The sequence below is a fragment of the Numenius arquata genome, chromosome W (assembly GCF_964106895.1).
Source record: "Numenius arquata chromosome W, bNumArq3.hap1.1, whole genome shotgun sequence".
Taxonomy (NCBI): Eukaryota; Metazoa; Chordata; class Aves; order Charadriiformes; family Scolopacidae; genus Numenius; species Numenius arquata.
Window position 1 is genome coordinate 27,455,384 of NC_133615.1, and position 144,179 is coordinate 27,599,562.

A 144,179-nucleotide genomic window follows, 5' to 3' on the forward strand; every position below is an offset into this window, starting at 1 on the left:
CAGGAAAAATTGGGGTATTAAATTCTGATTGATACTCCCATAACAGTCCATGCTTTAAAAAGGAGCTTATTATAGGTTCTAATCCTTTCCGGGCCTTTAACTTAATGGGATACTGTTTTTTTCTTACTGGTTGAACTCCTGCTTTCAGTTCAGTTTTTACTGGAGTCACATTCTTTGCTCGTCTGGGTATCTTCGATGCCCACACCAGAGGTACGACTGCATTCAATATTTCCTCTGGTATATCCATTTCTTCATTAGTATCCTTTTCAGTTAACAGACATACCTTGGCTTTCCAAGCAGCTTCTGGAGGAATATGTAACTGAACAGAGTCTTCAGAAAAGGTTAGTTATGCATTCAGTCTACAAAGTTAATCCCTTCCAAGCAAGGAGAGGGGGCATCCTGGCATACAGAGGAATTCATGAACTAATTTAGTATCTCCAGTTGAACATTCCATAAGCTGTAAAAACGGCCTTAAAGTCTTTTTCCCTGTTGCACCAATAATGCTTGTCTTAGTTTTACTCAAAGGTCCCTTACAGCTAGTTACAACAGAGTGTGTGGCTCCGCTATCAATTAAAAAATCTATTGTTTCATTCCCCAGCTTAACTAGAACCAGAGGATCGGCCGGGGAAACTTTAATAAATTCCTCTGGTCCCCTTCAGTCCAATCTAATCTCTGCCATTTCCCCCGTGACTTCTCCGATCTTTCTTTCCTGACTAGTCGAAAGGCGTGGACACTCTCTCTTCCAGCATCACTCTTGCCTACAATATGCACACTGATTCAGTCCCAGGGGAATGGCACAACGATTTCTGTTACCATTATCACAGCTCCTTCCTCAGCCCCAAGATCCACCCCACATATTTCCTCTACCTCTCCCTGCTTCTTGTCCTCCGGTCAAGACAGCCAGCTCACTTCCCCTTCTCTTCTACTTCCTCCCGATTATTATACACCTTATATGCAATTGACAAAAGCTGTGAGATTGTCATGCCAATGATTATCATAATAATAAAAAGTCCCAGTCCAATATAGAGCAATATGGGTGCAGGTCCTTTGTAGAATTCAGGTATTTCCTGTGTATTATTCATACACTCTTCTGTCTCACTCTCAGCTTTAACGGATCGCGTCCCTGGGAAACTATTTCCCAGTTATCAGGTGCCAAAACTTTCTTAACTCTGGTATAATGAATCCAAGGTTTCACTCCATCTAATTTCACAGCTGTATAAGTCATTAAAAGATCTTAAAATGGTCCTTTCCACTTTTCTTTCAAGGGTTCGTCACTCCAGTTTTTCAGATAAGCCCAATCTCCTGGCTGAAACAGGAACTGCTGTATCCAGCCTGACAGGTGTCCTCTGATGTAGATACCTATTAAGGGAAGAAAGAACTTTTCCCAGAGAAATTACATATTCCTTGGTATGCTGTTTTCCTAATATTATCTCCTTCCCTGGCTCATGAGACAAACTCTGGTAAGGTCACCCATAAAGTATATCAAATGGGCTTTCTCCTTTGACCTAGGAGTGATCCTGGCCCTTAACAAAGCTAAAGGGAGAGCATCCGGCCACTTCAATTGTGTTTCCTGACTAATCTTGCTCATCTCTCTTTAATGTTTGATTCATTCTCTCCGCCTGCCCACTTGACTGGGGTCTCCGAGGGGTATGCAAATCCCATTTTACCCCTAAAGCCCTTACAAAAGCCCAAACCGCTTCGGCCACAAAGTGATGATGACATTCTATCTGATGACATTCCAATCGGGATTCCAAACCTTGGAATAATCTCCTTCAGTAATACCTTCACTACCTCCCGTGCCTGATTGGTACGACAGGGAAAAGCCTCAGGCCATCCCGAAAAGGTATCCACTAGTACCAACAAATACCGGTACCTGAGTTGCCTGGGAAGCTCAGAAAAATCAATTTGCCAGTAATCCCCCGGTTTATTTCCTTTCTTTATTGTTCCTGGTGGGGGTCTTGGCTTACTTTGGGGGTTATTCTTCTGACATATCTCGCATTTGTTTACAACGCTTTTTGCAATACTGGTCATTCCCACTCCCAGAGCATAAGTCTTATGTTTTCTCTAAAAGTTCTCTCATAAGATGCTCAGGTAATATCACACGCTGATCTTTGGTCATCCACCATGCATTTTCATCCTTATCAGACATTAACAGCTTAGCTAATTGTTCATCCCTTTCTGTATACTTGGGAGGCCGACTTAAATGTTGGTATCTTTCAGGCCATGTCCCGAGGATTTTCTTTTCTGCAACTTGCCTGGCAGTCATATCCGCCTTTTGATTTCCTGCAGTGATGAAAGAGTTGCCGAATTGATGAGCCTTACAATGCATTACAGCAATTTGTTTAGGCAATTGCACCACTTCTAACAACTTCTTTATTAAATTTCCATATTTAACTGGTGTTCCTTGAGCGGATGGGAGACCCCTTTCCTTCCACAATGCCCCGTGGGCGTGTAGCACCCCGAAAGCATATTTTGAGTCAGTCCATATGTTAGCAATTTTCTAAAGCTCTGATTAGTGTGATTAATTCTGCTTTTTGTGCTGAAGTTCCTGAAGGGAGTGCTTCTGCCTCTATGACTTCTAGGATTACAGCATATTCTGCCCTTCCTAGTTCAGTTATCAACAAAACTACTTCCATCTACAAATAATTTCTGCTGAGTGTATAGGTTCATCCTTTAAATCTGCTCAACTAGAATAAACCTGTTCAATTGTTGCCAAACAATCATGTTCTAATTCTGTCTCGTCCAGTAAAGGTAACAAGGTTTCTGGGTTCAATACCGAGGTCACTTTTAATTCTACATCATCCTGTTCAATAAAACAGCTTGATATTTCATCATTCGGTGAGGGGATAACCAATGCCTCCCTTCTTGCTCTAAAACCGTAGTCACCGCATGTGGTACCTGAACAATCAGCTTTTGCCCCAGGGTTAACTTCCGCGCCTCTTGTGTGAGCATTATGGTAGCCGCCACCACTCACAAACACGAAGGCCAGCCTTTACTTGGTCCAGTTGCTTGGAAAAATATCCTACCAGTCTTTTCCAGGATCCATCCTTCTGAATCAGTAACAAACAACTCAAAAGGTTTTAATCCGAGAGCCGGGGCAGTACCGGTTCCGCTGCTTTAGATCGTCCTGGCATCCCCACTTCCCATACGAGAGGATTCACTGCATTCATCACTTCCTTGGGGACTGTAGATGTTTGCACATCTTTTGCTGGAATAAGAAAACTTGCGCCTCCAATGCTGCTTCTTCTGGTATTTGCACATGGATATGATTATCTTCAAATACAATTTGAGCATTAAGTTTACTTAATAAATCTCTTCCCAATAATGGCATAGGGCAATTGGGTACATACCGGAAATTATGCATAAAAACTCAGGATCCATATCCACATTTCATAGGTTGAAAGAAAAGCCTTATTTCTCTATTCCCTGTGGCACCAACAATAGACATATTTTCACTGCTTAATTTTCCTTCACAAGAATTCAAAACAGAGCACGCTACTCCTGTATCCACTAAAAATTCTACCTTTTCATTCCCCAGCTTCAGGGTAACCAGGGGTTCTGTTGGGGGCACTTCCGAGTTTTCACCCTGGTCCCCATCACTGAGAATCCTGGTCCAGAGTAAGTAACTCTGTTCCCCTGGGATTTTCCACGCTTTGGAGAAATCATTCCTGAAATCTATTCTGGGGACATTCTCTCTTCCAGTGTCCTTTTCGTCTACATGATGCACACTGATCCCTTTCCAGAGTGGGGCGAAGATTCCCATCTCTTTCCCCAATACTCCGATCCCTTCTATTCCCATTCCATTTCCTTCCTCTCTGATTCCCTTCTGCAATAGCTGCCGCTAGCAATCGTGCATTCCTCACTTGCTCCCTACCCCGTCTATGTTTCTCCTTTTCTTCCCTACTATTATACGCTTTCCAAGCAGTCTCTAACAATTTCTTTATTGCTTCCCCTTCTAATCTCTGTAACTTCTTTCTTATGTCTGGATTGGATAAGTTCCCGACATTTCCTTCCAAGCTTTTAAATCTGCTACAGAAAATGGTATTTTCACCCACACGGGTTCCCCTGTGGGTCCTGCTGCTTGTCTCAAAGGAGCCTGGAGCACCACTCCCCCCCCCTCGCCTAGTACAACCAGCCACAGGACTATAATGCTGCCTGTCCTCTGTCCCTTCCTCAACTTCTCTCCTTCTTTCCTCTCTCGGTGGTGCCACCAGCAAATGACTATCTTCCTCTTCTACTCCATCCTCCTCTTTATATTTATTACACCTTTTGACAATACTACAAACCGAACAACATCGCTTCAACGATCTTGATTTCCCATATTCCTGTTCTAACGCCAGCACATTACTATCTGTAACCATTAAACCACAATCTTTTCTGCTCTCATAGTCATTTCTCAAGGTGAAAAATAAATCAACATTGGGAACTTCATCCCATTTACTTTCCCTTCTACAAAACAACATTAATTGCAATATAGTATTATATTTTAATGTGCTATTCTTTGGCCATTTTTCCTGATCTTCCAACACATATACAGGCCACCATTGATTACAATATTTGACTAATTTCCTTCGTGCTGGGGGATCCCTCCCAAATTTTCCCCAATGTTTCAAAATACATCTTAAGGGAGAGGCCTTTGTAATACCCCCTTCCTGAGATGATGACACATTTCCCATTATTCCAACCCTTTTTCCTGCTCCGGTCGTCACCGTACAAGCGCAGGAAATAAACCAACCCAGCGGCTGCAAATACCAATTATACCCCACTGACACATACCCCTTCTGGTACGATTTATTTGGGGGAAGTTACCATTACCATACAATACATTACCATACAATATCTTACCATGCAATATCTCAACTTGTCGTTCAGCTGGTTACTCACCGTCCAACGGGGAATCACCAGGGAAGTCCCCAGAGAAGAGGTCTGGTGCGCACTGGAGCTCCACTTGTGATTTCCCCGCAGCAATGAGAAGCAGTCGAACTCCGAGCCTATATGCGATGTCCCATCTGGGTCACCAAAAACTGTTACCTGAAACAAAAGCTCTCGATAGCCGTGATTGACGGCTATCAACTCTTCAGAAAGGACAGGAAAGGAAAGAGAGGTGGTGGGGTGGCCCTTTATGTTAAGAGTAGTATTGTATGCCTAGAACTTGGCAATACACATGAAGACAGTGTTGAGTGCCTATGGATAAGAATCAAGGGGAAGACCAATAAGGCAGACATCGTGGTGGGAGTTTGTTATAGACCCCCAAACCAGGATATAAAGACTGATGAAATATTCTATAAGCAGCTGGCAGAGGCCTCACGATCACTCTCCCTTGTACTCATGGGGGACTTCAACTTCCCAGATATCTGCTGGAAATACAACACAGCAGAGAGGCAACAGTCCTGGAGATTCTTGGAGTGCATGGAAGACAACTTCCTAACACAGCTGGTGAGGGAACCGACTAGGGAAAGTGCCCTACTGGACCTGCTGATAGTTAATTCAGAAGGTCTTGTGGGGGATGTAAACGTTGGAGGTCGTCTTGGACAGAGTGATCATGAAATGATAAAATTTTCAATTCTTGCTGAAGCAAGGCGAGGGGCCAGCAAAACTGCCACCTTGGACTTCCGAAGGGCAGACTTTGGCCTCTTCAGGAGCATGGTTGAAAGTGTCCCTTGGGAGACAGTCCTGAAGGGCAAAGGTGCCCAGGAAGGCTGGTCGCACTTCAAGGAGGCACTCTTAAAAGCGCAGGAAAGAGCCATACCCAAGTCCCAAAAATCAAGCAGGAAGGGAAGAAGACCAGCCTGGCTAAATAGAGAGCTTTGGCTGGAGCTCAGGAACAAAAAGGTGGTTTATGATCTTTGGAAAAAGGGCCTGGTAGGCAAGGAGAAATACCAGGAAGCAGTGAAGATATGCAGGGGGAAAATTAGAAGGGCCAAGGCTCAAGCTGAACTCATCTTGGCCACTACAGTTAAGAACAACAAAAAGGGTTTTTTCCAGTATGTAAACAGAAAAAGGAAGATTAGGGATAATGTGGGCCCACTGAGGAATGAGATGGGCACCCTAGTGGTGGAAGACACGGAGAAGGCAGAGTTGCTGAATGCCTTCTTTTCTTCAGTCTTCACTGCTAAGGCTGCCCCTCGTGAACCTCTGGCCTTGGAGGCCAGGGGGAGGGTATGGAGAGAGGAAGTTTTTTCTTCAGTAGAAGAGGACCAGGTTCGGGACCACTTGGCCAAACTGGACATTCATAAGTCCATGGGCCCAGATGGGATACACCCGCGATTGCTGAGAGAGCTAGCAGAAGTTATCGCTGGGCCACTCTCTATCATATTTGAAAAGTCATGGAGAACAGGAGAGGTGCCAGAAGACTGGAGGAAGGCCAACATCACACCAGTCTTCAAAAAGGGCAAGAAGGAGGACCCTGGGAACTACAGACCAGTTAGTCTCACCTCCGTCCCTGGGAAGGTAATGGGGAGACTCATTCTAGACGTCATCTCCAAACAAGTTGAAGAGCAGGGGGTTATTGGAAGTGGGCAACATGGGTTTACCAAGGGTAAATCATGCTTGACCAATCTGATAGCTTTCTATGATGCCATAACTGGGTGGCTGGATGAGGGGAGGGCAGCAGATGTCATCTACCTTGACTTCAGCAAGGCTTTTGACACTGTCTCCCATAGCATCCTCATCGGGAAACTAAGGAAGTGTGGGCTGGATGAGGGGACAGTGAGGTGGATTGAGAACTGGCTATGTGACAGGACCCAAAGGGTAATGGTTAATGGAACAGGTTCAAGCTGGAGGCCTGTAACCAGTGGTGTCCCCCAGGGGTCAATACTTGGTCCAGTCCTGTTCAACATATTCATCAGTGACCTGGACGAGGGGACAGAGTGTATCCTCAGCAAGTTTGCTGATGATACCAAGTTGGGTGGGGTGGCTGACACCCCGGAGGGCCGTGCTGCCATCCAGCGAGACCTGGACAGGCTGGAGAGCTGGGCAAGGAAGAACCTCATGAGGTTCAACAGGGAAAAGTGTAAGGTGCTACACCTGGGCAAGAAGAATGTCAGGCACCGATACAGGTTAGGCGAGGACCTGCTGGAGCCAAGCTCCGAAGAGAAAGATCTGGGAGTCCTGGTAGACAGCAAAATGACAATGAGCAAGCAGTGTGCTCTTGTGGCCAGGAAGGCCAACGGAATCCTGGGCTGCATAGGGAAGAGTGTGGCTAGTAGGTCGAGGGAAGTCATTCTCCCCCTCTACTCTGCACTGGTGAGGCCACAACTGGAGTATTGCATCCAGTTCTGGGCTCCCCAATTCAAGAGGGATAGGGAACTACTGGAAAGAGTCCAGCGAAGGGCAACAAAGATGATTAAGGGATTGGAGCATCTCCCTTATGAGGAAAGGCTGAGAGAGCTGGGACTCTTTAGCCTGGAGAAGAGAAGGCTGAGGGGAGACCTTATTAACGCCTATAAGTATCTCAAGGGTGGGTTGAAGGAGGAGGGAGCCAGACTCTTTTCAGTGGATCCCAGTGACAGGACGAGGGGCAACGGGCACAAGTTGGAACATAGGAGGTTCCACTCGAATATGAGGAAGAATTTCTTCACGGTGAGGGTGACAGAGCCCTGGAACAGGCTGCCCAGGGAGGTTGTGGAGTCCCCTTCTTTGGAGATTTTCAAGACCCGCCTGGATGCAGTCCTGAGTAGCATTCTCTAAGCAATCCTGCTTCAGCAGGGGAGTTGGACTAGATGATCTATATGGTCCCTTCCAACTCTAAAAAAAAATTCAGTGAAAAATTCAGTGAAATTCAGTGAAACCAGAAGCAGTTTAGAGAGGAGATATTGCTTTATTTGACATCAGGTGCTAGGTGGAAATCCACACATCTAGCGCACCTTACCGGGGACATTCACCCATTATTTATACAGAAAAGATTCTCATTATTCCGCCTACCTAATACATAACTCCACCTAGGCTTACATATTCATTAGGATGACTGAATAGCCCTTTTGCACATGCGTATTAATTTTTGCAGTGTCTGCAAAACACTTCTGCGCAGGCGTGAGTGAGTTCCTCAGTGGTCGTTTGGGTAGGGATACCCTTCCTCACAGTATCCTTTTAAGGTATTGAGTCCTCTCAGGACAGTAAAAGTTTACTGTAAGTTTGCCAGCTTCTCGAGGAAGATAAGGATGTCCTTCGAAGTAGCCACAGCTCTGTCCTAATTGGTATAGGAGTACATAATTTGACATATGAGAGAACCTTAAAGTGATTAACTACTTGTTATCCCATCCTTATCACTATCAGCTCGGTGACCAACTATTTTCTCACAGAGTAAGAAGCTCGGTAATTAACTCATTTTAGTTAGCATATGGTTATAAACAAAGCAGAGGCCTGCCTTTGGTAACAAAGTCAGTAAAGGTTGGCCTGCTTGTTTAAGAGCAGTAGTGGCTACTGTAACTTTGATTGAAGAATCCCAGAAATTGACCTTAGGTCAACCAGTTACTGTGTTTGTGCCTCACGATGTTTCTTCTCTCCTTGAAAACAAAGAGCATCATCGGATCCCCCCAAGCATGTTAGCTAAATACCAGGCTGTGCTGTTGGAAAAAGATGATGTTACAATCTCAGTGACTTCTACTCTAAACCCTGCCACCCTGCTTCTGATTTCTGAATCTGATGAACTACATCATGATTGTCTAACTGCTATTGAACAAGTGTATTCTAGTACACTAGTTCTATTCTAGTACATTCTAGTACTTGATCTGCGAGATGAACCCTTGCCAGATGCAAAACTGGAGCTATTCACTGATGGGAGCAGCTTTATGTTGGAAGGATGACAAAAAGCCAGATATGCAGTGGTAACACCTACTCGGGCCTTAGAGGCTAAATCTTTGCCCAGCAATACATCTGCTCAGAAGGCAGAACTGATTGCACTAACACGAGCTTTAGAGCTCAGCCAAGGAAAAAGAGCTAACATTTACACAGATTCTAAATATGCATTTGAAGTAGTGTGTACCCATGGGGCAATTTGGAAAGAGAGAGGACTATTAAGCTCACAAGGGACTCTGATTAAATACGGAGCAGAAATAATGAAGCTCTTGCAAGCAGTCCTTCAACCAAAGGAGGTTGCAATAATGCATTGTAAAGCTCATCAGAAAGGGAACAGTGAAATCACAAAAGAAACCAAAAAGCAGACCAGTTAGCAAAAGAAGCAGCAATAAAGGAATCAAAATTTGAAGGAGCTCTAATTCCTGGACCTAATTTAGAATTATCACCCCCACAATACCCTGAGAAGGAAAGCCAATTGGCAGAACAATTAGATTGTTTCAAAAATGATCAGGGTTTGTGGGTAACCATTGAAACAACTATTAATCTCTGAAAAGATGATGGAGGTTCTACTCAAGAGACTGCACCAAGAAACACTTGCATTGTATTATGCCAATGCATTTGTGTTAACTGCCAAGAGATACGTCATTGGACCAAGAATGCAAAGCTTAGCAGATATAATAGTCAAAAAGTGCACTATTTGTTGTGCACATAACCCCAAAATTGCAAAGAAGATCATGGGAGGAGTCTTAAAACAAGGGGTAACTCCCAGGAAATACTGGCAAATAGATTTTTCAGAATTGCCAAGGTGTAACCTATATAAATATCTATTGGTAATGGTAGATACCTTTTCTGGTTGGCCAGAGGCTTTTCCCTGTCGTACCAACAAAGCAAGGGAAATAATTCAAATCTTACTGAAAGAAATAATCCCTAGGTTTGGTGTTCCTCTGACAATGGATCCCATTTTATTGCAGAAATAGTACAGGGAGTTTCCAGATTTCTAGACATTAAACGGGATTTACATATTCCTTGGAGGAACCAATTATTTATCTACAAAGGGAGATCAAATGCATATAAAGGGACAGGCTGTGATTAAAGAGTATTTGATTTCTCTCTCACAGAGTTTATCCTCCCTGCATAGGTACCTGAACCAGAAGACCCCGCTTGCCTTGGACACTCCAGTACACCCATTCCAACCAGGGGACACAGTCTACATACAAACCTAGAAAGATGAACCGCTGAAAGAAAGGTGGAAAGGACCTTACACTGTGCTGCTAAAGACCTACACTGCAGTAAAGGTAAATGGGATCAACTCTTGGATCCATTACACCAGAGTAAAGAAGGCATCGGAGCAAGATCAGGACAAATGGACCTCTGCACTGACAGGAGAGCTTAAACTCCGAATAACCAGAGACTCTCGATGAACTGTATCTGGGAGACAGGACTTGTCTAAGTGACAGCTTGGGAATACTTATTCTGTTACCTGTTGTATTGTTATCCTTACATTATTAGAAAGTGTTTAGTCTAACATTGTTAAAATGAAAGTTATATGTGTGACATTGATTGGTTTAGCATTTACTACTTGTGAAGGGAATCTAATTTTACAACTCATCCAGTCGTTTGGGAGAATCCACAACAGTAGCAGTATAATTGCTTGCCTTCCATTACCAAAATCTGCTGAGAACCTCCTAGATTGGGGAATCTTAACTTTGGATCTGAATCAAACTTTTGAGGCCATGGTAAGTAACGGAACCGGACTCCTAAGACTCAAATTGATAGACGAAGCAGTAGGATGGGTAATTGGATTAGAAAAATGGCATAAGAATTACAGGGAGAACATTTCCTGGGATGTAGGATGGGAATGCCCCCGTACATCAGCATCACTTAAAAATATGTGCTGGAATGTACAAACTGCATCCTCTGCACCTTGCCAACAATTTCCCTGGGGAATAGATTTACCACAAATTTGGCCTAAATTAGAAGGCAGCGAGTGGCATTATATGCAAAGTACCCCCCGGTGTATTGAATGGACTGGAGAGGAGGAATTTAAGGATGCGAATATCCAATCATTAAACATAAAGACAAGGAGCAGAAAATCCTAAAATGCTAAATGGAATTGTACACGAGTCTTTAATTGTTCTACAACTGATTATGGAATCCAGCGATTTGGTCTAGTGGCCAGAGCCTTACGATTAGGGTGTCTTTTTAGAAACTACGCCACTCGCATACATAATACTTGGACTGGCACCATGATACGAAAGGAGTCTATTAATTGCAATGAGAAAGAAATGCCTTCCGTGGGTCATACTGTCTGGGTTAGTAGTGATGGAACTTGGACTACTCAATTACCCTTAGAAGGAAAAGTGCGTCAACATACTTTAGGTATGTTAACCTTGTGTCCCTTATGGAGACAAAGACCCTTGGAAAACCTACTATGGGAGAAATTAAAATGAAATTAAATAGACCCCTGGTGACACCCATCCACTGCAATTAAGGTAGAATGGGCCTTAGAAGCTATCTTCAGCCCCAAAATTACTTCCTTTAAAAACTGAATGTGGTTAAATAATCTGACAGGCTAGGTGGAATTATTAGCAAATGCAACCAAAGTTGGATTACCAGATTTAAATACTCAATTACAAGCAACTTCAAAAATGGCTCTACAGAATAGGCTGGCTTTAGATTTGATACTATTACATGAACACGGAGTGTGTGGATACTTAAACCTAAAGAAGAAGGATTGTTGCATCCACATACTTAATGTGACTGAATCAGCAAATAGACAAAATACAGCAAGTGGCAGAACTCAGTAAAGACATTAAGGCCTCCATGGAAGGAGGATGGTTAAACAGGATGTTACAAGGTTTTGGATTCTCTCTTACTGGATGGTTAGCTAGTTTGCTTCAAAGTGAGGTTATAATTGTAATCGCTCCAATCATGATTTGCATTGCTTTTAGTTGTACTAAGAAACTGATTACACAAGCTACTGTTGGAAAATATGTAATGGTGATGAAAAGAAATAGTGAGACATATGAGAACTATAGAAAGAAGTCTCAAAGGGGGGAATGATGTACTTTAAAAAGTTAGAATGTACTTTTAAAAGGTAGAATGTACTTTAAAAAAGGTAGAATATTTTTCAGAAGGTAGAATCTCTCACTAAGTAAGAGCCAAGAGCTGTAAAAAGGTTACAAGGCCCTGTGAAACCAGACACTTGGTATAAACAATAAATGCCTTGCTAATGAATATACCCTTGAAGAAGAACAGAGGGCTGATAACAAGGTAACATCCCTCCACAGGAGGCACCGAAACCAGTTGAAAACCAGACAGCTGCTGGAGGAAGCATAAAGTCAACAAAGTTTTGCAGCAACTGGGGGAAAGGTAAAGGCGGCAGTGGCAGATCGTGACCCCCCCACGGTACTGGAGCATGTGCACATCAATTAAAGGACCTTGTAACTTTAAATGAAAGCGAGAGACTGTACTAACCAATAGAAATTGTTAAGATAAGGTACTAACCAATAATTATAATTAAGGGTGTGTATTTCTGTGTTTTGAACCATATAAATATTCTGAAGAGTTTGTAGGCTGGTGTGCTAGCTTTGTGGATTACCACCTAGCACCCATCTCCGCAGAAATTATTTAAATAAATACCTTTACTCTGTGTGTATATTGGCGTCTGCACACCGGGTAAATGACCCCACTTTGGGACAACACCCACACTGGCACAAGCCACTCCACCACCCATACCAACACAAGCCACTCCGTCTGTACCGGCATGGGCTACTCCAGCTTCAACAATGAACACCAACACTGCTGCAACTTTGACAACGACCACTGTCACTATTCCAGCCTCAACAATGAGCACCATCATTACTCCAGCTGCTCTGACAATGACCACTGCCACTACTCCACTCCTTGAAAGGGAGGCATAAGCCACTCCACTGCCTGCACCACCACAAGCCACTCCACCACCCGTACCAGCACAAGCCACTCCATTGCTTGTACTGGCACGAGCTATTCCAGCCTCAGCAATGAGCACCATCATTACTCCAGCTGCTTCAACAATGAGTACTGCTGCTACTCAAACTCCATCAGAATGGTTACAAGTTGCCCCGGTAACCAGGAAGCAGAAAAGGAGGTCAGCTCTTTCCCCTGCCTCTCACAGAGACCAGCTCGAGCCAGATAGCATGGGAGAGAATTCTTCTAATGAAGATCTAGGAACATGGCCTTCTAAAGCAGACAAAGGAAAGGGGCCTTCTAAAGCAGATCAGGGAGAGGGTCTTTCTCAGGCAGCGTCAATGCAGGCGGAGGAATCAGATGCACAGGTAATCATTAAATCCTTCTCTGTGAAGGACTTGCGAAATATGAGGAAGGACTTAAGTCGTCATTAAGGGGAGCCACTTCTCTCCTGGTTGCTCCGATGCTGGGATAATGGGGCCAATACCATAGGCTTAGAAGGTAGAGAAGCTAGGCAGCTAGGCCAGAGACAGAGGTATCTATAAAGCAATTGGGAGAAAGACAAACGCTCTCAGCCTCTGGAGGCAACTGCTATCAGCTGTAAAGGGCAGGTATCCCTTTAAGGATGATACTGAATGCCGTCCAAGCAAATGGACCAGCATGGAGAAAGGTATTAAGTACCTGAGGGAACCGGCTGTGCAAGAGGTGGTTTATGGTGACTGTCAAGTGACTATAGACCCTGATGAAATGCCATGCAAGTGACCTATCTTGAGGAAGTTTGTGCAGAGTGCACCACCAATGTATTCCCACACGCTGTCAACAATGGTCTGGGGAGGATCTGATGCTGATACACCAACTGTAAATGAAGTGGCTAACAAGGTACGACAGTATGAAGACAGTCTCTCTCATCCCCTCACTGTGGCAGCTGTTGGAAAAACTGACTGAGAAAACCGAGAAAATGACCAAGAAAATGACCAAGAAAATGTCCAAGAAAATGGTTGAGCAAAACGAGAAAATGGCTGAGAAAATGGCTAAGAAAAATGAGAAACTTCTAGATAAACTGTTTGATAAACTGTCCGGGATGGAGGAAAGATCCCACTCTTCCCCTGCATGGACCCACATCACAGACGTTAGGAGAAAACGCCCTACTATGAGACCGGCTCAAGAGAAAAAGAACACACTATGGGATATTCTGTGGTTTTGCCTCTGTGACTATGGAGAGGACATGAGGAAGTGGGATGGAGCACCTACCTCAGCCCTACAGGCACAGGTACATGAGTTGCAAGGTAAGACAGATAGAAGAAAGAATTCTTCCAGGAGGATGGCTGCTCCGGCCTACAGTGAGCGATCCTCCAGTCTGGGTAGGAACTCATCTGCTAATTGTAGATGTTGTTCTCAACATTAGAGGGTCCCTGCCTCCAGCCAGGAGGAGGAGGAGGAGAGGGACAACCAAGTTTATTGGACTGTGTGGATTTGATGGCCTGGCACATGTTAGAGCCACAAAAGTATAAAGCCCTGTTGGACAGCGGTGCGCAGTGTACCTTATTGCCATCAAATCATAAAGGGACAGAATCCATCACTACTGCTGGTGTGACAGGGGAGGTCTCAAGAACTGACTGTATTGGAGGCCAAAGTGAGCCTAACTGGGAATAAATAGTAAAAGCACCCCATTGTGACTGGCCCAGATGCTCCGTGCATCCTTGGCATAGACTACCTCAAGAGAGGGTATTTCAAAGACCCAAAACGGGTATCGATGGGCTTTTGGTATAGCAGCTGTGGAGACTGAGGATACTACACAGCTGTCTACCTTACCTGGTCTTTGAGATGATCCTTCTGTGGTGGGACTGCTGAGGGTTAATGTGGGAGAATGGCTAGCTGAGAAGGGTCACGTAGACATGATCCAGCTGGCCGAGCAAAAGCTTGAGAAACATCAGATTCAGCCCCCGTAACTACTGGGCTGGTAAGGACACCTCGTCCTTGACTATAATTGTTGTATGATAACAGAGAGGTTGCAGCTGCTCAGGCATGGGAAAAGAGGATGAAAGTAACTGTAAAGAAGGAACCAAGGGTGGAGTTGATCTTTCTAAGAACTAACCAATCATGAGCTTAACTTTTGTAATATGTATGAGCTAATTATGTTAGAACATAAAAGGCCACTGTGTGAATCAATAAACGAAGCTTGCTGATCACTCATATTGAGTGGCCCTGTCTTCCCTCCGTCGCGACAAATGGCGCCCGAACAGGGACCCTACAGAGGGCTGAACCTGCGAGCCACGGTCAACGGAGTCTCAGTGCTGGTCCTGTAAGCAGCGCAGGAGGCGAAAGGGATTAAAGGAAAAGGTCCCCGCGCCCTGGAGCACCTATAGAGAGTGTCCTGCCGGCTACGCGCCGCCGAAGTCTGGAAGGCTGCAACAGCGCGCTGACGAAGGTATGAATAGACAAGCGGCGTATGATTTGCTCAAATGCTTTTTAGAAAAGCGGAGCATTCAGGGTATAGATAACGAAGGTATGAATAGACAAGCGGCGTACGATTTGCTCAAATGCTTTTTAGAAAAGCGGAGCGTTCAGGGTATAGATTGTAAAAGGGAGTTGCCTGGGTTATCAGCGTATGGAGTAGCAAGAGGTTGCTTTGATAATCCAGATACGGTTTTTGAACACGAGGAATGGCGTAAATATGGGGATAAATTGTTTGACAAAGTTATATGCGATAATAAATCAGCCAAAAAGTTGATAAAGCCATGGCGGGCAGTCGCTAACGCCCCGTTGCAAACCAAGCTGAAAAAAAAAACCAAAAAAAACAAACCAAACGTTCACTCAAAAAAAAAAAAGCGAGAAAAAAAAAAGAAAAAAAAAAAAAAAGGAATCCCTTCATATATGGGTATTAAGCAAGGAAGAGAGGAACCATTTGGCCTATTTATAGATCGAGTAGCAGACGCCATACAGGCGGCCGGGGTGCCCGATCATCTCAGAGGCACTATACTAAAGCAGTGTGCTATACAAAATAGTAATCCGGCCACACGCAACATCTTGGCTACATTGCCAGGGACATGGACTATCGAGGAAGGACTAGAAAGGATGGCTCAGGTACCGGTAGGGCCACAGGCAATGTTAGTTGAGGCAGTAAAGGAACTAGGGAATAGTTTAAAGGAACACGCGCAGGCTACGCAGAGTCAAGTTCTTGCAGCCCTTGCTCCTTTGCAAGCCTCCGTTCAACGATTAAATGCTACTGGATCACCTCGCCCACGATGCTACCGTTGCGGCGCTGCTGGACACATCAGACGGAACTGCAACGCCGGCTCAGTATGGTGCAGAAACTGCCGGTCGGACAACCACAATGAGACTGCATGTCGCGCTTCTAAACCGGGAAACGGACGATTCAGCGGGAAAAGCCGCCCCGCGCCGACACAAAAAGCGGCTGCATATCCGGCAGCACTCAATCCCTTCAGCTCAGACCAGCCACAAGCGGAAGCCTCGGCTTGGACCTGGCAACAGCAGTAGATTGTACCCTGTTGGACTCAAAGCCTGTCAGCATTGCTACCGGCACACAGGGACCAATCTGTATCAATGGACAAGCTGTCGGAGCACTACTTATAGGCCGTTCATCAGCCACCATGCTGGGACTTAATGTGTTGGTGGGACTGATTGATAAGGATTACCACGGTGAGATCCAGATCATGGCCCACACGTTATTTCCAGCGCTCTTCATCGCTAAAGGCACCAAGGTGGCGCAATTAATTCCCCTACCACATCTTGTGGGAGCCCTTCCACCGCTGCAAGAGCAGCCACGAGGGCAAGGAGCCTTTGGATCTACAGGACAAATGGCCTTACTAACTGTCGGCTTGCGCCAAAGGCCACAACGCCCGGTTGCTGTGCAATACGCCAACCTAACTATATCACTTGTTGCTCTTCTAGACACTGGCGCTGACATTTCCATAATCAGCACGCATAAGTGGCCGGCTCAATGGCCGACCTACGCGAGCAGCGCCACGGTCGCGGGAGTAGGAGGATTGACCCTTGCTCGCAAATCACCCCTTCTACGATGGATCATAGGGGACAAGGTACCATCTGGGTTCCCAGCCGTTGGGTAAGGCCCGCCATCGACCACCCTGAAGTCGCCGCTGAAGGTGACCCGACTAATCACCGTAAACCAACGGACTGAGACCGCTGCGCCTGAGTGTGAACCACGAGGTCGCAAAGACAGAAATTAATTGTACAGTCTGTGGGGTCTATAACCCCTAGGTATTATGTGCATGCTATTTGCTTAGAAGTTGAAACAGAGAAAATGGTTAATTTAGGTATAGAAAGCTTTATAGTAGTTGCCTTAGTTGTAAGCATAAGAGCCATCCCATATAGCGAGATGTTTGACCCACGAGAAAATGTGTGGATAACTTTAGCTCGATCACTCAACACGACCAGCTTTTGTGCAAGCCTAGCAACACCCCGCTCCCCATTTACTACGTGCCTTATAGGGGTGCTCTTGGAGACTGGTTGGGTCTGTCCGGATGGCTGAGAAACCTTTTACAGACAGGATTGCTAGTCTTAATCATTGTACTAATAGCGTTGCTTTGTGTGAGTTGTATGTTGTCTTGTATGAAAACCCTTGTGTTACGGATGTTTAACCAAGCCTATGTCATTCAAAATAAAAACGGGGGAATTGTGGGAGAATGGCTAGCTGAGAAGGGTCACGTAGACATGATCCAGCTGGCCGAGCAAAAGCTTGAGAAACATCGGATTCAGCCCCCGTAACTACTGGGCTGGCAAGGACACCTTGTCCTTGACTATAATTGTTGTATGATAACAGAGAGGTTGCAGCTGCTCAGGCATGGGAAAAGAGGATGAAAGTAACTGTAAAGAAGGAACCAAGGGTGGAGTTGATCTTTCTAAGAACTAACCAATCATGAGCTTAACTTTTGTAATATGTATGAGCTAATTATGTTAGAACATAAAAGGCCACTGTGTGAATCAATAAACGAAGCTTGCTGATCACTCATATTGAGTGGCCCTGTCTTCCCTCCGTCGCGACAGGTTAAAAAACAGCAGGTGCCAATTGCTACTGCCACGGTGCATTGACGACAGTATCGCACTAACCAAGACTCCCTGGTTCCCATCCAGAACCTGATTCGTCAGCTGGAGACCCAAGGAGTGATCAGCAAGACTCGCTCACCCTTTAACAGCCCGATATGGCCAGTGCGAAAGTCTGATGGAGACTGGTGGCTAACAGTAGACTATGGTGGCCTGAATGAAGTCACACCACCGCTGAGTGCTGCTGTGCCAGACATGCTAGAATTCCAGTATGAACTGGAGTCAAAAGCAGCCAGTTTTCATGTTTTCAAGAACGGTAATAAAATAATCAAGATTCTTCTGAAAGCAGGTTTTGCTGTAAAAAGAGGTAAGGTCCAGGGACCTGCACAAGAGATCCAGTTCTTGGGAATTAAATGGCAAGATGGTCATCGCCAGATCCCAATGGACGTGATTAACAAAATAACAGCTATGTCCCCACCTACTAACAAAAAGGAAACACAAGCCTTTTTAGGTGCTGTGGGATTCTGGAGAATGCATATTCCAGGTTATAGTCAGATTGTGAAACCTCTCTGTGAAGTGACTTGAAAGAAAAATTAATTTACATGGGGTCCTGAGCAACGACAGGCCTTTGAGCAAATTAAACAAGAGATTGTGCGTGCAGTAGCCCTTGGACCAGTCTGAACAGGACGGGGCATTAAAAATGTGCTCTACACTGCAGCCAGGGACAATGGCCCTACCTGGAGCCTATGGCAAAAAGCAGCAGGGGAGACTCGAGGTCGACCCCTAGGATACTGCAGTTGAGGCTATAAAGGCTCTGAGGCCAACTATACCCCAACTGAAAAAGAAATCTTAGCAGCATATGAAGGAGTTTAGAGCTCCTTCAGAGGTAACTGGTACTGAAGCACAGCTCCACCTCCTGGTGCTCCAATTACCAGTATTGGGCTGGATGTTCAAAGGTAAAGTTCCTTCTACTCATCATGCCACCAATGCTACCTGGATTAAGTGGGTTGCCTTAATCACACAGTGAGCTCGAATAGGAAACCCAAATCGTCCAAGAATTGCAGAAGTGATCACAAACTGGCCTGAAGGCAAAGACTTTGGAATATTACCAGAGGAGGTGGTGACTCGTGCTGAGGAAGCCCCACCTTATAATGAACTCTCAGATAACGAGAAACAGTATGCTCTGTTCACTGATGAGTCTTGTCGCATTGTAGAGAAACATCGAAGGTGGAAAGCTGCTGTATGGAGTCCTACACGATGAGTCACAGAAGCAACAAGGTGAATGGAGTCAATTTGCAGAGGTAAAAGCTATCCAGCTGGCCTTAGACATTGCTGAACAAGAAAAGTGGCCAATACTCTACCTCTATACTGAGTCATGGATGGTGGAAAATGCTTTGTGGGGATGGTTAAAGCAGTGGAAGCAGAGCAACTGGCAGCGCAGAGGTAAACCCATCTGCGCTGCTGAATTGTGGCAAGATGTTGCTGACCAGCTAGGGAAACTAATCGTAAAGGTATGTCATGTAGATGCCCACGTACCCATGATTCGGGCCACTGAGGAACGTGAAAACAATCAGTAAGTGGACCAGGCTGCTAAGGTTTTCCAGGCAGATTTAGACTGGGAACATAAAGGTGAACTGTTTTTAGCTTGGTGGGCCCATGACACTTCAGGTCATCAAGGAAGGGATGCAACATACAAATGGGCTCGTGACCGAGGGGTGGATTTAACCATGGACGCTATTGCTCAGGTTATCCAGGATTGTGAAACATGCGCTGAAATCAAGCAAGGTAAAAGGTTAAAACCTTTGTGGCATGGAGGCCGATGGTTAAAATATAAGTATGGGGAGGCTTGGGAAATTGACTATATCACACTCCCTCGCCACAAATAGGGAAGTTAATTGAAATTGCAGGAGTGAGATAACCGAAAAATAGGGGAAAAAAACTGAAAATGCACAAGTTAGACAACTGAAAAACCGCAAAAGTTAAACTTTTATGTAATAGATCGAGAAGTCTGTATCTTCCAAGTACCTCAGCCAATGGGGAAAGGAAGAGGGTTACATGTGGCCGGGGAATTAGGATAAAATGGAGGCTGTGTCCTCCGGAAAATTGAGAGACCCCACAGGGGTATGCCCCAGTGGACTCTCCCTTTATTTGAATAAAGTCTTTCCAGGACTCCTCTGTCTCCTTTGTGAACATCGACCTCTGGCAACGGGATTTTCTGCACACTATAATAACCATTTACATTTTTCTATAAATCATAGAATCATAGAATTGTCTAGGTTGGAAGGGACCTTTAAGATCATCTAGTCCAACCATCAACCTAACTCTGATAAAAAAACATCACTACACCATGTCACTAACCACTATGCCTACCCGTCTTTTAAATACCTCCAGGGATGGTCCCTCAACCACTTCCCTGGGCAGCCCATTCCAATGCTTAATAACCCTTTCAGTGTAAAAATTTTTCCTAGTATCCAATCTGAACCTCCCCTGGCACAACTTGAGACCATTTCCTCTTGTCCTATCGCCTGTGACTTGGGAGAAGAGACCGACCCCCGCCTCTCTACACCCTCCTTTCAGGGAGTTGTAGAGAGCAATAAGGTCTCCCCTCAGCCTCCTTTTCTCTAGGCTGAACAGCCCCAGCTCCCTCAGCCTCTCCTCATAAGACTTATTCTCCAGACCCCTCACCAGCTTCGTTGCCCTTATCTGGACCCACTCCAGCACCTCAGTGTCTTTTTTGTGGTACAGGGCCCAAAACTGGACACAGTACTCGAGGTGGGGCCTCACCAGTGCCGAGTACAGGGGGATGATCACCTCTCGAGTCCTACTCACCACGCTGTTCCTGATACAGGCCGGGATGCTGTTGGCCGCCTTGGCCACCTGGGCACACTGCTGGCTCATGTTAAGCCGGCTGTCCACCAATACCCCCAGGTCCTTTTCTGCTGGGCAGCTCTCCAGCCACACTTCCCCAAGCCTGTAGCATTGCATGGAGTGGTTGTGACCCAAGTGCAGGACCCGGCACTTGGCCTTGTTGAATCTCATATCATTGGCCTCAGCCCATCGATCCAGCCTGTCCAGATCCCTCTGCAAAGCCTTTCTACCCTCAAGCAGGTCAACACTCCCACCTAACGTGGTGTCATCTGCAAACTTACTGAGGGTGCACTCAATCCCCTTGTCCAGATCATTGATAAAGATATTAAAGAGAACCGGCCCCAGTACCGAGCCCTGGGGGACACCACTCGTGACCGGCCACCAACTGGATCTAACTCCATTTACCACCACTCTCTGGTCCCAGCCCTCCAGCCAGTTTTTAACTCAGGTGAGAGTACTCCCATCCAAGCCATGGGCAGCCAGTTTCTCCAGGAGGATACTGTGGGAGACTGTATCAAAGGCCTTACTGAAGTCCAGGTAAACAACATCCACAGCCTTTCCCTCATCCACCAAGTGGGTCACTTTATCATAAAAGGAGATCAGGTTTGTCAAGCAGGACCTGCCTTTTATGAACCCGTGCTGGCTGGGCCTGATCGCCTGGGTGTCCTTCATGTGCTGCATAATGGCACTCAGGATGATCTGTTCCATGACCTTCCCAGGCACTGAGGTCAGACTGACAGGCCTGTAGTTCCCCGGATCATCCTTCCGACCCTTCTTGGGGACTTTTACTAAAAAGTGAACAATTTATGCCATTAAGATAACATGTAAAAATATTTTTAAAACACGTTGTTGTGATCCTGACTGGAAGACCACTGTACAAGAGGAAGCTAGTGATCCACATAACAGTTATTCTGAGTAGGCCCAGGCCTGTGCTGTGCTGTGCTGCGCATACAGCTCGGCTTTCAGGCTTGTGCTGTGGCGCACAAATCCCTTGGCCACAGTATAAACTCATCCTGCTCATTGTAGCAGAAGAGCCTGCAGTTAGCTCCCACTTGGTACAGCCGCCTGTGTGGCCTTGCATTTAAACATGCAGCAGGACATTCTCATGTGAACGTCTTTTCTGTTTGACAGTAGAAATTATGAATAGAATTGTTTCCTTGTAAGGAAATCCTATAACAACTTGAACTATTGTCCCAAATCTGGATTCTTTACCTAGTGTGCAAGCCAATAACACACAGAGGAGAGGTATTTCCAAGTTTATTCCATTAATGTGCAGAAATGGGGTGCTTGTCCCAAAATGGGAGCACACCTTAGTTTCAAAAATTTCCCTTTTTATACACTGATGATTACATATTCTGTGGGGGACTGCGGCGGGTCCGTGGAACCCTTGATTGTGGGAATGGAGTCAGGAGTTGACCTTGCAGAGATTAAAGTATATCCTTGAGAAAGAAGGGAGTAGAAAACATCCTGAGAAGTAAAACAACTTTTAGGTACCAGCTGGAGACTGACAAGATAAGGAGTAGTTTTGATGTTTTGCAAAAGACAACCAATGATATATTGTTATGACAATACGTAACCAATAGTAAAAGAACACATGTGTTAAGAAAGAATATATAAGAAAATACGTGTGCTAATAAAGGTAGACTGTTACTGCTTGAACTTCTGAAGACTGCTGTCCGTGTCGTTTGTCCGTCTCAACAACAACGACATCTGGTGACCCCGACGTGATTCTGCACAGGAAAAAAGACGGCTGGAGATAGCCGTGGAGACGGAGCCCAGTATAGCTGAGAGCGGCGGGGAGAGCTGCTGATTGATCCGGATCGTGAATAAGACGCCTGGAGAGGTGAGCTACTGGGAACATGGGAGGGAACTTGTCCAAAGAAGAGGGTATCATACTCTCTATGTGGCAGTTGCTTTTGAAACGGCGAGGCGTGGACCTCCCCGAGTTGACTTTACGGAAAATGTTGCTCTGGGGCAAAAGACAAGGCATTGAAGTTACCACTGTCACAGCGTTTAGTGTATCACAATGGAAGGACTTGGGTGATAAATTGTTTGATGGTGCTACGAGAGGCTCCAAAGAAGCGACTGAACTACTGAACTACTAACAACGTGGCGCTTGCTACTAGAGACTTTGAAAGGGAGCAGGCGGAGACGGTGGGAAAAAATGAGTCGCCTGATCCTTTCAGGCCGGACTTAAAAGGAGGGGCGGAGCCATCTGCGGTCCCAAAACCCCCGGTCCTAAAACCCCCTGTTACCAAGAAAGAAGACGGGGGGGGGTGCTGATGGGGGGGGGGGCCCGCGGCTTTCTGAAGGAAAAAAGTATAAGTATGTGCTGCCCCGAGAACAGATAGAAGCGGCAAGAGACTCGCATAAACAAGCGGCAGATTGGGGATATGTGTGGCCGCAGGAGGGACTCCCTGTATCTAAGTCAGGAGAGTGTGTGCAACCCTCTGCTCCGCCAGTGCCGATTGCGGAAGAACAAAGGGCGCGGCCATCGCTTAACCCCTTTTTGTATCCACCTCTGCCAGAGGATTCGGACGTTAATGCTGATGAGGATGATCCTATGACAGGGCAAAATGAGCTTGAGGAGGTAGTCCCTGAGAATCCGGGTCCCCCTTTGCACACCCCTGCGCCAGTAAAACGTTCCGAACAAGGGGGGCCAGAGTGTAGACCAAAATACCCTCGTACTTGGGATTTACCTCCCGCCTCGATTACGGTTAGACCGCGAAATCCTGTGCGATTCTGGAAAAAGGTCAAAGCTAAAGCTATGGAGTTGGGCGACTGGGATTTATCAGAGAATATATCCGTTCCCCTCACCACTGATGAACCTTTGAATGTTGAGACTGCTGGGCCTGCAGCATTTCCCGTGGTGTATCATGACCCAGCTGCAGGGGAGCCTCATGAGCATGCTACTTATTCCTGGAAGGTGATTCAGGATTTACAAAAGGCCACCGCCCAGTATGGCCCCAACTCCCCTGCAGTAATGCAACTGATACGATTATTGTCAATGGAAGCTATGACCCCTTATGATATTACTCATATTGCTCAGATCATTTTTCAACCTGTGCAGCTTGCAGTGTTTCGAAATATTTGGCAGCAAAGGGCTGAGGCGCAGGCCGTAGCGAATCTGCAGTTTCCACAGGGTGATCCTCGCTATGGCAATGGTGCTGATGTTTTAATGGGTGCTGGGCAATTCAATAACCCACAGCATCAAGCGCAGTGGCCCCCCTTGGTGCTTGAACAAGTAAAAAATATAGGCATCGAGGCGATAATTCGCACTGCAGAATTGGCAGAACCAAAACAAAAATATACCACCATTAAACAAGGCACTCGAGAGCCATTTCTCTCCTTTGTTGAAAAGTTACAAGCTGCTGTTGAACGTCAAGTGTTTGATGCGCGCCTCCGTGAAATGTTAGTGAAACAATTGGCTCGCGACAATGCGGACTGTCAAAAAATAATTGAGGCATTACCAGGAGACCCAACCTTAGAGGCAATGATTACTGCTTGTGCCAAGGTTGGATCTGTGGAGCATAAAATGACTGCACTCGCTGCCGCAATGGCAGCCATGCGAGTGCAGGGCCAAAAATGCTATGGCTGTGGTCAAACAGGTCATGTAAAAGCTGAATGCCCCAAGAAAAAAACGGGAGGAACTGGCTCGGGAAAAGTCAATACGGCGGGGGACACAGCAGAAATGAATTGCTATAGGTGTGGAAGGGTTGGACATGTTGCTAAGCAATGTCACTCTAAATATCACCTTAATGGCCAACCATTACAGCCGGGAAACAGCAAGAAGAGCGCGAAGGGGCGCATGCAGACACAAATGCCCCATTCGCAAATGCCCTACAATCCTGGCAACCCATTTCTAGGGTCAGTGCAGACGCAACCCTCTGTGACAAGCTATCAGGGAAAACCAGTGGATCAGCCGGGATGGATGTATCCACCGCCCACACAGTGACTATAACGACTCAAGGGGTGCACAAAGTGCCCTTAGATGCCTGGGGGCCAATTGGTAGGGGACTGAGTGCTTTACTAATAGGAAGATCAAGTACCACCCTACAAGGACTCATGGTGCATGTGGGAGTTATTGACGCCGATTTTACAGGACAAATTTGTGCTATGGTATCAACAGCAACCCCACCGGTAACAATAGAAAAAGGAACACGCTTAGCTCAACTTGTGCCATTTATGAGTTGTGTCCCCAGGACTGAACAGGCTGTTCGCGGTGACGGCGGATTTGGATCAACAGGAAAACCACTTGTTTTCTGGACTCAGACAGTGTCGGAGAAACGGCCGCAAATGATCTGTACACTCATGATGAACAGCGTTACATCCTATAATTTTAGTAAAGTTACAAACACAAATATTTGAGTGATTACTTGTATCTACAGTAATGTTATCTATGAATACAAAATTACAATGGGTTCTCATACAAACACATCCTTTACCAATATATATAAGTACAGTTTCAGGGTTTTCATTGAGATGTATTTCAAAACGACAAACATTCTGTTCAGTATCAAGACAAATGTCTTGGGCTTTGATGGTGTTACTCTCACAAATAAATCCTTGTTGTTCCCGTACAACACATGCATTAACATCAACAGTCTGCCATTTGTTCCCATTCCATTGGGCCCATACTCTATGTTCTTATAGGTAGAGTGTAGTTCCATTGTGATTTAATCCTAGTGCAATGATTGGGTATATGGTGTATACCAAAGCATCGCGTATTGTTAGGACAAAAGCTGTAGCTTTACTGTTGATGGAGTCATAAGTAAAATTGACTAAATGCCACCAGGATTGGAATTTCCTTTCAAATTCAGTTGCATTGTCCCAGATTACCTTTCAAATTTCAATGGGTAAGGTACCTTCTGCACCCTCTCGTATAATTGCTGCTACCGTAGATTGCATCCACAGCTGAGCTTGGATACAACTAAGAGCTAGAGAAACATTGGTTTGGGCTGCATCAAGTGTGTCCACAATCAATTGGTGATCCCTCTTATTAATTCTTTCCCACTGAGGCCATTGGTTAGTTCCCAGTGCTAATAGAGAAGATTACAATGGGTGTTCCAATTTGTTTAAATCATTTGTTGTTGTGCTCAGTTTATTTGCAAGTGCTTCAGCGTCTATACTATTTAAGACTCCTAGTCCTGTCCCTATAACACCGGTCGCATCCCTCTTTGTTCATCTTGGAGACGTGTTTGCCCATGTAACCATGCTAACCATCCTGCATAGGATGTACTCAAGAATGATGAACAGGCTGGTTTGATGGTAGAGATGTTAATTTGCATTAGTAATTCTACTCATTTAAGGGACCATGATGGATTTAATAACACTCGCTGTTGGCCTGTATTTTTGATCTCATATGGTCCAATTTTGGAAATTTGTGGGGATAGAGTTTCCTCATTCTTTGCAATTGGTGTGGGTGTTGTCATATGAGGCTTGGTGATGTCAATTTTGAATTTAAATGATAGTCCCACACTCTGGTAAGCCCAGAGACAGACTACAAAACCAGGTTGCACTAAGGTAAAATTGTACCAACAGTCCAGTTTTTCAGAGGCACAATGTTTCGTACCTTTGATGGTTGTGTTTGATATTGTGTTGTACACTGAAATCTGAGATGCTTTCTCATGGGTAGACCCATTGATCATCCGGCAGCCTATTTGAATTCTTTTCCCCACTGTTCCCTGAAGTCAGAGAACTCTATCAGCTCCATCTGTATCCCAGTTCCATTCATTTTCTGAGTATACTTTGTCTCCATGCGTGACTACAGTGGAAAGATTTAAATCTCCCTTACTAGAGTGTATTCCCATACTCCCGGTATACTTAACACAAGCTTGAGACCATGGCCATTCTGGCGTTCGTTGACCACAGGTTAGGAGCAGCATTGTTGAGGTTTGGAGTATTAACACAAACACAGCATTTCCATTTGACATCCTGTAGTGCTCTAAGAGGAAAAAAAACCAAAGGCTTGTTTCGGTGGGGAGAGTCCGAACAGGTTACCCCGTTAAAAAGAAGGAAAAATCCATTGTGTGCTAATTCTGTGTTTTGTACCACTGCTATCGGTAGCTTCCCAGGCACGTGGGCCACGAGGTTTAATTAAAGTCATAGGCACAATACCTATGGCTGGTAAATTGACCATCACAAGCTGTCCTGGCTGTAGTGTTGTCAGGTATTCTCTTTCGTCAGTGGATGGGGCACTGAGCTCAGTTTTTACAAAGAATGCTTGGCTTATAGGGCTTCCAGTGGGCCCGTATTGATTATTTAGTTGATGGACTACTTTAGAAAGTCTCGTATCCCATTGAACCTCATAAGGTTTGAGATTCTTTTTCAATAAGCCATTAGCTCTTTCTACCATCCCATTTGATTGAGGGTAGTATGGGGTGTGGAATACCCATTCAATAATGTTGTTTTGCCCAATCTTGTACTTCCTTACATGAAAAATGCAAGCCATTATCACTTTGGATAACATCAGGAGTAGGTAGATTTGAGAACCACCATGATAGTCCTTGCACTGTATTTTTTCCATCGGCTCTCCAAGGCTTATTGACCACAAGCAAGCCGGAGACTACCTCCACTCTTGTGAGGATATATCGGTATCGTGCAGAGGATTTGAACGGTCCAATATAATCAATTTGCCATGTAGACCATAAAGTTTTCCCTTCATTGATATGTAGAGGCGGTGCTTTAGCAGGATGATCTGTCTGCGATCTCAGCCTACACCGAGGACATGCTGTAAGAATAGTTTCACAAGTTTTCCTGTTTATAGGCCAGCCTTTACTCTGTGCAGCAAAGTAAAGTGCTTCTTTACCTGTGTGGCCTAAATTTTGATGTAGCCATTCTCCCAGTCGATACCCTTCCAAATCTAAGGTGGCTTTCCTAATTCTGGTTAGCTCATCTACCTTCTGATTCCACTTTGTGACTGGCTGATTATCCTTAGCGTGAGCTTTAACCCATCCAATCTTAAAAGGTGTTTTCCTGGCTATATCTTTGCTTCTCCAAACTGGGGATCCATTTACTTCCCAGTTTAAGGTTTCCCACTGACAGAGCCACTGTGTGGCACCGGCCCATACAGCATAAGTGTCTACATCATATATAATTTTTGCTCCATTCTGTGCTGCCAAAACGACTGCTCTTATTTCTCCTACTTGTGCACTGCCTTCACCTTCCTCTATTACTTGTTTGCCAGAGGTAATATCTAACGCAACAGCCTTATATTGCCATTTACCTTTTACTCTTTTTGCAGAAGCATCTGTAAACCAAATGTTTTCTGTTGGGGTATTCTCAGTAAGGCGTGGTGCATCCAGAATGGGTGAAGGTTTAAAAGGTTGCTGTAATGCTAAAGGGTCTGTGTTTATGGGCATCTGCGATTTGGAAACCTGTGTCCTTCAGTTAACTGCATATTTTCTGCAACTCCTGTTAGATAAGCATACCATTTTCTGATAGTGGGTTTCTGTGCGACTCCTTCTGGGGGAACAGTTCCCTTTAGGATCGCTTCTAGTAAATTAAAGGGTCCTCTAGTTCGCATGGGTTGTCCCTGATGTATTTTCTCAACTTGTCTAACTGCTCGGACTAAAGACAAAAGTCCTTTTTCCCATTCAGAGTACCGTTGTTCTGTCTCTTTAAATGCAGTTGAGCTAAACAGTAGCAGTCTTTTCGTCCCTGGGGGCCAGTTTGGAACAGATTACAGTAAGTAGCATGTTCCGAAAACCCCCATTTGGCTATGATAGGGTCACTGGGGTGTACTGGTCCCAGTGACTGGTATGTTTTTAATTCTTCAATCAGAGTTTTTACTGCCTCACTATGTTCTGATCTCCACTCCCAGGATTTACCTTTCTGTAAAAGTGAGTGTAATGGATGAGAAATTATAGAAAATCCAGGCACATGGTTCCTCCAGTATCCTAAAGTTCCCATTAATTGTTGTAATTCCTTCTTTGATTGGGGCATTTGCAGTTCTTCAATTTTCCTTAAAGTATCTGGAGGAATCACAGCACTGCCTGCTATCCAGCAAGTACCTAAAAATTTCACTTCTTTACTTGGTCCCTGGCATTTTCCAGGTGGAACCTCAATTTCTGCTTTGTTTAGTGCTTGCCATACTGCTGCTGCCACTTCCCCCACTGTCTCAGGAGAAGTTCCTCCAATCAGAATATCACCTATATATTGGTACAGTTTCACATCTTGGGGGAGTGAGACTGACTGTAAAAGTTCAGCAAGTGCAGCGTGAGCAATTGTGGGTGAATGTTTATACCCCTGTGGGAGTCTGTTAAAGGTATATTGTATTCCCTCCCAAGTGAAAGCAAATTTCTCTTTATCCTCCTCCCTCAACGGAACCATAAAGAACATATCCTTTACATCTCTGTTTTCACCATTATCTTGTTTCTGGAATACTTCAATTACCCACAAGATATCACCAGTAGGCTGACCTTGAATCATGAATCTGGGAATGCCTAGTGCTAATGCTTTCCTCCACACTTCGTTCCTTGTCTGTGTTTGCAAGTTTTTATTTCCCTTTGATTTAATTTCTGTTCCCTGTTTTGCGGGCCTTACTTTGTGATCTCCTCCCCGGGATTTCTGTCTTTGTTTATCAAGTGCTGCAGCATCCCAGCCTGTTTCACGGCTGTAGTTAACGATGTCGTGCATTAATTCTGCCCAAGTGGAAAGTCGTCTGGGAGATTGATTGCCCTGTGCATTAAATTCAGTATCTCTTCTAATCTCATCCCGTTTTTCGACTAGTCGGGATTTAAGAACTGCTGGGGTTCCTCTGATCAGTGGTTTTAACATTTCAAAATCTACTGTAGCAGAGAGTGGGATAGTGTGTTGTCCTCGTTCATGCATGGCTTGTATGCAAGCGGCTTTTGTGACGGCTGTGGATAACTCACTTAGAGATGCAATGGGGATTAGGGAGGGTTCACCCCGCTCCAGAATGTCAACTCCTCCAGCCCAATAAGCTACTTGGCTGGTGACAGAATGGGGTGTATCTGCCGGGTCGGGTCCTAGATTTAAGGTAACTCCTGGACCCCGGTAGCTGCTGGCTTCATCCTGGCTTAACATTATTGGGTCACCGCCAGTTAAGCATACTTGCCACAAATACTGAGTTTCAGTTTCACCAGCATTTCTGCTATATTTCTCTTGCAAATTTGACAGTTGCAACGGATCCCAGGGGCTGGTTCGCGTAGTATTCCATGGATTACCACCCTGAGGTCCCGCAGTTATTTCTGTTTTGATAACAGGTCTGGCTTCATATTCAGGAGGAGCTGTGGGGAACGAAGGAACGTCTTCTTCTAACTCACTATCATTGGGACCACCCCAAATGTCTCCATCCCAATCTTCAGGGGATACTATTAGTTTCCTAATCTGTACAATGTCAGGGGGGTGGGGAGCCTGTATAAGCATCATTTCAAACTTTTGTTCCTGCAGTTGTTCTCGCAGCTGTTTATTTTCAACATACAGGAGTGACTCGTTTGCCCTCCTGCTCTCTATTTCTCTCTTTAGGTCTCTTTGGTATGCAGAGAGGCTCTTGCTTATATTTATTGCTATAACAGCCAAGGTCAGCTAATTTTGTTATTTGCCCCATTGGAGGGTCCAAAGCAGAAAAGAATATGAGGTCGCACCTGCAAGGAGGAGCGGACAGGACAGATTACCCAAACCTGACCAACAGGGTATTCCATCCCATCTACCCCCTGCTCAGTATAGAAGCTGAGGGATCAAGGGGTCAGGGCTTTTTCTTCAGTGGCTGACATCCTAAGAGGGCCCTGTCTGTTTGTCTGCCTTTGATCCCAATCTGCATGTTCCTGAATCCAGTTCCTGGCTGTTGCTGACAGTCCAGTCTGGGACTTCCCCAGTGCCTGCTGGTGACATGATCATCATCCTGGGTGCTTGATAGCAGTTTTGTATATATTTCATTATTTTCTTTTTGATATTATCTTTTATTTTTATTATTAATATTTCATTAAAGTAGTTTTAGTTTTCTTTTGAACTCATAAGTCTCTCCCTTATTCTCTCTCACTTCTCTTCTGGGAAGGGAGAGAAAGATTAAAAGAGAGCACCTGTTGTTTGTTTAGTGGCCAGCCCAGCCCACCACAGACATGACCTGTCAGAAACATCTGCAGCTGAATCTACTGGCTCCAGGGGAGAGAGAGAAGGTGGTTTGCTTCTTAGTAACTCAATGTACAAAGAATACTCAGGTGGCAGAGAGCATGATGCTGATATTAAAGATAGTACTGGTAATTCAGGAAAATCTTACTCAAATCAAGGATCCAGTGTTGAGCCCATGGCTCAGGAAACAAATTCTGATATACCTGAAAAGAGTTGTTTTTCAGGCACACCATGCTTTCTCAGTGTGGAAAATATGGATTACACAGTCCAGTCCCCTTCTCAAGAAAGCAGTCTACTCTTGCAGCCCAGTCAGGACTGAGGAATGAGGACTTCAGTCATTCTGAAGACCCAGGCAAGTCAACATTCAGCAATGAGGAAATAGGGTTGCTAAAAACAATTTAATGCAGAGTATTTTTACACAAGAGATTTTTGCTGTGGATTCAGGATCTGCAACCAAAGATAATAAGCCATTAGCAAATGCAAAGATCCCCTCAGGCATGTCCAGCAGCAGCTCTCCAAGTGCTACATCAGAGATGGGAAAATGGCAGAGGGAAGCCTTAGAAAAGGCACAGTAAGTCTTGCTCATCACTGAAGTTTGTCATGAAGCTTAGAAATTCTAGACACGTGATACGTTTGCCTATCATATTCATATGTACTTTAAAAACTGATGGGAAATTAATCTATGAAATAATTATTTAATAAGATTCATAATAATTTATAGTCATTTTCTTATAAATATATGACTGCCTGTTACTTAGTGATATTTTTAAAATTTCACAGGAAGCCAATTATTCTATTAGAGCTTCCTAGGATAATGCTAGAGGAATGGATATTATAATACAAACTGCAGTTCTCAGTAACTAATTGGCTTCCTATAAGCTATAAAGTACCTAAAACATATCAAAACCTCCCATCAAGAAGCAGGTGATAGCTGTTCCATCCCTATGGAAAGAAAAACAGCTAGAGCAGCTGGGCAGTCACTGAAAATGTAGGTGTAAAGCTTCAAAGTACTATGAGCCGCCACTGTCAGCTCCCAAGGACTGAACTGCATTCACTTGACTGAAAATACATTGTTGGTCAGAGAAACTTGCTCAGAGGAATGAGCAGCAGCACTGCCTTCCTGCTCTGCCTGTTTTTTACCAAAATGACTTACAGCTTCATGGTTGTAAGCCATTTCATCAATTAATTAGACAATTTTTTTGCTCCTAGATTTCCCTATGGTAAAAAGCAGTATGTGTCCCTGTGCTGCCTATGCTAACGAGAGGCTGTGGTCACTCCTCTCTGAGCAATCTTCAGTCATCTTTAACCCCAAACCAGTGCAGTCCAATACACTTCCAGGAGTGCACTTTCTGAATGCTCCCTTGTTAATACAAGCCCTACTTAAAAATAACTGTCTCCAGTTTTAGTCACAGTTTCATATCACTTTTTATCTGTGTGTCAGGTTGCTATGGAAGGTAGAGTTCCCCTCGGCCGAGGCTATATGCACTGCTGATATTTCTCACGTCAGATCTAGCAGACCTGTAGCCATGCAGGAGTTGGACTAGCCCTGTGACCTGATGTGAAATAATACCTTCCGTCTCCCAAGTATGGGCTATTATGTCTGATCAATAAGTAGTCCAACTCACCATTTATTTTCACGATTGCTAGATCCAACACAAGATGTGTCAGGAACAGAGTTCAGTACATTATAAAACTGCATGTCAGATTACCAGTCCCTATACCAAACTTTTAAAAAGCTAACCCATGTAGAAGGGTGATAACAAGTGTTTTATACATTTTTATTTTTGAACCATTATATTAGCTGTAATTTCACCAACAAATAAAACTACCAGAGTAAGTTAACCTTGGTATGTAGAGACACTGACATCTGTCTGTGAAGGACTTTAATAAGGAAACACTGATTTAATCTACTACACTGCAGAATGGAAAACATGTTTTTATGTACTGTTGCAGTGCATAAAATATGCTGATTTTCTCCAACCCGCTGCTACTGTTGTTCCCAAAACTTTCCTTTTGTCTTCCTCACCAGGATTTTAAGAATTTTGTGGCCAAGCTGGATGAAATCTTGGTACTGAAGTCAAAGTGCATTCAAACAATGTAAGCTCAGCTTCACCTCTATTTAGCCTCTCCTGGTACCGACATGTCCCTACAAACACCTACACCAGTTTAAACCTTCTTTGCTTGCACATGCACAAGAACAGATACTGAAACAGCCAGCCAGTGTTTAACCACACTTGGTGCTGCAGAGTGCGAGTGGGTAGGGGATAACTTTTGGTTTGATGTTTGTGATTAGTGTGTATTTTAGATAAGGATGAAGAGAATTCCAAGTAAATGAGAGATAACTACTTGGCACCACAAGCTTTGTGTTTCATTAATACCAGTAAGCCATGCTCTTAAGAATAACAATTCAGCAGCCTTTAAATATCTCACCAAGCAGCAGGCAGTCCTGTCCACAGTATTCATAGCAGCTTCTCACATGATAAAGGCACTTCTGTGTTGCCAAGAAAATTAGGGGAAAAAAAAAAAACAAACCCCACATCGAAGCCAGACACAGGCTGAACAGAAAAGCTCAAAATCTATCCAGAAAAGTGTTTGCAAACAGAAGCCAGGAAAGAGAGAGGAGCCACTGTTTATTAAGTACACTAATGTAACTAGACTATAAGTAAATGGAAATCAAGGCTTACCTGCTACAAACGATGTCTGATCTCTGCACTATGGCACAGCTGCATAGTGCTCATTGTCCAGGTTGACAGAACTGATTTTTCCACATCAAAAGAGGGTCTGGTTAGATGCAGTGGGCTTTCAGAATCTGCTAACAGTGCTGTTACGTGAAGCTGGTATTTGAATCAAGAACTACAGAATGATCAGCTGGAGCCCTGCAAAAACTCTGCTGCTGCATGCATTACATCTGAACCACAAAACAAGTCCACTTGCTGAAGCCATGAAATATGCTCAGCTGACAACATGCTGCGTGAGCACTCCCACTCTAAAATTAGGGCTGTTGCAGCACATTCAGCCATCTCAGTGTCTCCTCAGTAATGCCTATAGTAGCTCAAAGTCCGCTCAGTAGCCAGAAATGCCAAGGATAAGGGAACACAGCTGTCTGACCAGTTGTGAATTTTACTGCCTGCTTCTACAGCTACCCTGAGTAGCCCAGGTTTGGCCAAGCAGCAATACAGTAATCACAGTGACACTCAGTTATCCGGGTTGCATATTTGGTGCAAACACTCCCAGGAATGTCACAGTGCATAGCCCTGGGGAACAGAACTGTAAGGAGAAGACTCCTAACAGAAAAAAAAAAAAAAAAAAAGTTCTACATCAGTACCATGACTTTTTGGGTGTGGGGCTTTTTTTGAGCCACCTGTGATTCCTGTCTAGTCTACTGTGAAAAAGGAAGATCTGAGCCCCAATGCAAGTTCCCAGAGCAGGAACTAATTGCTCCCTGGAGGAATGGCCAGGAACACTGAGAAACAAAAAAAATCCAAATAAACAAAACAACAAAAAAGCACTATTCCAAGCTCTGATAATAATTTTTTAAACTGGAACCATCCAGCCAATCCACAAGACTATACCTTGTTAAATGTGAGATTTTATTACCAGTCTGTTCTCAGAATTTTATTTTTCCCTGCTGAATGCAAGACTTGACTAAAATAAAAATTAAAAAAAAAACAAAGCAGCCCTAGCTGTGAAAAGCTACCCATCCCTAGCAATAACAGGACTACAGACATGCTTGAAGTGCTGCATGCCCAAGATACCAAAACTGGGTTCCTAGTATGCAACAGAATCTACCAATGCTCAAAAACGGTAATATTTTTCTCTCCACTCTTAAAGTTATTACCTAGATACTGCTTTAATTCTCGTGTGAAAATGTCCTAAATGAGCATTTAAAAAGTGTCACTCCCTTCCTGCTGTTTGATATCACACTGACACCTGATATGAATAGTTTTTATTTCAACTTGAGAAATGTGCGTGAAATTGTTTGTTGTTACAACAGTCTAAGAGATTAAGAGAGCATGACTATGTACAATCAAATAAACATGGAACTAGAATAGGTTCACTTTTGTATTCCGGTGCAACAAAGACTATTAGTGCTCATGGCAGATACTTGATATTTTATTTGAATAACTGACATTATTTAAAATAAAATTCAATTTACTACAGAATGTTGGTAAAATTCAATTTACTACAGAATGTTGGTAAAATTCAATTTACTACAGAATGTTGGTAAAATTTGTATTAAAGTAAATATGATCAAAATGCCCATTAAAATGTTTGATTGCAAAAGATTAACTGGGGCTGGGAATCAGTACAAGATTCCCTTCTCGCCTAGCCTGCTGACATAGCTGGCGTTTCAGAAGCTGCCCTCCAGCCACATGTGGCTGACCTGAACAGCTTGCAGTAGCAGCAGAACAACCCTTGAACCAGGTCTTGCTGCACTACCAGCAGAAGCTGTCATTCTCCCCAACATGGAGAGCTGCCCAGCCACACACCATGCAGAAAAGCTATCGATGTCAGCTCTGGGGTTGGCAACCCACACTGCCCAGGGCTGCTCCAGCAGAGCCAAGACACTGCGGGAGCCACGAGGCCAGCCAGAGAGCCTCGGGGCACATTGCAGCCCTAGGGCACAAGAGTATCTGCAGCTCCTGCTGCTTGACAGACTGTAGTATCCCAGAAAGAAGTCATCCTCAAAACAAGGCAATGGCCACAGCAGCACCTCTCATCCCACCAGGTCTCCAGCCATCTGCAGGCAGAGTGGGAAGCCTTGGCTGCTGTGTGGGTGACTGATGGCTCTCCAGCATCAGAGTCCTTACCAGGCTGCTGCTGTCCAGAACCATCAGGAGGCAGCTCAGGGGGTCTCTGACTCAAAGCACAACCTCTATACTTCTCACAAGCCTTTCCACCAAGGCACCCAGACCCAGAACAACCTCTGACAAAGTTAAAGCAGTGCCAAATACATAAGTCAATCTGATCTGAGAACCTATGAGAAAAGCCCTAAGGTGTTAAGTGTGACCAGGGATGCAGTCATCTCACCAGCTAGCGGCAGGGCAGAGCCCAGCCTCACACCAGCTATCAGCAGGACCTCCCCACATCCAGGCTAAACTTTGTTTGTAACTTGACAGGAGAGAATGACAGTACCAGAGTAACTAGTGATGCACAGCACCCAAAACAACATTCAAGCCGCATCACATTGCATCATTTGTTACATGTTTCTTCAGAAGTGCCTCTCCCCTAAGCCACCAGGTTAATCCCCTCCAAGCTGCTCTATCACTTCCCCTCCTCAACTGGATGGGGGGGAATACAACAAAAGGCTCATGGGTCAAGATAAGGACAGGGAGATCACTCAGAAATTACTGTCACAGGCAAAACAGACTCAACTTGAGGAAATAAATTTAATTTATTACCAGAGTAGGATAGTGAGAGAAAAAAAATAACTCTTAAAACACCCCTCACTTCTTCCCAGGCTCAGCTTCCCTCCCAGATTCTCTACCTCCTCCCCCCAAGCGACACAAGGGGACAGAGAATGGGGGTCACAGCCAGTTCATCACACATTGTCTCTGCTGCTCCTACCTCCTCACTCTCTTACCCTGCTCCAGCATGGGGCCCCACCCATGAGAAACAGTTCTCCACAAGCTTCTCCAATGTGGGTCCTTCCCATGGGCTGTAGTTCTTCATTAACTGCTCCAGCATGGGTCTTTTCCATTGGATGCAGTCCTTCAGGAACAGACTGCTGGAGCATGGGTCACAAGTCCTGCCAGAAAACCTGCTCCAGCATGGGCTCCTCTCCACAGGTCCTACCAGGAGCCTGCTCCAGCGTGGGCTTCGCACAGGGTCACAACTTCCTTCAGGGCACATCCACCTCCTCTGGTGTGGAGCCCTCCATGGGCTGCAGGTGGATATCTGTTCCACTGTTAACCAATATGGGCTGCAGGGGGGGCAACTTGCTTCACACCATGGTCTTCACCACAGGCTGCAGGGGAATTTCTGCTCCAGCCTCTAGTGCACCTCCTCCCCCTCCTTCTTCACTGACCTTGGTGTCTGCATAGTTGTTTCTCTCACATATTCTCAACTCTTCTGGCTGCTCTTCCACAGCAATTTTTTTCCCCTTCTTAAATATGTTATCGCAGAAATACTACCACTGTTGCTGATTGGCTCAATTTTGGCCAGTGGCAGGTCCATCTTGGAGCTGGCTGACAATGGTTCTATCGAACCTTCTGGTTTCTTCCCACAGAAGCCACACCTGTAGCCCCCCTGCTACCAAAACCTGGCCATGCAAACCCAACACAGATGTAAACCCAGAGACCTCACTGACAAAGCAAGAGCAGTGTCGCCAGGGAAGACACAGACAGGTAGAATCACAGAATGGTTCGGGTTGGAAGGGACCTTAAAGATCATCGAGTTCCAACCCCCTCTGCCATAGTTCAGGAGACCTGAACTGAGGGAATGAGCCAAGTCATTTTCCTCTCCCAATGTCCAATGCTCTCAGCTCCATGCTGTAGCATGAGTTTGGATCCCTAGGCTTGATTTCTGCAACAAAACAAAAATAAGTTACAGAAAAATGCAGCACATTCTACCACTGCAGCCGCCTTCCCAGAGACCTCTGATTGTTCCGCCCAACACAGACAGTGTTCATGCAAGCCAACAGGAGCAGGCAATACCTGGGTGGGCAGGATCCAGCAAGTTCTTAATCTGCTGAAGCCAAAGAGCATGAGAGATGGGAACAATGACACTGGGAGTTATATTTGAGTGTTTTATTAGTTGTTCTTCTGCAGGATCAAAATATTTAGCAAATTACTTTAAAGATTCCTCAAGACCGCTGATATTTTACGTATTTAGAACTTGAACAATGTGCAAAGTAATACTTTGAACTATCAAAAACAACCCCAAACCTGATCTCTAGTACTAGATGCTATTATGTAATTCTATAGCAGTGTGAAAAATGGAACTAATGCAGTGAGTATATTTGTTTTAAAGAAAGTGCTTGAAAGAAACCTCCTGCATCACACTGAGTATTATTTAAAATAAAAAGATAACTGATTCCCTAGCAGGGCGTTGTCTTAAATATCCTACAAACCTGAGGGATTAAGAATACTGAGCCCCAGCTCTCTGCCTTCAGGTTCAAGGACCAACAAGAGTTGCAGGTCCAGGTAGAGTTCACAACATACCTGTTTCAGGAAAACTTATACACTACTCAGCATTGAACGCTCATGTCTGGCAGAAGTATTAGATGCATAGGTTAAAAAAAAAAAAACCACACACACAACAAACCAAAAACATTTCCCCCACACAAGAGGAAGCAGCTTCTCTCTTTATGCATAGCAACCATTTCTGAAGCAGTGTTTTACTAAATTACAGACTAACTTTCAACCAAAAAAAATAAAACTCCATTGCACTAAAGGTCAAATTTAACCAGTTAGTTAATCTGGACTATGACATAATCGAGTAATTCAGTACAAGCAGACACCATGAAAGCAGCTTCAAAGAACCAAAGCATCCTAGTTTCAGAACCAACTTAGTATTCTTCTGTCCAACTCCAGTGCAACAGCGAGGGGGAGAAACCACTCCTGTCTCTACCTATGTACAATTCCAGTAGAATTCCAGTGAGCAGTCTAAACTCTCCATGGCCAAGGTGGAAAAAGGAAACTTAGGAAAGGACACTTAAAAAATTTAATTTAAGAAATAAAGTTGGGTCTCATCAGAAAGAGAAACGTTAGAGTGATGCACGTGGGTGGGCTTGCTCAGTCACTCTCCCTTGTATGCAAAAAGTCAGACTCCTTCCTGCCGAGAGCAAGTCACACTGGATGCGAAGGTGGCAGGGCTAGTGCTGCTCCGTTGCATGCTGAGAATCCAGAAATGTGTTTTCAGCTGGCTCCTGCACGAGCCATTAGATCTTCCAAAGCGTTGTGTTGGTCATTGTTATGTAATAATATGACCTCCTTAATGTCTTTTAGTTCAAAGCCCATTTCTTTAAATTGACTCATTAGTTGGAGAAGTTCTGTGATCTGAAAGACACAGATAGTCCATTATTTGCAAGAGAAAAGAGGATCAGCGCTTGGTGGAGGTTTAGCACAGAGCTAGTCTTCAGTGACTGAGCACCCAATGGGGTGGATTCCTACTCCCTAAGTACAGCCCATTCCAGCTCCATTTGGAAAGAGTCCACTCACAGGAGAGCTGGCAGAGCTCTGGGTACAGTAGCCCATGGAGCCTCACCTTCAGTCCCCTGTGTTTGCAGTCCTGCATTTCCAAAATCCTCTTCAGCAAGGGCACCAAAGCTCAGTCTGTGGGGGTATCTCTCCCAGTAGGAAATTTATCAGCCTGGCCTAATTCAGACTCTAATGTCATACTGGTCCCCAGTCTAGCAGCTACTGCTGCATCTGATTTATTTTTTTTTTTTAAAGTTACTTTGACTTTGGGAACAGTACAGTAGCCCTTGCTATCAAATGGCTGTTCGGATCTAGGGCAAATTTAGGGGATTAGCACAAATCCTATTGGACATGCTGTGTACAATACTACCAACATCAACTACGAATCTTCCCTGAGCTTTGAAAAAAATAAAAGTAACAACAAGTGAATCAACTGATCGGACTTTTATGAACCCTCTGCCATTTACAGGGCCTCCACTCCACTTGGGGGGGATGGGATGGACATACCACCAAAAAAACTCCCCAAACCAGGTTGAAAATAGACAATCAGGAGATTAGCCATTTCCAATTTGGGGGTTAAGCCAGTAGCAAATGAGTTTCCTGAACTCAGTCACTTCTCCCATCTGCACACTGTTGTTCCTCTGTTTGTAAGCTCATCACTAATCCAAGAAAGGCAGGAAGGCATAGTATATGTCTGGTGGGGTTGGGTGGCACCTCTAAAAATTTCATAACAACTTGGAACACAACAGGCTGGCAAGCTTTAAAAGATCCTGCTGTTCTCTGCCCTGGCTACTCGCTCCTGCCTCTGTACTTTTGGTGCTGGTAAAACAGACAGACAATGAACCAGAGCCCAAGAAACATCTTCCAGCTTCTTCCAGAGAGAGCACTATCCCAATTTGCTGAGCAGCCAGGCAGATGCATTTGTACAGGGGAGAAAATTCATGGCCAGGGCAGACTGGCAGGGTTTGAAAGGTAATTTGCTGCTCCTCTGTATCAAGCACCAGAATAAACGAGATTTTAAAAAATCCTGTCCCCATAAAAAAGCATGCAAGTGAGAGTGATAAAGCAACACAGAAGAATTCTAATGCTTTAACTCATTCACTTTATCACCGCAAGGATGTCCTTTAGTAGTCAGTTTTGGAAACAAGGCAGCATTACCATGAAAGTCAAAATAACATCAGCCAGAGGAACTACCATCTCTATTCCTTAGCACATTGCACCCTCACCTTCTTCTCTGAACACTGGTGCATTTCCAAAGCTGCTTCAACAAGAAGTGGATCAAAGCCCTTCTCACAAAGCTGTCCATGTGCAAATCGGTAATCCAAAACCTGTGGGGAATGAAGAAGAGTTTGCAGAGTGGCATTCGCAGCATGTGGTTGTACACGCAGAGGGGGCTGAGCACAACTCTACCCCAGGCTTCACCAGGGACTGAGATAAAGTCCTTCCCAGTAGAGTCGAGATGCTCTTTATGCAAGAGCTTGTTCAGAGAAGACAAACGAACCCTTCTGTCCTCCTGTGCTCTCCCACCAGCTCTGAAAATCATTTTCCACTCTAGTCAAAACAGTCTCAGAAGCCTACCTTTAGCCTTCCATGCCTGATCACTGAGCAGAAGGCAGAAGTTTAACTGCTTTTTATACTACGAGTTTTTAAAGTGAAACTGTAGGTCCAGTAGTCAAGATGTGTCAACTTTTAGCTTCCTATCAGCTGCAAGAGCTGATGCAGTCTGAAAGCAGTCAGCCTTTTAAGATCAACTCAGCATACTGGTGAGTGAGCTGCAAATCCCAGCTCACACACCCAGAAATTGCTGCCAAATTTCTTTTCCCTGTACCTCTCAAAGCTGAGGATGGATAGGTCAGATGGGTAATGCTAGGTACACGAAAGAATACAGCCTGCAAATACAGCAGGATGTAAAACTGTCCTCCTAAGTGGCATTTTTTTCTTTTTGATACCACAGTTCACTCCAGCACACAGCTTAAACCGCTCTCGATGCATAGATAGTGGGCAAGGAGATCAGCTCCACAAACAGAAAGAAGCCACTGGGACATTCCTCCTCCCCAGGTGACAGGCACAGCACACAGCCTGCCTAGGGTCAGCACAGAAAGTTTGGCCACACTCTCCCTGCTTTAAAATGTTTGACGCAGATACAAGACCCAGAGCCATGCTTCAACCCTGCAGTGCTTTATGCTACATGATCTGCTTTACGAGGCAGGAAGCACCACAACCAGAGCACACAAAGTTGGTCAGTGGTGCCTTGCGAGAGCCTTGCAGGGCTGTCATAAGCCTGCAAGGGCCAATCTCTCTCTACAAAGAAAGACATCGACATCTTAACCCATGCTCAGAACAAGGGAAGTTGGCTGGGATTTTTTTGTCACACAGCACTAAGCATGGTGTAGATCCACACTAAGCTTCCTTCAGATGGTTTTGTGGCTCCTGGGAAGGCCCAGTACCTCTCCCAGCTTCATGTGGAGCTAAGGGCCCATTCAAGCTCAGAGCAGCTCCGACCTAGCACCCACAGGTGTGGCTGACTCAAGCAGCCTCTCATCAGAAACATGCACAAACACTCTTTTTTTGTTGTTGTTTTGGAAGCCTTTACTGCCAGGTGACAACTTCTCTAGTGGTTAATATCACAGCAGCTACAGGCTGCAACCCCTTGTTAGAATAAAAGTATTCCCCCCTATCCTTTTTGCAAATCCAAGGTTGTTTCCCAGCAGAATCGGCATCCAATCAAGTATTTCTTCCCCATTGCACAAGCTCTTACCTGGTCTATGTTCTGTCCCTTCTCCTTCATGGCTTTCAGGACGTTCCCAGGCAAGTACCCCATGTTGACGACCGTCTCTACACACTGCCTCTCGCTAGCGGAGAGGACCTGCTGTAGTTCAGGAGCGGGGCCACCTGACCACTTCGTGCAGCTGGTGTTATTGGGCACTTCAGACACTTGGAAATTTTGGTGCGTTACCTAAAGGGGAAAATCCAGAGGCTGAGGGTAATGGTCATGGTCATCTTCTGCATCCCACATCCTGTTTCTGGTTAGTGCAGAACCAGGATACCTCATGTAATTAATCCGAGAGGCTTTCTAGACTGCCCTTGGGAAGTTACTCACTGTTAGGATGAAACCAAGCAGTGCACACAGTCTGACTCCCACCATACTCTTTTTACCCTCAAAACAACAATCAACAACCCAGATTCTTTGCAATGTACCCTCTCCTACCAGTGGACGAAAACCTTTCAATACCAAACCTTATGATATAGTCAAACTCTGTACCTCAGAGGAAGCATGGAGATTGCTTCCTTCACCCCAAGTTTACTCATCATCTATGATTTTCTGTACTCAAAGGAACACTACTTCTGGAGATTTTCAGAAACATGATCCAGTGCAAGCACACAAGTATTTGTGATCTTACCACAGGGATTTCTGTTTCCTTGTAGTCTGGGTATACCTGTTGGACAACACACGATTAAGATGACTATAAACATTATGCACCAGTGAGTGGAATTTGCTACAGCCAGGGGAGAAGGGTTTTATAGGAGAGATCTGGGAATAACTCTACCATACTAGGGAGATTTATGGTCTGATCAGGCTTCCACACGTGAGATGCAGACGTTACACAGCTGTGTGTAGTTATAGAATAGCCATCATAAGGATCATTTCTTATCTCAGCACTCTACAAAAACAGATTATACTCCAAGAAGTATGCGTCCCCCCTCATAACAATTGTAAGCTTGTTTATTCTGTCACTGTGACTGCTACATATTCATACAGCTCAGTGTAACATGCTGGCTTCTGTTCAGCTCTTGACCCAGTGCTACGCTGTATGAATGACAGCGATAATTTTAAAGTCATCACATAGAGACTTCCCTTGATTTCTTTTTGACCACGAGAAGCAGTAAAAGAAACATATACCCCTTTTCTACTCTCAAAGCACTGCATTTTATACGCCATATAGGAGCAATGTGGCACACTGGTTAAGAAGAACATGTGATTTTTCAACCAACACCCAACACTTGGTCCCATTCCCAGTATACTGACAAGGCTGGGTAATGTTCCCTGCTGTACATCTGCTCCATTTCTACAGAACTAGGTTGCCAGAGGGCAGAACCAACCCACCGCTTTATACTACTTTGCCCAAGATAACAGGAGTGCAAAGTCAGAACTTTGTCCCTTCAAATCTGCACATTTCAATTCATCCATTTAAAAGTCTTCCTGCATTTTAAATCAAATTAGAAAAGACTGCAAGGAATTACTTTGGACCAAGAGCCTCCATTTATTGCCTTTCCTTAATACTTTAAGCCAACATAGATTGCTTGAAAGCTTGTCCACTTCTTTCAGAAAAGCCTTCTTTGGGCCCAAACCAAAAAAAACCCCACACACCACAACAACAAAAAATTGTTTATAGAAAAAACAATTTTGAGAACATATATCATGATTTTGGCAAATTTGGGGGGGGAGGAGGAGGCTTTGTTCTGCATTTCTGCCCATTTTCATCTCAAGGGTAAGAATTTATCTTCTGGGAGACAAAGCTCAAGAAATCACAATCAGTCTGATGGACTGGTTTACCCAAGAACCTCTCCTCATGGTGGTAGAAGGGTTCAAAGCTCTTTACACATCCCCTTCCTCCAGGCACTTTTGCCAGAGCAAAAAGCACCAGAATATGGGATACACTGAAATGGGGGTCTGGCGTGGCCCTGAAATCAGCTGGTTATCAAACTGAAGGATGATGCTTTGTTATTGATGCTGCAGCCAGGAAAACCAAAACTGCTTCTAACACCAGAGATTCAAGAACCCAGGAAAACCACCTCCTCCATCTACTTGAACTTGACAACCTGTGCTTGTGGTCAGTGACTTCTAGCGGAAGAGGGAATTCCTAAAGGAATTACAAGGGACAAAGCTAGGACTGATCACTCAGCAGCCACTCTCCCTTACATCTCAAACTTGCATTTCAGTGCCCTTCAAGAAGCAGACATGCAGTGCTTTCAGTATGTGCTTGCATGCTATGCCTGCTTTTAGGGACTTCATAGAGAGGCTGGGAGCCCTGCCTGCAGCTGCTGTTCCCAGACACGTCACACTAGTGTAGCAGTATGTATTCTGCCCCATCCTCCCATAACCAGAGATTTCTCTAAATAAAATGCACCATGCTAATCAGGTTTCTGACCAGTTTTATTTAATTCCAACCAGTTGTCTTCACTAGTCATTTCTCCCTCTGACAATGCTGCCAAAAGCAAACCACTGAGCTTCAGAATCAGTGCAGCCTCAGAGAAATCACAACTTTATTTCCATCCAAAAAAACCCTAGATCCAATTCACTGGTAAAGCATAAACTCCAGTGGTAACTCGAAATCCACTTAAAATTTCTAGTCTTGTGGAAAACAAAACAAACAAAAAAAAAAAATCACTGTGACATATAGTTGTCCTGAGGCTTTCTAAAAAGGACAAGCTTATTCTTGCATAACCTTGAAGAAAAGAGACGCACAACCCTTCTGCTCCCAACCACAGGGATGACTGACTTCCTTCTATCATTTTCATACTCTAAGGATTTTTGTTATGTTTACTTCAGTTTTTTGCAGCTCAGCTGTCATTTTCCAGCCACTGGGACCATATTGTAGAAATATGAAACAAGTATATTCTGAGTTCTTTCTGTTTCACTTCCAAGACTTCATTCTGTCAGCATACCTATTTCTTGGTTTGCTACTTCCAAAGCAGAAATAGCTTCAAATGAAGATCTTTATTACTTCTCCTAGTAAGACTATTTTTTGTTTATCAGTTTGTATCTTCTCTTACAGCGTTCTCAAAAATAAACCTTCCCTCTTAGTCTTTAATAATTTTTAATCCAGAATAGAGATTTGAATAATTAGAATGAAAATTTGGCCATCTGAATGCCCATCTATCTAGTAAGTGATCTTTCATATTAATCCCTAGAGATGTGTCATACTTTGGAGGTTTCACCTCTGAGCTACATAAAATCACCTCTCAAACCTGTGATCTGTAGCAGCAAGCAGTTGCTTAACATATTGCTGCTTCTATCCAAAGTTTACTGTATTAAATTTGTTCTAGTGATCAATAAACAGCTGTTCTGCTGTGGTCTGACAAATACACTAGTTGCCAGAATAGTGTATTTCACGATTAATAATGCATTTACCTAAGCCTGAAAAGAGGAGAAAGAACAACAGGAGAGAAGCAATGTCACTTGTTTCGGAGCACATGGTGTCACACAAAAACATTCAGTATGCCAGTAAGGCCACAGAACCACTACTTATGTTGGACAGAAGCCAGATTATTTTAGAGCCAGCTAGAGGATTTGACTATACAATTACCACAAGGCTTCATAAGTATTGGTGTCCAGATCTTCAGTTCTTTAGGAAAAAAAAGTCCACAAGCTTACTCAAATCTCTGCTTTTATTCACAAAGAGACAAAGACAACAGCTGGTGTGAAGTTAAGTGTCCCCAAACTAATTTTAGAACTTGCTACAAGTTTGAGGAAATGAAGCATCAAACTCCTGTCTCAGAGCTGTACAACAACCAACTGTAACATTAGTGATCAGAGATGATCCTCAAGACATCTACTCTTCTCTACAACTCCCTGAAAGGAGGGTGTAGAGAGGCGGGGGTCAGTCTCTTCTCCCAAGTCACAGGCGATAGGACAAGAGGAAATGGTCTCAAGTTGTGCCAGGGGAGGTTCAGATTGGATATTAGGAAAAATTTTTACACTGAAAGGGTTATTAAGCATTGGAATGGGCTGCCCAGGGAAGTGGTTGAGGGACCATCCCTGGAGGTATTTAAAAGACGGGTAGGCATAGTGGTTAGTGACATGGTGTAGTGATGTTTTTTTATCAGAGTTAGGTTGATGGTTGGACTAGATGATCTTAAAGGTCCCTTCCAACCTAGACAATTCTAGGATCCTAAGACTGCTTTTGGTATCCACAAAGTAATCCTTCCACCCTCCTTTACAAGGAAGAGGGTAAATACCAGATTTCAGACCATCATTTTCATCCATTTTAAAATCTTAAAAGATCTCAGGAAAAAAAAAAATTTAGAGAGAGAGAGACAATTCTTTCACTGTAGGTCAACTGCAAGCACTTTTTTCTTCCCTAAATGACACAGTACATATGTGTTTAATCTGTTATTGCTTCTATTCCTTGAAAAGCTGCTATTTCCAGCAAATAAATAAGCAAGCCAAGGAACAAACTGAGCATAGATTTAACTGAAAACCTAAGAGTAGTTCAGAATCTGCTACATCTCAGTTGGATAAGACAGAATGCAGGACTGTACAAAGAAGATCTCATATGCTTAGCTCAAAGATGTGCAACTACGAACAACAAGAGCTGAAAAGCTGAAAGAAAAGTCACCAGAATTGGTCTAAAATATCAGATTTGTGGGAAACCTGCAGAGTAATAATCTGAGGTTCAGAACTACCAGCATGAAGACCTGCTTGACTGATCAATTTGCCATGTAAATTAAGAGGAACTACCACACATAATCTACACACCACTCCCATTAAATGAATCTAAAACCACAGGACATTTTATAAGCAGCATTTGCCTCCGCACCTCCACATCTCCCCAGCAACCCTGATTCTAAATCCACTGCACGTTTACCGTAGGCACTGTGCTTTGAGAGAATTCTTCTTCTGTATAAACTGTTGACACAGCCAGGGAAGGCAGCCTGGATGAAGAAGATAATGTTGATGTCTCCATGCCACCATCCTCACTTAGAGTGGAAAGACCAACCATATGGTGTCCGTTCAGTTCACTAGCTTTACTCTGAGCACATGTCTGCAAAGAGCTGAGCAAAGTGCCATTGTGGAGACAGGTAGAGCTGTGGAAAGTACTCATGAGCTTTGATGATTTTTGATCATTCTCATCAGAGTCAAGTTTAGGAAAAGACAGGGATTTTATATTGCTCACTGAAGTGATAGGGGACAGGGACACTTTGGAAGACAAGGACATCTTTTCACAGTTTCCCAACTGTGGTAAAGTGATAAAGCCATTGGGTTTATGAAGAGGTTTGAAGTCCAACGTGGCCCTTTCTATGGATGCCAGAACTTCCTCATCTTGCAACACAGACTCAGGCTCTCCTTTGGGCAAAGTATTATCCAACAGCTGGGCAACAATTGGCCCAGTAGTACCAACATGAATTTCAAGGATATTTTTTAATTCCTCCTTATCATCAATAGTTTTTAATTCCAGTTTGTCAAATGGGTCTTCTTCACATTCAAAATCAGCTGGATTGAAGTCTGATTTTGGACGAGGTGGACTGAGAACCTTTTGCTTCACAGCACTGCTGTTGGCTGGCGTGGGGGTAAGAATATTATTGTGCTGCAGGCTAGCGAGGATGGGGTTAATAGGAGGAGGCATGGCATCAGGGCAAGGTCCCTCTGAGAACCCCATTTTGTTGCTGACCTCTGGAGCTGCTTTTGAGTTCACTAGTGCTTCTTCTGCCTTGCGTTCAGCTTCTCTCTGGGTAGCTTCAATTTTTTTGATATCTTCAGCCCACTTGATTGTTTTCTTTTCCAGTGAGAAGTCATACTGATCGAGGGTAAAAGCAAAAGGAGAAAAAAAAAATAATGATAAATTATAAGGATATTAGCCACTACTTTTAACAGCAAGATAAGTAACATAGAATAAGAGCTACATGAACTACCATGGACAGGCATCAATTTTTTCCCAGCATCTCTTATAACCTACAAACTCGCAAAGCCAGAAAATACCAGAAGCAGTTCATTTTGCCTCTAGCAGCAAAACTTGTCTATAGTCTGGATTAGAATACCATATTTTGCCTCCTTCCTACATTTAGTATTGCTTTAGAGCTACTGATCACCCTAAGATCAGTTTCACAGCCCTCCCACCCTCTCCCCCCAAGACAACAGATGTAGCAAGGGGAAGTCTAATGTGTTACTAGATGGTCTGGCACCACTGAACTATCCCCTGTACACAAGTTCTACAAGTCATTCAAGACTATGGCAGAATATTTCTGCATCCAAAGACCAACACAGTATTGCTCAGTTCCCCCTAAAAGATTCCTAAGGGACTGGATATTAGTCTGGATATTTTACACCCGCTAGTTTAAGAGGTATTGGTATTTTTACCTCAGTGCAAATGGCTCACCAGCCAGAGGGGTTATACTGGCTACACCAATGATAACTACCTACAGTAGCAGATAATGCTGCAATTACTGGCATGACAGGATCCCACAAGCTTTTCTCATTTAACATCAGCTCCTTCAGGGCCAGGTTAGCACAGGAAGGCATTTGTAAGCTACTCACTACCAGTTTACTGGCCACCATAGTGGCCTGGTTGAAAGGACAAAATTCTGAACAAACTAAATCTACCTAAAGCTTTAAAATCTTATGAAGAATAAACAGACTCAAATGTTCTTTAAATAACCACAAAATGTTCAGAGAACACAGCCTAAGTCCAGGGTATAACCTACCTGTGACTCACAAGAAGTCATAAGGATATCATAAGGATAATCGCACATAACCAAACAGAAGTGCTGCTCTTATGGGACTGCTAGGTCATACAAATTCCTAGCTCTAAAGGGCAACAAGCCAGCAAGGCTTGCAAGGCCCCTACTAGGCTTTTCTGGGACTCACTACAGGTTACATCACATCCTGTCCTATAGTGGGCTCCAATGAGATCCTGGAGACCTGTCGTCTCAACTGCATAACAGTTTTCCCTTCCCTTAGCTCTAAGACACCAAGAGGTGTGATACACAATTTATCAACAAGGTAACTTTGAAAAACAACTCACTGGCAGAAATGCTGGGCACTACTCAAATTCTTTGCTATCTGAGCAGAGCTATTGTAGCTTTCTGTGTGTATATGTTGGTTTTATATATATACACACACATACACATTCCCCCCCAAATTGGCCAAAAATGTATTATTTTTTAATATTAGAAAATGGGGGGTACTTATATTAAAAAAAAAATAAAATATGGCTTTGGGCAATTTTACTTCCCTGCACTTTATTTTTTTAAACTGCTCTCACTACAGCTATAGAGAAGTCAAATTGCACTGCGAGACGCGTAGTATACATAGTCACATCATATTACGCAAGGTGTTGCAGTCCAATTGGGTATACTGTACTTGAGCCTCAGCTTGCCATTTTCTAATGGACACATCGCACAATGAGGCCAGCAATAGGACATCAGAGTCTCCTTTAGCTCTCCCACACCAGCTTAACTGGGTAGAAATATGTGTATTAGGACAATCATGTAACCATTTAATGGTTATAATGAATAAGCCATGATGTAGGGTAATTGAGATATCCAGCTCTCTGGTGGATGAGTTGTACGGCAGTGGGGAAAAAAAAAAAAGGCAAAACCATCTACAGCAACATCACAGCTGAAGTGAAAACAATCATTAGTTTGGACCAACCAAGGAAAATCAAGGATCCAAATGAGAAAACATAGTTCAATTAGATTTCTTGTATCACAACCTGCATTTGGAGATTAGATTTTCAACAGTTATGCTAAAGCAATTGATTTTATGCTACCAAGCGTTTATGGTAAGAGACACGCTCTTCCTGGAAGCCATCCATACCAAGCTGTAACCTGTTTGTCCTACAGCTGGAGAAGAATTCCCACTCAGAACTACACAGAAAATAAGAACTGGAACTGTATTTCTTCATCCCACTATTGTGAGAACCCATAAAATATGGTCATAGAAACACTTGTTAACCTCAAACAAGATTCTGCAAGTATGCCATAGCATGTGTGTATCAGTTCTTTCCATTTTTCCTCTTAAAAATGCTACTCAAATTTAGTCAGGGTAACATTTAGACCTATAACTATTACAAAACACATTGTACTTTTTTGAAGTAGATAGCCTAATAGCATTTATTTCAGTGTTTTTTTAAAAATGCTAAGTAGAAACTTTTTGCACACCCTATCATATTTTTTATCTTTCTATACATTCTAACAGATCTTCTGCAACTACTGCCTGGCATACTGTTCTGGTTTGACCGACACAGGATTCATTTCGCTTCCAGTAATTTTACTTTTCAGTAAGGTCTCTTCTAATGCTTGGGAAAACTACATTTTTAGAAGACTCTAGTGTCTGAATTCATGAAAATATTTACTTTATAGCCAGCTATGGTATGTGGGTTTCAAGGTCTCAGTGTTTTCAAGCCTTGCCAGGTACAGGGATGAGGAGTGAAACCTGGGCACTTGACCCAAGCTGGCCAACATGATTATTTCATACCACGAATGTCACATTCAATATAAATTAGAAAGTTTGCCGAGGAGTTCTCTCTCTCCCTTGATGGCTGCAATCCTGAGAACTCCTTGCCCTGGTGCCGGACCCCTGAGAACTTCCTTTCCTCCCCAAGCTGCTGCACTAGCAGTGTCCGACATTTGCTGTCCACTGCTGGGAGTGCACAGCTTCCTGCTGATATAATTGCATGAGTATAACCCTTGTACATTTTATATTAGGATGGGGATCAAGATTGGTTCTTTACTGTTATTAATGTTAATTATTTTGTATTGTTCTATTAAATCTCTTTATATTTCAGCCCTCGAGTTTCCTTGGGTTCCCCCCCCCCATTTCCTTTCCCAGGTAGGGAGGAGTCATCAGGTGATAGAATGATTGTCTAAACAACAATAAATTGTTGTGGCTTCTTCAAACCATAACACATAGGAAATTACACTACAGGACTGACAAGACTAACATTTGAACACGTGCAAACTGTGACTACTTGCAATATATAGCACCACATGTTGGGGGCTAGGGGGAAAGGCAAAACACATTACTTACCCAAACTTCTCTGACAAGCTGAGAAGAATCAGGCAGACAGAAACCAATGGGTAATCCAACCTTCGCTGGGGTTTTGAATTTGTCTCCTATCTTAAATGGGACATCATCAAGATAACTGAAAGGGCCTAAGATCAAAAGCAGAAAGTGTATCAAAAAACCTTACGAGTTTAATGCATTCAATTAAGACTCACATTTCTGTATTTAGGAGTTATTTTATCTCTGCTGCCCCAACTACACCAGGTGACTCAAAGGAAGTTACTTGATCAGAAACACATTGAATCTGTTTGAACTTCATTGCCTCGATTCTGGTTTTGGTGGGGTTTTTTTGTTGTTTGGTTTTTTTGATGTTCTAGCTCATAACTATTTAAAAAACCCCAAACATACAACACAACAATCGAACATATTTTGAAGTCAATATACCCAACATTTCAGCTTCCCTTGTGACAAGATTATGTCTACACAACTGGAAGCTGAATCTCTCCCGAACACTGTATTCTGTCTCTATAAAAAGACCCATCATTTTTGTCATATTCAAAATGGGCTTTAAAATAGCCCAGCTTTAGAGCAGATAAGACAAACTAAAATCCAGGTTTTGGCATACAAGTAGGAAGTAACATCCGGACAGAAGTGTTCACAAGGACAAAGCGGCCCAAAGTCTAGACACTCCAACCAAAACACAGTGAAATAGCTCAAGACTATCTAGCATAGCAATTCTGATTTTTGAAACAAGGCAATCTAACTTAATCAGCTGTCTGATTGTGATCGCTCCAATGAGAGGCCTCAGACTTATTTCACAGTCCTCCATCTGTCCTTTATATCCATCACGAACATGTGGTATTTAAAAAGTGTTTTAGGACAAAAGTCTTTCTTCAGGCATCCTGCAAACTCATGAGGCAGAATCACTTAAAACTCAACCACCTTCAAGAAGCCAGACTATAGGTTTGTTTTCCTTGAGCTGCTGTGAAGTAGTATTAGAAAACACACAGTATAAATTGCGCTCAGTTTCTTAATTAACTGAAAGAGACTTCTTGGATCACTGGTCTAAGCTTTTGGAATTACAGGAAAGGTTTCTGGCTGTGTATAACAACCTGAAGTGCTCCTCTAGCGCTCATTTGTAACTTTGCTTTGAGCGTTGAGGATCCAAAAAGACATTAGTGGCAACATTAAGATGGTGTTCAGTGATTAACCTCTTGCTCAGTGAGCTGTGACTTGCCATTTTTATCTGACCCATTTTCATACTCAGATGACAGTTTAAGTACTGTTTGTGTTCCTTCACTGTTGACTCATCTACAAGGCAGTCACAGACTCCAAAAGGATGAGCAGCTTTTGAAAACAGAAACATCCTGTTAATTTGGGGTTAAATGTTTATGTGCTGTCATCACTTGAGCTCTCATACTATGCACCACACTGGCTGGTCCCAGAGTCCTGTTAGGACACAGGTGGTATTTCCTCCAGCTTTGAAACCATCAGGCTGAATAATCTACATTTCATCCTAGTGGTGCAGGTGGGAAAGTGCTCCAGGAAGAATATAATAGCATTTTCACTGATCCTTACTGAGAAGCACACATTGAAGCATTACATAGCACAGTATCCAGATGGCACCTCACTGGCCACCAACACCACTATTTGCAACACGACATCCAAACAGGATTTGAGCTGGCAATGTGAGAACCTAGATATGCCGAAGTGTTTGCTTACGCAGAAATAGTAACTGTGGCAGCCTTTGCACTGAGAGTGGTGAATCACGGCCAGGTCAGAGACAACCAGATAGCCTGACTGCTCAGAGGCTGGCATGACTGCTGCTACTATGCCCCGCTTAGTCCCACTGAAACAAATCCTGCTCTAAGCAGGATGATCCAAGCAGAGCAGGATTACCTCTCTGCACTGGTCTCACAGCCCAAATTGCTCAGTGTGCAAATACTTGTCTTGGACCTATTGAAACAATAAGTGTTGCATAGCCTTTTTGTTTGCCACACTGTGGCATTTCCATAGCAACACTTTGTTTTGGTACAGTAAAAAAAACCTAAACACACTTAGAATAGATGGGCTGCACTGAGAGCTGCCAGTTTAACCTCAGCACCTAGACTAAGTAACAAAAGCTTTCTAGTTTCTTTCCAGTATACTGATGATTTTTTTTTTTTTTCTCCCAATAATGACCACTGCTATTACCTCATCTTGAATATAACTCTGCTACAAAATCCACAAGCACATAGAATCCTAGAATTGTCTAGGTTGGAAGGGACCTTTAAGATCATCTAGTCCAACCATCAACCTAACTCTGATAAAAAAACATCACTACACCATGTCACTAACCACTATGCCTACCCATCTTTTAAATACCTCCAGGGATGGTCCCTCAACCACTTCCCTGGGCAGCCCATTCCAATGCTTAATAACCCTTTCAGTGTAAAAATTTTTCCTAATATCCAATCTGAACCTCCCCTGGCACAACTTGAGGCCATTTCCTCTTGTCCTATCGCCTGTGACTTGGGAGAAGAGACCGATCCCCGCCTCTCTACACCCTCCTTTCAGGGAGTTGTAGAGAGCAATAAGGTCTCCCCTCAGCCTCCTTTTCTCTAGGCTGAACAACCCCAGCTCCCTCAGCCTCTCCTCATAAGACTTATTCTCCAGACCCCTCACCAGCTTCGTTGCCCTTATCTGGACCCACTCCAGCACCTCAGTGTCTTTTTTGTGGTACAGGGCCCAAAACTGGACACAGTACTCGAGGTGGGGCCTCACCAGTGCCGAGTACAGGGGGATGATCACCTCTCGAGTCCTACTCGCCACGCTGTTCCTGATACAGGCCGGGATGCTGTTGGCCTTCTTGGCCACCTGGGCACACTGCACATTTTAAAGAATCTTTCTGAGGCAAAATGCCAATACACATAGTATTCACTTTGTTCCAGCCCAGTCAGAACAGTACTAGTCTAGCGAAGTTAAAATCTGATCAAGAAAGCCAAGAATCCTTTTATTTTTGTAAATGGATGACCCTTATGCCTGAACACACTGATAGGTAAGGGTGCAAATTGTTTTAAAAGGCAGATTCTAAAGCAATAAGCGAAACCTACATATAGAAAGTATTACGCAAGTCACTGTTTCAATAATCACATGTTCAAGTGAAGCAATTAAAGGGTTTTTTTAAGTGTTATTTAATATGGCTGTTAGCCATTTCATCCTTTTCACAGTTAAAAGCATATTACAGAAGTTCCGAGAATAGCCTTGGCAAAACTGTACCTGTCAGTCTAATCTCTGACACCATGTACTCTATGATATTCCTGGCCCAAGGATCTACTACAAGAGTAAGATTTCTCTCTGCTTCAGCATAAAGCAGATGTCTCTGGCCAGCTCATAGAAGTGTCCTACAGTTTAGTAGCAAAATGGAAACATTTCAGATAAAACCAGTCACCAATTATGAATGGGGAACAGTTTTGAAACCAAGTGGAACTTAGTTTTTGTGGTCACACAAACCACACTTACGTAATTTTCAGAAACTGGAGTTAAAAGCTGTCAAGCTGTATAGTGACAGTGACAATACAACAGCAATATTAATGTACTGCACCTGGTATAACCAAACAACTTTTGTGCAACAGATGAGAACTGTATTTCTAGATGCCACTAATTACTACAACTTAAGCTTGAACTTCCAATTATTCAAATGACAGGAGAGCATTTGAAGTTACATGCTTCGGCATAGTTACAGGTGTATACTAAGAATACCCTTCAAGACAGGAAAAGGGTTCCTTGCTCTCCATCCATACCTTATGTTCCCATCTTCATCTCCATCTGAACGTAGTCCTGAGCAACTTGCTCTAGGTGGCTCTGCTTGAGCAGGATGTTTGGACATGATGATCTCCAGAGGTCCCTTCCAACCTCAACCATTCTGTGATTCAACAACAGTCCTCTAACTTCCAATAAGCAGCTCAACAATAAGTACAAGAGATGCATTAACTATGGTAATCAATTTCATCAGCCTGCCAGAGACACTGAGCCAAAGGTAGCTGTTGGGCAAGATGCTTTACAGTAAGCCAAAATTCACTTGGTGGGATTAATTCTTAACAACCCTGGAGAAAACTGAAAAAATTGCCCTGCTGATGTCTTAAGACATAATAAGCCAAGGAAGTTGCTCCACTACTCCTCAGAAACAGTACTGTGACAGTGACACTGGTATCATTAGTAACAGAGAATATACAAAAGAGTAGACAAGTTAACCAGCCAGCTTACAGCACCATTTGTTTTGATTTTGTTATTTTGAAGCCAGGAGCATGTTCTATCACACCATACTGTTTTGAGAAATATTTAAGACAGCTTGAATTCTAGCTCCAAGTAGTGTCTTTGCTAGTCTGGTTTAGGAAGCAGAAGAGAGAAATAAAAACAGACTCAAAAGACAAGCAGTTCAGAGTGTTCATAGATACAAGAGAACAACTGCTGAAGAGCTGGCAGCTATCTAATAAAGAAATTAATTGTCTTGCAGCAAGATCACTGGGCCACAGCAAAGAAGGCCATTTAAAAATTAAGTTTTGATAGACCATTTTTATTAATCCTTAACCACGTATTTAAGTGAGGCATTTCTTATTCTGTACTTCAACTTGACACTGGCAAGACTGAATAAAAAGCTCAAGGAAAAATGAAATTCCCCATGACCCCCTTATCTGAAAGATTATCCATGAAGATCAAGGCTGAGTTTCTAAAAGCAGAAGTTCCTATAGCATGAAAAATCACGGTAGAAATTTCACATGAACCTTCTGGTACTGCCTTGAATGATTACTGATTCAAATAAGCTGCATTACATACAAACTGAACTTTAATGTTCCACAGAAATATTAATCCTCCCAAATTACACCCCATTTTCTAAGATAAGCAAATATACAGGCAAATAATTTTTATGATACCAATCACCTGCATGACACTACATATCTCAAATGTAGAAGAGATAAATGCCAAATTTCACTTACCATGAGAGTCAGATCCCAAATTCTTAGAAGCCATTTAGAACCTGAAAAACATTTTAAGACAGCTTTAACAACTTTATACATGTAGAACAGCATAAGCCTATGCAATTCTACAGCATCTTATCTCTATATTATGGGACACATTGCAGACACTTGCTGTTTATCCTGTCCCCAAGATAGATAAGCAAACTTATTTTATAGCTCTGGGAATTGACCAAGCAGAAAAAGTAACTTAGCCCAGGGTCTGACAATCTAAATGACAAAATGAAGAAGAAAAAACAGAGCCAAGAACCAGCCAGGTTGATCAGAAAGGCAGAGAATTCCAGGTCATGGTGCTCAGAGGCCACTCCATCCCAGCCCCATGGAGCACACCCTGCCCCCCTGGCATCAAGAATAGGCCTTCCTACTGGAGATACCACACTGATCAGCTTAATCCCTGTTGCTCTAAAAAAAAAAAAAAAAAAAAAAAAAGATACTATCATATTGGGTTCACAGTCAGTTAGCCAGTGTGGCACTTGTCTAGACACACTGGGTAATGCACAGATAACAATACAGGTATACAATAAATGGTACCATTAGGAAGATATTTTTGGATACACACAAGAAAACAACGCTAACAGTAGTCCTCATCCGCTGCCCAAAGAATTTTACTAACAACTTTTTAAAATTTGGATGCAAATCCTACATGGCCAAGATGTTAAACACAGAAGTGCCTAGGCAACTTTTAAACACAGAGCAGGCCTGTCCTGAGAAAAGAGCTGTTTTTAAGATATAATTAGATGTCTAATTAGTTGCCAGCTATAACCCTGCTCCAAGATGCTTATAGTGTGTTCAACAGCATAACTGGTTCTTTTGCTAGATTAGAAGTACATCACAATATCTTTCTCAAGACACCAGAATTCAGTTATTTGAAGAATTATGCTGTGAAGTCCTCCTTTGACATTATACACGACAAAGAATCAGAGTTGCCCTTTGTTTCTGAAGTCCTTCAGCTCATAGACTGAAGTGCCCAACAGCCAGTCTTCAAAAACATGAAGTTATCTAGTACACCCCCACCAGCAGCAGACAATGCTCAAAGCACAGCTTGGAGCAGATCTAACATGCACACCCATTGTTCCCCAATCAAGATCTTACTCTTAACCTCACTGTTTCCACTGCAGATTCCAACTGCAAATGTCACCTTAAAAGGAAGGGTGTCATAAAGTGAGGGTTGCACAGACAGCTTTGCTATTCCTCCTGGCAGCTGCTGACATGTCTGGAGTCAGGAAGAGTCAGTTTCAAGTATTTTAAGAAAGTACCTTTTGCTGTGCAAAGGTCCTTTTCAACATCATGTTGAAATCAATAGGCAAACCAACTCTACTGGCTAACAGGAATTCAACACATGGCTAAAGCCAAAGCTGTACAAAGATTATCCAGGTGCAACCAGGCTTCACGAAACACAGCAAGCAGACACTAGGCTATGGGGAAGTGAGTCATGCCGGGCAACTCCAGACAGCTTGTACATAAAAGCTGTGTGTCATTCTGTTCAACGTTAGTCAGGTTCTTTTCAGCACATCTCACCATCTCTCTCAACATTGCCATTACGTCCAAAACCACTCTACTAAGCCAGAGAACTGGTTTTGTAACTAGCTGGCAACTGCTTCTCAGAAGCTAACAAAACATTGCAGCTTCAAAGACAGAAGAAAAAAAAAAAAAAAGAAAAAAAAAAAAGAGAGGTGAAACAGCGCCAAGCCTGCCATCTCAGGAAGGCTGTCAAGGGCAAAGCCACAAGACCACCCAGTACAGTTGCATGTCAACTACTAGGGCCAAATGGGCTTTATTATTCCCAGTGCCACAGAGGAGACCAGACTGCAGACTACAGCACATGAAATAGGCTGCACCTTTCAGACCCAGATCACACTGTCAGACAAGCTACTATGTTGCTAGTTCCTCTGTATGAGAGGCAATTAAGATGTCAACTTGATTTGTTATTATTGAAAAAGCCAGGCCACATGTGAAATTATACAGCCATAGAATCGTAGAATAGTTTGGGTTGGAAGGGACCTTAAAGATCATCTAGTTCTAACCCCCCTGCCATAGGCAGGGACACCTCCCACCAGACCAGGTTGCTCAAAGCCCCATCCAGCCTGGCCTTGAACACTTCCAGGGATGGGGCAGCCACAACTTCTCTGGCTAACCTGTTCCGGTGGCTCACCACCCTCGCAGGAAAGAATTTCTTCCTAAGATCTAATCTCCCCTCTTCCAATTTAAAACCATTACCCCTCATCCTATCCCTACATTCCCTCATAAAGAGTCCCCTCCCCATCTCTCCTGTAGGCCCCCTTCAGGTACTGGAAAGGCTGCTATAAAGTCTCCCCGGAGCCTTCTCTTCTCCAGGCTGAACAACCCCAACTCTCTCAGCTTGTCCTCATAGGAGAGGTGCTCCAGCCCTCTGATCATCTTCGTGGCCCTCCCCTGGACCTGTTCCAACAGGCCCATGTCCTCCCTGTGTTGAAGACTCCAAAGCTGGACACAGTACTCCAGGTGGGGTCTCACGAGCGCAGAGGGGAAGAATCACCTCCCTCAAACTGCTGGCCATGCTTCTTTTGGTGCAGCTCAGGTTGCGGTTGGCTTTCTGGGCTGCAAGCGCACATTGCCAGCTCATGTTGAGCTTCTTGTCCACCAACACCCCTCAAGTCATTCTCCTCAGGGCTGCTCTTCATCCATTCTCCACCCAGCCTGTATTTGTGTTTGGGATTGCCATGACCCAGGTGCAGGACCTTACACTTGGCCTGGTTGAACTCCATGAGGTTTGCATGGGCCCACCTCTCAAGCCTGCCCAGGTCCCTCTGGATGGCATCCCTTCCCTCCAGCATGTTGACCACACCACCCAGCTTGGTGTCATCAGCAAACATTACATACTTCACCAGTCCTCTGTATGTCACAGGATACTAAGGCACCACCTGCAAGCATGTACTATGGCTGCCCATCATCCACTACTATTACAGCAGAACTGAACTAGGGACAAGGTCTCTACACACTTCAATTTCTCCGAGTTCATCTTTCTTCAGTCTGAGGTAGTAACTAGAAAAGCGAGTGCTCCTTTTCTAAAAGACTTTAAAAACTTCTAAAGAAAGGAAGTAACTTCCTCACTTTGGCAACTCAACTGACAAGGAAGGTTGTTTTTTTTTCAATGCAGCACCGGTTATCTACAGGCAATAGAATTTATGCTCTCTACCTCATTTACGAGAAGCAGCTTACTCCAGACTGTATCTACATAAAGGACATCAAAAGACAAATCAGAGAGATCATTTTTAGAATGATAATTTATATCCTCTCTCCAGTAGGCCATTGCAAGGACATACTAAGTTTAGCATCTCACACACTGATCTTGGTGTCACAGTAACTTAGCGTTCAGTTACCTATCAATTTGCTCCAGGGACATTAGTAGCAACGCGTACAAATCCTGCAGAACCAAAGATGCACACATCTAGCATCCAGGGAGTTTTGCAGTAGTATATCAATCTGGAGCTGCATAAAGTCTTGGATGTGTCCTCAGTGTCAAAATATCCCACATAAGCAAAAAGTATCTTGCTTTTGTTGGCAATCTTGTAGTAAAATCCTAGTGCAGACCAGACAACCTGCATTAACTTCAAGGTGCAGTGAGAAAAAATGATTCCTCTGCCATATGCAACACCTTATTTTAACTACAGAACTAGCTAAGGCACATCAGTAGCAAGCTAATCATGAAATGCACCATTTCCAGAGACAGTCACATTTTAGATTCAGGTAGCATTTGACTTCATAGCACACTAGCTCTTCCTGATGCACTGTGAGCACGCACTTATTAAGATACCGTTACTGCAGAAGGCACTGCCAGCAAATAGACTTGTTAAGCACTGCACACAGTAATGCTAGAACAGGCTGCCAGCCACATTTCGTCACCTCCTTTCCAGAGAGGGTTTAATTAAAATAGTGTCTTCTGACTAATCAGATTTGATAGGTTATTCAGGGACCACCGTTACAAGAATCTTGCTGTTGCTCTGTCTGGCTGACTGGGGAAAAAAAAAAAAAATAAAAAAATTTGCAGCCAATTAGGAGGTTACCAATGTTGCTACTATGCTTCTGGGCCTGAACTGTATTTGCTTAGTCAAAACTGTTACACTGTGCAGTAAAGATTTACCTTTGTTACTGCTCTTTTAGAAATTTAAAGGACTTGCTCCCAAAGCCTTACTCCAAATCAGCTAATGGACAACTGCAGCCCTATCACTGTTGCCTTTGATCCTATTTGCATGGAATATCCCTTTGGTCAGTTGGGGTCAGCTGTCCCAGCTGTGTCCCCTCCCAACTTCTTGTGCACTCACAGCCTACTCACTGGCAGGGCAGCATGAAGAGCAGAAAAGGCCTTGACTGCTTAACAACAACCAACACCACCAGTGTGCCATCGACACTGTTTCCCGTGCCAAATCGAAAACACAGCACCATACTAACGGCTAGTAAGAAAGTTAACTCTATCCCAACTGAAACCATGACATTCTCCACCCCTTATTCCCTATCCTTTATCATAGAATCATATGAATCAGCAAGATTATTTTATTTTTTTTAAAGTAAAGTGGAAAGACTATGGGTTGACCATACCTCAACTGAGATATCAGATTTTCTCCTGTAACCTGAGAATCAGACCCAGCCTGCCTCTTTTATAACCCATAAGTCAATCCAGCTTAGTTTAGCAAATAAATCCTATGTTGCCTAGCAACAGGAGTATCACATTTACATTCCTGTGGTAACATCAAATTAAAGGAGAACTATGCCTTAAAGAAGGCTTGTAGTAAAATGGATACAGAACTTCACTCTTTCCCTTCAAGTTGGGAGAGAAGACCTTTACATTACTCAGTAGAATCAATTTATCCAGAGTATAGCTAGATCCCTGCACTCAGTACTGGCGCGTTTCAAGAGTTCATCTCCTTGAGAGAAGGCAGAGAGGCAGAGCTTCATCAGTCCAATATCATAACACATCCAGAACATACCAAGAGACAGGCAGACCTTCAGAACTGTATACTACTTGCATATGCAATATAGAAGCTCAGGTATGAAAAGGATGACATTATCATGTCACACAAACAGATGTGGCACAGCCATTCTGTCAACCAAACACGTAATTCTAGAGACCATCCCCAGCTCCAAAAGCAGCTTAGACCACCTAACCATTCATGCCACATCCAACTTCTTTGCCTTTGTCTACCTTCATTTATCTTGCATCTCATAATATGCTTGTGGATTCTTTAAGCTGTATTTTTTAAGGCTTTTCCAGCTCAAGATCTTCATGTAGAAGATATTACAAAACATAACAGCATTACATTTACATGCACACTTGAATTTGCTAGTTTTCCCTTTGCATACAAATTAAGAAAAATACAATAGTGTTAGTTAAAAACAACAAGCTTTTTACCGTCTTTACTTGTATTTTCTTTGCAAATAAGTTACATTACTAAGCTCAGGCACTCAGTGGTCTAAGAATACATTATGAACTTTTAACCAGCTATCAAAAGATTTCCAGGTAAGTCAACAGAAATCATATATGTATTAAGCTCCCTTCTACAAACAAGAAGGAAGCCTGTAACTGCAGTTTTGAAAATTGCCCTCTGCTAAGACACTAATCAGAATCTACCAATTGTTCTCAGTTCACTGGCTTAGAAGAATTCCATTTTGCATTTGCCCAAGCATGAGACTCCTTATCAGCTGTGGGAGTCCTGAAATGCATCTCCCACCCAACTCAAAGTCTGACAGTTCTTCAGTTTAAAATGGTAACACAAGTATTTGATTAAAACTTGATAGAAAATTTTCTTCCCCAAACATTTTCTTTAAATTATTCCTCATGATAGTATCTAGAGGATGACACTTCAAATAGTTATATGCTTAGTTGTAAAAGTAATTGCAGGTACAGAGCCCTGCCAGCCAGTGACCACTGATAGAATTACAGCTTGATTAACAAATCTAGGTTTATAAGAGGTTCACAAATCCGAGAGGCATGCAATATAGAAGTCTGCCCCCCAAAATCTTTATGATTCATTACCCCCTCAAGTTATTTTATACTACCATAATTTTTCCATTCATTTTTGCTTGCAAATCTTCAACTCACACGCAATTTAGGGGATAAATTAACTTATTCGCTCTCTCTCTTCCCAATAAAGAACTTAAAGGTACTTTCTGAAAAGCATAATATAATATAAACCCTTCTTTTTATACCGTTACAAACACAGCAAGCAAAAATCAAAGTCATCTTTCAGCTTTTTTCTACCAAGAAGTCAAACAGACTGGCAACAAACTGCTTGTGGTGACCTAATACTTAATTAAAAGATTAAGAACACATTATTTTCTCAGAGGGTACACAGCATAAAGCTTTTATATCCTTTTTTGCGCCACAATTTTATTCCAGATGATTAACGGTGATTTTATTCACATAAACTCCTTTCTCTACTACACGTGCCTCCTATATTTCTACTTCAAATTATTATCCATTACTGTGCAAGGACACCACATGATGGTATTAGTCATTAGGGCAGAACCCAATGCGGCTTTGCTGTACTAGAAAAGGAAATGCATATGCTTTTAACAATTACTTTGCAGAGTGTTTATAAACCAGGAATCTAGTTTTATTTTAGAGTTCAGAATTGATGAAGCAAATCAAGTTGAACACATAAGCACATCTCTTGGTCTAGATTAAGCACAGTGCTAACACTGGACATAACACAATTGGTAATACGCATACTCTTAGAAATCCAACCTCCCAAACTCAAGGAATAAATCTCACTAATCATTTCAGTCATGGCTTCATCTGCTGCTAACCTAGAGATGTCAAATGGTGCAAGCAAACATATACATTAGGAAAGGACTTAAATCTTTCACATGATCTAGTAGATAGTTATCATGAATGCTGATCTCCAGCAACATAGACCAGGCTAACTAGGAGCTCACAACTCTCTACTCTATTACTAGTTTCCATGATACCAACTACCAATAGCTAAGTAGCTTAAGTATATTCGTATTCAGACCATCTTCCAGCTGACTGTAAGAACTGACTAATACTTGGATAGGACTCATGTTCTTCCGATTTCCCCACTCAAAACTTTATTCTGGTATAAGAGTTTGACACAAAAAGCAGCCGAGAAAATACAAGCTCAGAATTTTCATTTGAACTCAGTTAGTTAGAAACTGTAATACTACTAACACAACATGGGATTTTGAACTAATCTGCTTCCCCCTCTAGAAAAGATTTAAACTTAAGTCAGAGCAATTATATTGTTTCCCCTTTGATATACTCCTGTGTTTCAAGTACATTGCAAGCTTAAAGGATTTTGAAAAGACCTTGTAGCCTTTCAAAGAGGAAAAAAAAACAACACAAACTCACAAAACACCACAACCAAGTCTGGACATACAAGCTGTTCTTTCAAAATTTCCCAGCCACAGGAAAAACAGTATTTATTAACATTTAAGAAAATGCCATCCCCCATGCAAGCAAGGATTTGGAATAAATCTGATCATTTAAGAGAGGGGAAAACCTCAATGCTCAGTTTCTCTTAGGAGACCTCAATACAAGACTACACTAACTACAAAAGGTCATTAGGGACACAGAACATGAGCTTATTCAAACCAAGTCAGAGAATCAAAGAATTAGGCAATGCACTTGCATACCACAGAGAATTACCCATCTAGGTAGTTAACGCAGAACTATGAGCTCAGGCTTGTATCGATCAACTGCAATCCCAATGATCGATTGTAGAACGGTACATGCTAAGATCAATAAGCATTGCCTTCCTAATTATCAGAGCAAGCAGACACAATACAGGGAAGAGAAACCAACCTTTGATCCACCCTAGAAGGCCTACTTTTTCAAGCAAGAAAGCTATTTGTAAACAACCCTTCTTTGCCTTTTCTTCAAACAATAGTTTTCAAAAACATCTTCCAGATATTTTCAGTTACAGCTCCACTAGACCTTCTTTACACCAACACTGATCTGAATTGCACTGATCAATTTTAAATAGGTAGTAATGCTTTTAGGTAGAGAACCTTGTTAAATGACAGTTGAAGCTCTGGAATTTATGACTGAAAAGACTGAGAGTGATTATGTTAGAAATAAAATGCCAGAAAAGGCTGGACAGAAGTTCTGTCTAATAAGTAAAAATAAATTTCTCACAGATCAAATTATCAAAATATTCAACCCAGCACCAACTGTCAAATACAGGAACAGGCTGATGACAAAAAAACTTATGATATAGAGACTGAACATTGACAACAATATTGAACATCCTGAATTATCAATCCCTAAAGTTTCTGGAAGCAACACAGAACCATAAGCTTATACAATTAAAAAGGAGGAGGATGAGTAAGGTGATGCCTTCTGTGGCATTATAGCACTTTTGCCACCAGCACCAGCCAAAACAGCTGTCTGCCAGTGAGATAGAATTAGATGAGGTGGTCTGCTGGATTGGTCCAGAAACCTGACTCCTATTCTGTTAGAGATTTTTGTCTCTAGGACAAGTACTGGGTGCTGCAAAACACCAGGTAAACAACAGGGATGGAGCTCTTCCACATGTTTTTGGTGATTTTTCATCACCAAGATTTTTCTATCCATCAACATAAACTATACAGTAAGTCTCCCAGCTGATCAGTATACTCTTAAAATATTCTGAAAATTGAAGTTCATTTCATTAAAGAGAAACTAATATTTATTCATTCACATCTCATACCTGAGATTTCCTTGGTTTTCCCTTTGAAGTTTCAGCTTGCGCTTGACTTATGTAGAGTCCTAGTAGAAGCAACTTCCCCTACTCCTTTGTTCCACAGTGCACTCACAAAGAAAAAAGCAGCACCAAACTTGCAGGCCAGATCCAGCCAGTGAGACAAAAAAGGTACAATCACTTTCAGGTTTGTTTCTAAGACTAAAACCACTAGCTTGCAAAAGCTAAGTTTAAAACCGACGTGTTTTCTCTCCCCCTATCCATAGAATTAAGCTTTTGCCTAAAAGGTTTAGGTCACCCAATTGCAATGGCGATCTAAAGCATGGCTGCCACTTTTGAATCACAGCTCTGCGTGTACAGAAAACTGAAGTCATTAAGTAGCAGTACTACCACGGTACTGCAACCTAACAACATCCTGCACATGGCTTTGAATAAATTGGTCCAACTCTGCTATGCTGCTACCACACATACTATCTCAGCCCCATTCCCTTCCCCATAGCTAGTACAGTGCTACACATATCTCTGTTCTGTATGGAGAGAAGGTAGACAAAACAGTTTTTTCCCCTCTTCCCTAAAAAATGCTGTTGCAAAGCAGAGATACCAGGTATGCAGGGTCAGCCCTAGGAAGCCAGCACTTGCAGGAATGCCTGCACAGGGCCAGAAAGTCCCAGGGAAGGAAGGTGAAAAAGAAGTCTGGCTAATTACAGTACTGCCTCTTCCTCTTTTTCCTCAACACCCTAGATCACAGTTGGAGTAAGATTTCCCCCCCAAGCTCCCACAAAAGCCTCTTAACCCCATAACAGGCTGTGAGATGGAGTATGCCTTCTATCAGTAGCACAGCCACTGAAATTATATCACCAGTCACAACTCAGTTGTTTCTTAATTTGGCAATACTCACTTGTCATTTAGGAATATCCACCCTAAAGTACTTAAATTTAACATGAATACATTTTTACCGAGTCCAGGATGGCAGCTATATTAGTGGCACAGCCAAGCGCCAGAGACCACCTGCTTATCTCTAGTCTAATGAGACAGCATCAAGGTCATAAGATTTCTGTAAGAATTTTTTTTTTTTGGCTTGTTTGAAATTTTTAAGTGATGCGGGGAATAAAAACACTTGATAAGGTGATTACTCATTTCTATCTATTGTAATTTCTTTTACTAATTAAAAAAACAAAGAAATCCTAACTTTCCCTTTAAAATGATAAGTTTTGAGCTATCAAAACTCATGAAGCTCTTCAGTATAATTCAAGAACCATCTTCCTAAAAGCATTAAATGTTTTACTTCTACTAAGCACTGAGCTAAACAGAACACAAGGCATTATCAGGAAGTTAGATACTACAAAACTGAAGTATTCTTACACCAGCACATACATCCATGGTATGTCTGCATCTCAAATGCAGAGAAAGATATGATCCTCTTCCCCATTCAAAAGCAGAACAGCTAACTGGAAATGATCCAGAAATAGGTAATAAGCATAAACAGAGATGTGGAAGGCTATAACCCATGAAGTAAAGAAGATTTTGGCTCTTCAGCCTACAAGACAATACAATCAAAGAGTGAATACAGTAGAAATCTAAATTCACAAGTGGCATAGGGAAGATGAGTACTATGGCTTTCACAACATAAGAGCCAGAAGTTAACAAGTTACCTGAAAGCAGACTTGACAAAAACCACACACCCCCCAAACAAAAGCAGATGCTTCAGTTCTTCACAGAAGATTTAGTTACCGTGGGGAGGAACTTACTTCCAAATATGATGGATACTAACTGCTTACTCATATTTCAATGGCAATCAGCTCTTAGAAGGCAAATTCATCAAGGGTTACTACACAGAAAGGTATTCCCTTAACTCAGGCAGTCCCAAAAACTGCCAGAAAGCAGAACATAGGGAAAGGAGTGTCACCCTACTTGCCTGACCTCCCTCTGTTCCCCAAGCCTAGCCCAGGACAGAGTACTAGAACTCCATCCCTCTGAGCTGACCATGCAGGTTCTCACCCTCATTAAACGGTACCTTCAAAAGCAGTACCGAGACACTGTGAAGACAGAGCAAGGCTACACACTAATGCAGCACCCACGGACTCGCTCCCCTCCACGGCCAGGGGAGCTGAGCCCCAACCTGCGAGCCCACCCCAGGACAGTGGCCCCACAGCCGCCCCGCCAGCACTTCACATCTGCTGAATCACAACAGGAGCGAGAGAGTCCCTCGCGCAAGACAAAGAGAAGCGGCAGTGAAGTTTGGCCCAGCGGCAGGGCGGAAGGCCTGAGCAGTGGCCGGCTGCACTTCCCTGCCCAGGCCCCACTACAAGGGAGACCAGCACCCCCACCCCCTACCGGCCCCCTCGTTACCTGCGCGGCGCCTAGCGACTCCAGCTGTCTCTGTGGTCACTGCCTGCCTGCCTGCCCGCCCGCCCCTACGAAACCCGCACCGCATAACCACCTCCAGCCCCGCAACCGAGCGACGCCATCTTGTCTACCTGCCCTCCACCTCACCTCCCCAGCGACACGTTAGCGTCACGCCGCAAGATCAACTCCCCTCACCAACCCAATCAGGAGATGCTTACGGCGACGTCACCTCAGCGAGAAGAAGGGCGGAGCGAAGGGAGCCCCGCCTCTTTCCGCGAGGGGCGGGGCGGAGGTGACGGGTGGCGGTGCCCGAACCTGTCCCCCACTCCGGCGCTGCCCGGGGACTCCTCCAGCACCTCCTCCTGCCCCTCTCCCACCTGGGCACAGCGACAGGCTCCCCCGGGGGCTGGATGAAGGTGTCGAGCCGGGCCTAGAGGGGGCAGTTCGCCCCATACACCTCAGCCCCTTCCTTCAGCAGCCATGGCCACCTTGATGCCTGCCCTTGTCCCCTCACAAGGAGCTGCACGCCCACCCAGCAGGGCTGAGGGGGCACTCCTGCCGGGATACACCGGAGCAAGGCGCTTACCCCCAAGAGCATCTTTGGCAGTGGGTTTTCAGCCTTTTGAGAGGGCCTTTATCCGAAATGGAGGGGGTTTGTCCAAAATGAAGGTGGCAGTTATGTGTGTGTGAGAGAGGATGTGGAGAGGGGGATTAATCGTGGTAAATCACAACTGAAAACAGATAAACTAGAATTATTCCTTGGGCTTTTTATACTCAGGGGAAGCTGGAAAGCCTATGAGGTTCTTTTATAGATTTTTTTTCAATTTGAATTTTCACAGCACCCTTGTCTTTGAGGTTTGTTAGATGAAAACATACAAAAAAAAGGTATAAAAGAAATGCCTTCTTTATCAGGAAAATAGTATGTTTACTGATTTCATGTGACTTGAGGCATCAGAGTGTTTCCCGTGGTCAGGAACTGGCTTTTTTTGCAGTCTGCCTGCACATTGCACATTTCTCTTTCTCTTTTCTCTGCAATATCACTTGCAAAATGGGAATCATTAGGTTTGGGTTACTCTAATTTTTGCTTCTATAAGCATAGGAAAAAGCATATATGAGTTATGTGGACGTAAGGAAAAGAACACATCCATCCACATCGGTTTTAAAGCAGTATAATTAAATACAAATATCCCATATACCCTTTAATTCCCCTACAATAAGGGAGTTTCCTGGTGGAATAGAGCACCTTAAAGTTTGACTAAGCGCCTCATTGTGCACCAAGCAATGTGCACTGGACCCTCGTATTCACTCGAAGCCAGGTGATAAAGCCAAGCTGTCTGCTAGCTAAAAGGGTCTCTCTAAAGGAAACCTGGGATGAAGTTTTGCAAAGCAAAGCGAGTGCCAGGCATTAGTCCCTCCGGGCTGGCAGTGGAAGGGGATGAGGAGGTGTTTTATACTTGCAGTCAGGCTTTCCTGCAGTAGAGATTAAGAACTTCAGTATAAATTGTGCATGTTGCAATCAACAGGAGTGCTCTCACAGGCTGACTCTCAGTGGATAATACCAAACCCATGTATTTTGCTGCTTTGAGCTACTGGAATACCCTTCCCGTGACTCCCCAGTGCTGTGGCATCAGCCTATTCCTCCTCGCTCTTGGGATTGTGATATAGCTGCTTTTTGTCTCACATGAGCAGCACAGGCGTGGGGCTGCCAAAATAATGCCCGTCCCTGCCCTCCAGGCATTGCCCAGCAAGCTTCGGTTACGCAAAAAGAAACGAAGAAAGAAAAGAGCTAGCCTGTGCTTCTCCTATACTTAAATTGACGGGGCACAGGGAGACCGCCAGCCAGCCCCGCCGATCCGTGCAGGGCAGCGGGGAACGGACACGGGCCGAGGCTGGGAAGCTTCACCCCGAGCCCCGCCGATCCTCCGCCACAAGGAGGAGCCGCCCGGCCACCGATGGGGCCACGCTGCCTGGCAACCGCAAAGGGGGCGGTTGCTAGGAAACAAGTCTCTCGGGTGGGGCGGGGAAGCCGCCACAAAGGCGCGACGCGACTGTCGTAAAAATAGCTCGGGGAAAATGTCGTGAAACGCGGTTGGTGGGGCCTGGGGTAGAGACAGTGACTAGGTCCGGCTCCTCCGCACTTATATGCCCTATCCTCCTGCTTCATGTGGGGCCCGGGCTGGGTTCTCAGCCTCCTCCTTCTCCTCTTACTATGGCCCGGAAAACAGTTAGCAAGAAACGGAAAGCAGCGGCGGTTGCTGCCGCGGGATCCGGGGGCCTCCAGGGGGAGCAGGTAGGCTAGGGAGGGCAGGAATGGATGTATGGGGGGGGAAGCCCTTGTCCTCGGTGTGGGGGTACGTGCCGGTGTCCGGGGGGAGGGGTGACCTTGACCGGGAGTTGCCGTGTCCCGGTGCCCGGTTGGGGTGGGGAAGGAGGGTGGGAGGGTTCTTGTACCTGGGGAAGGTGTTCGGGGGGGGGGGGGGGGGCGGGAGAGGAGTAGTCTCGGCCCCGGTGGCGAGGAGTGCGATACAGCAGGCAGTCCCCGCTTCCGGCTCCGGGGGCTCTCCCAGGTTCCTGCCACTTCCCCCCCCCCCCCCCCCCCCGTTCCTCCCGACGCTGCCGCTGTTGGGTTCAGTTGTTTGGCCTTAACTACCGGGTCCCCGCCGCCTTCGAGCTGAGCGATGCTGCGGGGCCACACCAAGCTGGGCTGGAGGAGGCCGATCAACGGCGCGGTCGGTATTGGGTGGCCCCCGCGGTGTTGCCCCAAACCTGCCGAGCTCATGGCCGGGGGCTGTCGGGGCTGCCCTCTTCTATTTAAAGCGCTTCTCGGCTTCTTGTTTCTATAATCATCTGGCGTTTCAACGGTGCTGAACTGGTGTGGACTCTTTTCAATATCATTGCAGTGTTACTTCTTTAGCAAATATTTAATTTCATGTTGTTGAAGGCTGTATCAGCATTTCTAAGTTAATCTTCGTGTATGGTATTCCATGGGTAGTTTGGAAGACTTCAGTATTTTGCTGAGAATATCTTTGAATTTAGGAGGGTTGTGTCTTAAGTTCTAGTTGCTTTATCTAATTTCCATACTTCTTTTCCACAGTATGGGTGGGATCACTCAGTTCACAAAAGGAAAAGACTCCCGCTGGTGAAAAGGTCTCTGGTGTGCTACCTGAAAGGTAGAGAGGTCAGGATGCAGAATGAGTCCAGCTATCACCGCTTGTTGCATGGGTACGCAGCCCAGCAGCTTCCCAGCCTCCTGAAGGAGAGAGAGTTTCACCTCGGAACCCTTAATAAAGTGTTTGCCTCCCAGTGGCTGAACCACCGACAAGTGGTGTGTGGGACGAAATGTAATACAGTAAGTGCTGCTTCTCTTTCTCTTCTCTCTTAATTATTCCACCCCCAAATGATGCTTTCTATAATTGAAGTATGTAGACTGTCAAGGAAAATATTAGGAAATAATTAGGAGTGGAGTCCAAATTGTGCAGAATTAATTTTGAATGAAGGTAATGCTTAATGATCACCCATTCTCATCTGAAAACATAGTGCTGTGCAGATAGCTGGAAACCTGAATGCAAGGCCTGTACCTCAATGCAGCATCTAAGTGGCCCAGAGTGATTTATGTCTGTTTGCAGGATGGAGAGTTTCAATGGGGTTGGATCTTTTTTCTTGTCCTGCGAATGCGAAGTTAATGAATGGTGCTAGCTTTGCTAAATGGTAGCTATCATACCTGGCAGAATTTGCTAGTAAGAGGTGTGTTGTGGTTTTGGTTTTTTTTCCCATTTTGCTCAGTCTTATATAGCTTGGTTTTATGTATGGTTCTGTGCTGCTGACTTTGAAAAGTTGCTACAAAACTAAAAGCTATGGTTAAACTCCAGATATTCTTCAGAGTAGCTAGAAATGTTCCAAGCTTAAAAAATGAATTTCTGATTTTCAGGATTATCCTTTGTTATTTCACTTTGTGATTATTTTTTTCACTCTAAATCTGTTTTCAGTGTTCAAATAACTTCCATTGCTTATGTACCTTTATATGCTTTAGCAATAATTGAAACCTCTTCAGACTCTTAACGTTTCAGATTCAAAGCATCACTTTATAGGGGAATATTAAAATAATGTCCTATGTGATTAATAAATGCAGGAGATCATACTTCTTAGGTAATGTTCTCTCTGCCAGTGTTAGTAGCCCAACTTCATTGGCCGAGGTTGCAGTTTCATGCATGAAGTTCTGACTGAATTAGTGCAAAATCCCAAATTTGTTCTTTGCAAGTTGGTTAGTGCTACAGAAATGAATCGACTGTTGTAAGGAATGTATAGATCAAGCAGTTCTTAAACCTCAAAGTATATCAGTTGGTGTGATTGTTTCTTTGTCTTAAGATTTCTTTTTTTTTTTTTTTTTTTTGCGCAGAAGCTGCGCTTGGTGATTTGACTTGCAAGGGACAGTGGTATATTTTTTTTAATTTCAGATGTTCTGTTAGCATTCATAGTTATGCAGTGGGAGACTTTCATGCAGTAGCTCCTAAGAAGCAAGGCCTAGCTGTATAAACAAAACAGTCTTTTAACGGGAATAAACCTGAAATAGAATTTCTCTGCCTTTTTCCATGTGTGTTCATAGTCTCAGCCAGTCAGCAGCCAGCACTGTTCATGGAACAGCTTACAGGAGACGAACTCCTGCTGAAATACAAGCTCTCGAAAATTTTGCTTATACTAGCAAGATGCCTCCATGTTTTATAGAGCTGCAACAATTTTGTTGTGTTCTGTAACTTCTGTAGTTCCAGCGCTGCTACATTGAAGATAAACGGGCAAGTGCGGAACTGAGGAGGGTTTCAACCATATTGTTATTCCCATATGCTGTAATGAAGTGTATGCTTCCACAGCTAGACTTAACATTACAGATGGACCTTGTCTTTTATTAAGCATGAAAGATTATATATGAATTCTGAACACTGTAATAGCTTTAGCTTGGTTGCTTTGTGTTCACATTTGAACAAGTAGAGCCTTAAACTCTACACTAATTATTAGGTCACTTACTCAGGAGATGAGAGAGAAAATATTATAAAGAATTCCTTTGCTGATTCTCATACACTGAAGTTGTGGCATTTAAGTTGGGAGTAAATCTAAAACAACTTGGTTGACGCTGTTCAGCCTGGAGAAGAGAAGACTCCAGGGGGACCTTGTAGCAGCTTTCCAGTATCTGAAGGGTGCCTACAAGAAAGCTGGAGAGGGACATGGGCATGTAGTGACAGGACAAGGGGTAATGGTTTTAAATTTGAAGAGGGGAGACTTAGATTAGATACCAGAAAGAAATTCTTTACTGTTAGGGTGGTGAGGCACTGGAACAGGTTGTCTGAGGAAGTTGTGGATGCCCCATCCCTGGAAGCGTTCAAGGCCAGGCTGGATGGGGCTTTGAGCAACCTGCTCTAGTGGGAGGTGTCCCTGCCCATGGTCCCTTCCAACCTAAACCATTCTATGACTTTAATGGGGTTTGCTGCATTGGAATTGCATGTAATTAAAGTTAATGCAACAGAAAAATATAAACCATAGCAGTTATTCTAATCAAAACTTGAATGTGGCATTGAGAGCTTTTAGCATTTAATCTATAAATTGCCCTTGGCTATGCTGTTGCAGAAGGAGTCACTATTCTTAATAACAAAACAAAGATACACTTGTCATAGAGGAGTAGGTTTGTTTTTAGTCACTTGACAGTACTAGTCGCTATGAACACTGAAGAGAATATGGAGCTCTGTCAGTTGCTCATTTTAATGAGGTTTATAACTTGTTTAATTATCTGGGGTAACTTTTTATCCTTAAAAATATCCGTGAGTATGATTGTATATATGAAAAACTTTTATTGTTCTCCAGTGGATCCTGGTGCTCACAGTTGGCTAGCTGTAAATCAAATATTTGGGTTTCTTAAAGATGCATGCTTTTTCTAATAGATTTAGAATTATGGAACCTATACAAGTGTTCAAGTGTCTAAAAATTCAAACACAATCACCTGGGCTTTTCTGAGGCAGGATTCATGTTTGCAAGCATCTCCTTGGTCTTGTATGCAATGGACTTCTTAATGTTTTTCAAATTAAAATGAATGAGTGGGCAAACCTGAGAGGTGCAGATGTTTAGGTTGTGACACCACAGCATCTAAATTACTGAAGGCTGATACCATGAAGTCTCAGAAGAAGATACTGTCTATAATCAGTGTCTTCTGTTCAAGCTTCCTAGAGAAACTTTGAGACTTAAGTAGGAGACGAGTTTATGGCAAACTTAATTCTGTGTATGTGTTCAGGACAATTCTTTTGCTAATTGTGAAGTTAAGGATGAAAAAAATGCAGGAGCTGTAAATACATTCCCTAAATACAAGCGGCTTATTAGTTTCCAGATGCTTGAGAATATAATTGCCTGAAATCTAATATTTTTTGTTTGCTTTCTTTTGTCTTTTTTTTTTTTTTTTTTTTTTTTCCCAGGTAAGCCTGATAGGTATACTTGTGTTTAAAAACTTCCTTGCAGAGTGCTCTCTTCTGGTTTCTCAGGTGGCTTTTCCAAGGCATGAATGGGTTGCTTTCTGAATGCTAGTTGATACCTCTTCTCTTTTGTGAATTCATGTTGCCTTGGATGCCCTGCTGTAAATCACCAGCTCTTGTTTCTTCTCAGAGACTTCTAATTTGTTCAAGAGATCCCATATCTGTTCTGTGCATCTCATACAATTATAACCTAGTGTTGTGGTCTTGGGGTTTTAGTGGTGAGAATACAATGCACAGTTACTCTTCCATCCACGAATATGGACTCTCTATGGGGAGAATGATTTCCACTTGCTTTGCAAGTTAACATATCTTCTGGCTTTGCACATGTAATGAAGAATCAAGAAGACTGCTTGTTTCTGATCCCAGGGAGGAAATGAAAAGTCATGCTTCTGCAGTTTGTAACTCTACTTAAAGTCCACCAAAACTCAGTGCAAATAAACCTCTAATGCCTGTAACTGACACCTCCATTCACTTTTTTTTTCAGTGGCTTGTGAGTAAATAGCCAGGTGGTGTTTCTTGTCTCAAGAGTATTTGGTTTTCTGTCAACTGCATGTGATACCTGTGTCTGTAGACAGTCTGGTAGTTTCTGTGCCAGGTGGGTGGTAGAGATGCCTTTTAGCAGGCAAGGTCTCTCACTTCTCCATCCTTTGTCATCTGTCAATGTGTTAACTGTCTGCTAGCCTCCTGAAATTAAACATGGAGGGCAAGACATAAATAAAAACCGACAAATGTGATTTTCGCAGTGAACAAGTTCAGTGATATCAAAGTGTGTGCACATTAGCTAGTAGTGCTTCAGACTTTCACAGTAAGGTGGAGTGCCTGATTGTGTGGTCTTGTCTCTGGAAATGCGAGTTCAGAGTCAGTCAGCTCACTGGCTTCTGCTGCTCACTTCTCAGATGTTTCTTTATATCTTAGATTGTTTCTCTTTGGACCCTTTCAAGGAGGATGTGTGAGGCCGTTACCCACTTGTTGCTTGTCCTGCACAACCTGTGAGTAGGTTTTGTGCTAAGATTAGTGCATGTTCTGATCTCCACTGGAAAGGAGACATACTGGTTTGATAGCTTAGTCTTTAAAGAGTCCATGTTTCTTTGGGGCTTGGCATATATTAGTAAATATGTATTGCCGTAGAACAGAAGAACCTTATGTCAAGCGTTCTATGAACATAGAAAAGAGATGTTTATAATCTGGATAAAAGGCAGGACTGAGAACTGGGAAAAATCAAACAGTGCTACTCACTGTGACCAGCAATGGTATTGGTGTAATGACACTGTAAGCGTTGCCTTGCTTTTGTTGTTAGCAAAAAAACAAATTTGAAGAACAATGATGTCATTTTCCAGCTTGGCTGAGGCTGAAATTTTTGTGACCGGCTTCAGCTGGTCTGGAGCTGTGCTGTTGCAGAATGGGATGTTCCCACCTGCTCATTCTTGCTGGCACTGATGTGTGTGTGGCTGAGGAGTCAGCTGGATCAGCTTGCTGCTTTGTGTTCAGATGAGTTTTCTTGTAGGGTTAGTTTTCACCGAAGGCAGAGATATGATACGGCTGACCTTGCAGAAACCTGAGCACTAGTTGCTGTTACAAGGGTGGTGAGACTGTTTGGGTGGGTGAGGAAGAAGCACTTGGGTTCTCAAAGATTGGCTTAAGCCACTTGTGAAATCTCATTGCAATTGATTCTCTCTTAGAGACTCCATTTTTTTAGCAAGGCAATGTGTTTATCTTGGGTTTTTTTCAAAAGTTAGAAAGAATGATAAGATGTGCCTGTGATTTCTGAGAGCAATATGTGAAGAGCTGGAGCACAGAGTGTGTCTTGAGCACTTCTTGCATGAAGAATAAGCAGTCTTTCATTAATGTCCTTTGTGCCTTGTAAATCTACTTCTGTCCTGCTTGTATAATAAAAACATACTGTACCTCAGAGTGGCACCCTTTGTTTTTGTTCTGATTGATTTGTATGATCAACTAAAAGATAGTGCTGTCTGCTCATCTGCTGTTCTGTGTTCAGGGGCAGCAGCAGAGGACGTGAAATGACATTTCATAGGCCTGTTTTTTCATCTTGCTCTATAAAGTCAATGCTTTCAGTTAAAGATGCATGGGAAGGGTGCTTATTTAATGAATTGGTAATTTTGTTGGGTCCCCCTGTTTTCCCCCCCCCCCCCCCCCCCAACTGTTGTCTCCAAAAGGCAGGTCAAAAAATAGAAGTAGACTTGATGGAAGAGCCTGGCAAACTGTTCTGCTCTCAGTATTATATGTAAGGGAAGGATGGATTTTGCAGTTCAGACTCTGGTCCTCAGATATTCGATTCCCTGCCACAGTCTTTACTTTTGGCAAATTGATTAATGAAGTTCTTTAGTTAATGAAGTGGGGCAGTTTCTTGTCTTCTCTTGATTAACTTGATCATAAGCAGTTTGAAAAGGGGACAGCCACATAGTAATTGTATGGGAGCCATTTGCCAAAATGACTTCTCACCACTTCTGCAAACCAAAAGAAAAATAAGTGTACAGCTAGTAATCTCATGGGGTGTGAAAAGTAGGGCCAGATCATAAAGATTCATGGCTATGACAACTGTAGTACCTAGCTATGCCTGTCTGCCTTGATCCTTGAGTGATAGCACTGTTGCAAGTTGTACATCTGAATTGTTTTTTAAAAAAAAAAAAGGAAAGATGGATTTCTCTGTCATGTCATCCAGTCTGTTTCTTTGTTAGAACAAGGTTGTCCTGCAGAGAATGATACCTGAGTCTGCTCTGTTTCTCACAAATGAAGTGTGGTCCTTGGACTTCTGACAGATGGCCGAAGCAATCCTGGCTTGGTAAAGTTATTTGGCACGCTAATGGCTGACATGCATATGTTTTACTAGCAGGAAGAACTGAATTATGTGCAAAGCTTAAAATCAAGGGACAAATATGCACAGCTTGCTGTTTGGGGGTTGGTGGGGGTTTACTGCATCCAGGAAAAGTTTCTGTGGCTGACCTTTAGTTTCTATACAATGAGTAGCTGGAAAAGAAGTTCTTATTTCTGCTTGAGATAAAGAAAAAAAAAAAAAGTGTAGTTCAGCTATCAGGACTTTGTCAAGACTCTTAAAGCCAGGCTGCTTTGGAGTTATTCGCAGATGTACTTATTTCAAGAGTAGCGCAGCTACCAGTTTGCTTGGAAGTAGGCCAGTTTATTTGTTTGTTTGTTTTTTTCTTCAGGCATGTTATTGTATGCTGTGGTTTCGGCTGCACTTCTTTAAAAGCAGTCAGATATTTTGTACTTTTAGTGTAGTGTCTTTAAAACTCTTAAAACGGTATTCAAATTTTCTGTATTCTTAGCTGGGTGCCTATCTTGTTTCTTAAAATTTCTCCCTTTTTGGCTTTAGAAGTGTCTAACAGCTGTTTGGCTTCTCTTGGCTTCTGTTTGCTGGATTTACAGGGAAGATTTCTTGGCAATCAGTGGTGCAGCTTGCAAGTGTGAGTTTCTGGCTTCCTGTCCTGCCACAGGTGATGCAAGAGTCTTAGCATATGCAGACAGTGCTTGCTTATTTTATTCTAGGGAGGTGGTGGTTGTGTTTAAACTACCCACAGTGTGCCAAGTTCCTTACCAAGTGTGAGAAATGCCAGCTCACGCTTAGAATTTAAGAGAGAACAAAGTTGCCGAAGCAAAGATTAAAAAGTATAAAAAGGTTTATTAAAAACTGTATGAAACAACACTGAATCGGATGCATCTCAAAGCAGAGGCACACCTCATCTTTCAGTTTTTAGGTACTTATACTCCATCCCGGTCGCCTGGGTTTCTGTCTCTCTTCTCATTGGTTGAGAAGTTGGAGCTCACATTCTTCCCGACCGCCTTAACCTATTACAGGTTTAGTTCACACCTTTTCACCTTGTAAGGCATAAGCACGCCTACTCTAAGAAATCATTATCCTAAACACGCCTTTAATTAGTTGATTATGCTACAAGTTATTTCACAGTCTTTGCTGCCATCTACTGTCCATTGCTAGTAATTACAAGCACTCCTGTGGTCGTTTACTTCATCAGGTGGTCGTATCCTCCTCTTCATCGGTTGTCCTCTAGATGAACCTGGTCTACGTGGCAGTCTTCACAGCCCACTTGGCAGATCTATTGTCCAAGACTGGTTTCTTTAGCCTTAATGATACTCCCCTGTCCTTTGGGTTCCTGTGTTGAAGGTTACCTTCCAATCTGTTTTTCTTCACTTAGATAACGTTCTGCAAAACAAGGATCCCTTGACAGACCAAGGGCACTTCTGAAGATTAATTGGGTAAAATTTATTAGACTCTACTATCGCTAAGCCCCCCTTGTTAGTACATACATACTAACAAAAATATACCAATTAGCTGAAGCAAAATTTATGAGCCCATTTCTCACATTTATAAAGAAATGATGAAGGCAAGTCTGCTGGATGTTTATTGGATGTAGTTGGCAGATTTTGATTAAAGCTAGGATAATCACCAGTATATACAAAAATGTAAAACATGTCTTTTAGTATTTTAATTTGGAAAGTTGTTATAGGAAAATGATGTTGTGGTTGAAGATCCAGGGCAGAAATGTGAGGGTCTGATGCTTCAGTATTGTGTGTTTCCAAGTTCTTTACCTTTTCAGCCCAATTAGTTTAGGGTTTTGCTAAAGGAATTTTGCATTAGAGTAAGTCTTTATTAACCTAGTATCAAACACAGATGTATGACAATGGTGTCAGACTGGAGAACGTGAAGGGGTTTTAATTTCGGTCCTCTTACTTGTCCAGATGCTCTTTGAAGTGTAAATCTCTTACAGCTAAAGCACAGTTTTCCTGAGTCAGGGACATCCTGAGCTGTGGATGTGTTTTCCTAATTAGCACTTCTGGTGCCAGCTTTAGGACCTGCAGATGACACTTGCAAGCCTTAATCTTAGGTACTTAACTGTTGATTTTGGGTTTTTTCAGTAGTTGAAGGAGGATAGATATAGAAGTGATTCTACTGGAAGGAAATACTGAGGAGGAAAAGAGGTTATGCTCTCATGGGGAAGGACAAGGGAGGATGAGAGGAGAGAGAATTACTGGTCCTGATCCTACAGTGCAGGTGTTAACTTTCAGGGATGTGGTTAGGGCAGAGGGGCTGCTGTGTGCATAATGTTTTTACCTGCTGTCTCAGGCAGTGAACTGCATTGTAAAGCTTGGGAGAAGTGAGGATTGCCTCCCTCCTACTCAGCTGCACTTCAGCTATTGCCTGGCCTCACACCTGCATGCAAGATAAAGAACTAAACATGAAAATATAGTCCCTGTAGGAACAGTAATCTGTTTGTGAAAGACTGCCTAAAGAGAAAGATCAGTTGTGGGTTGAAGATTCTAGACACAACACACAAATAGTGATGAATGGATTTCAGCTTTCTCTGCAGAACGAGTTTAACATACCATACTTTATCAGGTTTTGATTTGACATTAATATTCTGCTAGTTAAGTATATCAAGAATAACAGATACGCTGCTAAATTTTATTTTTTTGATGCTTATTAAAGAACAGATCTACAGTCTGAGTTCACCAAAGCCAACTTATACGTATAACTCCTCTCTGAGAACCTCTAGATTTCTCTTCTGTCCTTCTAGAAATGAATGACAAAGGATTTCAGAACAATTTCCTTGATGTGTATTTCTCAAATTGCATTGAGTTATCTTGGGGTTTTTTGTTGTCTTCTCTATCTTCATTTCACTTCCAGAGGCTTTGAGACAATCTCTTTTTGGTTATAGAAGGTACAAACTTAAGTGGGGAGGGGAGGATGGAACTTAATTGTAATCCTGGGCTGTGATTCTACATCACTTTCTTTAGTGCCAAGTCAACTTCAGATCCTCCATTTCCTCACTTCACTCATGTTCCCTCACAGGGCTTTGTCCCCTCTGTTATACCTATTTGACTGTTAGTGCAGCTGTGCTCTGAACAACATCTGTGAAATGATTCAGCATAAGACCCTCTCAAATGAAAGTGCGCTTTGGCAGGTGATGTAAACCTTTGTTCTGGTTTTGATTGTAACAGTTGTATATGTTTGAACTGACATAACTCTGGGTATAATGATGTCTGTTTGAAGAGTTGTAAGGCTTTATAACTGAGTTTTCTGCCAAGGGGACAGTGACACAGAGCTCCAACTTCTAGTCTTTTTGCAGGATGAGATATGTAGCTAGATATCTTTTTTTGCACTGGCAGTACTATATTAATATTTTCTGTGTATCACCAGAAAATAAACTCCAATTATATAAATTTATAAAGTGTCAATTTGTCAAAGCCAAAACTTCATGCCAAGTATCTTACCTGGGAGGCAGGAGACTTGTGCTAAGCCCCCTGGGGTTAGCTGGCTGTTGTACAGGAAGACTGGAAAACAGTACTGTTTTGTCATGATATTAAATGGGGAAAAGCTTTAGATTTGAGGTGTTTGTTAAATGGGGAAACCTCCCATGACAAATTTCTTCTCTCTTCCATTGCTGTGAAAGCCAAATGGGTCTTGCTGAGACGAACATCTCTGGTGCAGGTACATCTGCAGTGGAGCTGGACGATCATGACGAAAAGGGGCTTTTCACGAGCTTTTCTGAGGTGGGGAGAAGCCAGGGCAGTGCAGGGAGCTGGCAGTTTGCACAAGAGTGGAGCCAGCAGCGGCCAGCCCCGCTCCCCTAAAAGGCAGCCCTAGGGAGCATGGCAAATAGGGCGTGGCATGGTAGGGTGTGGAAAGCTCAAGAGGGGAGTTCAGCTGGTGAGGGGGAGCTTAGCCATGGCCTCTATCCAGCAGAAAGCTGTCCTCTGCACTTACCAGAGCAGACATAGTCACACAGATAGAGTTCCCATGGAAACATGTAGCCACCCAGGTCTCGGGCTGCAGGCAGTGCCGCAACCTTTCATGGATAATGGATGGTAGTAGGGATGACAGCTGTGTGAGGTGTGACCAGGTGGACAGTCTGCTCAGCCTGGTGGCAGAGCTAAGGAAATAGACTGGTGGAATCATGCTCTGACCTCCCTGAGAGAGAAATGGAAACAGCCACCAAAAAAACCCCAAGCTAAAGGAGATCCAGTACCTTTCCCCTGCCAGACTGAAGGCAGTGGCCAAAAGGAGAGCTGTGAATGGGGGCAAGTCTGTGCTAGGGGTGGCAAGGGAACCCCCTCCTTGCCCACCCGGGTGCCTCTATATAGTAGGTAAGAGGCTCTGGATGATGTAGTTCAGTCCATGGATGATGTGGAAGATGGTCTCACTATACCAGAGGAATTGCTAGGACTGGAAAAGCCTACCCCCTGTTTAATGACCACATCCATGAGGAAGAAGAGACAGGTTGTAGTTGTGGGTGACTCCCTTCTGAGAGGAACAAAGGGTCCAATATGCCAGGCAGACCCTCTTCTTAGGGAAGTATGCTGCCTCCCTGGGTCAGGGACATCACTAGGAAACTTCTAGCCTGGTGCAGCCCTTGGACTATTGCCCACTGTTGCTCTTTCATGTGGGTGGTGATGAAGTGGCAACGTGTAGCCCAAGTGTAATCAAACAAGACTTCAGGGCCTTGGGAAGATTAGCAAGGGAATCTGGGGTGCAGGTTATCTTTTCTTCTCTTCTTCCAGTTATAGGCAGTGACATTGGAAGAAGCAGACATGTTCAGTCTGTCAATACATGGCTCCGTGGCCAGTGTCACTGCCACAATTTTGGGGGTTTTGACAGTGGGATGGCCTACACAGCACCAGGCTTGCTGGAATCGGATCTTTCTGAAAGGGGGAAGAGGGTGTTTGCTCATGAGCTAGCAGGGCTCGTTGACTGAGCTTTAAACTAGACTTGATGCGGGAGGGGGTATGACACTCCAAGGTCTGTGAAGCCGGCAAGGTCATGAGCCGGCAATGTGCGCTTGCAGCCCAGAAAGCCAACCACATCTTGGGCTGCATCAAAAGAAGTGTGGCCAGCAGGTCGAGGGAGGTGATTTTGCCCCTCTGCTCTGGTGAGACCCCACCTGGAGTAGTGTGTCCAGCTTTGGAGTCCTCAGCACAGGAAGGACATGGACCTGTTGGAACAGGTCCAGAGGAGGGCCATGAAGATGATCAGAGGGCTGGAGTACCTCTCCTATGAAGACAGGCTGGGAGAGCTGGGATTGCTCAGCCTGGATAAGAGAAGGCTCCAGGGAGACCTTATGGCAGCCTTTCCAGTACCTGAGGGGGCCTACAGGAGAGATGGGGAGGGACTCTTTGTCAGGGAGTGTAGCGATAGTGTTACCTGAAACAAAAGCTCTCGAAACCAGAAGCAGTTTAGAGAGGAGATATTGCTTTATTTGACGCCGGGTGCTAGGTGGAAATCCACACATCTAGCGCACCTTACCGGGGATATTCACCCATTATTTTTACACAAAAGATTCTCATTATTCCGCCTACCTAATACATAACTCCACCTAGGCTTACATATTCATTAGGATGACTGAATAGCCCTTTTGCACATGCATGAACTTTTGCAGTGTCTGCAAAACACTTCTGCGCAGGCGTGAGTGAGTTCCTCAGTGGTCGTTTGGGTAGGGATACCCTTCCTCACAGTATCCTTTTAAGGTATTGAGTCCTCTCAGGACAGTAAAAGTTTACTGTAAGTTTGCCAGCTTCTCGAGGAAGATAAGGATGTCCTTCGAAGTAGCCACAGCTCTGTCCTAATTGGTATAGGAGTACATAATTTGACATATGAGAGAACCTTAAAGTGATTAACTACTTGTTATCCCATCCTTATCACTATCAGCTCGGTGACCAACTATTTTCTCACAGAGTAAGAAGCTCAGTAATTAACTCATTTTAGTTAGCATATGGTTATAAGCCTGCCTTTGGTAACAATAGGATGAGGGGTAATGGTTTTAAATTGAAAGAGGGGAAATTTAGATTAGATATTAGGAAGAAATTCTTTACCGTGAGGGTGGTGAGGCACTGGAACAGGTTGCCCAGGGAAGATGTGGATGCCTCTTCCCTGGAAGTGTTCAAGGCCAGGCTGGATGGGGCTTTGAGCAACCTGTTCTAGTGGGAGGTGTCCCTGCCCATGGCAGGGGGGTTGGAACTCAGTGATCTTTAAGGTCCCTTCCAGCCCAAACCATTCTATGATTAAAATAAAACCCACTGAATTTAAATTAGTTTAGTTGTTTTAAGAAGGAATTTATGCACTCTTCAGCCATACTTTAAGCATTTGTGCATTACAACTTTAAAAGAATGTCAGTTCGAAATAGGGAGGATATTTGACGATCTTGTTTTTCTTATCTGTTCAATTTTGACTTACATCTTTCCCCCCCCCAGTTATTTGTAGTCGATGTCCAGAATGGTCAGATTACCAAGATTCCTATTCTGAAAGATCGTGAACCCGGCATGGTGAACCAGCAGGGATGTGGTATTCATGCCATCGAGCTCAACCCCTCGAGGACCCTTCTGGCCACAGGTGGAGACAACCCCAACAGTCTTGCAATTTATCGTCTGCCTACACTGGATCCTGTTTGTGTGGGAGATGTAAGTGGGAGTATTTGGGAACAGTTTATTTTGTCACTTAATGTTTTGAAGTATGTAAGGTCAGAGCAAGGTTAAGATTTGGGAGTCTTGTAGTAGAGTGTGAATTTCTGAAAGTTTGAGAACGTTCCTGTAAGTTGTCTTTTTTTACTAGAGATCTTAAATATGAGTGAGTACACAAACACGTGAGATGATTCTCGGGGTTCTGAGTCAGATCTCTTCTTCCTCACCCTCGTTCAGGTCTACTTCGGATTACTTTTAAGCATTGAAAATTTGACAAAATCTTAACTGTTAAAGTCTAATTGTGGTGATGACATCTGAAAGTAGTATTAGTGAAAAAGCTCTTTTGAGAAATTGAAAAGATGATACAAGTTATTCAAATTTCCCCTTCTCCAGTGCAGCTTATGTATGTATTATTCCAGAGGTGGAACTTGGCTTTGAGGATTAGTTCTAACCCAGTGTCTTATGGCAGTTTGATAGGTTCTGGTACTGCTTATATTTCTGAAACAACATGATGCCTTTAAAATAGCCAGGCTTAAAAAGAAGGCGGCTGAAATTAGTATAGTGCTGTTCTGTAAGCACTTCTGTCCCATTTCTCCTTTTTGATTCAGGACTTCACGTAGATGCTAACTACAACAGCAGAAGTCAGATCAGATCAGGTCAGGGTTTCTGCAGTAGCAGATAACCAGCTGGAGAAAGGTTTGACTCTGAAGATTTATATGACTTGTTATTCATTTGTGTGCTGCTGTGACTCTGCAGCTTTTCAAACAGAACTAGAGCCTCATGGTCTCTTTTTCTCCATGGATTTCTCACCTGCTAAAGAAAAGATTCTTGAAGTAATAGTCTTGAAAAATTTATCTGTAGGTCATATATTGTAAACATGGTTATGGTTACTTTTTATAGTAGGGATGTGCATTTTAGGAAATAAAAGTATGTAACTACTTTACAGAAGTAAAGACTGCTGCTTTCAAAATGGAAAAATCTAAGTTCTTAGAATTGAGATCAATTTGTCCTTGGTCAGAGACCTGTTTTTTCCATCATGTAATTGCTCTCTATTAATTATACACTTAAAAAAAAAAAAAAAAAGTTACTGTTAGGTGCTTAAACTTCTTCAGCTTTATACTGGAATCTTATCTGTATGTTTTAATGTAGGTCTGTCCTTCTGAGTTTGCACTAAAAGCAAAATAATTAAAAATCAAAGTGTCTACTTTGAGACCACTCTAGAATATAATGGCACAAAAAAAAAATCTGTCTTTTTTTCTTTTAGGATGGACATAAGGACTGGATATTTTCAGTTGCATGGATCAGTGATACTATGGCTGTTTCTGGTAAAATCAATTTTTAATTTTTTTTTCCCCAGAATTTTATACTGCTGTGCAGCACTTAATAGGTCTTAGGGAAGCACCTTTATCAAGGCATTTGAAACCACTTGGAACTACTTTGCCTATTTAAACCATTCTTGGTCATAGTACAGTGCTTTGCTTTGTTTCATTTGTAGGGCCCTAGTTTAGATATTTTTTTTTTTTTTTTTCTAATGTTAGAGGGAATACTATTGTCTTTACGGTAGGTGTTGCCATGAGAGGGTGTCTAAACACAGTGAGTTCAAGGGAAGGGTTCCACACAAGAAGAAGAATTTTAAGAGGGGTGTTGTTATCAGTTAATAACTTGTAAATGCAGCAGAGCAGTATCAGTTTCCTGAAATCCTATGAAAGACTGATTAATGAAAACTCAGTTTGTTTTATCAAGATATCAGTAAAGTCGTGTGTGTGCGTGTATCTATATGCACACATATTATGGCAGTTAATATAGAAGGCTGTAATAAAAAAGGTCAGTAACTGACTTTTCAGTAAGTAGTTGGATAATCAGTGTAGCTTAATAAAATATTACTTAACTTGGATAAAGTCAGCAATACTAATATGCTGTTGCATTAATATAGTAGTTTACTGTCTTTTGGTGCCAACAGGGTATAGTATTCCATACAGGGACGTGTCAAACTGTGGGTGACAGAAAATCATAAGTCTCCTAAAAATCAAATGCTCGAAATGTTAGTTCAGTAATTTTTTTTATTTTTTTCAAAAACCAAAAAGCTAATCCTCGAGTTTGATTTTTGAATTTAATATAGAAGTTGGTCCTTGCAACTCTCCAACCCAAATATCTGGGTCAATTTTTATTTATTTTTTTTAAAGTTATGTTGTGTAGGGAAGAAATTGAGGTATATGTCAGAGCTGACTTAGATGGAAGTGAGTTGCCTAAACACCAGAAGGGGTGGGTATAGGACCTTGGATTAAGTCTGTGTTTATCTATGAACCAAAGACATTCAGCTTTCTTCATCCAGTGTTGTTACTTTTATTGATTCATATTTTGGATTAATATCTTCAAATTCAGTAGAAAAATAAAATGAGTTTTTGCTTGTTTGACTTCAGTTCCTGTGTTACATTCTTTAAACAAGAGGTTGCATGGGTTTAAAAAAATAATTTAAAAATAGATTTGATACAAATTGTGGTTTGAAAGCTGTTTCTGTTCAGTTCACAAATGTGTGTGTACATATCCGTAAGCATACTGGCAGAAATCAAATGATCCAAGACTGGTATAAACCCAACTGAGTTTCTTAGAGGGTTTTTTTTATTGGCTTAACAGACTGTGTCAGTCTCAGCCTTGGTAAGCCAGGCTGAACACGTAGGCTATTCAGTTGCCTCCAAGTTTGTTCTGTGTGTGAATCTCTAATGGTGACTGTTATACAGGATTGTGGTTTTTTGATTCATCCTAATCAGTTTGAAAACAGATGAGGTGATCTAGCTGCTTGGAAACCATGTAGACAAAACAGTTGACAATGAGTTCACAATGTTATGAACTTTACAGCTCCATAAAATCATAATTTTGTTAATAAAAATTAATATATAGGCAACAATAGTGTGTTCAGTTAGTAATAGTATAATTTCTTTCAATTTAATCTATTAGACCTTATTGTTTATTGCAGTTCCTTTTTTAAAAAAATGGGAATTATTTATATGTGAAATGCTGTTATGGATTATTTATTCAGGTTCCCGGGATGGTTCAATGGGTCTCTGGGAAGTCACAGAGGATGTGTTGTCCAAAAGTGATACCAGACATAATCTCTCTCAAGTTCCTGTCTATGCCCACATAACACACAGGGCTCTGAAGGATATCCCCAAGGAGAACACCAATCCTGACAACTGCAAAGTCCGAGCATTGGCTTTCAACAATAAGAACAAGGTCAGTAAGATAAGCAAGACAGTTGAGAAGTCTTAAAACTGTCCATATGTATTAGAAAAAGAAGTAATCTAAAAAATACCAGAGGAGCAACCTGATATCTTTTTTTTTTTTTTTTTTTTTTTTCCCCTGATCCTTTGGCATCTTTCTCATAGGAGATGGTCATCTTTATCTGCGATGTCTGCTTCTGTCCCAAGTGCTTGGAGAAGTCCGGGGGGGGATGAAATCATATGTTTTCAGAAGGAACAGTTTTCCTGGGGGGTTGATTTTTAGACTTGCACACTAAGGGGGGCAGACAGGGAATGTTTATAAAAAGCAGATAAAGCACCAAAATGCTTCTTGCAGCTTGAATCCCACTCTTGAGTGCTCTTGCTGCTTTTCTTCACCTTTTGTGAAGAGTAGCTAACATTTAATCAGTTGCTGTTTTGATGATTGAATTGTTACTGGATTGCTCAGCAAGTGAGGTGACCAACACACAGGGCAGGCACCAGTGCTTGCGTTGGTGTTTGACAAACAGTAAATGTTAACTTCCCCCATGCTGATCTCTTGTTACTACTAGAGATGAATTTTACTGGGGCAAGTGGGAGTAGCAATTCACCCCCCACTAATTTTCTTTCTGCCCTTAAAGAACAGAGAGGGTCTGAAGCAAAGGTGGGTGTGCTATCAAGCATAGTGCTCTTGCGGGCTTTATTTTTCACTGTAGCTGTTAATTACTCCTCTGTGATGGAGACTTAATGTAGCTTTTTCAGTAGAGTATTGCCTGGAAAGCAATGTTTACTTCAGGGTCAGAATCAGTGTGGGAGCTGCTGTAGAGAATTGCCAACCCCAGATTGTACTGTCTAAGAATTCATTGTTTGTCTAACAAAATCTATACTTTTGATAGTTATTTTGGGTTATTTGCTGTTTTATTAATTTTTATTCTACCTGGCATACTTGTGCTATATCGTGTTCTATCATGATCGGTATAAAATGAAAATTGATCTTGATAAGTATGTACAGGATTATGAATGAGTTCAATCTGGAGTATGCAGCCTACCTAGTAGAGAATATGAGTTTGTAAGGACATCTATAATAAAGAATCTAACTCTTTGTTTGTTTGTTTGTTTGTTTTTTCCCCTCTTTTAAATAGGAACTGGGAGCTGTGTCCCTAGATGGGTATTTTCATCTTTGGAAAGCAGAGCACACACTATCAAAGGTGCTTTTCTGTTCATTGGTGTAAAATTTCAAAAATTGCCCAGCAGTTAAGGCTGTTCACTATTCTTTATCTCCTTTAAATGCTTGAAGAAAGAGAAGCAGTGTTTGTAAAACACTTAAAAGCTTTATGTAAAATGAAACGTTCAAAAAATTAGAACTTGGGGAGAGGAACTTCCCACTCCCATTATTTTGGAGGGTGGGAGCACTCTTAACTTTATGCCAGTTCTGGGTGAGCTGAAATGAACTGTTCCATAGAGTATGATGGATACTTGATTAGCGGTGTTCGTAAAGGAAGTTATGCTTATTTAAGTATAATTGCAGATCAAACCCAGAAATGTCTATGCTAGCGCATGAGGTAAACTTTTTAGCTCATACAGAGCTGATGTCTGTGTATACCTGCTGAAGAAATAACAGCAGCTTAGAAAGATGTAAAACAATTTACCAAAATGTCCATTGTTCTTTGCATAATACTTGGCTTCAGCCTTTATCATCTCAGCTTGCTTCAGATAACGCATCCAATCTCCTTCAGGTTTTCTTTTTCTCTGGGTCAGGTTGTTGCTTTTCTTTTAAAGGTCTGTTGTTGTGATGAACTTTTTTTTTTTTAGCTGCATTTTGTGGTTTTTTTTAATGCAGCTTCCTTGAACATAGCTTACAGAATAGTTCTATTAACGTTTTGCTCTTTTCTCATAATGCGTTGATTTGTCTTTCCTCCATTTCCAGTTACTTTCCACAAAGTTGCCATACTGCAGGGAGAATGTGTGTTTGGCTTATGGTCAGGAGTGGTCAGTGTATGCAGTAGGATCACAGGCACATGTCTCCTTTCTGGATCCCAGGCAGCCTTCTCACAACGTTAAATCCATCTGTTCCAAAGAACGAGGCAGTGGTAAGAAACTTGTCAAAGGGTGCTTCAAATGGTTTGCTTGAAGAAGTAGCTATTAAGACAGCAGTAAGATAAGCTTTTAATAAATAGGAAGGGTTTTTCATGTGATAGACTAAATCATTAATAGTACATGCAGGTTTTGCTTTTATGACAGTATTCCTTGAGCGACCAACAAACCAAACTTAAAAGCAACTCTGAAATCTAATGATAGATAACACTAGTGCTTTTATGATCAACTAAATTGTACACCATCCAAATATTGTTGAACTTTTAAGTGTGCATTTTACTTCTACTTATTTTTTATGGTGTCTTATTTAGGTTTACTTCATCTCAAAGTAAATCCAGTCTTTGTACCACTATTAATACTGTCTATTCTTGTGTTTTTTTTCTGGGAACAGGAAAAAAAGCATGTTGTCTGCTCTGTGTTATCATATTGAGAGTCTGTGCTGTGAGTGAATGCTTGCTTTGTAACTTTAAAGCTGTGAGTGAGACTCTTAATTTTCAATGTGTATTTATTTCCTTTAAATATACAAAAGCTCACTCTCTAAAAAAAATAAATAAAATTTACAGATTTGAGTGCTGTTTTCCTTTTCTGATGTGGATGCAGTACGTCCAGTTGAACCTTACACCAGGGCCAAGCATGAGGGCTTGCAGGGTGGATGGTCCTATAAGCTTCTTCCCATACCCTTTATTTTCAAGCATGAGAAGGCACTGATCTGTGACGTCCATTTTAAACCATATTAATCCCAGACTAATAAGTTGCAGTCGTTATTTAACTTGGCTCTAGGCATCCATCTCTTCATTGGGCAAGTTATCAAAAAGAGAAAGCATGTAGGCAAGGGTTAGGAAAGTCTTATTTATGTGGTTACTGGAGTTTGAACAGTACTGTCTAGATAAATGTCAGGGTCTGCTTTCAGATACAGGAGAAGTTTCTATAATATGAGAAAAGGTGCTTCACCAGCTCATGTTGTCACCTGAATACCTTACCAGCAACAGCCCTTGTCCTGACCCACTGTCAGTGAGGGCTCTGTGGAGATCCTGGCACTGTCACCTTTCAGTATCATAGGGAAGAAATACCAAGACACTGGAGTGTGGTGCCCAGTGGTGACTGGTGGCTGAAAGCTTCTGCCTTGAGTATGTGATCATCCCTGCTGGGGGGGATGATCTATGTGTAGGTAGTATTTCTGGGGCACTAGTTCATGCCTGGAGAAAGCCTTTCTTCAATGCTGTTTTCTGTTCTGCACAGTAGGCAGACTTTTTTTTTTTTTTTTTTTTTTTGCTTGGTGGTAGAGGCATTTAAGTACTATTAATTCCCAAGATAATGAGTACTTCAATTTTCTCTTGATCTCACTGGGACTTGGAGCAGTGTAGCACCTCTAGAAAGTAGGCTGTTTATTGATTTGCAGGCTAAAATCTGGGTTGACTTTTAAGTGCTTTGAATCACAGAATGATATGGGGTTGGAAGGGACCTCTGGAGATCATCTAGTCCAAACCCCCCTGCCAAAGCAGGTCCACCTAGAGCAGGTTGCACAGGAACTTGTCCAGGCAGGTTTTGAACGTCTCCAGAGACGGAGACTCCACCTCCCTGGGCAGCCTGTTCCAGTGCTCTGCCACCCTCAAAGTAAAGAAGTTCCTCCTCATGTTTAGGTGGAACTTTGATTCGGAGAATGAATGGTTAAAGGTCGTTAGTGTAGATTTAGTACAGCTTGGCAAAGAACAGAGCTCGGAGCCCAGGAGCCCAGCATTCCAAGATAAGGAACTGGCCTTGTGTATAAGACAGCAGGAACAGCCTGCATGCTAAGGAGGAACCCAATTGTCTGGGTAAAGTGTCCATCTGGTCGGGACCAGTTCCGCGGTTTGGGGTCCAGCCAGCCCAGCATTCTAAGCCAAAGGTAAAAGTACATGGTGAAGAAGACTATGAGCCTTCCTCCAGAAGACCCTGGCGACAGTATGCATGCGGCAAGGGGAGGAGACTTATGATAATGAGTTCCTAGAAATAATTAGAATAGTAATGCCTTTTCTTAGCATTAATTATAATAACCCAGCCCACATTAATGAATATGTATGCTTTTTATCATAAATAGATGCTTGTTTTACGAGCCAGTGTGCAAGTTAGGAGGAGAAATCCCCCTTGCACCCGGCGCCGCAATAAACATACCTGCTTTATAACTCTCTGCGAGTTGTAGGGTTTGTTTCCGCGCATCAATTTGGCACCCCAGATGGGACCCTCTCTGTCCGGCTGCGGGACCTGCTGAGGACGGGACTCCTCTGGGCACCCCTGAGATTTCTCGGGAGGACTCCCCCACTCATTCAGATCACCGCGGGGACAGACAAGGACCATCTATTGCAGACCAGGTATGTTTAGGGTTTTCTTAAGGGGGACCTGTAAATCGTGAGGAGACGTCCTACGTGTGGTAAAGAGTCAGTGTACTCGCCCCGGGGTATGCTCAAGCTTGGGCTAACGGTTGGGTTATGCTTGTGTGGGATCCCTCGGTTTTGGTTTTTGTGTTAGTGTGTGGAATTGTAATACTGTTGGTTACTTGTTGTATTTGTCATAAGGTACCACTACCGTGTTATTGTCTAATATAAGGTGGAAATTATTGTATGAGTGAAATGAGTGATTGAGACGCGGCACTGCTGCGGAGTGAGTGGAGTTCTGATCCGCGGTTCCGTGTTCTCCGCGAGGAGAGCAGCCGGAGACGAACGAAGCGTATGACAGACTGTAAAGAAACATTGTGTGAACCAAATATTGAGAATATTGAGTGGCAGTGTCTTGGACATTCGGATAACGTTTGTGGTCCTATTTTTATCTTAAAGTGCTTTGCTTGTAATACGGAGGTTTGGGTAGATCAGGAGGACGATTTTTGGTGTCCACAGTGTGGTAGCTGGACTGAGTGGGAAAAGATTGAGCGGGCGGGAGAGTTGAAACAAGTAATCTGTGGAGACATAGCCTACCCCTGGAGATAAAGGTAGTGACAGGGATATAGCTGTACCATTTCCCGGGAGGGAAACAGGAATAACACCCAGGTGACACACGGAGATCAGGGTCACCTTTTAACCAAGGGGGTAGGGAGGACATAAAATGGGCAATAATCAAGGAGGCGAGATACTGAAAAAGAGTCCCCTAGGGTGTATTTTAGCACACTGGAAGGAGATCGGGGGCTCACCGGGTGGCAGCATGGACAAGAAAACCTTAAGAAAAACTTAATTGTAATCAATGGTGGCCCCTTTACAAGTTAGATGATCAGGAGAAATGGCCCTTTAACGGGACCCTTAATTACAATACTATATTACAATTAATGCTATTCCTTAGAAGGGAAGGAAAGTGGGATGAAGTCACATATGCGGACATGTTTTTCACCCTTCGGAACCACCCCAAATATCAGCAGGACTGTGGACTAGTGGCTCCACAAGACCCAATAGTGTAATAAGAAAGAAGGAAAAGGAAAGTTGAAGAGATGTTGCAGCAAGTGATATCCGGAGAGAGTTGAGGCTGGCAGAAAGCAGAGAAGCGTGGAGAGTGTTAAGACGGAAGGAAAGATAAGTGAGAGTCAGTAGCGGCGCTACAAGAGAGTAAAGGATTTGGAGATATGAGACCTAAAAGGCCTCTGAGAAGGGAAGGATACAGGTCCAGGCAAAGGGGGACTGATGGGGACCTGGGGAATCTACCCTAGCGGATCCACTGGTTACTCTAAGGCTAGGGAAAAAGCAACAAGAAATAGAATTTTTGGTAGATACAGGAGCAACGTTCTCAGTCTTGAATCAAGCCCTGACCCCTATTGATACTGATTTTGTAACAGTAAAGGGAGCCACTGGCCAGAGTGAAAAGGCATATTTTCTCAAACCTCTTAGGTTCAAATTGGGAAAACAATTGGGGATACACAAATTCTTATATATGCCAAGCTCCCCGAAACCCCTGCTAGGGCGAGATTTACTAGAACAATTGGGAGCAGAAATTAAATTCAAAAAAGGAAAAATTGAACTTCGGATAAGAGAAGATCAACTAATTGAAGTACTAAGTTTGGCCCTGATAGGAACTCCCATTACTCCAGGAGTGCCTGAGGAGATTAGAGACCAAATTTATCCGGGGGTATGGGCCTCGGGAGTGCCGGGGAGAGCAAAAAGTGCTTCCCCAATAGTGATAAAACCCAAACAAGGAGCACGACCGGTGAGAGTCAAACAGTATCCCCTCAGGATAGAGGATAGGAAGGGGATCTGACAAACTATAGACCAGTTTATCGAGTATGGGCTGCTGAAAGAATGTGAATCAGAGTATAACACTCCAATATTACCTGTCAAAAAGCCGGATGGCAGCTATCGCATAGTACAGGATCTCAGGGCTATCAACAAAATTGTTGAGGATTTACATCGGGTAGTAGCAAATCCATACACTCTCCTAACTAAATTGGTACCTGAATTGGCATGGTTTATCGTCTTGGACCTAAAGGATGCCTTTTTCTGCTTGCCTCTGAGCCCAGAGAGCCAACTTTTATTTGCATTCGAATGGGAAAACCCAGAATCTGGAAGGAAAACACAGCTTACATGGACTGTGCTAACACAGGGCTTTAAAAATAGCCCAACACGTTTTGGAAATCAGCTAGCCAAAGACTTAGAACAGTGGAAATGCCCGCCTGGGACAGGAGTGGTATTGCAGTATGTGGACGATATATTACTTGCCACTGACACCAGTATATTAACACTTATATTCAAGTTTGTGCCCATGTCCTCTTGTCCTGTCCCTGGGCACCACTGAAAAAAGACTGGCCCCTTCGTCTTGACACCCACCCTTTAAGTATTTATAGGCATTGATCAGATCCCCCCTCAGTCTTGTCTTCTCTAGACTAAAAAGACCCAAGTCTCTCAGCCTCTCCTTGTAAGGGAGATGCTCCAGGCCCCTAATCATCTTTGTAGCCTTCTGCTGCACCCTCTCCAGCAGTTGCCTGTCCTTCTTGAACTGGGGAGCCCAGAACTGGACACAGTACTCCAGATGCAGCCTCACCAGGGCAGAGTAGAGGGGCAGGATAACCTCCCTCGACCTGCTGGCCACACTCTTCCTGATGTACCCCAGGATGCCATTGGCCTTCTTGGCCACAAGGGCACATTGCTGGTTCATGGTCATCCTATTGTCCACCAGGACTCCTAGGTCTTTTTCCTCAGAGGTGCTCTCCAGCAGGTCGGCCCCCAACCTGTACTGGTGCATGGGGTTATTCCTCCCCAGGTGCAGCACCCTACACTTGCCCTTGTTGAATTTCATCAGGTTCCTCTCTGCCCAACTCTCCAGCCTGTCCAGGTCTCGCTGTATGGCAGCACAGCCTTCTGGTGTGTCAGCCACCCCTCCCAGTTTTGTATTGTCAGCAAACTTGCTGAGGGTACATTCCATCCCCTCATGCAGGTCATTGATGAATATATTGAAGAGGACTGGACCCAGTACTGAACCCTGGGGGACTCCACTTGTTACAGACCTCTAACTACATTCTGTGCTCCTAATAACAACCCTCTGAGCTCTGTCTTTCAGCCAGTTTTCAATCCACCTCACTGTCCACTCATCTAACCCACACTTCCTAATCTTACCTATGAGGCTGCTGTGGGAGACTGTGTCAAAAGCCTTGCTGAAGTCAAGGTAGACAACATCCACCGCCCTCCCCTCATCTATCCATCCAGTCATGCCATCATAGAAGGCTATCAGGTTAGTCAGACATGACTCCCCCTTGGTGAATCTGTGTTGACTCCTTCTGATAGCTTTCTTTTCCTCCAGATGCTTTGAGATGACGCCCAGAACGAGTCGTTCCATCATCTTTCCAGGGATGGAGGTGAGGCTGACCAGCCTGTAGTTTCCTGGGTCCTCCTTGCCTTTTTTTTTTTTTTTTTTTTGTTACCTGAATGTGCTTTCAGCTTCCAAATGCACCTGCTGAATGTGGTAAGTCCGCATTAACTTCAGATCATTAATGTATACAAAAGCAGGTCAGAGTAAGGTTGTCACTTAAGGCTGGAACTGGGGCTGGTTTTTACCTAGTGTAACCCTGTCTGCTCTACATAAGAAGGTAACTAATGCTTTTTAGTGCATCTTGTAATTTTTGCTTTTCTTAGCGGCTGTACAGGGAAGTGCAGGCCTTGGACTCTAGTTCTTGATCTGCGAGAGCGACTGCCTTCTGCTTGGCTGGCATGCAGTGCGATGTCATGTGCCCTTGACATTATATCCTGAAGGCAGCAATGTTAACATAGTGGACAGAGCTTGTGCAGCACAGACTCTGTCTACTCTGTATAGGACATGCTACCACGTCTTCATTTCCTTCTGGGATATGTAGAGCCTCCCTGCCTCTCAGGTGTAAGACTCATTTTGCTGACCCAAATAGTCCAGGTCCATAGGCTATCACATTGGTTAAATATGATTTCCCTTTGGTGAATCCATGCTGACCGCTCCCGATGATCTTATTTTCTTCCACATGCTTAGAGATGCTGTCCAGGATGAGCTGTTCCATCACCTTTCCAGGAATGGAGGGGTGGCTGACTGGCCTGTAGTTTCCCGGGACCTCCTTCTTGCCTTTTCTGAAGACTGGAGTGACATTAGCTTTCCTCCAGTCCTCAGGCACCTCTCCTGTTCTCCATGACTTTTCAAAGATGACAGAGAGTGGCTTCGCAATAACATCTGCCAGTTCCCTCAGCACTCACGGGTGCATCCCATCAGGGCCCATGGATTTGTGGGTGTCAAGTTTGCTTAAACGATCTCTAACCTGATCCTCTGCAATGGAGGGAGAGTCATCCTTACTCCAGGCTCTCTCTCCTACCTCCAGGTTCTGAGGTTCCGGAGTGCCAGCCTTAGCAGTAAAGACTGAAGCAAAGAAGGCATTCAGTAGCTCAGCCTTCTCTGCATCCTCCATCACCAGGGCACCCACCTCATTCAGCAGCAGACCCATGTTTTCCCTAGTCTTCCTTTTCCTACTGATGTACTTGAAGCCCTTCTTACTGTCCTTGACATCCCTTGCACGGTTTAATTTCAAGTTCTTCCAGAAGCTCCCTGCTCATCCATGCAGGTTTCCTGCCTCCTTTGCCTGATTTCTTGCTCCTAGGGATGCACTGATCTTGAGCTTGGAGGAAGTGGTGCCTAAATATTAACCAGCTCTCTTGCACGCGCACACACACGTGCACACCCTTCCTTCTAGAGCCTTAGCCCATGGGATTCCTCCAAGTAGGTCTTTGAAGAGGCCAAAGTCAGCTCTCCTGAAGTCCAGGGTTGTAATTCTACTTTTTGCCCTGCTTCTTCCACGCAGGATCCTGAACACCACCATCTCATGGTCACTGAAGCCAAAGCTACCCCTGATCTTCGCATCCCCAACCAGACCTTCTTTGTTTGTCAGCAAAAGGTCCAGCAGAGCACCTCTCCTTGTTGGTTCCTCCACCACCTGTGTCAAGAATTTATCATCAATGCTCTGCAGAAACCTCCTGGACTGTGTGTGCCAGGCTGTGTTGTCTTTCCAGCAAATGTCAAGGGTGCTTGAAGTCCCCCATGAGAACCAGGGCCTGTGATCGTGAGGCTATTTCCAACTGTCTGTAGAAGGCCTCATCGACTTCCTCTTCCTGATCTGGTGGTCTGTAATAAACACCCACAACAGTGTTTCCCATATTAGCCTGCCCCTTAATTCTTACCTATAAGCTTTCAACATGTTCTTCATCCATCCCTAGGCAGAGCTCGCTACATTCCAGTTGCTCTCTCACATAGAGAGCAACTTCACCACCATGCCCCGCTGGCCTGTTTTTCCTAAAAAGTACGTAGCCATCCATGACAGCATTCCAGTCATGTGAGCTATCCCACCATGTCTCTAATTGCAATGAGATCATGGCCCTGCGACTGCACACAGATCTCTCAGTACGTTACAAGTTTTGTGACATTCAGTCCCACCTGGTATGGTGACAGCAGTTGGCATGTGGATGTAGCTGGCGTAACTCATTTTTCACCTCCTGTTTGAATGATTGTTTAGGCTGTAATTCATTGGTACTTTAAAGGGGGCTTAAAAAGCCCTAGAGTTTATAACCTGGTGTCATGTTGTGCAAGTAAGGAAAAGCATAGATGTCGTGGGGTTTAATCTGTGTAGAAGAGTTGTTTGGGGTAGAGTGCTTACACAGAACAAACCTTTTGCACAATAAAGATGAGATGACAGGACACTTTGCAAATTCCTAGGTATAGAAACTTCCCAAGACTCTTTCCAAGGGATCCTTGTTTAGCTGAGGCTTCAGCTTTAGATTTTTGTGAAAAAAAAAAAAAAAAGTACTCCTTTTACTCCATCTAATGGCATAACTGAATTGTGTTAGAATGTTTTGTTTGCACTGGAAACTTCTTGTAGCTTCCCATGTGATGGTGTAACATGGTGGTGCTTGGGTTGTAGGATTCTTAGTCTGTTTTTATTGCTTGGTGAAGTGCTAAAAGTGCCAGCTACAAAGAATAAGGTGTGCTTGTGTGACAATATTTGAGCAGGGATAGCTTCAAAATTATTTAAGAGCCTGACCTATCTCTGCAGCAAAGTGACTAGTGATTATTATGGTTATGCTTGCTTATAGCTAGCTTGTTGATCAGCAAAATGCACTTGGTGGCAGCTGAGACAGTAATTTTTCTTACAGTCACTTATCACAACTTGGCAGGTAGTTAGATACAGTGTGAGCTCATGGAGGAAATAAATGTTTTCCTCTGTCTGCTGCTATGTACTTGCTCATGGTGTGTTCACTTAGAGGCTTGTAGCAGACAGAACAAAGCTGTTCTTGATCCTAAATGGCTTATGATCTTTGCTTATCTGGCAGAGCTGGGGCCTGCTGAGAATGCCCCATCAGTGTAGCTGATATCCTCAGAGGAGAAGGGAAGTAGTATGTGTAACTGAAGCTGCTGTTTCAATAGTATCAATGGGATTCATCAGCATTGCTCCATAGTGGGGAAACTTATGTGTTGTGGAGAATACTAGTAGGTAGTTCCTCTTAAAGAAATTATTAGACATCAAGCAGCAGCACTGCAGAGCCAAAGCATCCATCTTCCTTACTGCGTTGTATGTCCCTTCTCTGTTTGACAGGTATTCGGTCGGTGAGCTTCTATGAACATATCATCACAGTGGGAACAGGGCAAGGTTCCTTATTGTTTTATGATATCAGAGCCCAGAGGTTCCTGGATGAAAAGCCCCCATGTGCCTACTATGGACAGAAGCAGAAATTAGGAGGCAGTGAGATTTTGAAGTTGACTACTGGGAAAGGCTGGCTGGTGAGTAGCTGTAGGAGACCCTTTAAACAGGAGTGCCATAGGGCTTGAACTGGTTCTTTTTGTAGTAATGGGAGCTATTGTATGAAATGCGACCTAGTAAAACAGTGATCATATAACTGATAACTGTAACCATGAAAAGCAAGAAGTGCTGCAGAATTGCTTTCTACAAAAGCTTTATGAAAGGGTATTGAATGCTTGGTTGCTTGAGCGTAAGGCATGCTGACTACTTTCCTTATGCATTGATTCATAAATGAATTAGATCTTATATCTTTGTACTTTTAAATGTAATCTAACTTCTAGTTTTCAGAACTTCAAATGCAAAATACATTATCTTCTTTTAAAAATGTGGTACTCAAAATAAGAGCGATTTGATTTAATTTAATTGTGTGCAATTTTAAAACTGGCTTCCTGGGGTAATGTCATGGCAGGCACTTGAGTTCCATTTCCTGTATGTTACCATAAAGCAGTTAATGGCTTTGTCTAACTTCTATTATCTTTTGTATCATTGTGGTGTAACTTTAAAAACTAATGAAGCTTGATATCTTCCCCCACTCCCCCCAGCAATGTTTGGCCCGAATGTGCTTTGGGACAACTCTGGTATTTTCAAGTTGATCTCTGAAGCTTCAGGGAGCATTAACAGAAAAGATCCCTTTTTAGGCTCCGGAAGCTACCTTTTGCTTTTGCAAAACAAGGTTTTGGGTTGGTTTGGCAACAATAACAATCTAAACTTTCCTTTAACAGAATCATGATGAAACCTGGAGGAATTATTTTTCTGACATAAATTTCTTCCCAAATGCTGTTTATACCCACTGCTATGACTCATCTGGAATGAAGCTCTTTGTGGCAGGAGGCCCTCTTCCATCAGGACTTCATGGGAATTATGCTGGTCTCTGGAGCTAATGATAACTCTTTGTAAATGCTGATCTTCACACAGATTCCCACTTTTCCCTTTTTTTAACAACAAAATTGTGTGATGCCATTGATTTCTGATTTAAATGCAAGTTATTTTTAGAATTTTTTTTTATTTAATCTTCTTGATCCTTTATATGAAGGGGTTTTGAAATAGTTTGTTTTTTTTTTTTTTTAATTGTATTTACTCCAAATGACTCTTCTCCCACATTTAGGCTATCTTGGCCATGTGCTCCCTCCCTTACTTTGCTGTGAGGTAGGATTCCTTTCTTATAGAGTGGTTGCTTCTGGGCTTTCCATGAAAGTCTAGGGGCTGCATGTCTGCAGATATATTGTATCAGTTATGTTACCTGGAGTGAGGACTACTTGTAATTAAAAAATATTAAAAATACTTATGAGATAAGCTGTTACTTTTATCTGCAGGGCCTGGCCTGGGTTGATCTTATTTTTAAAAGTACAAGTCTAATGACACTGTTTAGAAGAATGTGGTAATTTTAAGCTGTACTCATTGGAGCCCAGGGATGGATTCCCTAGGGGTATTGCCCATCAAGCCCAAACTGCAGGAGTTGTCAAAAGTTTGAATTGTAGTTTTCAGCAGTGCCAGGAGCAAAAATTGATCTTCTTTTCCTTCTCTGCCTGTCCCAGGTATCAGGTTGCACAACTGGAGTTTGCGTAGGTTGTTCTGCAGGGTGACATTACACTGAGGGCCTGCAGAGGTGCTGAGAGGAAATGGGGGCTAGGGACATGAGTGTTCTTGTCATTCAAAATTAACTAAATATATCAATTTTTCAGATGAGCCAAGGTTCCTTAGTATGCTGCTGCAGTAGCTCATGGGTTCTTCATAAACTGCCTAAAACCCAGAACACTTTTTGTCCCAGGTTGTGGAAACTTTTCCCATCTTAGCTGTTCAGGTTGGCCATCTACTCTAAGAAGTCAATGGAATAAATTGTTGATTTTTTTCCTCCAAGGTTAAAGAGTGCAACTCAGACTTGTCTAATGCAAGCTAGAAGCTTTCCATGTAGCAAGATAACTTGCTGTTAGCTCATGTTGTGCTAGCATCTGCTGTCATCCTGCTTGCTATAGGCAAATACCCTGCTGCCTTCTGTATTCAGACTCCCTTGAACTTCATGTGGGACTGGGTGGGGAGAACAGGTTTGATGCCCTTCAGGTCCAGCTGTGAAGCATGGGCGTTCCAGGGTGATGGTCTTGCCTAATACTCAGCTAAAATGCAGGACTCCAGGGTGCTCCTCCTAACCTTTTGGCAGGCACCAAACTCTTGGCTTGTTACTGATGCCTCTATCCTCTGCTGGGATGAATACCTTTCCCCTGCCCCTGTGTTAGGTCCCGGTCCGATTGTTGGTCTTGGAGGGGCTTGTAATGATTCCAAGGGTGCGATTAAGACACAAACGAGGTCAAATGCAGTTTACTGTAACTTTACTATTGTTACTTAAAATAACGCTAGATGGCGATAGAACAAAGCCAGAGGTATAGGAAAGAAGGACAAGAGAAGCAGTATTACAGAGCGCAGCAAGAATAGTCACCACCAGCAAGATGTTAGGTCCACGTGACGTCTTGAGGATCCTCCAGAGTCAATAGCGTCCCATTGATCCGTGATTCTCAGGTCTCTCAAGTCGTAATGATGGCAAGGGTTGACGGTGGTGATGGTCCCATTTGCAGTGGGTTGCAACGGTAATTGATAGTCCCTGTTGACTCGTAGTTTGACCAATCAACGTGACAGTTACCTGTGCTCATCTAATTATTGTCTGACACAGTCGCTGTGTAAGCCCCCCTTGCCTCTGCCTCCTGGGCAGTGCTGGGCCCTGCATGGCAGATGAGTTTCTTGAGGCAAACAAGATATAGTTTTTTTGAGAACCAAGGATGTACCTCCTCTGTTGTCATATCATGTACATGGGTGGCAGATATCTTGCAGCAAGCAAGCTTTGAGACATCCTGTTTTTCTGTCGGGTTCTCACACCCACCCCGTGACTCAAAGGTTGCTTAAGAGTTCTTCAGGACATGTGGTTGGTGAGGAGTGGACAGTAAAGGACAGAGTTAGGCAAGAAATCACACAATATTTACAGGCACAGAAACAGGTTCTCGGATGGCCCGTACATACTTCACACCATTAGGGGAGATGGTGGATACAAATTGCATATTTTGTACTGCACTTTGAATTAATTGTATTAAACGTGGAATTATACATGGTAAGAAGAAAAGCATCACAATTCCACACAGCAAGTAGAACAAGATTCGTTTGACTCATGGACCTCCTGGAAGCCAGGAAAAGGGATCAGTTTCCCAGTCTTTCCAGGTTTGAACAGGGATGTGGGCTAACTTTCTTATTCCAGAGGTTATTTGTTTGACAACTTGGCCATTATCGTCAATTTTTAAGCAACAATTTGAGTCATTCAGTTTACCAGAGACACCTCCTTCTTCAGCTACCAGGTAGTTGAGAACCATGCGGTGTTGCAAAATTGCGGTTCGCATTTCTGTGGCCTGGTCTGCCAACAGATCTAGGGCGCAAGCAGTTTCATTAGTAATGATTTCTAAAACAGCTTGAAGGCGAATTATGTGGTTTAGGTTGTAAATGGGTTCTCGAGCACCACTAATTAACTCATTAGGGTTCCAGGTGGCTGGCCCGTAATGTTCGATGATTTGTTGGGGAGACCAGTCATCTTTTCCCCATTTTTGACCACTTCCACATGTCAGACTGGTGTCAATAGATCGCTTATTCTGTGTAAGGTCATCATACAGTTTAACACTTAGATCTTTACCACCACTTTCAGGAAGGAGGAAAAACAATGGGTGAATTACTCCAACGTAACATGTTCCTGTCCGATTTGCTGGTAGCATTTTGTATGCATGGTGTCTGCAGATCCAATAGTGGCCTTTTAGTGCTCTGGTGCTGTTTTCAAACAAACCAGTGGGAGTGTAGGGCACCTGAAAATAGATTGAATTGCTCATCCCTAAAGGGGTGAGGAGTGTCAAATTCTGCCATGGATTATGACAGTGGGGTCTATATATAGCATGGCAATACCAAGCATCTGTGTTATTCCTCCAATCACAAATTATATTTGCTTCTCGCCCTTGTTCTCCTCTGTGAGCGGTCATATGTACTGGAGACCAGAAGTCGGGAAATTGCCTCACCTGCCCTGATTCATTCACCCAAGTCCATCGAGGGCCTTTGGCAGCAAGGCTATATTGTGCTCTGTGTACCACAGCAAGATTACTAAGAGGCATATGGTTCCCATATGTGAAGGTCAAATTACAAGTGCTGATCCCTACAAAAGTACCACCTGGTTGAGTGCGGTTCAGACAATATTGGCCTTTGACTGGATATTGTACTAGCCAAGGAGATGGTGAGCTTTCCTTTTCCCAATAGGTGTCGTCTTTGACTTCGCTGTAATGGCTCACTAGCCATTTAGGGGAAACAGGGACTGAGGTCCACGGCCAGCTCTCCAGACCAAGTGGTTGTCTGCACACCCAACAATTACTGAGGTTGAACGCGCAGGCTACAGAGTTCCCTAAAGTTGAAGAGTCCAGCTCCAGTGCAGGTAAGTCCGCACTGGGCAAGGCAATCGCGGCCAGGAGAGCTGGCAAGGGGCTCATTTTTTGAGGCTTTTTGAAGCCGGGAGAAGTGGCAAGACTGGGCCGGTACCTGGCAGCTTCTGGGGGCGGAGCTGTCACCCCTGGCAGATTTAAACGATGTGCCAGAGCTCAGCCCGGTCGCTGCATGCGGAGCAAGCAAATAGCAGGTGGGTGTCACCTGGGAGCACCACAAGGGAGTCTGCACAGGAGAGTGCCGAAAGACTGCCAACTTAGCCACAGAATAGCGATGGTATCCACACAGAAGAGGACCATGGTGTCTGTGTGCTCTGCATGCACCAGTTCTGATGCAGCTTCCCAGATGGAGCTCCAGTGGGAACATGCTGCCACTCAGACATAGGGCTGCGGGGTGTGCCCTGCTCTTATGCTGGTGTCAGATGGCATTGGTGGGCACACCTGTGGGAGATGTGCCCAGGTAGAAGAGTTCCTCTGATTAGTGATGGAGCTCAGGGAGGAGGTAAGTTGAGGACAATCAGGGAATGTGAGAGGGAGAAAGACTGCCAGAGTTGCACCCTGCCTCCCATAACAGAAACCAAGCAGGCAGACAGAGCCCCTGCTACAGAGAACTCCATGTCCTCTCTCTGCCTGGCTGAACAAGGTAACTTAGAGGATAGGGGGGCTGTGGGAACAAGTTCCTGCCCAACGAAGCAGGCGTGTCTCCCCAGTAACTCCCTCACCTCCCCAGGTACCCTTAAAAAACAGATATGAGGTTTTGCAAAGGGAACCCAATCACAAGAAGGAGCATAATTCAATGTCTACGGAGGTGTCGCCAGGGCTAAACCCAGCATCAAAACATTCTCAGTCCAGAAGAAAAGATGGGTCGTTGTTGTAGGCGACTCCATCCAGAAGGGAGCAGGAGGCCCAATATGCAGACCCGACCCACTTCTCAGGGAGGTCTGCTGCATCCCTGGGGCCCAGGTTAAAGACATAAAAAGAAAACTTCCCTCCCTGGTAAGCCCCTCGGATTATTACCCTTTACTCATTTTTCAGGCAGGCAGAGACGAGCTGTTAACAAGAAACCCAAGGGTGATCAAAAGAGACTTCCGGGCCTTGGGACAACTGGTCAAGGGGTCAGGAGCGCAGGTAGTGTTCTCCTCTGTCATCCCAGTCGCAGGGAAGGACAAGGAAAGTAACAAGAAGAGCCAGCAGATCAATACCTGGCTCCGAGCCTGGTGTCAGAGGCACAACTTTGGGTTTTTTGAGCACAGGAAGGTTTACATGACACCAGGCCTACTGGAGACAGATGGGGTACACCTGTCTCAAAAGGGGAAGAGGGTCTTTGCACAGGAGTTGGCAGGGCTCATCAAACAGTCTTTAAACTAAGTTTGAAGGGGGAAGGGGGGGAATCCATCAGCAGAGACGCAAGGGTCATCGATGGATTAGGAACTATGGCTGTGCCTGGGAACGGTCAGGTAGAAGTTAGGCCTTCCGACACCAAAAAGGTGGTGGGACCGGTAGCCCAGCTGTGAAGTGCTTTTACACTAGTGCACGCAGCATGGGCAACAAACAGGAGGAGCTGGAAGCCATTGTGCAGCAGGAAAGCTATGATGTAGTCGCCATCACAGAAACGTGGTGGGATGACTCGCACGACTGGAGTGCTGCATTAGATGGCTACAAACTCTTCAGAAGGGACAGGCGAGGAAGGAGAGGAGGAGAGGTGGCCCTGTATGTTAGGGAGAGTTACGAATGTCAAGACTTGAGGGTAAGAGTAGGGTTGAGTGCTTATGGGTAAGAATCAGGGAGAGGGCCAACAAGGCTGATATCGTGGTGGGAGTCTGTTATAGACCGCCCAACCAGAATGTAGAGATAGATGAAATGTTCTATAAGCAGCTGGGAGAGGTCTCAAGATCGCTTGCCCTTGTCCTGGTGGGAGACTTCAACCTACCAGATATCAGCTGGGCACACAATACAGCTGAGAGGGAACAGTCTAGGAGGTTCCTGGAGTGTGTTGGGGATAACTTCCTGACAGCTGGTGAGGGAGCCCTGCTGGATCTGCTGCTTGTAAATAGAGAAGGACTTGTGGGGGCTGTGACGGCTGTCTTGGGCACAGAGACCATGAAACGATAGAGTTCTCGATTCTCAGGGAGGCAAGGAGGGGAGCCAGCAGGACTGCCACCATGGACTTCCGGAGGGCAGACTTTGGTCTTTTCAAGAGCCTGGTTGACGGAGTCCCTTGGGAGGCAGCCCTGAAGGGCAAAGGAGTCCAGGAAGGCTGGACGTTTTTCAAAGAGGAAGTCTTAAAAGCGCAGGAGCAGGCTGTCCCTGTGTGCTGTGAAACGAGCTGTCGGGAGGAAAAGACCAGCCTGGCTGAAGAAAGAGATACGGTCACAACTCAGGGAAAAAAGGAGAGTTTATGGCCTTTGGAAAAAGGGGCAGGCCACTCAGGAAGATTACAAAGGTGTTGTAAGGCTACGTAGGGAAAAGATTAGAAAGGCCAAAGCCCAACTAGAACTTAACCTGGCCTTGGATGTTAAGAACAATAAAAGGAATTTCTATAAATATATTAGTAACAAGAGGAGGACTCGGGAGAAACTCCATCCTTTATTGGATGTCAGAGGTAACAGAGACAAAGGATGAGGAGAAGGCTGAGGTACTTAATGCCTTCATTGCCTCAGTCTTTAGTAGTAGAGATGGTTGTTCCCCGAGTACCCAGACCCCTGAGCTAGCAGATAGGGGCGGGGAGCAGAATGAAGCCCCCGTAACCCAAAGGGAGGTGGTGAGGGACCTGCTCCAACACCTGGATACAAACAAGTCTATGGGGCCAGATGGGATCCACCTGAGGGTACTGAGGGAGCTGGTGGAAGTGCTCATTGAGCCACTTTCCATCATTTACCAGCAGACCTGGCAAACTGGGGAGGTCCCAGCTGACTGGAAGATAGCAAATGTGACGCCCATCCACAAGAAGGGTCGGAAGGATGATCCGTGATAACCACGTCCTACGTAAACCACCTCTGCAGGACCCACCCATTGTCCTGTTAGTCCATCGCAAAAGGGGTGACTTGCGAGCAAGAGTCAATCCCCCTACTCCCGCAACTGTGGCATTGGTCGGGTATGTTGGCCATTGAGCCGGCCATTTCCGTGTACCGATTATAGAAACATCGGCACCAGTATCCAAAAGTGCGACAAGTGAGATGGTTTGGTCGCCGTACTGCACCGTAACCGATCGTCGTGGCCGTTGGCGCAGGCCGATAGTTAGCAAGGCCATTTGTCCCGTAGATCCAAAACCACCTTGCCCTCGAGGTTGCTCCTGCAGCGGTTGAAGGGCCCCTGCAAGATGTGGCAGGGGAATCAACTGTGCCACCTTAGCGCCTTTAGCTACGAAAAGTGGTGGGAACAGTGTCTGAGCCATAATTTGAATCTCTCCGTAAGAGTCCTTATCAATCAGTCCCACCAAAACATTAAGTCCCAGCATAGTGGCAGATGAACGCCCTATAAGTAGCGCTCCGACCGCTTGTCCATTAATACAGATTGGTCCCTGTGTGCCGGTAGCAATTCTGACAGGTTTTGAGTCCAGTAGGGTGCAATCTACTGCTGTTGCCAGGTCCAGTCCGAGGCTTCCGCTTGTGGCTGGCCGGAGAGGAAGGGGTAGTGCGCTGCTGGGTAGGCAGACGCTTTTTGTGTCGGCGCGGGGCGGCTTTTCCCGCTGGGTCGTCCGTTTCCCGATCCAGCTCGACGACAGGCAGCTTCGTTGTGAGTGTCTGGTCGACAGTTCTTGCACCACACGGAGCTGGCATTGCAGTCCCGCCTCACGTGTCCGGCGACGCCGCAACGGAAGCACCGCAAACGAGGTGGGCCGCGGGCATTTGACCGCCCAGCAGAGGTTTGCAAAGGAGCAAGGGCTGCTAAAACCTGACTCTGCGTAGCCTGCGCGTGTTCCTTTAAACTATTCCCTAGCTCCTTTACTGCCTCAACTAACATTGCCTGTGGCCTCACCGGTACCTGAGCCATTCTTTCTAGTCCTTCCTCGATGGTCCATGTCCCTGGCAATGTAGCCAAGATGTTACGCGTGGCCGGATTACTATTTTGTATAGCACACTGCTTTAGTATAGTGCCTTTGAGATAATCGGGCACCCCGGCCGCCTGTATGGCGTCTGCTACTCGATCGATAAACAAACCAAATGGCTCCTCTCTTCCTTGCTTAATACCCATATATGAAGGGATTCCTTTCTTTTTTTTCTTTTTTTTTTTTTCAGCTCAGTGTTGCAACAGGGCGTTAGCGACTGCCCGCCACGGCTTTATCAACTTTTTGGCTGATTTATTATCGCATATAACTTCGTCAAACAATTTATCCCCATATTTACGCTATTCCTCGTGTTCAAAAACCGTATCTGGATTATCAAAGCAACCTCTCGCTACTCCATACGCTGATAACCCAGGCAACTCCCTTTTACAATCTATACCCTGAACGCTCCGCTTTTCTAAAAAGCATTTGAGCAAATCATACGCCGCTTGTCTATTCATACCTTCGTTATCTATACCCTGAATGCTCCGCTTTTCTAAAAAGCATTTGAGCAAATCATACGCCGCTTGTCTGTTCATACCTTCGTTATCTATACCCTGAATGCTCCGCTTTTCTAAAAAGCATTTGAGCAAATCATACGCCGCTTGTCTATTCATACCTTCGTCAGCGCTGTTGCAGCCTTTGCAAGACCTCGGCAGCGCGTGGCCGGCGGGACCCTCTATAGGTGCTCCCGGGCGCAGGGATTAATCCCTTAATCCCTTTCGCCTCCTGCGCCGCTTTCAGGACCGGTACCCAGGCTCCGTCGACTCGTGGCTCGCAGGTTCAGCCCTCTCTAGGGTCCCTGTTTCGGGCACCATTTGTCGCGACGGAGGGAAGACAGGGTCACTCAATATGAGTGATCAGCAAGCTTCGTTTATTGAATAGTCAGCCGTCTTTTATGCTTCGTTATAATTAGCTAATACATATTCTGCAATACATCTTTCTGATTGGCCTGTCCTCCAAACTTCAACCCCGCCCTTAGTTCCTTCTTTACAGTTACTTTCATCCTCTTTTCCCATGCCTGAGCAGCTGCAATCTCCCTGTTATCATACAACAGTTACAGTCAAGGACAGGGTGTCCTTGCCAGCTCAGTAGTTACAGGAGCTCAGTCCGAAGTTTCTCAAGTTCTTGCTCAGCCAGCTGGATCATGTCTACGTAACCCTTCTCAGCTAGCCAGTCTCCCACAATTTACCAGCAGACCTGGCAAACTGGGGAGGTCCCAGCTGACTGGAAGATAGCAAATGTGACGCCCATCCACAAGAAGGGTCGGAAGGATGATCCGGGGAACTACAGGCCTGTCAGTCTGACCTCGGTGCCTGGGAAGGTCATGGAACAGATCATCCTGAGTGCCATTATGCAGCGCATGAAGGACGCCCAGGCGATCAGGCCCAGCCAGCACAGGTTCATGAAAGGCAGGTACTGCTTGACGGACTTGATCTCCTCCTATGACAAAGTGACCTGCTTGGTGGATGAGGGAAAGGCTGTGGATGTTGTTTACTTGGACTTCAGTAAGGCCTTTGACACAGTCTCCCATAGTATCCTCCTGGAGAAACTGGCTTGGATGGGAGTACTCTCTGCTGGGTTAAAAACTGGCTGGAGGGCCGGGCCCCGGGAGTGGTGGTGAATGGAGTTAAATCCAGTTGGCGGCCAGTCATTGAGTGGTGTCCCCCAGGGCTCGGTACTGGGACCCGTTCTCTTTAATATCTTTATCAATGATCTGGACAAGGGGATTGAGTGCACCCTCAGTAAGTTTGCAGATGACACCAAGTTGGGTGGGAGTGTCGACCTGCTGGAGGGTAGAAAGGCTTTGCAGAGGGATCTGGACAGGCTGGATCGATGGGCTGAGGCCAATGGGATGAGGTTCAACAAGGCCAAGTGCTGGGTCCTGCACTTACCCCATGCAATGCTACAGGCTTGGGGCAGAGTGGCTGGAGCTGCCTGGCAGAAAAGGACCTGGGGGTATTGGTTGACTGTTGACTGAATGTGAGCCAGCAGTGTGCCCAGGTGGCCAAGAAGGCCAACAGCATCCTGGCCTGTATCAGGAACAGCGTGGTGAGTAGGACTCGAGAGGTGATCGTCCCCCTGTACTCGGCACTGGTGAGGCCCCACCTCGAGTACTGTGTCTAGCTTTGGGCCCCTTACCACAAAAAAGACACTGAGGTGCTGAAGCGGGTCCAGAGAAGGGCAACGAAGCTGGTGAGGGGTCTGGAGAATAAGTCTTATGAGGAGAGGCTGAGGGAGCTGGGGTTGTTCAGCCTAGAGAAAAGGAGGCTGAGGGGAGACCTTATTGCTCTCTACAACTACCTGAAAGGAGGTTGTAGCAAGGTGGGGGTCGGTCTCTTCTCCCAAGTCACAGGCGATAGGACAAGAGGAAATGGTCTCAAGTTGTGCCAGGGGAGGTTCAGGTTGGATATTAGGAAAAATTTTTACACTGCAAGGGTTATTAAGCATTGGAATGGGCTGCCCAGGGAAGTGGTTGAGGGACCATCCCTGGAGGTATTTAAAAGACGGGTAGGCATAGTGGTTAGTGACATGGTGTAGTGATGTTTTTTTATCAGAGTTAGGTTGATGGTTGGACTAGATGATCTTAAAGGTCCCTTCCAACCTAGACAATTCTAGGATTCTAAGTCACAAACTCATTTTTCCATTTGTTAACTTTTGTGAGACTATGCCTTCCCCCAAAATTAAGGGTGAAGAGTAAGGTTGCCAAAACCAGTTTCTGTGGTGATATACAATACATCCTAAAATCATAAGCAAAGCAATTGTTACCAATACAATGCAAAGGATTGAAGCCTTGAGGTGCAGCTTGCAGTGGTGTCTTCAGTTTTTGGTGGACTGTTCCTGGAAAAACAAAAAGAAGAGAAGACCGTCCTGGGTTCAAAATGAGAACTGGGTTCATGGTTAGAAAAGAGGGGACAATCCATCTAGTATTAATTTTGTGTTCTTTGTCTAGGGCATCTTTTGCAATCCAGGCATATTTGTAAAGAGGTGTACTCACTACTAGAGGAACTGCTCCTATAGTGGGTAGTTCCACCAGGACTGGTTGTCCAGGGTAATGTGAAGGTTTACTGGGATGATCTGGGCCAGAGGTTGCCGGGACTATGGTAGGGGCTTGTGGACTAAAGGCTGTAATTTTCTGGCACCCCTTCACCCCCCACCGGCTGTTAACGTGTGCAACAGCTTCTAAAAGGCGTTTGTCCCACTGACTCATAGGGTTTAAGGAATCGTTTCAGAAGGCCATTAGTACATTCCACTTTTCCATTTGCCTGAGGATAGTACGGAGTGTGAAATACCCATTGAATTCCTTTCTCTTTGGCCTAGTCCTTGGACGACTTTAGCAGTAAAATGAAAGTCATTGCCTGACTGAAATGACTGTGGCTTAGGAAGGGTACTGAACCATAATTGTAAAGCTTTAATAGTGTTCTCTCCTGTGGCACAGGGAAAAGCCTTGGCTTGCACTAGGCCTGATATTACTTCTACCCCTACTAGTACATAATATTTCCTGTTAGATCTTTGGAACGGACCGATGTAATCTATTTGCCAGGCATCCCCCAGTCCTTTACCTGTTTGAATATGTAGCGGGTCATCCTTAAGAGGATGTTTTTCTAATCACATGCGGCATTGGCCACAAGCTGAAATACATGTTTGGCAATTTTCTTGGGTGACTGGCTAACCTCGTTTGAGCTTCTTGATACAGATCTTTAGTCCCGGTGTGTCCCCTTTTCACATATAACCACTCTAAGAGTCATTCCCAATTCTCCTTCACCAGTTCGTTTTGTAAGGGGGCGACTCAGGCCAGCTTGTCAGCTTTATTGTTCCATCGGCTAGCTGGAGTTTTGTTGGCCTGGTGGAAGGCAACCCATACCACTGCAAAGTTCCCTTGTTTAGCAATAGCTAGAATAACTTGCCATTTTTTCTTTTGCCACATGGGTATTCTATTAACTTCCCATCCATTTTGTTCCCAAAATGGGAGCCACTTAGTGCACCCTTTAAAGACAGTGAAAGAATCAGTCTAGGTATAGACAGGAGAGGTAGACTGAGCCTCGTGCTGAAAAACACTCCACACAGCCACTAATTCTCCCACTTCAGCACTGCCTTCTCCTTCAGTGACTATTTTCTGGTTTGTTTTAATCTGTAATGCGACTGCATGCTATTTCCAGGTCTTGCCTTCTCGCTGAGCAGAGACGTCTGTAAACCAGACACTTTGCAACTGTTCTGAAAATGGGGGGGCTACCTCCACAACAAGAGGGGGTGTATTGTGATAATCTGTGATTGTCCTCCCGATCTGGGGCTACTTCTTCTTGAGTAACTAAATTCTTGGTAGCACCTTCAGACACCTTGAAAATGTCACAATAATGCTCTATTTGTGCATACCATTTTCGTACGGAAGCTCTTTGTGCCACCCTGTCGGGTCGGGGGGGTTCCAGCTAAAACAGTGTTAATTACCTTGAAAGAGCCTCTAAAGCACTATTGGCTGTTGGTGGATGGTGCACTCTGCTTCTCACAAGGCCAAGCTAACTACAAACAGTCCTTTTTCCCATGCTGTGTACCGTTTCTCAGCATCCTTGAAGCTGCAGGAGTAAAACCCGATAGGACGAGGGGGGCCTTCAGGGCCTTTTTGCCAAAAGTGCATCGACCATCCTGACTGAGCAAATCCCCACTCAATTTGCACAGGTCTGTAGGCTGTATAGGGCCAAGGGCCTGATGATTCACTGCTTCAAATACTAAAAGCTGCAAAGCTTCTTCGTGAACAGGGGTCCAGTCCCAAAACACGCCTTTTCTCAGCAAATCATACAAAGGTCTGGCAATGATAGAAAAGTCTGGGATATGTTTTCTCCAAAACACAAGCAATCCTAACACATGCTGTAACTGTTTCTTTGATTCGGGCATTTTTATCTGGTCTAGTGTGGTAAGAGTATCTTTAGGAATGCATGTCATCTGTCCTTTCCACCAAATTCCTAAAAATTTAACCTCATTAGAGGGAGTCTGGAACTTTTCAGGTGGAATTTTTAATCCTAAACTCTCCAGATGGATGATAATGTCATTTTGTGTTTTTTGAACCTTTTCTATCTGATTTCCTCCTATTAGCACATCATCTATGTATTGGTAAATTCTGACTCCTGGTGGAATTAGTTCTAATTCTTTTGCCAAAGCATGGTGAGCTAATGTGGGAGAATGCTTGTACCCTTGAGGGAGCCATGTGAAAGTAAATTGCTGCCCTTCCCAAGTAAAAGCAAAACAATCCTGGTCCTCAGGTTGCAAAGGGACCATAAAAAACATATCCTTGACATCAATAGTTGCCATAATAGGGTGAGCTTGTTCCTGGATAGTAGCTATGAGATCGGCTATGTTTGGCACCACAGCTGTTAATGGACCAGTATTTGCATTTATTCTTTGATAATCTACAGTCAATCTCCATTTGCCATTTGGCTTTCGGACTGGCCATACTGGGGAATTAAAAGGAGAGTGAGTAGGAACTACAACTCCCTGTTCCTTTAAGTCTTCTAACACTGGGGCTATTCCCTCACATGCCCCTAGTGGTAAGGAGTAGGGTTTGATATTTGTTATGTTTGAAGGGGAAAGTAGTGGCGCAGTTTGTAAAAGTCACACCTCTACGGCACCAAAAGACCAGCTCCCTCCCTCTGTGTCTGTCCACTTTCTACCTTTCAAGACATCCAGCCCTGAGAGGTTAAGTGGGAACTGCCCAACAATCATTGATATTAGAATGGTTGTTTCTTCTCCCTGCAGCAGCAAGTTAACTGTGGCTAACGATTGTGCTTGTACACTGCCTAATGCATCAGCTACAAATAACTGTCTCAACACCGAAATGCCACTACGGGATGCATCCTCAGTTTTTAAGGCTGAAATTTGGGCTCCAGTATCTACTAAAAACATTATTTGGGATTTGCTTAGGTCCTACAAAACAGGTAATCATAAGATCGCCTTGCTGATTCATAGTGAGCTGTCTAACATGCACCCATCCTCCACCCTCCTGCTCACCATCGAGAAGCAAAGGAACTAGTTTCCTGTCGGCATTGGCAGATTCGTGTCAGAAAGATCTAAAAGGGAGGGCAGCGGAGCACTTGGGGTAGAATCACTTATCCAGCATGAAATTAAATTTTGGGGAACCACAGGTTTCTTGGGCCACTCCGTAACCAATTTTTCTAGCGTGTTAGTCAGTAACCCATCCATCAGATCCCAAGGAATGATTTTCCGCCATCCCATAGTCTATAATGCATTTCGCCTGTTTGGTATATCCTTCCCCCCGGTTGCTTAGTGAGGGATATTTTTTTTTTTTCTTGGTCTGGCTGCAAGGGAGTCTTTAACTCTATTCATCTTAACCCTTTTGAGTCTGGTTTGGTAGAGGGGGCGCTAACAGGACCGTATTTTACAGAATCACAGAATCTTCTTGGTTGAAAGGGACCTTTGAGATCATCGAGTCCAACCAACAAAAAAACCCAAAAAAACCACACCAACAAAAAATGACCAAACACCAAAACCAAAACAAAAAAAAAACCCACATAAAACAAACACCCACACCCCACACCCACCCACAAACAGACACAAGCCAACAATCTCAGGCACTAGAGCATGCCCTGAAGTGCCATGTCTACACGTTTCTTAAATACCTCCAGGGATGGCGACTCCACCACCTCCCTGGGCAGGCTGTTCCAGTGCCTGACCACTCTCTCAGGAAAGTCATTCTTCCTAATATCTAATCTAAACCTCCCCTGCCGCAACTTCAGACCATTTCCTCTGGTCCTGTCATTATTCCCTTGGGAGAAGAGGCCAACACCCACCTCTCTACAGCCTCCTTTCAGGTAGTTGTAGAGGACAATGAGGTCTCCCCTCATCCTCCTCTTCTCCAAACTAAACATGCCCAGTTCCCTCAGCCTCTCCTCATATGACTTGTTCTCTATTTTTGCCCATAGTTAATTCTTAGGTAACTTCTCTCCATGTCCATATTCTCTGGTTTGGATCTCTACGATCGGGGGATGCTCTTCCTTCCTGGGCTGCGGCAACTCTCTTGCCTTGGGGTACTGCTCTGATGATTCCTTGCAGCTGTATACTGATTGGTTTCAAAGATTCAGGAAGTCCTCTTATTAACGGAGTCATCCATTCAGTGTCTACTGGCATCATCATGGGGGATTCTTGTTGGAGTCTAAGCTCATGGTTATACATCATTTGCAGGCAAGCTGCCTTTTGAACATTTTCCACTAACTGATCGACTGACCCCGTGACAGCAAGGGGGTCTCCTCGTTCTAAAGGATTGAGATCTCTAGCCCAATAGGCTGCTATCCGTGTTAGGGACCAGGGAGCACAGTGATCGCCAGTAGTAAAAAAACACTCTGGGGCCCCAATATCCTTCAGCTTCCTTTTCACTTAACAGTATCTGATCTCCACCCGACAATGATACTCTCCACACGTATTCTGTTTCCAACTCCCTAGGAGTACGGCTGAATTCTTTCTTTAGTTTAGCTAATTCTGTAGCGGTGTAAGGTACTTCCATAATGGTAACTTGTGGGGGAGCATTTAGATCATTGTCAAACTCGTATTCCGTTTTAACAAGAGGCCTGAGCGAACAAGGAGGGGCTGCCACCTCATCCAATCTAGCTTTCGCTTCGCCTAATTCCATGCTAGGGTATAAGGGATTTTCTCCCCTTGGAGAGAACAAACAAGTATCTTGATCTCTGTTCCCATCCACAAGGAGTTGCTCTTTAAGGGCGGACTGCAAACAACGCGCTTGAGCTCACTCTTGATCTAATTGCCCCTTTAACTCCTCCACTTGCCCTTGTAAAGATTGTACGAGGGACTGCAGAGACTGTATAATTTGGGACTTGGCACGGCGTCACTGATCCCGAGCTTCTACGGCCGCAACTAGACTAGCCCCCAGAACGGTGCATATAATAGATTTCCCTTTTCCAGACCGAAGTCTGGCATCCTTGTGTAAAGCACTGATTCGATCAGTGACACTCTGCAAATTATGCCAATTATCTCGTGCCCGATCGCTGCCTGGTACTGAAGGCCGTGCATTATGTTTCTCAAAAAAATCATACAACACATTTTGCCCCAAAGGGGGTGAAAGGTTCTCACTCATATTTTTTTCAACAAAAGTCAAGCTAAAATTGGGTTCTCAACTAAGATCGGGGCAGTCACCTCGGGGATGTTGCATGTCACACACTAACAGGTGCACTAACAGTCAATAAACACAAATTCACGAATTCCAACACAAATTCCTACCCCCTTACATCCCCAAGGGGCACATATGTATATTCGCAAATACTTCAGCACTTCTCCAATACACACAAAAACAAATAATAAAAACAGTACTCGCACGCCACAGAGTCCTGCCAACTATGCCAGCAAGATTTTAGGTCCCGGTCCAATTGTTGGTCCCGGAGGGGTTCGTAATTATTCTGAGGGTGTGATTAAGACACAAACGAGGTCAAATGCTGTTTACTATAACTTTACTATTGTTACCTAAAATAACGCTAGATGGCGATAGAACAAAGCCAGAGGTATAGGAAAGAAGGACAAGAGAAGCAGTATTACAGAGCGCAGCAAGAATAGTCACCACCAGCAAGACGTTAGGTCCACGTGACGTCTTGAGGATCCTCCAGAGTCAACAGCGTCCCATTGATCCGTGATTCTCAGGTCTCTCAAGTTGTGACGGTGGTGATGGTCCCATTTGCAGTGGGTTGCAACGGTAATTGATAGTCCCTGTTGACTCGTAGTTTGACCAATCAACGTGACAGTTACCTGTGCTCATCTAATTATTGTCTGACACAGTCGCTGTGTAAGCCCCCCTTGCCTCTGCCTCCTGGGCAGTGCTGGGCCCTGCATGGCAGATGAGTTTCTTGAGGCAAACAAGATATAGTTTTTTTGAGAACCAAGGATGTACCTCCTCTGTTGTCATATCACGTACATGGGTGGCAGATATCTTGCAGCAAGCAAGCTTTGAGACATCCTGTTTTTCTGTCAGGTTCTCACACCCTGTCACTGGTGGAGCAGAGTGTGCCTGTACTGCACTGCTTTGATGCCAAATGGGCAGTTGGCTGAAGCTGAGAAGAAAGACAATGCTGGGACATGCTCTGTTCTCCTGTCTCTGCTGGACATCACAGCCACTGCTGTAGAGTAGCTCTAGTCCCTTACGCAGTTCCTGCTAGACTGCCTAGAGCTAGTCTGCATGTGTCCTTGCTGTCCCTCTCGTCTTTGTACTCAATATCTTCAGCAGTAACACCAAGCAGTGAGACTCAGGCTTAATTTCCAGTTGGTAGTGGAGACTTGGATGGAAATCCTGCAAGGACTGTAGTTCCCTCCCATCCAGGTGGAAATGCTGGCAAGAGAAGAGCTCTCCCAGGTGTCCACCTGTCCTGGAAGTATCATTTACTCACACTGAGCACTGACCCAGGTGCTTCACAAACAGATCTTCTTGCAGCATTTCATAATTCTACTTCACTTGTGGGTTGGTTGCTTAAACTGAATCAGTTCACGGTGCTGCATGTGTGGCTATTTAGGCTTTTTCTGTGGAAAGGGGCAAGTTATATACCATGGGGTAGCAAAGGAGTTCTTAAATTTTACTTAGAGCTGTTCATGTTTTTTTAAAGATCTTGTAATGGTGCCTGTGTTGTTCGGTGATGGCAGCATACTACTTTGGTTATTTTTAGGGGTTTTGAAAAATAGAAGTATACAGAGAAAAACAAATCTTGGTGAAGTATGGCAGGATGTGTATTTCTAGGAGTACTCTTCCAGCTACTGTGTAAGATCACTCTGTCACAGGGAACATGTTCTGGTTAGGTTTTTTTATTTGGGCTTGATTTGAGGTGCTTCCCCCCCCTAAAGAAACTAGACACTTGAGTCTGAGTGCCTTCCAATTCTGCTGAAACAACAGTTACTAGTTAGGCACTTAACGTCACCAGTGCCAAAGGAAAAATTCCTGGTCTGGAAATCCTAGCCCTGATATTGATCTATTAATTAAAGCATATTCCAGGTCTGGGTGAGGGGGCAAAAAGTGTATTTGTATGGACTGAGCTTCAGTCTCTAAACACAGAGGCTGATCTTTCTGCAGAGTCAGCAGAGTCTCTAGGTTACTGAGGAGATCACCTTGGCACCCCTGGAAAGTGTCCCTCTCTGCTGACTGATCTCCACAAATACCTCAATGTGTGGTCCTAAAGCCTGGTAGTGTGAGTGCCCTTTTCATCCCTTTTATATCTGCAGGTGAAGCTTTGGACAATTCTCAGAAGAATCTGGACAATAATGTAAAATTCCTCAAGTCTCATGTGCTTCTGTGTATTCTGCTTTTGGGGTGCTTTCTTGCAAAGATAACTTCTCATGGGGAGGGAGCCATCCTTGTTGCTGTATGAAAAGCCCCCCAAGAAAACGGAAACAAACAGTGCTGCAAGCACGCAAACAAATTGGGCCAGAGAGAACTTAGTTTCTAGCCTGTTTCAGTGTTTTTTAATGCTTGTAGGTGATACAGATGTTAAGTTTCAGAATATTTTTGTGGTTAGTCATATGTCACTTTTGGTCCAGTCAGTGTTAGAAATTGAGGCAGAGAAAGGTGATGATATACCAATTGTCCAAATATAAGTGATAGGAGAAATGTAATAAAACCTAGCTTTTTCTCCTTTTATTTGATTTTGTTGCCCTATTGGTTTAGATATTGGAATTGAAATCTAGAATCATGGTGAGAAAAGCAGGGGTTTCCTATCGAAGTGCAGGAATGGCTATATAGCAGGGAGTCTTGGCTCCTCATGGAGGTGAGTTAGGGACGCCCGGCTGTTCAAATGGCAGATATACCCCCGTGATGGATGGAGTTCGTTCTAGTGACTGCGCTTCAGTAGCTTCTTGAATGGCTTGCTGTGCTCTGCTGAGACCCAGTGGCATTTGCGTTTTCAGGCCGTCTTATCTTTTCCAATGTTTCTTAATGATTTCCCTCCCTTGCTCTTTCCTGCCCTCCTGAATGGTCTGTTTGGGGTCTACTCCTCCACCCCAAATCATCTCATTCTTTACTGTAGCAATATTGTACTTGCAGGGGTGACCTCTGAGCAGAAATGGGCTTGCTGGCATTTTGTCAAGCCATGCTTGAGACCTTCAATTTGCTTTATTTTAAACTGGGTAGACATTTGAGGCTGGCTCAGACTGTAGAACTGGGCAGTTGCCCTAGTACGTGTTTCACTAATGGGAGGATTGCACAGCAACAGTCTATTCCTTGGGGGGGAACAGACTCTGGTTTATCTCACATTAGGCACTTGAAGGAGAGAAAAGAATTTTAATCATAAAAGACCTTCAGAATTTTCTTCCTGCTATTGACTTTTCAGTCATGTGGGATCTTTTGTGCTGCTGGTGAGTGTAGGAAGCAGTTAATTTTACTGCTTAGCTCTTTTCAGTAGACTACCATGTTAATTTGGGTATCTTTGGGTATTACATTTCTATTACATTCATAATCACATGTAATCAAACTAGTGACTTAATTATGGGTTCAATATTACCCAGCTTTTAAGTACTGGGTAGCAATCCCTCAGTAACAATTGGGTGTTATGCGATGGACATTCCTAAGGAAGCAGAAGCTACTTTGCAGTGTTGGCTTGAGCATAGCAATGAGGGTGGTGATCACCCTCTTCACCAAACACCTTATTCCTGGTAATTCTTCCGGTTTTCTCCCTTGTGCAGTTAAGTCAGCCAGGGAGAATTGCTAGTGCTCTCCTCAGGTGCTTTCTGGGATTGCTGTAAAGAAGTGAGTCCATTTGTTTGGTTCCCTCATTGGTGCTGCTGGTGTTAGTCCAAGGTGAGTAAATTACCAAAGAATAGTTAATAGGTGTTTGTTCCTAGTCTCAGTTGTTCATTTCTCACATAGATCCATTTTTAAGATTCATTGCAAGAGTGCCCAGTGATCTTACTGGAATTAGTCTGTCCACAAAGGTTACATTCACATTGTGGGTGACTCCTGTGACTCCCTTCACGAGGGGGACTCCTGAACTTCATTATGGGGATGTATTTGCTGCCTCCGTTTCAAGTCTTTGGCAGCTTTTTGTATCTTAAGGATTAAGATACTTATGTCTCATTTATTCTTCAGAATTTCATCCTCTTCCTTCACCTGAGCACTTGCTTTGTATATAGCTTGTAGCTGCAGAGTTAACAGATTAAAGTTATGATCCAGCTATGTGGAGTGGTGGTTTGGTGTATTAATTTCTGCCCCTCAGATGAGAGGCATTTACTGTCCTTGTGAATTAATGTCCCTCACCTGGTGCAGATGTGAAGTAAAGCAGGGTTGCATAGACCCTTCATAGAGGTCACCTGTTTTGTTTGCAAGAAACCAAGAACAGATGGGCTGTCAGTTACTGCATCTTTGCAAAGCAGCAGCATCTTTCAGCAGTCAGGTGGGAGCTCTATTTGTGGTGGTCTGATACCCTTATTTTCCATAAACCCACTTTTCCAAGGTGTCTGAGAGGCTCTTAATTAGCTTTTGTCACAATTGCTGCTATGACTAAATTACTGAACTGGGGTACAGCTCGTTCCTAGGATCACTTGCAGAGCTGTGTGTGATGCAGGTAGAGCTGATCCTCTGGCCAGCCCATGCCGAGCTCTGGACTCCTATGCTAGCCAGGCGCACACTCTAGCTTAAAGCCAAGTGAAAATCCCTGCGTGCACTGGCCACCCCACAGCCAGAGCCCATGGTGTGACCTCAACTTCAAATGCATTTCTGAGTGTTGCAGTGCCTTCAGTAACTTATTTTAAAATCTCTAAAGCACAGACACTAGGAATTTGTCCATGTTGCAGACAAGGGAGGGTGGAAAGGAGAATACAGCCACATCTTGTCTGAAGGGATCTCCTGCAGATATTCTCCCTTGCCTCTGCAAATGGGCGCTTTGTGTGATGAGGATGGGCAAGGGGACACAAGAGACAAGGTGAAAGCCCAACAGTGTTTGGTATTGCTCTTGGGACTCATGAGGAATTTAAAAATATAGAGGGGATACTTATTCATTGTTCAGGAAGTACTTGTGAAAGGGCTTATTTCACTTTCAGATAGATCAAGTAGATATCCCTGTCATTCTTGTTTCTCTATGTTAATTTTCAAGGATTTAAATTAAGAAGTATCTTTTTGCTTGTGATGCTGGGTTTCTTTATCAAAACCATGCAGTACTTGGCTAATTAGAAGAATGCTCTTGACAGAAAGGAATCTTCCCAATTAAAAATTGAGTGCCATTTTCTAACAGCTTTTCCCTCTAGTATCCTGCTGGGAGCAGTATGATCTAAGAAAGTGCACACAGATCTAAAACAGGGTGACAGGGTTGGCAGAGTTGAGAAAATGTGGGCTGCCTGACAATTTCTGTACCTAAAAAAACCCCACCAAATAAACCACTTGATTGTATACACATTCTGGCCATTAGACTGAAACTGAGAGGGTGTGTAAAAACCCTTGCAACATAGTGCGATATCTCTATAGTCCTAGATGTTGATTCTTTGACCTCAGAACAAAAATCTATGAGTCAATATGTTGTTTTCTTAGGAACTGCTTTTCTAGATTCCCTTATTAAAAGGGAAAATTCAGGTGCTGAATCTTAAAATCTCATTACACTTGTACTTTTTATTTGCCTGTTCACCTGGTCTCCTTTCCTTCTCAAGGCCTCCCACAGTCTCAGGGTATATAAATCACTATGACTCATCCAAATAATACTGAAACAGACCAACCAGAGGTTAATGTGCCTTCTTCTTCTGGTACCTTGATCTTTGTAAAGTTATCTCAGAAACTTGTCGCTGTCTTAGGGCTGGGTACATGCATTGTCTTTTTCCAAGATGTACATGTGGATGTTGCAACAGGTTTGTACTGTTACTCGTGACTTGTTCCATTTGTTTTAGGATGTGGTGTAGATGCAAAATCAGTGCACTGGTTTGTCTTGGGATCAGTCTTACCTGTGACATCTATCAGTGCTTGCTTGTATGTTAATGTGTACACAAATTCTGGATCTCCCCATTGCCTATGATGTATATGATGCACAAACTACACAAGGTGTTTTAAAATGTGTGGTGATCACAACTTGTGGCCTGAGGGTAGGATGTCTTACAGTGAACTGTTTTTATTGTGTTTTTTTCCAAATATATTTAGTAAGATCAAAGCCCGGGGGGATGGGGGGAATGGAAAAAAAAAAAAAAACACCAAAAAAAGACCAACCCCACAACAACAAAAAAACAGGACTTGCTGATACTTGCTGGCTTTTGTTCTGAATCCAGGGTCTGATGTTTGTTAACAACTCTTGCAATTCCATGCATTTAACAGAGTCTCTCTCAGCTTGCTGTTTCTGTCATGAGCTCTCAGAAACAGCACTGGATTCTGAACTGTCACAGAAGCTGTTAAGTGAAGGAGTAACAGCTCTCTTCAAATGTTACAGTGCATGTTTTTAACTGTAAGGTAAAACTGTTCAAAGTTATTGATGCAGCTTGCAAATGGAACAGTGGGAAACTGCAGATAGTATGTGAAACCAGCCTGTCTGCACGTGGGGCTCAGTGTTCAGAGTTACCTTGTAAATTGTTTCTCCTCTCTGAAAAGGGGTGATTTTTTTTTCTTATTTTTTTTTCCCCCGATACAAAGGCATTACATGTTTGGCTTTGTGTTCTGAATTGGCAAAGGATATCTTTGTTCTTAAACTGAAACTGACATCTGGAATTTGGGCTGAGTTTCTGTCTCTTATGCAGATAGCAGAGGATGGTGTGACTGATACAAGATGTCCCTTCCCATCTGTAAGGTTAATTTGTTCATAAGAGCATGGAAACGGGAACACTTCTTCACTTGCTGTGGCCTTCAGTGGGCATGCGTATCCATAATTAACTGAAGTGCAGTACTGCATTCTGTTGTTCTGTGACCTTCGTTTTTTAGAATTGGCACGATTAGTCATCAGTGTATTGACATTAATACATGGTCAAGGAGCTCTAATGTGTATGTATATTTCCTGTGCTAACTGTATCTGTTCTCTCTGTACCCCAGTGCAGACTTAATCTGGAGTTCTCTTTTTAATTCTTGCTAACTTTGGAGTTTCTTCAAATTCAGTAAGGTCCTGGTTTTGTCACAGTCACTTTTCAGAGTAGAACAGATTGGTTTGTTTTGTAATATTTAGCACCTTCCTCTTCTCCCATTTCTTCCTAGTTCACCTTTAACAGTCAGTTCAAAGATGCTTCCCTAGTCTGAAAAACATAAAAAGAAAACCTGTAGCCCACTGTAGAAAGATCACTTTGTGCTTTTACCATAAACTTCAGTGGCTGGCTGGCTGCCTTGGAAATGGAGACTCCACTCCTGCGCAGTCTACAGAAGCTGAAATTCTCTTGCATCCATAATGTACAGTGGATGTCAGCAGATCAGGAAGTGGAGGTGCCCTGTGTCTGTACCCAGTGTGTTTGTTAAACTGATCAGTTGTGGTTTAGTTAACCAGAGAACTGGCATCTTTGGCTGCTACTCAATGTTATAACTAAAGATTTCTTTGAGGACAAAAACAGGAGGGTGCATCGGTGACTTTCTGCTGACTTGATCCCATTTAAAGGCTTTATCTACAGACTTTTTTGTCTTTTGCATATTTGGTGGATTATGAAAAAACTGTGCTATAGTAGGGCTATGAGCTAAACTAACTGTGCTCAAAAGGCAAAAGTTATTATAATGAGCTTTGGCCAGCAGTAATGCCAAAGGTTGGCTATGCTCAGAGATGAGCTGGTAATGGAGTGTTTGAGCAATGGAAGCCTTGAGGGTCTGCTTCATCATGCCGTATGCTTAGGTGACTGCAGATTAGTTGCTCCCAGAGCTTGTGAAAACTGCTGGTCATCTATCTTCAGATGAGATGTGAAGATGGCGTGGGGAAGAACCAGTTTCCTCAGTGGTCACTCGCTCTCCCCCTTATCACTCAAGGTTACCAATGCACTTATCTCTTTGGTTTTCTGATTGACTACAACTAGTGTGCTTTACAACTGTCACCAGCCACATCCACATGCTTCCTGATGGGATGATGGAGTGAAAGGGCCTTGTCTGCAGCTCTCCACCTGGTTGGTTGTTGAATCAGCACAAGCTGTACATGCAGGGGTGTAACAGACCAGCTGGGATTTACAGCTTCAGTTGGCTGCTCTGGGCTTCTCTCTCAGTGCAGGTGTGATAGTGGGACCATTATGAAAAGGTCTGGATGAGTAACTTCTAACAGGCTCTGTCACTCTTATTCAAAATACCGTGTCTCCATTCTCAGCCTCTTGTCCTGGCCTTGCTCCCATCTTGCCACCCTCTACCCCTTGGGACTTGAGCAAGTTCCCTGTCCTCTCATGGCTTACTAGTTCAGGTACCAGTTCTGTAAAGCTGAGGGGTACCTGTTTAAGCCCTACTGCAGTTTACTTAGGTAGTAGCTTGTTGATGTGAGGCCTTACTCATAGTCTCCCTATTCATTAGACTCAGCCCTGGATATCCCTGGACTGGTATCTCCCTTTCAGTCTGAAAGGTTTTGCTCCAAACTCATACCTGCTTCATGACAGAGTTGATTCCTGTACTGCTGGCTGTTTCAATTTGGTGGCTTTTATTTTCCTTGTTTATTCTGGGGTTCACTGCATATGTACAAAATCCTACTGACTTTCTCAAGTCTCCTGAATGTGGTATAGGGGTCCACCCTGTGAGGCATCAGAATTATTTGTATACTTCCAAGGTGCACAGAAACAAGGATCTCCTACACAAGTTTTAGGGAGGAAAAGCAGCTGCGTACACACAAGTGAAAAGGTATTTCTGGGTAGAATAGGTGAGGGAGCAGTTTAAGAATTTTAAATAAAAGAACAATAACTGAGTTTTTTGGTTTCTTTTTTAAAAATTGTTTTAACAGGAGGTTTGTCTGTGTTCTAATTCACAGAAAGTTGCAATGTAAACTGGGGTTTTCTGTTCATCAGTGCAAAATGTGCCTCTCAGTTACAATGCAAAAGTCAGTCTCTGTCTCTGCGATTAAAGAAGTTTAACTGAAGACTGATTTAATTCATTTCTTGCTCTTATGCATAATCATCTGTGCAACAGTCCTTGCTGGTCTTTCCCAAGCACTATACAGCACTATCCCTATTTAAAAGCAAAATGGGAATTGCATTGAGCAGTGGAACCTGCTGAACTTCCTTGGTTTGAGAGAGAGACTGGAGAGAAGAGTCCAGGTTCCATGTGTTTTAAATACAACTTTAAACCAATGCAGCTACCCTCTCAGATCAGCACCACTTCCTACCTTTCCCTCCATTTAGATGGGAATTTAAAAGTAAACCCAGCAATACATGATCCAGTTGATGGGCTTGCAGGTGGAACATAGGGTTCTTGAAATTTGAGGATTGAAACTTCTCATGTGGAAGAACTCTGTGTGGGTGCAAGAGTTTTGATCTCAGATTACAGCTCTTCTGCCAGCTTGCTAAATGCAATCAAGTACTCTGGACTCTTGAAGATGACTGCGGTAGGAGAGCTGTGAAGGTGTAGGCTGGAACTGATCATTTTAGGTTATCTGTGTGTTGCTTGACTACATGGACAATGTAACAGTGACTTTTACAGATTGCTTTCTATGTGTCAGTCACAAATAACTCTTAATTTGCCCGTTTGGAAGAAAACTGTTAATAGATACATTTCCAGATAAAATTAAGAGCCTAATTTTCCATCTTGCATTAACCAGGTTACTGTGTTCACGTGACAGAAAGATGTTGCTCTTTGAAAAAGCATGTTAGTGTATGTGGCAATGACCCATCCGCTTTTTAAATACCTAGAGTACTCTCCTGAGCATTGTTAACCATGCTGTAGTCTGACAAATGGATCTTTTACTACTGCCCTGTTATATAGAGAACTGCAGTTTGTTTTTTCTACTACTTGAAGTTGTGTGACCTGAAAATGGGTGAACAAAAAAGTATTTGTGCATCTTAATATGGGTGTCTCTAAATAAAATGTATTTGTTTAGTGTGTTGGCTTGGCTGATGGTTTCCTTTATTTGCTAATCAACTCACTGCAAGTAAATCCAGGGCAGTTTGAGAGCAAGTGGGCTTAGGTTTCTCCCTTTAACAGTCCAGCCTCTGTGTTGACATGACTGATTTAAAGGAAATAGAGTGAACTGTTGTTTTTCCTTCACTGGTGAGCGGATTGATATCCCATGGGTAGGTTCTCAGCTTATTCCTGTTTTTCATAGCTTCAGTCCTGTTCTCTGTACAGCTGCAGTAACACTTGCTTCCGTAGGAAATATATCTAATGGTAGAGTTTGGACTGTTACGCTCCTCAAAGCATCTCCTTCCTGTTCTTCTGGTACCTCACTTGTTCTGAGGCAAGAATTTCCTTTTAACTGCTTTTTCTAAGAAGGGAATACCTCTTAGAAGTGTTGGAGAGCACAGATACCTATAGGTAGATAAGTATAGGACTAAGGGTTTCAGGAAGACCTTATGTATCAAAACTAGCACTAGATCTTCTACCATATTTTCATCGCACAGAAGAGTGAGGCCTCTGTCTAGCTGTCCTATTTGCTGCCCTTCTTCCCTGCCTAGAATTGGGAAGGTTATTTTTTGGAGAGGAGGAATGTCCTTAAGAGATCTAAGCTTTATGTTGAAGGTTAAAATCATGTGCCTAAAAGCAGCTCCTGCATCCCCATCTTCTTCACACTTAGCCTCACCCTGAGGTGCTAGTTTCCATGGTCATGGACAAACCGTAGTTTTGTATGCAAGCTATGGGAGACCATGTATTCAGCTGCACCATCTCTGCTCCCTGTAGTAGGCATTACTGATGCTTGTGGATGCTGGAAGAAGGAGAGTCTAAAAGGCATGTGAATACTATACTGTCATCCTACTAGGCCTTATACCAAAACTGTTTGAGAGCTGAGAGATGCAAAAAAAATATTCCTGGCCCTGGAGCCATGCAGGAGATGATGGGTTAGATGGAGGGTGAGGCTAGAAGGCACTGGTAGCAGTACAACCTGTGGCTCCTCGCTTGCCTCCTGTCAGCCATGGATTTGGATGAGCTTGTTCCAACCCCTCAGTGTGGAAGATGGAGCCGAACTGCTCATGAGCTGTGCTCTATTCCTAGATGGTCACACTTGTTGCTACTACTCCTTAACACAGAACAGGTCCCTGCCAGGCTGATGCTTTTGTTTCTACCCCTAAGCCTCATAAGACAGTGAGAGGAGGGTAAAGGGACAGTTAATTTAAGCTCTAGCAATGAGGGTTTCTAACTCCCCAGCTGCATGGGATGCTCCATCAAGTACAGCATCTAGATGGTGTGGGACCTGTCAGATGATGTGCAGGATCAAAAAGGATTGGGGATGGCTGAGGACATCAGGAAGTACCAAGACAGTCAGTACTCATTGAGCTCCTTCTAGATGTGTGTTCAGCTTAAATCTCAGCAATAAAGAGCAAAACCCCAAAACAACAAACACCAAAAAACCCACAAAACAAAACACCCAACCCAACAAACTCGGGCACTAGAGCATGCCCTGAAGTGCCATGTCTACACGTTTCTTAAATACCTCCAGGGATGGCGACTCCACCACCTCCCTGGGCAGGCTGTTCCAGTGCCTGACCACTCTCTCAGTAAAGTAATTCTTCCTAATACCTAATCTAAACCTCCCCTGCCGCAACTTCAGACCATTTCCTCTGGTCCTGTCATTATTCCCTTGGGAGAAGAGGCCAACACCCACCTCTCTACAGCCTCCTTTCAGGTAGTTGTAGAGGACAATGAGGTCTCCCCTCAGCCTCCTCTTCTCCAAACTAAACATGCCCAGTTCCCTCAGCCTCTCCTCATATGACTTGTTCTCTAGACCCCTCACCAGCTTGGTGGCTCTCCTCTGGACACGCTCCAGCACCTCAATGTCCTTCCTGTAGTGAGGGGCCCAGAACCGAGCACAGCACTCGAGGTGAGGCCTCACCAGCGCTGAGTACAGAGGCACCATCACTTCCCTACTCCTGCTGGCCACACTATTCCTGATGCAAGCCAGGATGCTGTTGGCCTTCTTGGCCACCTGGGCACACCGCTGGCTCATGTTAAGCCAACACCCCCAGGTCCTTTTCTGCTGGGCAGCTTTCCAGCCACTCTTCCCCGAGCCTGTAGCGTTGCCTGGGGTTGTTGTGACCAAAATGCAGGACCCGGCACTTGGCCTCATTAAACCTCATCCCATTGGCCTTGTCCCATTGATCCAACCTGTCCAGATCCCTCTGTAGAGCCTTCCGACCCTCAAGCAGATCAACACTCCCACCTAACATGGTGTCATCTGCAAACTTACTGAGGGTGCACTCAATCCCCTCATCCAGATCATCAATAAAGATATTAAACAAGACTGGCCCCAAAACTGAGCCCTGAGGGACACCACTGGTGACCGGCCGCCAACTGGATTTCACCCCATTAATCACAACTCTCTGGGCACGGCATTCCAGCCAGTTTTTTACCCAGTGAAGAGTACACTTGTCTATGCCATGATTTGCCAGCTTCTCCAGGAGAACGCTGTGGGGGACAGTGTCAGAGGCCTCAGTCTCCTGCCTGCCTCCAACTCTCTGCCCAGGTGCTGCAGGTTGCTTGGCTGCCATCGCTTCCCTTCTTGGGTGTATTTTATTTCTGATCTTTGTGACTTGGGGTCTCAGCTCTTGCCAGCTGATGGTGCCGCCGTTGTAGAACAAGGAAGCCAAACCAAGACAGCACTGTGGGAATAGTTTCATACTGGTTCTGTTAGATCTTCCTAGCCATAGCTGTACTCATCCTGTCTGCTTCTGAATGGAGGATCAGCATAGTCTTTTCCAGTGCAAGGTGCTTTCAGGGTTCAGTAAATGGATTAATAAATGAAGAGATGCAAGGAACACAATGCTCGAACTGTTCTTTGGGCAGCCCATTCTGTCAGAGACTGAAAGTCAGCAAGTTCACAGCGTATCACAGTTGGAATGGAAGAATACAGGCTCTTTAGGAAGGACAGGCAGGGGAGATGAAGAGGGGGTGTTGCCCTCTATGTCAAGGACCAGCTGGAGTGCATGGAGCTCCACCTGGGGATGGATGAGGAGCTGACTGATCGCCTATGGGTCAGGATTAAAGGGAGGGCAGGGACAGATGACAGTTACAGTGGAGGTCTGCTACAGGCCACCTGACCAGCAAGACCGAGTGGATGAGGCCCTCTATAGACAGATAGGAGCAGCCTCATGTTCACAAGCCCCAGTCCTCATTGGGAATGTCAACCACCCCAATAGCTGTTGGAGGGACAACACAGCAGGGCATAAGCAATCCAGGAGGGTACTAGAATGCATGGATGATAACTTCCTTCTCCAAGTGATAGAGGAGTGTTATGGTTTGAGAAACCCACAACAATTTATTGTTGTTTAGACAATTATTCTATCACCCAATCAACCCTCCCCACCTGGGAAGGGGAATCGGGGAAAAAATTAAGGAAACCCAAGGGTTGAAATATAAACAGATTTAATAGAATAAGACTAAATAATTAATGTTAACAATACTAAAGAATCAATATTGATCCCAATACTAATATAAAATATACAAGGATTATACTCAGCCAATAATATCATCAGGAAGCTGTGCACTCCCAGCAGTAGACAGCAAATGTCGGACACTGTGAGTGCTATGGCTTCGGGAGGAAGGGAAGGCCTCAGGGGTCCAGCACCAGGGCAAGGAGTTCTCTGGACCGCCACCATCAAAGGAGAGAGAGCTTCGCAGCAAACTGTCTAATTTATATTGAATGTGATGTTTGTGGTATGAAATAATCCTGTTGGCCAGCTTGGGTCAAGTGCCCAGGTCTTGCTCCTCCTCATCCCTGCACCTGGCAAGCTTGAAAACACTGAGACCTTGAAACCCACATAGCCTAGCTGCCTATAAAGTAAATATTTTCACGACTTCAGATGAATTTAGAGTCTTCTAAAAGTGCAGTTTTCCCAGGCATTAGAAGAGAAATTAGTCCTGTGTCACTCAAACCAGGAAATTCCACCCCTTATTTCATACCATATATATGTCACACTCAAGTTACTAATATATTTGTCTTCTAATATATATATACACATACAAATATAATTCCCTAAAGCTATGAACTATTCCTCTAAAAGGTCCATTGGATTTCTTTTGTCCAAAACTGTGAGTTCCATCAATCATAATAGTCTTTTAGGGTAGGAACAAGTGATGTGGCATTCACTCAGTTGTCCGATCAGGACCAGGCCTCAATACAGGATCACAGATGGTTGGAGTTGGGCGCAGCATTATAACGTGTTGTGCTCACGGCCAGCATGTTGCCTGTCGCTGAATTTCATTCAACGAAGCTGGCTCTGGTTCCATTACCACTATGTTATCCTGAAAAACACTTATTGAACACTGTTAGTATTATGTAACATTTAACACCATACCATTTAAATTAAGGATTCTCACCCAAAATCAGATCTCCTAAAGGTACACATCGAACCTCTCCATTCTCCTGCATCACCCACCAGGTATGCCCTGGTCCTTCAGCAAAAGCAACCCCACGAGTGGGTTTGCCTTTACCTGAGGCCGGGGTAACCCAGACTGTTTTCCCCAACATATTCTTTACATGCACCACAGGGACCTTATCCCCTTCTACAGTAGGTAAAAGCTCTGAGTGGGCAGGACCAGCTCGGCTGACAGTTCCCCTGGTGTTGACTAACCAGGTGGCTTTTGCTAAATGTTCATCCCACTTTTTAAATGTTCCAGCACTCATCGCTTTCAGTGTAGTCTTCAGTAGTCCATTGCATCGTTCGACTTTCCCAGCAGCTGGTGCGTGATAGGGGATGTGATATATCCACTCGATACCATGCTCTTTAGTCCAGGCATCTATAAGATTATTTCGGAAATGTGTCCCATTTTCTGACTCAATCCTCTCTGGAGTACCATGTCACTGCAGGACTTGTCTTTTGAGGCCTAAAATAGTGTTACGAGCAGTGGCATGAGACACTGCATATGTTTCCAGCCAGCCGGTGGTTGCTTCCACCATAGTAAGAACATAGTGTTTTCCCTGGCGGGTTTGTGGAAGGGAGATATAGTCAATTTGCCAAACCTCCCCATACTTATATTTCAGCCACCGTTCTCCATACCACAGAGGTTTTGATCGTTTGGCTTGCTTAATTTCAGCACGTTTCACATTGATGGATGACCTGTGCAATAGTGTCCATAGTCAAATCCACCCCTCGGTCACGAGCCCATCTATATGTTGCATCTCTTCCTTGATGACCTTAAGTGTCATGGGCCCACCGAGCTAAAAACAATTCACTTTTACGTTGCCAGTCCAAGTCTACTTGGGACACTTTAATCTTAGCAGCCTGATCCACCTGCTGGTTGTTTTGTTGTTCCTCAGTGGCCCGACTCTTGGGTATATGGGCATCTACATGTCGTACCTTCACAGACAGCTTTTCTAATCGGACAGCAATATCTTGCCACAAGTCAGCAGCCCAGATGGGTTTACCTCTGCGCTGCCAGTTGCTCTGCTTCCATTGTTTTAACCACCCCCATAATGCATGCGCCGCCATCCATGAGTCAGTATAAAGATAAAGTACCGGCCACTTTTCTCTCTCAGCAATATCTAAAGCCAACTGGATGGCTTTCACTTCTGCAAACTGACTCGACTCACCCACTCCCTCAGTCGCTTCTGCGACTCGTCGAGTAGGACTCCACACAGCAGCTTTCCACCTTCGCTGGTTTCCTACAATACAACAAGATCCATCAGTGAACAGCGCGTATCGCCTCTCGTTTTCCGATAACTGATTATATAGTGGTGCCTCCTCAGCCCACACCACTCTCCTCTGGGGACCCTCCAAAATCGGTGCCTTGTGGCCAATCCATGATCACCTCCAGAATTCCTGGATGATTGGGGTTCCCTATTTGAGCTCGCTGAGTAATTAGTGCTACCCACTTACTCCACATTGCATCAGTTGCATGATGTGTGGAAGGAGTCTTCCCCTTAAACATCCAGTTCAACACTGGCAACCGAGGTGCCAGGAGAAGCTGTGCTTCAGTACCAATTACCTCCGAAGCAGCTTTAACTCCTTAGTATGCTGCCAATATCTTTTTCTCAGTGGTAGTATAGCGATCCTTTGATCCTCTATATGCTCAACTCCCTAGGGATCAGCCTTGAGTGTCTCCAGGTGCCCTTTGCCAGAGACTCCAGGTAGGGCCATTCTCCCCTGCTGTGGTGTACAGCACATTTTTTACATCTTGTCCTGTCTGGACTGGCCCCAGAGATACTGCATGAACAATCTCCCATTTAATTTGTTCAAAGGCTGACTGCTGCTCAGGGCCCCATTTAAAATCATTCTTCTTTCTAGTCACTTCATAGAGAGGTTTCACAATCTGACTGTAACCAGGAATATGCATTCTCCAGAAACCCACAACGCCTAAGAAGGCTTGTGTTTCCTTTTTGTTAGTAGGTCAGGACACAGGTGTTATTTTGTTAATCACATCCATTGGGATCTGGCGATGCCCATCTTGCCACTTAATTCCTGAAAACTGGATCTCTCGTGCAGGTCCCTTGACCTTACCTCGTTTGATGGCAAAACCAGCTTCCAAGAAGGATTTGAATTACCTTCTCCCCCTTCTCAAAAACTTCTTCTGCTGTATTGCCCCATACAATGATGTCATCAATGTATTGCAGGTGTTCTGGAGCTCCACCCTTCTCCAGTGCAGTCTGGATCAGTCCATGGCAAATGGTGGGGCTGTGTTTCCACCCCTGGGGCAGTCGATTCCAGGTGTACTGGACACCCCTCCAGGTGAAAGCAAACTGTGGCCTGCACTCTGCTGCTAAAGGAATAGAGAAAAAGGCATTAGCAATGTCAATTGTAGCATACCACTTGGCTGCCTTCGACTCCAGTTCATATTGGAGTTCTAGCATGTCTGGCACAGCAGCACTCACTGGGGGTGTGACTTCATTCAGGCCACGATAGTCTACTGTCAATATTCATTCCCCATTAGGCTTTCGCACTGGCCATATCGGGCTGTTAAAGGGTGAGTGAGTCTTACTGATCACCCCTTGGATTTCCAGCTGAGGGATCAACTTTTGAGTAGGGAGCAAAGAATCTCAGTTAGTGCGATATTGTCGCCTATGCACCATTTCAGTAGTAATGGGCAGTTTGTTCCTCGACCCTCAGCATCCCTACAATAGAAGGGTCCTCTGACAGGCCAGGCAAAGTAGACAGTTGCACAACTTCCTCTGTCTCCACCGCTGCTACACCAAACGTCCTCCGGTACCCCCTCAGGTCCTTAAAATACCCTTTCCTGAGGTAATCTATGCCAAGAATGCATGGAGCATCTGGACCAGTCACAATGGGGAACTTTTCCCAGTTATTCCCATTTAAGCTCACTTCGGCCTCCAATACAGTCAGCTCTTGAGATCCCCCATCGCTCCAGCAATAGTGACAGATTCTTCCCCCTCTATGATTTGATGGCATTACGGTGCACTGTGCACCAGTGTCCACTAAGGCCCTATACTTTTGTGGTCCTGATGTGCCAGGCCATCAAATCCATACAGTCCAGTAAACTCGATTGTCCCTCTCCTCCCCCTGGCTGGAGGCAGGGAAACCCTAGTTTTGACGAGAGGGCCTGTCACTTCTATCCGTGACAGTTGCATGTTGTAAATCAGGCTCTGAAGCCTGTCTCTGCCTTCTGGGAGATCATTCACTGGAAACTGGAGCAGCACTTTTCCTGGAAGAACCCCCCCCTTGGGGGTGTTTTACTCCACAACTCACATATGCCTGTCTGTAAAGCCAAAGTAGGTTTTCCATCCCAATTCCTCATGTTTTCTCCCTGATTATGCAGGTTAGCCCACAGGATGTGTTGCGGTGTGTATTGTTTCTCTCAAATGGGTTTATTAGGGAAGTGTTTTTCCCCAACTGAGACACCGGCCTTGCCAAATGATTTCTCCAGCGCTGAGACACTGGCCTGTGGGGCAGAAAGAAGATTATTTGCATAATGCTACATTCGAGCATCCATATCACCCACCATTGGTGCCTCATCATCTTTCCAGCAAAATAATGCAAATAGATTAGCATACACCGGTAGTGTGCTCAGTACCCACTTGCACCAAATGGGTCCAGTAATTTTGAGTGCATCTGGATCTAATGATGTCTGCAGGTTGTCCAAATCAATGAAAATCATCTCCCGCATGGCTATTTCCCTGAGATTCTTAACACCTCTCTCAGTATTTGTCCACTTGGATGGGCAGTATATGATATCGTCCCTAAAGGGATACCTGCTCCTCATGCTTAACAGGAATCGCCTCCAGAGAGTGATGGGCTGTAGTGGTCTTCCAAGAGCCCTGTCAATACCTGATTCTCTAGCCAATGGTCCCAACCGCTTGGCTTCTCTACCATCTAAGTCCAAACTATCAGCTCCAGCGTCCCAGCATTGGAGCAGCCAAGTAACCACTTGCTCACCTTCCTGACAACTGTAATCCTTACGAATGTCTCGCAGCTCAGTTACGGTTAATGATCGAGTAGTTTCCTCTGTTATTTCATCGCATGATAACTGTTTGTGCCAAAGGCATAATTAGAGTGAGGGTCATGTTCCAGGGATGCTGAAGTCTCAGCAGAAAGATTTGCAGCCCCTGTAATTGATGCCTATATTTTTTTCTTGTGTTGTCAAGTTTCCCTCTTCCAGGGGTTTCCTCTCTCCACAGACCCACTCCAGTGCCTGGGTGTGTTGAACATTAGGCACATGGGCTCATCTACAATAGAAATTTCAGAGATTCTAGACAACTGGAAAGGATGTGACTAGATTCATGGTTGTCTTTGGGGAGAGACAGACTGGCACTATCACTGTAAAACTCCTCCCCATATAGCTGCTCTATTCTAGATAAGTATTCACCTAGGGAGCTGGCTAATTTCTCCATGTATATGAGTCCTAAAAGAGGTATCGGAGCCAAGAGGGTGAGGAACGGTTGGTCAGCACAAAGAAAAACACCTGGGAAAGCACTATCCATTTCCTCACTTGCTGTCATGGCAGCCTGCTTCCCGCTGCTGAGGGTTGCTGGACACCATGCAGCAACCGAGCCAGCGAGGATGCCAGTAGAGAGTGATCAAGCTATAGCAACTTCTGATCTTGCTCTCTGATGAAACCACTTCATAAGAGACTTTTTTTCTCTTCCAGGAAAGAAATTCTAGGAGTAATGATGACTTGCCATGTGTATTTATAGGAGCATCTCTTTCCTGTTAGTTGTAGAAAGCCAACTTTAGCTTTTTACCTGTATAAACAGGATTTGACTGAAAAAAAGATAATAAATTTCCAGTCTTCAAGAAGGGCAAGAAGGAGGACCTGGGAAACTACAGGCCGGTCAGCCTCACCTCCATCCCTGGAAAGATGATGGAACGACTCGTTCTGGGCGTCATCTCAAAGCATCTGGAGGAAAAGAAAGCTATCAGAAGGAGTCAACACAGATTCACCAAGGGGGAGTCATGTCTGACTAACCTGATAGCCTTCTATGATGGCATGACTGGATGGATAGATGAGGGGAGGGCGGTGGATGTTGTCTACCTTGACTTCAGCAAGGCTTTTGACACAGTCTCCCACAGCAGCCTCATAGGTAAGATTAGGAAGTGTGGGTTAGATGAGTGGACAGTGAGGTGGATTGAAAACTGGCTGAAAGACAGAGCTCAGAGGGTTGTTATTAGGAGCACAGAATGTAGTTAGAGGTCTGTAACAAGTGGAGTCCCCCAGGGTTCAGTACTGGGTCCAGTCCTCTTCAATATATTCATCAATGACCTGCATGAGGGGATGGAATGTACCCTCAGCAAGTTTGCTGACAATACAAAACTGGGAGGGGTGGCTGACACACCAGAAGGCTGTGCTGCCATACAGCGAGACCTGGACAGGCTGGAGAGTTGGGCAGAGAGGAACCTGATGAAATTCAACAAGGGCAAGTGTAGGGTGCTGTACCTGGGGAGGAATAACCCCATGCACCAGTACAGGTTGGGGGCCGACCTGCTGGAGAGCACCTCTGAGGAAAAAGACCTAGGAGTCCTGGTGGACAATAGGATGACCATGAACCAGCAATGTGCCCTTGTGGCCAAGAAGGCCAATGGCATCCTGGGGTACATCAGGAAGAGTGTGGCCAGCAGGTCGAGGGAGGTTATCCTGCCCCTCTACTCTGCCCTGGTGAGGCTGCATCTGGAGTACTGTGTCCAGTTCTGGGCTCCCCAGTTCAAGAAGGACAGGCAACTGCTGGAGAGGGTGCAGCAGAAGGCTACAAAGATGATTAGGGGCCTGGAGCATCTCCCTTACAAGGAAAGGCTGAGAGACTTGGGTCTTTTTAGTCTAGAGAAGACAAGACTGAGGGGGGATCTGATCAATGCCTATAAATACTTAAAGGGTGGGTGTCAAGAGGATGGGCCCGGTCTTTTTTCAGTGGTGCCCAGTGACAGGACAAGAGGACATGGGCACAAACTTGAACATAAGAAGTTCCACCTAAACATGAGGAGGAACTTCTTTACTTTGAGGGTGGCAGAGCCCTGGAACAGGCTGCCCAGGGAGGTGGTGGAGTCTCCTTCTCTGGAGACATTCAAAACCTGCCTGGACAAGTTCTCGTGCAACCTGCTCTAGGTGGACCTGCTTTGGCAGGGGGGTTGGACTAGATGATCTCCAGAGGTCACTTCCAACCCCATGTGATTTTGTGATTCTGTGATTCCTGTTATCTTGGTGCATATACAGTAGGCTGCTGCTGTTGTATTTTGAGTGCATTTTGTTTTGGGAAAAGCTTTTAGTCCTGTGCTCTGGGCTGCTCCACTTTGCTTAGGGGAAGGGAAACATCCAGAGCTTCAACATTCTGCACAGAGCAATAGAAAGTGACTACAGGGAAAAGTCTGGCTCATATGACATGGATTTCCCTGTCACCTTTCTTTTTCAACTTACTAATACACTCTTGGAATAAGAAATAGTAAGAGAGGTCAAGTCATATCCCTGAATGATGGGTTCCTGTACTCTCTGAATGATAAAATAGTTGAGGTTGAAAGGGACCTTTGGAGATCACGTAGTCCAACTCCCTGCTCAAAGCAGGGTCAGCTAGGGCAAGCTGCCCATGACCATGTCCAGTCAGGTTTTGAGGAGGAGGTTTTGTGGATAGAGACTCCACAGCCTCTCTGGGCAACCTGTGCCAGTGTTTGACCACTCTCACAGTAAAATTTTATGTTTAAATGGAATTTTCTGTTTTTCAATTTGTGGGTTGTTACTGAGCACCACTGAGAAGTCTGGCTTTATCTTTTTTTAGTCACTGCCATGAGGTAAGGGACTGATAAGATCCCCCTGAGCCTTCTCTTCTCCAGGATAAACAATCCCAGCTCTCTCAGCCTGTACCTGTATGTCAGGTACTTCAGTCCCTTAATCATCTCTGTGATTCTTCATTGGACTCCCTCCAGTATGCCCACGTCTTCCTTGTATTGTGGACCCCAGAAGTGGACACAGCACTCCAGATGTGTCTCACCAGTGCTGAACTGGTGAGGGGAGGGAAGGGATCATCTCCTTCAGTCTGCTGGCAGCCTGGGATGTTGTTGGCCTTTGCTGCAAGGCACATGACTGGCTCATGTTCCAGTTGTCCACCAGGACTTCCAGGTCCTTCTCTGCCAAACTGCTTTCCAGATGGTTGGCCACAGCCTACACTGGCGTATGGATTTATTCCTTCCCAGGTGCCTAACTTCACATTTCCCTTTGTTGAACTTAATGAGATTCTTGTTGGCCCATTTCTCCAGACTGTTGAGGTCCCTCTGAATGGCACCACAACCATCTGGTGCATCACCCACTCCTCCTGGTTTTGTGTCATCTGTGAACTTTCTGAGGCAGCACTGCCCCACTGTCCAACTCATTAATGAAGATATTCAACAGCACTGGTGGCAGGACCAACCCTAGAGTACACCACCAGTGACTGGTCTCCAGCTAGACTTTACGCCACTGATCACAATCCCTTGAACCCAGCAGTTCAGCCAGTTTTCAATCCACCTCATTGTCCATGTACCTAAGTCTGTTGTATTGAATTTGTGTGGCAAAAATTTGGTAGTGGGGGGGCTACAGGGGTGGCTTCTGTGGGAAGAAACCAGAAGCTTCCCCCATGTCTGACAGAGCCAGTGCCAGCTGGCTCCAAGACAGACCTGCTGCTGGCCAAAGCTGAGCCAATCAGTGACAGTGGTAGCACCTCTGTGATAATATATTTAAGAAGAGGAAAAAACTGCTGTGCAACAGCAGCTGGAAAAGAGAGGAGTGAGAATATATGAGAGAAACAATTATGCAGACATCAAGGTCAGTGAAGAAGGAGGGGGAGGAGGTGCTCCAGGAACAGAGATTCCCCTGCAGCCTGCGGTGAAGACCATGGTGAGACAGGCTGTCCCCCTGCAGCCCATGGAGGTTACCGGTGGAGCAGATATCCACCTGGAGCCCATGGAGGACTCCACACTGGAGCAGGTGGATGCACCCAAAGGAGGCTGGGACTCTGTGGAAAGCCCACGCTGGAGCAGGCTCCTGGCAGGACCTGTGAACCCATGGAGAGAGGAGCCCACGCTGGAGCAGCTTTTCTGGCAGGACTTGGGACCCCGTGGGGACCCACGCTAGAGCAGTCTGTTCCTAAAGGACTGCACCCTGTGGAAAGGACCCACGCTGGAGCAGTTTGTGAAGAACTGCAGCCCATGGGAAGGACCCATGTTGGAGAAGTTTGTGGAGGACTGTCTCCTGTGAGAGGGACCCCACACTGGAGCAGGGGAAGAGTGTGAGGAGGAAGGAGTGGCAGAGACATCATGGCACTTCAGGGCATGCTCTAGTGCCCGAGATTGTTGGTTTGTGTCTGTGGGTGGGTGTGGTGTGTGGTGTGGGGTTTTGTTTTTTTTTTTTGTGGTTGGACTCGATGATCTCAAAGGTCCCTTCCAACCATGAAGATTCTGTGATTCTGTGATTTGATGAACTGACCACAACCTCCGTTCCCCGTTCCCCTGTGCTGTTCAGGGAGGAGGAGATAGAGAAAGTGGGAGTGAAGTTGAGCCCGGGAAGAAGGGAGGTTGGGGGGGGGGAAGGTGTTTTTAAAATTTGTTTTTATTTCTCATTATCCTACTCTGACTGTGATTGGCAATAAATTAAATTAATTTCCCCAAGTCATGTCTGTTTTGCCCATGATGGTAATTGCTGAGTGATCTCTCCCTGTCCTTAGCTTGACCCATGAGCCTTTCATCATATTTTCTCTCCCTTGTCCAGCTGAGGAGGGGGAGTGATAGAGCAGCTTGGTGAACACTTGGCGTCCAACCAGGGTCAACCCACCACATCTGTACTTCATCAATTTGTCTATGAAGCTGTTATAGGAAACACTGTTGAAAGCTTTACTAAAGCTTTACTAAAGCTTTACTAAAATCCATCCTCTCCCCAAGGCAATGACCAAGGCAGTCATTTCATCATAGAAGGTGATCAGGTTGGTGAGACAACTTCCCCAGTGTAAATCCATGCTGACTACTCCCAATCACCTTCTTGTCTTCAATGTGTTTGGAAATGGCTTTCAGTACTATTTGCTCTATCACCTTCATAGGGGCTGAGGGGAGGCTGACCAGCCTGTAGTTCCCCAAGGTCTCTCAAGCTCACTTACTTGTTCCTGCCATTGCCAGTTGCTGCATCTACAAATGGCCCTTTTATAATCTAAAGCAGATGACTGACATTTAACCAGAGTTGGCAAATATCCTTGGACGTGCTATTCAAAACATTCTCCTAAAATATATCACAGGATAAAATTGCTTGTAATTTATCCTAAGAAGTTTGGGGGAAAACAGCAAATGGTGCAACATTGCAACATCCAAGCTTCCACTTTACAACACTATTAGTTTATTACCAATCAATTATGGCCAAGGTGGCCAAGAAGGCCAATAGCATCCTGGCCTGTATCAGGAATAGCGTGGCCAGCAGGAGCAGGGAAGTCATCGTGCCTCTGTACTCGGCGCTGGTGAGGCCTCACCTCGAGTGCTGTGTTCGGTTCTGGGCCCCTCACTACAGGAAGGACATTGAGGTGCTGGAGCGTGTCCAGAGGAGAGCCACCAAGCTGGTGAGGGGTCTGGAGAACAAGTCATATGAGGAGAGGCTGAGGGAACTGGGCATGTTTAGTTTGGAGAAGAGGAGGCTGAGGGGAGACCTCATTGCCCTCTACAACTACCTGAAAGGAAACTGTAGAGAGGCGGGGGTTGGCCTCTTCTCCCAAGGGAATAACGACAGGACCAGAGGAAATGGTCTGAAGTTGGGGCAGGGGAGGTTTAGATTAGATATTAGGAAGAATTACTTTACTGAGAGAGTGGTCAGGCACTGGAACAGCCTGCCCAGGGAGGTGGTGGAGTCACCATCCCTGGAGGTATTTAAGAAACGTGTAGACGTGGCTCTTCAGGGCATGCTCTAGTGCCCGGGATTGTTGGTTTGTGGCGGGGTGTTGTGTGTGAGGTTGTGGGTGTGGGGTTTAGTTGGTGGGTGCTTTTTTTTTTGTGTGTGTGGTTTTTTTTTGTTTTTTTGTTGTTGTGGGGTTTTTTTTTGTTTGCTTGTTTGTTTGTTTTTGTGTTGTGTTTTTTTTTTTTGTTTGTTTTTTTTAATGTGATTGGACTCGATGATCTCAAAGGTCCCTTCCAACCACTAAGATTCTGTGATTCTGTAATTACAGGAACATTTACATTATCTGGAATAAGGGAGGGTTGAGATTCCACTAGGCCCATCAAAATCCAGCTGATAAAGGCAGATGCTCTGTAAGCACTGCAAGAGGCACTGTGCAACATGGTGCAAGGATGTTTAAAAGTCTCTGGCAGGGCATGAGGATGTTGATGAGGCCCAGTAACTGAATTAGCTTTGCATTTCCAGGACACTGCAGCCGAGCTAATTAGCCATCCCAGAATGAACTAGCTCTGCATGTAAACAAATGGTGTCTCTAGTTGATAAACTTTGAGTTGCCTGTAACTTAAATTAGAAAAGGAACAGATAAAACAAATTCCTCTGCATTTATTCTGGTATAAGCTGGTATAAGCTATACCAGCAAACGGATTTTTTTGCTTCTAAGAACTTTTGACCTCTTGTTTTTGCCCACTTGTAGACAGTTTTAAAAGCACTAACAGATGATTATAAAAGTAGAAGTGTTCCAAAAATACCTGCTTCTTGTTCCACTAAGAAGCAGGATGCTCTAGTAGTGTCACAGTGGGACAGAAGAAAAAAATGGTTGTTGGCTTATGGACTGACTAATGCAAAGTAACATTTGACAGTCAGAAATGGTTTTCTACCAATCACCAGCCCTGAGGTGTCTACACCCAAGAGTTCATAGAAGCATAGAATGGTTTGGGTCAGAAGGGACCTGTGGGTTGGAAGGGGCCTTTAACAATCATCCAGTCCCGCTCCCCCTCCAAGTTCTTTAAGAACTGGCCAGGGAAACTTCTGGCTTTGTGGAAATAATTTTAATTGTGTGAGCCAACAGAGGCAGGACACAGGAACAACCACAAAACCACGGGTGAAAGGCAAAGAGTAAATTTAATCTCAATACCTTGCAAATTGGGGGATCTCCTAAGCAGCACCCAGGCAGAGCACACAAGTGGGGGATGCAGGCACCATGTAGCACAAAATTCCTCACCAGTGAGAGAGAAAGTTCAAACCTGCTGTTCTCGCATGTATATCAGGGATTCAAGCAGGTGTAGTTTTCCACTGTGCTTTGATCTTTTCTGACAGCAGGGCAGGAATCTCAAGCATGTTCAATAAGGTGCCTCTATCACAGGCCTACATTATCTAAGTGCAGATGTTCTACTTGTCAAGCACATAAGACTAATCAATGATTAGTGTGATATGTGTGTTTTTTGAAACCCCAGATGTAAGTCACTTGAGCATGTTTACAATCTTCCTTGCTGATCTTCTGTTACTTTCCCACATAACCTTCAGAAATTTTAAGAGGATGGAAGCATGCCACTGTTTGAGCAGGGCACAGAGGGGTGACCAGATACCTACGGACTACTTTCCTTGATGTCACAGGCAAAATAATGGAAAACTGATAAGGGACTTGATTAATAGAGAATTCAAGGCTAGATATACAGTTAATGCCAAGCAACACAGTTGTTTGGAAAATGTCTGTTTAATAAAAGCCTATTTTAATTCTTAGAGATTGTTTAGCTGATAAAGGTGACAGTGGGCATGTCACAAAATTAAATCAGGGAGTATGATGGAACAAACTCAGCACTCACTATTAGAGCATGCACTACACAGATTAACAACTGCCAACATCCTCCCCAAAACAGGTGTTTATAGTGAGGTTCTGCAGGATCAATATCAGGCTCAGATGTGTGGAACTGTCTCGGCAATCTGGAAATAAGTACAAAGTCACCACAGATAAAATGTTTTGTGAAAAAGGTTGGAGGAATGGAAAATAACAATGGGATTAAGGTGGTTGTACAGAGCAATTTCAGATTCTGGTCACATGAAAATGCATCACCTTTTTCATACAGCCAAATTACAAGGTGAGAAAACTTGGACCAAGGGCTGCAGGGGGCACCTACAGAAGAGGGTCTGTCTCCAGACACGCGCCAACTCTAAAGAATGATCAAACAGTCCAACATGAATTCCCAGGATGATGGAGACATGAGAGACTAATGCAGCCTGTGGATGTTAGGAATTTTAATGGCCTGGGCTTTATGAAGGCTAGACACGATATCATTACTCTTTCTGCCTTCAATGCTGTGAATCAATGAACGGCATCTATACCAGAAGGGCTTGCTTCTGCAACTGAAATGGCAACTCTTTCAAGTACAAATGTTGCTGAAGCCTTGCTTCTGCATGCATAACACAATCTAACTCACTGGATCCCATTTCTAGACAGCATCTTTATGAGTTACACCTCAATTCTAAATGCAGCAGCAATCCCTGATATGCCCAAGGGTAATGTCTCTTGAGACAACCCCACTTTGCATCCAAGATTTTCAGTTGTTCCACTATAACAAGAGAATTCCTAATTCCCTGCAAACTAAACTCAAACCTGAAGGTCAAGCCTGGTCAAACCTTTGCTGTGTTTAGTGCAGGGTCTCCTCTCCAAGCCTGATGCACTAAATATTTGGAGCAAGGGTCTGTGTCCCCAAGCCTCCATCAGTTTATTCCTTTAGCTCTCCTCTGGAAGCTTTGGCAGTGAAATATGCCATTTTCTCATTTATATTTACTCCATGTACAGCAGAGAGGAGTCTACAATGCTTTTGTCCTAGTATCCTTGTTTAATTTTCGCCTATTCCAAATGATCCTGGGTTGGATTCTGTGTGATATTCGGAGACACACTCCAGCTGGCACCACACCATCCGACTACAGCATCCCAAGAGCTCTCAGCCTTTGTTGTTGCATGCTGTACATCAAATATCCATCTTGATTAGCAAAGGATTGCCAAGTCATGATGAAAGAATGCTAATAATACTGATTAAATCTACACATCTTATGAAGCCAGATACATTTAGCGGCCGGTCACCAGTAGTGTCCCTCAGGGCTCAGTTTTGGGGCCAGTTTTGTTTAATATCTTTATTGATGATCTGGATGAGGGGATTGAATGCACCCTCAGTAAGTTTGCAGATGACACCATGTTAGGTGGGAGTGTTGATCTGCTTGAGGGTCGGAAGGCTCTACAGAGGGATCTGGACAGGTTGGATCAATGGGCCAAGGCCAATGGGATGAGGTTTAATGAGGCCAAGTGCCGGGTCCTGCATTTCGGTCACAACAACCCCAGGCAACGCTACAGGCTTAGGGAAGAGTGGCTGGAAAGCTGCCCAGCAGAAAAGGACCTGGGGGTGTTGGCTTAACATGAGCCAGCGGTGTGCCCAGGTGGCCAAGAAGGCCAACAGCATCCTGGCTTGCATCAGGAATAGTGTGGCCAGCAGGAGTAGGGAAGTGATGGTGCCTCTGTACTCAGCGCTGGTGAGGCCTCACCTCGAGTGCTGTGCTCGGTTCTGGGCCCCTCACTACAGGAAGGACATTGAGGTGCTGGAGCGTGTCCAGAGGAGAGCCACCAAGCTGGTGAGGGGTCTGGAGAACAAGTCATATGAGGAGAGGCTGAGGGAACTGGGCATGTTTAGTTTGGAGAAGAGGAGGCTGAGGGGAGACCTCATTGTCCTCTACAACTACCTGAAAGGAGGTTGTAGAGAGGTGGGTGTTGGCCTCTTCTCCCAAGGGAATAATGACAGGACCAGAGGAAATGGTCTGAAGTTGGGGCAGGGGAGGATTAGATTGGATATTAGGAAGAATTACTTTACTGAGAGAGTGGTCAGGCACTGGAACAGCCTGCCCAGGGAGGTGGTGGAGTCGCCATCCCTGGAGGTATTTAAGAAACGTGTAGACATGGCACTTCAGGGCATGCTCTAGTGCCCGAGATTGTTGGATTGTGTCTGTTTGTGGGTGGGTGGGTGTGGTGTGTGGTGTTTTTGTTTTTTGTTTTTTGTTTTTTTTTTGTGGTTGGACTTGATGATCTCAAAGGTCCCTTCCAACCATGAAGATTCTGTGATTCTGTGATTTGTCACAAAGCTTGTGAAACTTTGTATAGAGCTGTAATTAATGCCCTCCCCCCCAATAGTAATAAACCAAAATATCAACAGCTGCCTCAAGAAAATCAACACTATCTGTGCACTGTTTGATCTGAATTTCAATATAACTCTAAAGGACCCTCTATCTTATTGGGAAAAGATAGGAATAGGGAGGTCTTGCTGCTTCTGAGCAGTAGGAACTGTCATAGCTTCTGCTCATCTATGTAATAAATATCAAGGTCAGTCCAGGATGCAGGCCGCTTAAATCTGTCTACTCTTTCTAAACAGACAAGGCAGAAGCATGAACAACACTGATTAATTTTTAGATATTGCTTAGGGCAAAATGAGATTTGATGCCCTCTCTATTTCCGTGGAGAGTATGGGGTCAAGGGACAGAGGATGAGAAAATAGCAGTAAAGGAAATAAGACCACAGAAAAGGTCAAAAACCATGGGACATATCACTGGAAGCACAAGGGGCTAAACAAACAGTCTGTTATCTGGTGCCCCCATCATCTTCACCAATCCTGCCTGCTCAGTACAGCGCCAAGCAGGGATCAATTTCCACATAGGCTAAGCAAGCCCTGCCTTAAAATGCCAGGCCTTACAAAGAAGGGATGCCAGAAGGGTACAACTGCTACATTTCATGCAACCAGAGGTGCTGTACAGAATGGGAAAAATGCACAGCAAGATAAAGCCTAAAGGGAAAAAGTTATTTTTTTTTTTCCTGGCTCACAATCTGAAACTGCTCTTCTTGGGGAGTCAAGCAACCTTCCTTTCTTGCCATCTATCCTGTCACCATTCAGTTTAGGTTGCCAGAAGCTGCACCAAGTGCTCTGACATACTTCTGCTGTGCCACCCCCTTGCCGTTCTCTGTTAGTCCCTGGCATACTCTCCTTGCCCTTTTTCTCCTGCAGTGCAGCTATCCTTTGTCCTGGGATTCCTCCATGTCAATGGGGCACCTCCCTGTGTCCAGCCTAGCAAAAGAGTGTAACACATAAAAGAAATTAATTTAAGTGCAGAATTGGTTCCAATTTCCTGACTGCTCAGGCATTAGTCTCAGCAACTGTGGAGAGAGAACATGGAGGAGCCTTTTGATTCTCTAGTCATATGGATTTTTTTGGGATATCAAAAAGAGGTCTGGGATGAAGCCTTCAGGAGAACAATAACTAGAGAAGGAACAAGGGAGCTTGAGAAAGCCCAGAATCCATGCCAGCTCAGCTTGAACATTGTCTGGGACTGAGGCACTGTCCTGGTTTGAGTGACACAGGACTAATTTCTCTTCTATTGCCTGGGAAAACTGCACTTTTAGAAGACTCTAAATTCATCTGAAGTCGTGAAAATATTTACTTTATAGGCAGCTAGGCTATGTGGGTTTCAAGGTCTCAGTGTTTTCAAGCTCGCCAGGTGCAGGGATGAGGAGGAGCAAGACCTGGGCACTTGACCCAAGCTGGCCAACAGGATTATTTCATTCCATGAACATCACATTCAATATAAATTAGACAGTTTGCTGCGTAGCTCTCTCTCCTTTGATGGTGGCGGTCCAGAGAACTCCTTGCCCTGGTGCTGGACCCCTGAGGCCTTCCCTTCCTCCCGAAGCCATAGCACTCACAGTGTCCGACATTTGCTGTCTACTGCTGGGAGTGCACAGCTTCCTGCTGATATTATTGGCTGAGTATAATCCTTGTATATTTTATATTAGTATTGGGATCAATATTGATTCTTTAGTATTGTTAACATTAATTATTTAGTCTTATTCTATTAAATCTGTTTATATTTCAACCCTTGGATTTCTTCATTTTTTTCCCCAATTCCCCTTCCCGGGTGGGGAGTGGTCATTGGGTGATAGAATAATTGTCTAAACAACAATAAATTATGGGTTTCTCAAACCATAACAGGCACCAAACATAATGAACATAACCTGGCAACCTGAGCAGGCCTTTATCTGTGACATAAACTACTCCTGCCAAAACCCTGTATGGCAGAAAATAAAAGCCACCTTAAAATAAGAAGTAAAACCTAAAAAAGAGCAGAGCTCTTGGTTAAAACTGCTCCTTTGGCCAGCAAGAGAGGAACTGAACCATGATTCTGAATG

The 144,179-nt window shown here is 44.2% G+C and overlaps 2 protein-coding genes and 1 pseudogene across 5 annotated transcripts; 1 reads left to right on the forward strand and 2 right to left on the reverse strand.

Annotated features, from left to right (window-relative positions):
- Nucleotides 1-36,098: 36,098 nt before the first annotated feature.
- Nucleotides 36,099-66,784, reverse strand: LOC141476570 (ubiquitin-associated protein 1-like). Of its 4 annotated transcripts, none has more exons than XM_074165277.1 (8): nt 66,632-66,784; nt 64,292-64,418; nt 55,569-55,609; nt 50,617-50,741; nt 46,457-47,386; nt 41,626-41,823; nt 40,094-40,195; nt 36,105-38,726 (listed from the first exon to the last, which is right to left on the reverse strand). In XM_074165277.1, the coding sequence occupies exons 3-8, from the start codon at nt 55,600-55,602 to the stop codon at nt 38,586-38,588; spliced, it is 1,530 nt and encodes a 509-aa protein (XP_074021378.1). In that variant the 5' UTR covers nt 55,603-55,609; nt 64,292-64,418; nt 66,632-66,784; the 3' UTR covers nt 36,105-38,585. The 4 variants fall into 4 exon arrangements, with proteins under 4 accessions (XP_074021379.1, XP_074021378.1, XP_074021380.1 ...); XM_074165279.1 differs by having other exon boundaries at nt 66,760-66,781; XM_074165278.1 differs by lacking the exon at nt 64,292-64,418 and having other exon boundaries at nt 36,099-38,726; nt 66,760-66,781.
- Nucleotides 66,785-68,698: 1,914 nt separating this feature from the next.
- On the forward strand, nt 68,699-98,404 carry LOC141476619 (DDB1- and CUL4-associated factor 12-like). The gene is made up of 9 exons (XM_074165389.1): nt 68,699-68,918; nt 69,723-69,977; nt 82,375-82,581; nt 83,846-83,906; nt 85,619-85,812; nt 86,939-87,004; nt 87,724-87,886; nt 96,937-97,121; nt 97,863-98,404. The coding sequence occupies exons 1-9, from the start codon at nt 68,838-68,840 to the stop codon at nt 98,019-98,021; spliced, it is 1,371 nt and encodes a 456-aa protein (XP_074021490.1). The 5' UTR covers nt 68,699-68,837; the 3' UTR covers nt 98,022-98,404.
- A 12,640-nt stretch (nt 98,405-111,044) lies between these two features.
- On the reverse strand, nt 111,045-113,734 carry LOC141476812 (uncharacterized; annotated as a pseudogene).
- Nucleotides 113,735-144,179: the final 30,445 nt, after the last annotated feature.

Bases quoted from the DNA above. Each gene is read 5' to 3' on its own strand.
- LOC141476570 (XM_074165278.1), bottom strand. From the start codon at position 55,602: ATGGCTTCTAAGAATTTGGGATCTGACTCTCATG. The intron at 47,387-50,616 runs GTAAGTAATGTG...ACCCTCGATCAG, and splicing joins AGCTTGTCAGAGAAGTTTGG to TATGACTTCTCACTGGAAAA. The intron at 38,727-40,093 runs GTGAGGGTGCAA...TGTGTCTTTCAG, and splicing joins ACCAGTGTTCAGAGAAGAAG to ATCACAGAACTTCTCCAACT.
- LOC141476619 (XM_074165389.1), top strand. From the start codon at position 68,838: ATGGCCCGGAAAACAGTTAGCAAGAAACGGAAAGCAGCGGCGGTTGCT. The intron at 69,978-82,374 runs GTAAGTGCTGCT...TCCCCCCCCCAG, and splicing joins GTGGGACGAAATGTAATACA to TTATTTGTAGTCGATGTCCA. The intron at 87,887-96,936 runs GTAAGAAACTTG...TCTGTTTGACAG, and splicing joins TTCCAAAGAACGAGGCAGTG to GTATTCGGTCGGTGAGCTTC.